The sequence below is a fragment of the Cryptomeria japonica genome, chromosome 4, assembly GCF_030272615.1.
Source record: "Cryptomeria japonica chromosome 4, Sugi_1.0, whole genome shotgun sequence".
Classification (NCBI taxonomy): Eukaryota; Viridiplantae; Streptophyta; class Pinopsida; order Cupressales; family Cupressaceae; genus Cryptomeria; species Cryptomeria japonica.
The window spans coordinates 580,442,805-580,586,983 of NC_081408.1; the positions used below are offsets into that span (position 1 = coordinate 580,442,805).

Here is a 144,179-nt window from a genome sequence, read left to right on the forward strand (position 1 = left end):
TTGATGTAAGGACGATGATGTGAGTGAAGTTGCTACATTAGAAGTACAAAGGTGATATACGATATAAGAGTAGTGATCCGAAGGCTTGGTGGTTTGGATATTTCAGGAAGGTCAGAGTTTGTGCTATAATAGAGACTATAATCAACCTTCTAAGATGCTTTTATTCATACAGTTCTTTTTCTATAAGTTGTAATACTATATCTTGCCTTGTGCACAAGTCTTTTTGTTGTATCTTGCCCCAAGAGCAGTTAGCCTTGGTCTGCAAGTCAAGAGCAGTTAGCTCCCTCTTTTGTAAAATATTTCTATATAGTGGATCATTTTTGTGAGTTGGCACTTATTGACTTCTAAAACTTCCAACCTCTTCTTCGCATTTAACAAATCTTACACATAAAAGGTTTGAGTATCAGACAAGAGGTGTAGAGGTGGGGCTATAAATAATAGATTCTTCCATGCCGCTTCATTCCTTGGACCTTTTACCACAACATACTTGTAGGAGAGCCTTGTTTGAGAGAGTTTTACACTTATGGCTAAGAATTGCATTGTTTTCCCTTTGAGACTACTTTCTTCTTGCTTGTGCCCATTTTAAGAAGGTAAGCCTATGCTTTAAGATACCACAAATATAATTTGCATTTGTCTAGATCCCCATCCAAGTTGTATTTGATGTTGTAATCTTTACTTGATCAAGTGGCTTGTTTCAACAAGGTTGAATATTTCCTTTTCGTTTATCATGTTTATTAATGATTAAATTTCTATTGCAAGAAAAAATAATTAATCAAGTAACATAATTGTAATATCAAGGCCTACTTGCCTACCTATTAGAGGTAGCCTTGCATTGAAAAAGCCTCCCTGAAAGAAGGACTGACTAGAGCCCACCAAAAGTTGTGAAAATGCCCACTTCTAAAACTCATTTAAAATAGGTAGACCTACCTTCATCCTTCTATAGTCAGGAATCATGGGTTCCCAACAACTATAAAGTTGTCAATCCCACAAAACAACCAAGAATCTAAGCTTTCCTTCCAACTATTAATCCACGCCCAAACCTTACAAAACAAATATGAACACACAAGATTCTCTACGATTTACAACCACTTAATGCTAAAACAAAAATATCTGAACCTCACAATACAAACATATTCATACAATATTCGTTAAAATTAACAACAAATAAAAAATCCTTATCAATAAAATACACATAATGACATGAAAGAATTAAAAAAACTAAAACTAGAAATAAAAAATAGCCTATCAACTAATATGTTAATTTTACAATAAAAAAATCATCTATAATGAACTTGTTTTCCACCTCAAACCTACCAACAAAAATCTCAAGTTGAGGAAAACAATATTCAAATCTTCATTACAACCCACAACTCACAATCAAGAATACATTATGTGGCTCTTGTCATAATTTTTACCACTTAATTGATTTCAAGACATTATATATAGAAACTCCTAAGGCTTTGGTTCACACCTAATTTTATGACACTACTAAAAGCGGTAAGATCCAAAGTTACAACACCCCAACAAAAGCCTTCCCCGATCATTTGGATTACAAGACAACTCCACTTTGCATACCTGGCCAGATCGAGACCTGACTGGCAAACCCTGCAAATTCAGCTACACTTCTTCAGGGATCAGTGCAGATGCATTAAATCCTGATCCTCACATTCCAAATTGAGAACAATGCGAACAAACTGACATAATTTTCAGAAAATTGGCACTCGGCGTGGAAGCGAAAGAACAATAAGGAAAGATTTACAAAGCAGTGTTAAATCTATGGAGGAATACCCAGAGGAGCTTCGAACGCCTCCTGTGGCGTTGGTCTCTCTGGTAGGAGTACCGGAGTTGCATTCCACCATATCCAATTTCTTGCACTCGGAGCAGCCCCCAATAAATACCCTCGCTCTTCCCGATTTCAATAAAGCTTCTATTATTGCTAAAAAGGAGAAACAAGAGCAAGCCCCTGGTCATATGATCCAGCCCACGAAACCCCATGGAATTCTCAAGACTGACTGGCTAGTAAAGAACCGCACACGCGTGCCTGCTGTAGCGGCGGCTTTGTTTAGCAGAGAGCATGTGTATGGAGATCCCGCGCAGTGGCTGCAGGTCTGCACCAACCTTGATACCCTCAAGTATGTTCATTTTTTTGCCTGTCTCTATAAATGGTTCCATTTTGCCCTTTAGATATATTTTGTTTTGTGAATTCACCCTTTTTGAACAGTGTTGGATTAGCCACGACTGAGGGGTATCTCTTAGATCAAAGTTGTCGATTCTTTTGCCCCTGCCTTTGTCTGAAATGTTTTCTAATTATAAAACGCTAGATGAATAAGATAAAAAAATGAGAAATAGTATTTTGGATAAATTGCGCCGGAAAACATAGAGTTTACAACCGAAACATGTATATATTGGCAAGTTGAACAATTTTATGTACTATAAATATTAGGTTTCCACAATTTATAACATAGATTTAAAACTCTCTAAATGCAACTGCAGCCTAGTGACTCATTTACTTATTCGGAGGTGAATTGCAAGCTGGAACCCATGGCGAGTCTGTACTGAAAACTTGTCAGATGCCAAGTTTTTATCCAGTTTGGATGAATTTTTAAGTGTTTTTAATTTGCCAAGTTTTAACTAAGTCACACTTGGACCAATGATGGACTGGTCTAGCGACAAAGAGGCCAGTAGCTAAGTGGTAGAGCCCCCTAGCAGCAAATGGAAGGTCTTACGTTCAGTTCTATGATGGTCCATGAGCAATAGCTCATTATGGTATTAGAGCCAGGCCAGGAGCCCCAAGCACCTACAGTGTGGTTTATTAGGGTGTGTTGGAAATAAGCCACACCGGGACCAATGATGGACTGGCTGCATAGGAGCTAGTAGCTCAGTGGTAGATCACTTCAGCAGCAAATGAAAGGTCTTAGGTTTGAATCCTAGCTGGTTCATGAACTGCAGTTCAACATTATTGAATTTGAATCAAAATTGGGTTTCCTGAGTTTTGCTTAATCATGACTTTCGAACCTTGGGACTCTATAATATCATAATTCAAGATGTTTGGGAAATAACCGTGGAAATTTATGAATGTTTGATGGGGTACTTTTGGTGAAGTGAATTTCAAAAACTTACTAATTGGCCAATCTAATTTTTTGTTCTTGTGCAAAATTAGTCATTTAGATTTAAATTAAGAAATATACATATGGTAGACCATAGCAGCAAAAGTCTTTTGGAGAAAAAGTTGGCAAACTAGAAGATTTAAATTTTTCAAGAATCAGGATTTAATTGGGAAATGTCATGCCCCCTGGTCGCAGCAGTCTTAGAACCCTAATCACAGCAGTCTTAAACCCTAGACACAGCAGTTCTAAACCTAGTTGCAGATTTATGTAAATAAGCATGAGTGATTAAATAATGCAAAGGGTCGACCAGGATAAAGGTACTTAAGATTTGGAATGATCAATTATAAGGAGGGCCGACTTAAATCAAGATGAATGGAATTAGACTGATGGCTGACCTGTTTTGTTTTAAACTAAATTAAATTTACATTACACTTGGATGACAACTCCAATATCTTGTTCCCATGCCTACTTTCGCACTGAATTCTTATAACCTCCCAGGATGCTATTAATAACTCAATTTGACCGTGCAACTACTTTAAAAGGAATTTATTGCCTAAAAAAACGTGTCCATCTCTAGAGGTGTGAATCTTGATGCAAGATAACAATGGAAGAGAAGACAACCGTGCTACCATGAATGCATTGGTTGAAGTTCGTTATGTAGATTGTCTTCATGCCATTTACAGGCTGCCATTTTAGTGGATTTCGTGGGATTTCAAGTTGTTTCACATGCCACATTAATGATATCCATGTGACTGCAAGCTTCTAGTAAAGTTTAAGGTTTCAACTTCCGTAACTAGTCATCTGTTGAGCAGCATGTTTTGTAAATCTCAAAGAGGTAGTTCAATTGTGGCAAATATCTGTAACTGAATGCCCCTTGGACATTTGTAGATTTTCAGGGAATTTTGTAAGTGATGAATTGTGACAACATTATAACTTAGGGTTTCCTCTTGCCACATTTGTTATTGTAATAAGAATTTGATAAGTGTTGCAAAACTTTTAAATTATTGCAAGCATTGTTTGTAATGGTCATTTCCTTATCGTGAACGGATTCCTGGAGTTTGGAGAGGGATTATTAAATATTTAGTTGCTTGATGTCATACTTGTGTTGTTATTTCGATGTGTCTTCTCTTCTAGTAATTGCGATTGTATAAACCATTAAACAAGGCACTGGTTCTGGAAGTTTATGACCCTTTACACATCCTTAGCAAACCATAACATCCTTTGTGATTTAGCGATTTCTCTAGGGAAACATCTTTAGCAAACCATAACATTTTTTATTAATCCTAGAGAATCATGTTTTGCATACCTCATCTTGTAGTTATGTGGTGATGTCCTTATCAACTAAATAGAGGTCATATTTGTTGTAGGTTAGTCTTTGGTATGGGGACAACTTTTGGTACTAAGAATACATTGAATGTTATTGCTCTATCATCAATTTGTCTAACTTCATTTGTGTTTAATTCTGTTAAGGATACCTCTAGTGAGCCTAAAGTGAAGGAGAGAATATCCACTCTCAGCATTTGGCCTTTAATCACTCATATTTTATTGATGAGTTGTTCAATCCTCTAGCAGGACAACATTTTCCCCGTCGTGAGGTAGATTGATTGCTCGAGGAGCGTGACCAGAGATTTTGGGAACCAATAGTTTCATTTCTAAGCTTCAATACAATGTGGCTTTTTCATCATTGAAGTTGAGAACAAAGTAGTAGTTAGTTGTTGTTGTGAAATTTTATTAGTTATAAACAACTTTCTCATATTACATAGATTTCTTATCATACTTGCACCAAACATATTGAGGTTCATTATCACTACATTTTTCAAACGTTTGACATTGGTTATATTCATTTCAATGATTATTTATGGTATGAGTACTCTTATAATCTAATGACTAAACCCATGAGTGTGCATAGTAGGAGTACTCTTCTAATCTAATGACTAAACCTCTTGGTTCAAATTTCTGTTTTAAATTTTGGGGCAAGATTGGAGTTGTCTCCAATTTAGTCATCAATGGGTGTATTAGACATAATATAATTTAGTTTATACTTTTGTTCACATAGACATTTATAGTTTATGTTTGTTAGATTCTGCGAGAAGCAAGAACTGAGCCAGGATCTGATGTCGGTCGTAGATCACATGCAACTCCAAGCAACAGATTATTGAAGATCAAATAGCTGAATAAAGATAAATCTGATATGAGAGAAAAAATTAGAGACAAAAGAGAATTTTGGAGAAGACTCTCACCAAGCTATCACTGAACTAGTGAAGGTGAGAGTATAGTGCTTATTATATAGAAAAATAATAGCATATACATCCAAGGGGTGCATTAACTTCTATTCCCCATAAAAAGCGGGAGGTTTTACCTTCTTGGTAAATGGCAAAACATGTGGCATAACCTCCTTACATGAAGACAAGAAAGGAGTTAAGAAAGTTGGCACATAAGGCCAAAAGAGGGTGAGAAACCCAACTGCCCCATAACCCACTTAGGAAATGACAAAATAGTGGTTGTGAGAGGTGGCACAACAAGCCAAAAGAGGGTGTGTAACTCAACTACCCATGTGAGGTTGAGAGTTACACATGTAGCTGAAGTATTTCGCCACGTGTCCTCATATTAACCACTCCTAATAACCTAAGCAAACTTAAATAATATGTGTAGGAAAAATAATTACCCCCTAACATAAGTAAAAATAAAAAAACCTACACTAACATCCCTCCTTAAGCGTAGCTTAGGTGGGTGAAAACATGGGTCTTGACAAATGAGGCCACATTAGGTACCCATGTACATAGATATGCTCCCCAAAAGAAGAAGTCGCCCCCCTCCTCCTTAAATAGAGAGAGAAAGAACGAAGGACTAAGAAGCCCCTCTTGAAGCAGACACCTGTCGCATCCGAAGCAAAGATCACAAATGAAGGAACTTGCTTTCGGTGAAGGGGTTGGTGATGATGTTTGCAGTCTGAAGATCAATGATGCCTTCTTGAATCAACTCCCAAATGTAGTGCATATGTATCTCAATGTGTTTCGTCCTCTAGTGATGAACTGGATTTGGTGGTGATGAATTATATATAATTTGTTTGTTTGTTATTTTATTTTCTTATTTATTTTTGTTTTGTTGGTTGGTATGGGTCTTAATTTTTTTTGCTTTTTGGATTGTTTCTCTTTTTTTATTATCATTTCTTTGCTTTCTGTTTTTTCCCTTGTTCCTTTTTGGTGGTCCTGTCAGTGCCTCCTCCCTCCTTTTTAGTTGCTTTGGTCTGCTTCTTGGCCATCTTCACTTCTGCATGCTCTCTATTTGTCATCCTGATGATGGATCATGGAGTGTGATCCGAAACGTTGATGCTAAAAACTCACACACAATCTAATCCGGAAACACTTAAGATTAATATCTCATGGATTGTGGAAACTTGATGTCTATTATTTGTATAGCACTCTGATTATCACAAAAGATGATGGTAGGCTTTCTGATTGGAATACCAAACTCAGTGAGAATATTTTGAAGCCAAATAGCCTCAGTGGTGGCATTAACTGCCCCTCGATATTCAACCTTTGTCGATGAAAGAGCAATTGCAGATTGCTTCTTGCTCGAAGACTGGAACCAAGTGAGAAGCAATACCCTGAAGTGGACTTGCGATCTTGAGAATCACTTGCCCAATCTGAATCTGTATATCCCACCAAGTCAATATCCACGCCTACTGCATATTGAATTCCATAATTGTGAGTACCCTGAATGTAGTGGAGGATCCGCTTAGTTGCTTTCCAATGATGCAACTCATGTGGCTCTTGCATGAATTGAGAGACCATGTCCACAACATATGAAATATTGGGTCTTGTATGAGTCAAGTAGATGAGACTCCGAACAAGCTGTCGATATAAAGTGCCATTAACCAAGGGTGAAGAGCACTTAGCCTCAAGTTTGACCCTTGACAAAAATGGAGTAGGTGCAGGCTTACAATCAGCCATTCAAAATTTGGAGAGCATATCAAGTGCATACTTGGGTTGTCCAAGGAAGATACCTGAAGATGATTGAGTGATCTCAATCCCCAAGAAGTAATGCAGAAAACCCAAGTCTGACATCAGAAATCTATCATGTAGAGCAGTTTTCATTGCCTTGATGGTGGATGAGTGACTCCCTGTGATCAACAAGTCATCAACATAGAGAACTAGAAATGTGAGAGTTTCATCCTGTTGTAGAATGTATACATTTGGATCAGAATGGCACTGAGTGAAACCAACTGTCAGAAGGAAATAGTCCATCTTGGCATACCAAGCTTGAGGAGCTTGTTTAAGGCCATAGAGAGACTTTCGAAGTCGACACACAAGTGAGGGATCTTGGACAAACCTACGTGGCTGCTCCATGTAGATTTCCTCATGAAGGTCACCATGAAGAAATGCACTCTTCACATCCATTTGATGAACTTCCCAACGACGGGCTACAGCTATAGCAAGGACAAGTCGGATGGAATTCATCTTTGCAACTAGTGCAAAAGTCTCAGAGTAGTCAACCCCAGGAACTTGGGAGAATCCTTTTGCTACCAAGCAAGCCTTATACTTATCAACTGACCCATTTGCTGCAGATTTTGTTTGATAGATCCACTTGCATCAAACAAGTTTCCTTCCCTTAGGAAGAGGAACTAAATCCCATCTGTGATTCCTTTCCAAGGAATTGAACTCTTCTTGCATTGCAGCATCCCACTCGGGAACACCTAAAGCTTCTCGAAAAGACTGTGGATCAGAAGTTGAAGTAATGAAGAGATGTGGAGCCTACTAAAATTGTGACCTTGTTCTTCTAGTATCTGATGGATCACTAAGCCAATGTCCTGTTGACTCAAATGTTTGTCGAGCCCAAAGAGGCAGTGAGGTTGGAGAGTCTGGGGGAGAATCATCAACCTTTGAATGATGACTGTGAGAGGAATTTGAATCCTCATCATCACTGTCGCCATCTGAAGTGGAAGAAGAAGACTCCTCATCAAGATTAGGAGGATTAAGATCCTCTAAAGAATTGTCATCATGATGCAATGTCTCCAATGTGATAGTGTTGATGTGTTTTTCATGCACATGCGAACACAAAATAAAATACCTTAAGTATCTTATCCTCTCTTGAACAAAGCTTCTTCGAATGCTGAAGATTTCGCCTAAGGATCAATCGAGGCAACTCCAAGGTTCTCGTATTTAGGTTCTCTACTTGTGGATAAGCACCAGTGTTCGTTGTGTTTGCTGTTTTCATCAAGGGGTCTTACATACTTTCTATGAAAGCTGGATCTTGCAACTACTTTACCAATGAGGAACTAAATTTTCCTAATACTAACCGATGTTTCAAAAAAGGCAAAAGATAAGGGATTCGAGAGGGCTATGCTAAACTAAGCCTAAGAATGACCAAATGGAGGGCGATCTTAGTGAAACTCTACCAATCTCAGTATTGCCATAGAACAACAACTCTATTGGAATCGATGCGATCTTCTAAGGGAATTCAAAGATTTTCGAACCATTAATGAACATAGATACTATCAATAGGTTACATATCAGTATTCAAGTAATGATTGAACCCTAAACAATTTCAATATCTCCAGTCGACCACATAGGGCACACTTACAATCAGTAAGAGGCTAGTGGTTTGGACTATGAGCTTCACTAAAAGATCAAATACATCATTTATCACTCAATCTAACTCAACATCTAAATACTATCTTTTATAAGAGTGATTCAAGAAGATGAACAACCATGTAAAAAGCCACAAAGATTGCAATAAAACACCATGACTTCAATATTTCATTGATCTCATAGCAAAATATAACAACAATTGTTCAACTTTCTCTCTTCACCAAATTTGTATTCTCTATGAATAACTACTCCTCTTCTTTGCTGCTAATAAACTTATTCTTCTTAACCTTAACCTCATAAAATGAAATGAGTGAGAGCTTATATAGCATTCTCAAATACAATGAATGGCCCAGATTTAAAAAAGATTAAGGGTTGAGATTTTGACACCTAAACCCTAATTAGGGTGTGTTACAAAAATAACCCTAATTAGATAAGCATTATCATAACATAGCCAATAGAAATTGGCACAAATAATGAGGAAGCATCGTCCAATAGGGATTGAATAGCCACATCATTTCATAACAGCTTCTCATCTAGAAATTTGTTCCCTTTTCCTTGTTCCTTTTTGGCATATTCAATGAATCTGGACGTAATACCTTCAACCTCTGCAATGGGAATCTCAGGCAGGTTCTTCATTCGCTCTTCCAAGTGAAGGACCTCATCAAAGGCCGCAAGAAGAGTCATCTCCCATCCGTGCCCCAACTCTTTTGTTTTCTCAATCAGGAACATAGTAGTATACATCTGATCTCGCTGCTCTTCTGTGATTATGTCTTCCTTTCTACAAACAATGACCTTGATCTTGTTCTCCAATTCTTGGACGTCCACATTTGTTTCAATCTCTATCCTTCCATCAAGGATTGTACACAGTACATCAAACACCTTATCTTGAATACGATGGATAGTGTCCTCAACTCGGTTGCACCTACTATTGACGTCCTTGAATAGAACTTCCTTCATTTGGAGCAAAGTTGACCATTGTAGGTGTCATGCCCAAAATTTAGGGCAAGAACGGGATATTTTTTTTTTTAAAATCATATCTTAAGCATTAAATTTACGAATGTGAAGAAAAACTCTAACTTGTTTTGTCTTAACTATGTTGGGTTAACTTAAACCACTAACTCAAGTAATCAAAAATAATTTAAATCATATGCCGAATACTAAAAGAAATGTTATATCATTTTCTCAATTTTAATTCATAACTTATTTTAAATTATCTCCCTTAAATATAATTGACGAAGATAGAATTAGTCTCCAAAGTTGTTTACGGTTTAAAGGAACTAATTAAATTAGTCATAGTACTTTGTTTAAAATGTCTAAAAAGTTTATCTTAATCAATAATCATAATATGCTTTAAATTAAATTGACAAACGGGCCAATAAATTTTTATAATGAATACTTACCTATAAATTAAATAGCCCCATAACCAAAATTAATTTTACCCCATTTATTATAAAAGTTCTAAATGTTTAGACCTCGAAAATATTATTATATATATTTTTTTAAAAACATCTTTAAAATATCCTTATGGCTATCAAAAACCATTACTAACCCATATATTTATTAAGACAACTATAGTTTATAAAACTTAATAAATTATACAATCTAAAATTTGTCTTATTCTCTTACTTTGGGGCTCTATGTGTAAAAGTATATTTAACTTATATATATATATATAACTCCCAAATATATATATTTTTTATCATTAAACTTAACCACCATGCAAACCCTAACATTCTTTTATTATTATAAAAATGCTCTATCTTTTATTTTTTTGTGATAACATCTCATTCCTCTCTCTAACCTAGCCCTACTCGGCTAGGGTTTGTTATTTTCTTGCATCCATATTTTTTTGTGCAAGGGCGACTTTTGTAGGGATGGGCGGCGGCCATGGGAACTCGCGGCAAAGGGAAGGGAGGCGGTGGCGCCATTGTGTGTCCACACAGTGGAACCTGCTGCACCACTGTGCGTCCACACAGTGGCGGGAGCGGCACCACTGTGTGTCCACACAGTGGAAGCCGCGGGGCTGACCACTGTGTGTACACACAGTGGAGTCCGCGGCTGACCATTGTGTGTCCACACAGTGGCTTCGGCCCTTCGGCCCTTTTCCCCATATTAAACCCCCCCCCTTTTTTTTATATAGTTTTTTTTTTTTATATATATTTTATATGACAGCAATTTAAAATAAATAGGTCCTAGTATTTTGATTTTTGATGAAAAAGAAATAGATGGATTAATAATTTTCCAATTCATTTACAGCAAGGGTATACTTTTCTAAGCAATAATTATACAGGTGTTTTATTTCTACCTTCAGCTATATACATGTTTAGATTTTAATAGTTTTACCAGCAACTAAATAAATCTAGATTTTATCTAAATAAAAACTATAATAGATTGTGATTTTTCTTTTTCTGAGATAAATAAATTTACAGATTCTGCAATTCCTACAACAACTATTTAATTAATAACTTTTAATAAAATTTATCAACAACTAAATCTCATATTTTCTGTAATTAAAATAAAAGACAAAATCATAGATAAAAAAGAAATCACAGAATTAAATAAAAATGACTTTTATATTTCCGTGGACTGTTGCATGCAATTCAAAGGCATTTCTTTTCAATAAAAAAGAAGAATATATCTAGCTCATTTCATTTCAAGAAGTATTCTGCAAAATAACAAGATATTTTCTTTATCTAAGTAACAAATAACATAATCCCATGTCTTTATTTCTATTTTACAATTAGCCTCTCATTTCAACGAATGAGGATATATTTTTTTCTTCAAAACTAATAATTGCATTTGCAAATAATTTCCTGCAACAAATAACTCCTGCAACCTTCCACTTGTCCTATTCTTTTCTCCTGACAATCTTGCATTTTAAATCAAAACTATGACCATGGATTGCTCACCTCCCAGCCTAGGCTAACTGGTAGCCACCCCTGAGCTCGGAGAACCAAGCCCTAGACGGGAAACAAACATGCAAACACAAAGGGACAGAATGCACACAAATTCAAACACACTCCCATCCCGGCTACACTGTACCACACCTTGGTGATGACCTTTTTAAGGGTGGTAGTGGACCAATTACCCCGAGGAGAACTGCAAGTATGAAAAAGAACATGTAGCCACCTCATGGCAAATCATATACATCAAGTATAGCAACCCCTTAAATCCTTATGCCCCCCAATGCATTCATGCCTTATTTCTCTCTTTATGACCCCCATTGCACAAACAAGCCATGCAGCAAGGGTCACACAAAATCCCTTGTGATCGCTCTCATAATGAGAGTCTCTCACTCGAGGGCTGTCACTGCTACCACCCACAAGATCCTCCTTTATCCCAAGAGTAAGAGGTCTTGATGACTCCCAAAAAACACATACAATACATAACCCAAAATACCAAATGAAATTCCCAAAAGAACATGCAAGGAAGCAAATCTTTTACACCAACATTACTTTCAAACACATGCAAAAAGAAGCCATTTTAAGAAGAGTGCAACCAACCTTAATCTGCCCAAAGGTAGGTTAGTTTTGTTGAGGATGAGCAGCCCAATTCCACGGTTCTTCTCCTTCTACCCTTAGCCAAAATTCTCTATTCCAAAATCTAGTCTATTTTTTTCAAAATTTCTCGTCTCCAAAAATGGAGAGTGGGTGATTACTGACAAATTTTCTAATTCTTGCTTAAGAAGCCCATTGTGAGAGTTCCCACAAGTTTCTAAAAACTAAAGAGGAAGGTAAGATAGAATGGGAAAGGGAACTCTCATTCGAAAAGAAAAGTTAACAACTAGGTTCAAATCTTTTAATTTCAATTTTCGCACAACTCAGAAAAGTCAATTTTTAGGGTGTCTAAAAGGTCACTTGGGAGTAGAAACTTGCCTTAAATTACCCCTAACCCTTAGGTATACCTTATGGGCTTTAGGAAACCCTATTAAACTACCCCTAGGTGTCCATTTAACCCTTTTTAAATGCCTCTGAAGTTTATTTTCGGGTCAAACCTATGTTGACCATCCCAAAGATTCTTTACCCAAGGCATTTATGACATCACGTTACATTAATTGAAAAGGCTATAGTTAAACACTTTCCCACCAAGAGACAAAAATAAAAATTCAAACTTAAATCCACACATGTGTCAAGTGACACAAGAAAACACTTGTACAATTTAATACATGAAATCGTCTCTTGTGGATTTTACACAAATCAATTAAATAACATTTAACACACATGCATCATATACTGTTATGAATAAAATACAACACAAACGGGGTGTTGCCTCTCTAAATAGACAAACCCTGGCTTACGAACATACATAGGTCTAGGTTTGGTTCTCCGTAATATTTCCATGGTCACATGGATAACTTCCTGCGCATCTCAATTTACACATTAGTAACTTTCAAATATCCACAAATAATATAAATTACAGGAATAATAATACACATCATCACTTGCATACAATTTGTATTTGAACAATTTAAATACATCTTTTATCCAAGAAATCTCACATAAGCAATTCATCCTAATTCTCATAATGTTGATCCACACTTAAACATACATCATAATTCTATTATCATGGTAAAGTCTTGCAAATTCAATAACGACATTTATCACCGCAAATTCATCTTATTCAAAAATCATGTAGTGTTCTATTTCATAAAGCATATAAATAAATCATCAATATATAGCAATGTTATCCAAATCCTGAAATCATATAAGTTCTAAATTCCAAAATGCATAAAAATAAGTATCCGTCATAGTCTCAATATAAAAACCACTGAAATGTCAGACTGAGTCGAGGTGGGGCCTCATAATAGGAGATTATGGGTTCCTCCATCAATTATCCTTTCATGTGCTAAAACCTGTCTTGATGTCCTTCTTACCACTTGCAATCTTGGGATGACAATGTCTCTAGTGTGAGTGAATGCATCGACAGTTACCACTAGATTATGATTGATCTCAAGGACTTGGATGGCCCTGTGGACTGTTTTCATCATTTTTCCGACAAATTCCTTAGCTACCATGTAGGATCTATCAATCCATGTATCCATGAGTCGGGCTAAGTTCTTCATCTTTTTTGCCTGATTTATTGACTCAAGAGGGAGTGCCTGCAAGGGTGATACTACTGGATCCTGTCGCCTTAATGACTGATCAAGGTGGCTAAAATAATTCCTCCAAGCATTAATCTCCTTTTCCAACCTTTTATTCTTTTCTATTTCTTCTTTTAGTTTATCATTAACCGCCCTCACTGAATCAGTCGCATCTTCCATGGCTTGCTCAGAGGTAAGTGGGCCAAGATCAAATGTCTCTAAATCATATTCTTCTGCCATGATCTCATCGTCATACTTGTCCACTGCTGGTGTAGCTATCTGTATCTTTTTGGATCCTGTATCATCTTTGATTACCTTTGACATCTTTGTAGCTTTCTTCCTTTCAATCTCCTCTTGAGAATTTCCTAGAAGGCTTTCCAAATCAAACATTTGCTCCTCATCTTCAACCACAACTGCCCTCGTAAGTCTTTCTCTAAGCCAATCCGGAATGGAAGACTTTCCTTCTCTTACTTGCACTTCCTTAGGCAATGGCTTCTCGCCCCTAAAAGGAGATGTCGCTTCATCATCATTTCTTTCTCTTTGTTGCTCATTAACATTATCTTGGAGAGGAAGAGACTGACTTGATGAGTGCTGAGGTGTCCTTCCTTTGTCTTGTTTATCATTCTGTATTGTTGACTCCATGGACTCATCTGTCTCATGCACCTTCTCTCTTTGATCCTCTCCTTGACTTATCTCCTTTTCATGTCTAGAAGAAGCACTCAAGGGATGATCAGGATTCACCTTTTGTCTCTTCTTGGACGATTCTCTCTTTTTAGGTCCTTCCTTTCTCTTCGACCCCTTAGAATGAGAAGTGTTCTCACTCGCACTCACCTCTCCTTCTTCCGTTCTTGTTTCTAAGCTGAATGTCATAGCTATGTTTTGTTCCTTCAACTTTTGATGCTGGACATCCACCCATTTGCGAGTACAACTCAAGACTGGATCCATCAATGCTCTCAAGTCTGCGACTTCTTACTCGTCCCAATCTATCTTCATTTCTTTGTCTTCTCTCTCATAGGAAGATTGAAGATATTTGCCACTGTCTTGTGCTTGATCTGCTACTCTATAAACTTTGCATTTCCTAATAAGATCTAAGGGCAATTGAGAGTGCATCTTTCTTTTTACTTCTACATCATCTTGAACATTCATCCAAAAATCCTCTACTTGAAATACATGCTTGTACTTCTTCCCAACTGTTTCTTCCATGTGACCACTAGGATCAAAATTATCTCTCGAAGCGAAAGATGTGAATGAGTAGAGAGATAGCTCCTTTTCTGCATCTTCAACTGCTTGAGAATTAGGGCAAACTTCTATTGAATTTCCAAGTGAAATAGGTATAGGGATACCATTCCCATGCTTATGTCTTGATGCCTTAGCACAAGCTGCCAACTGTCTAGTCACCTCAAGTAGTACTATCCTATCCATTGGATACCTTGGCAACATATAAGGAGGTGAAGGATATCCATGGATCCTGATGTAGGTGAATTTAGAGAATTGAATGAACCACACACCATGTTTCTTCATGAGCACTCGTGCTTCTGGAGACAATCTTGGTGAATTCCTCCTTGTAGTGTCCTGGTGATATGCATTGTGAAAGTATCGTTGACTAGCTTGTAGTAATTTTGAGGCGGATGATGCAATTGAGCATAAGAATCACATATTCTTATCTCTCCGGGTCCTCTCCCAACAACTCCTCTGTGTGGTAGTCCTACATATTCAAAGCATCTGGCTAAAGAATATATAACATATGAACTCATGTGGAATGACTAAGTAGGGACTAGCCTCCTTAACTGCACATCTAGGTTGTTACTGATAATCCTGGCCCAGTTGAACATTCCTTTCCCTTGAACGATCACTTGTATAAAGAAGAACATCCACCTGTCGAAAAAGAAGGCTTGAGAGGCACCTACAATTCGATTAAGCATGGTTATCAAGTCTTCGAATTCTTCTTTGAAATCAATTTTGTGAGGTGTATTGGGTATCTTATTTAGGCGAGGCCTACTCTTGAGTAACCAATTCTTATTGATGAAATTTAGACAGGTATCAGGATCATCTTCGTAGATAGATTTGGCTCCTTCTAAGCTCTTGTAGATCATATCCCTCTGTTTTGGAAGATGAAAAGCTTCACTTATAGCTCCTTCTGAGAGATAGGCGAGGATAGTCCCATCTTTGGCCACAATTGTCCTTGAATGCGAATCGTAGTGCTTGGCACATTCGATCATTAGCTCATGACATCTGACTGCGGGAGGGAAGCCTGCGGCCTTGATGATCCCACTCTCAATTATCTTCTTGGCTATGGGTGATGGCTTGCCGATGTAGGGTGCTTCTCGAAACTTCTTCACATTGAAGTTTCCTAAGTTGGTGTCTCCAATATTGCTCCATTTGGATACGATCCTCGTCTCCAAGTCGTCATTCTTTTGATCTTCTTTAATGAGGGCTTGCTAGGTAGAGGATCTACTTGCCTTGGGGGCCGCCATTTGTTACCTATAAAAAGGGGCTAAGTTAGTTTTTAGGTATTGTCACAAAGATAGGCAAGTGAAGACCTTAAAAAGATTAATTGAACTTCAATTTGGACTTAAATGAAAAAGCATTGAAATTTACAAATTGAAATTACAAATGAATTAATCTAAATCATGAAGACTTAACTTCAAAAATAATTGATATTGAATTGAATCAGATCTTCAAAACTCCTTCAAATAAATCAGATTGCACATACCTTAATCTTGATCTTTGGCTATCAACCTGAAAAAGATGGGTAAAAGGGGAAATTTGCTGCTGGATTCGCGTTCTTTCTAAGTGATGTTTTCACAAGATTGCCCCCTTAATGATTCAGACCTTGACCAGCCTTCTTAAATCTTGAAATTCGCCTACCATCTGCTGGAATTCGCTTTCTTTCTAGTTTATTCTTTTGTAGAATTTGGCTCATGAAGATTATTTACCTTCCTTCTTAAGATTTGAAATCGGCTTCTTTGATACTTGATGAAATCTGCTGATAAAATTCGCTTCATCTTCTTAAATTCGCTTCCTAATTCTGCTTCTTAAATTCGCTCTAGAAAAGAATGTGTTTGAATGAATGATGAATGACTAAGACTTGTTCTTTCTTATATAGGCGCCTTCACCCCTCTCTTGAAAAGCTGACTTTGTTTGAATAAATAAAATTAACTGTATCTTCCCCAAGCTGGCCGACTTCTTCATTGGAAATTCAAATTTGCTCTTGGCGCCAAAGATGAGATTGGTTTATTAATGCATCAAACCGCCTTGTTTGCTTCTATGCCGACTTGCATCTAGTCTCCTCTCCATTCGGTTTTTATCACAATGCCTTAATATAATTCGCTCCTGTACCTTTGGAAGGTACATGAGCAAACTATGAGTTGCTCTTAGTTTTCTCACTCACTAACTGAAAACACACTTAATCTTCATGATCATTAGAAGGTTCATGATGCAGCAAAGGCTTAAATCACCTTCAAGGAGGCTTGTCTAGATATCTTAATTAACAAAATACTCCTCTTCAAGAAATTTCGCTCTGGACCCTTTGGAAGGGTCAGGAGCGAAAAAGTTATTTGCACTCAAACCTTTCACCATTTCTTTCAACTCTACTTCTAGGCTTGGCTTTTGGGTCCTCTCCCCATCTCAATCTAGCTCATCTACCCTCAAAGTGATGTCTACTTCAAAGTGTTTTGGCAAGAAATTAGGCCATCTCAAAGATTTCGCTCTGGACCCTTTGGAAGGGTCAGGAGCGATTTTTACCTCACATTTTCACCATTTCTTAGCCTTGAACTTAACCTTTCAAACCTCCATTCACCATGATTATGCATCTTGCCTCCATCCTAGCTTGAAACAAGGTGAAAATAAGGAGTCATAAGGATTTCGCTTTGGACCCTTTGGAAGGGTCAGGAGCGAAATTTGTAAACAAGTCTCAATTTTATCATTTGCTTTGCTCCAAATCACTTCTCAAGGCAAGATTTAACAATTCTCTCCCAACAATGCCTTAGGAATCAAGATCTTGATGCCAAACATGAGCAAAATAGAGGTTTTAAGAATTTCGCTCTGGACCCTTTGGAAGGGTTAGGAGCGAAATTCTTCCTTAGGCTCAATTCACACTTCTTTTCCTCTCAACTCACTTCAAACTTGACTTGTCCAATCTCTTCTTACCATAATCAAGTCAATTTGCCATCTATTTAGCTCCAAAACAAGGTCCTTTTAGTGCATTAGGCAAAATAGAGAGTCTAGTTAGGGATTTCACTCTGGACCCTCTGGAAGGGTCAGGAGCGAAAATGAAATTTCGCTTTGGACCCTTTTGAAGGGTCAAGAGCAAAATCTGCAATTATGCTCAATTCCTTGACCTTTTCATCACTTTGCTTTGTTGAACACATCAATTCTTTCTTAATCATGCCATAAGGACAAGTTTTTCTATGCAAATTAGGACCAGGAAGGGAGATATTAGGAAATTCACTCTAGACCCTTTGGAAGGGTCAGGAGCGATTTTGAGAAACTAGTCTTAGGTATCATCCAAACACCCAAACTTCACCCTCATTCATGTTGTTCTCACCTCAAGACATACTAACAAACCACCTTAAGGAAGTTCCTAGCTCAAAAGGTTGGATCAAAAGTGTATCTTAACAATTTCACTCAGGTACCTTTGGAGGGACAGGACCTATCCAAGAATTTCGCTCTGGACCCTTTGGAAGGGTCAGGAGCGAAATTTCTCTTTTTGCACAAATTCCTAATCCAAAATGGTTGCAACTTATTCCAATGGCATGGATCAATCCTTCTTTATCCAATTGAAGCCTGGGAGCAAAAAATATAGCCCAAGTTAGGACTAAGGGAGACTCTTAGGAGAATTTGCCCTGGACTCTTTGGAAGGGTCAGGAACGAAATTCATCTTTGAGCTCATACTCTTAACCTTTTCTCAAATTTTCAAGCCAATTCCTTATAATTACATCCTTCAAAGCTTGCTCATGCTAGCACTCGTCCTTTGTGCCTACACGTCGATCACTGGCTTCATCCAATTGACTTTGACTCAACAAAAGACAAGACTTTGGCACATCCTGACTCAAACTCCTCAAGACCTCTTTGCAAAATATACATTCTCCATCTTTTTAAGGCAAGATCCTGCTAAAATTACATCAGGGTTCTAGGCAAAGAAAAAAAAATGACTTCCCCAAGCTTAGGTCAAATTTGGCCCTAAAAGAAACCCTAGGCAAGCTTCTACAAAGGAAACCCTAACTTACCAAACCTAGGCCACCACTAACTCACTGAAAACACCCAACAAGCAGAGAAAAGCCAAGTAAAGAGAAAGGAAGACCCCCAAAAAGAGAGGGGGTCCCCATTTTGATGGGGCGATGTGTGAAATGGTCACAACAGATAGTGGATGGAGAAGTGGTATGAGAAGAACTAGAAGAACTTTCCTCAAAACGAACACTCCTCTCAATGAACAACTCATGAATAGTGGGATGGAGAAGTCTATACCCTTTGACATCATCTAGATACCCAACAAATATACAAGGCTTGCTCTGTGGATCCATAGCCTTGCGTTTCTCTACTGGAATGTGGGCCCATGCAAGAGAATCAAACACTCTAAAGTGCTTAACTATTGAAAACCAGTTACCCTCTTCATAGCTTTGTGAGGAACTCGGTTCTGGATGTAACACACACAGTTGATGGCCTCACCCCAATACTAAGGTGCCAAAGACTTGGAGATAATCATACGGCCATCTCCTTCAAAGACCTGCTCTTGCATTCTACGACACCAATTTGTAGAGGACGGTATGGAACTGTGTGCTACATGTGGATACCTTCTAAAGCACAAAATTGTTCAAATTGAGTGTTAACATATTTGTTGATTTTAGTCCTTTAGATTAATACAATACTCAGAAAATAGAATTTTTTTTTAATTTCCAGATTACTATTAATTGCTGTTAGTGTTTTAGGAGTTTCCAGAATTAAACAAAAGTAGAGAAATGAACAAAATGAACACACAACACAAGTACCCTGGGAAAACCTCCTAGGAGGAAAAACCCAGCCAGAAAAGATCCTCAGATTTGATTATGGATTATGAGTAGTAATCTGATTACAATACTTATCTCAGTTTACCCTTAGGGCTAATGGCATCTTCAAGTGGTTTTGGATCTGCCTCTTAATCAGTTTCAGATCTGCCTTTTGTTGTATCAATTAGCAACCAAGGATTTGATCTTGAAATGGCTTGTATGTCTCCAGCTGATGACTGTAGTCAAGTTCAGAACAGCAGGTCATTCAAATGGCAGATTGCTTGATGAAGGTAACTCCCTTAGCAGCAGAGATGGATCGCTCTATGCCCAGCAGATAAAAGACTAAGTTCGCTGTCCTTCAGATCAGATTCGCATGCATGAGAGAGTAGATGTGTTGAGTTATGTATGAAGTGAAGTTGACCTTTATTTATATGAGGTGAGAGATCTAGTTAGGTCGGCTTTTAGTATTTACATTAATAATAGCTTTTAATTATTAATATCTTTTCCTTGAGCGAATTGCCTTATAGGGTCGGCCCTATTTATGGGGAGCATGTTTCCTTAGTGTGATGTGAGGATTTAGGGAGTGGCGTGTGAGAGAGGGCCCAACCCTACATGCTAAAGAGGGGCCAGCCCTTTGGGCGGATTCCAGTGTTGCCTAAGGCAATTGGAATCTGCCCCTCCTACCTAATTACAATCAACAATATTCACCCCCATTTTCTGTATGCATAATCTTGATGAACTTCCTAGATTGTTTCTCTACAAAAGCTTTGAAATCTAGAAAGTTCTCAAATACCTTAGACTTTTGTTTGAGAAAGTAAACCCATGTATATCTGGAAAAGTCATCAATAAATGTCAAGACATATCTAGCCTTGTTGAAAGATGGTTGTGGAAATGGTCCTGCCAAGTCACTGTGTACCAACTCCAATAGCTGTGTAGCTCTCTATGCTTTACCTTTATCATTCTTCTCCTCAGGATGCTTACCAAGAATGCATCCCTGGCAAACTCCATCAGAAAATCGAATAGAAGGCAACCTTGGAACCATGTCTTGTTGACTGAGCTGTTGCAAGTAACGATAGTTCAAGTGGCCAAACCTTTGATGCCACAAACAACTCACCTCATCTGCATGAGTAACACTGTTGAAGGAGAGTCATGAACAAAGTGAGAAAACTGATATAATCTTGAATGATAATCTGCTTTTCCCACAACAATAGTAGACCCATCATGCATTTCATTGATTACCACTGTATCTAGTGTGAACTCAACTCGCTTGCCAAAACCAGTGTGAGTGATCTGATAAACAGATAGGAGATTAGTTGATAAAGATGGAACACAAAGGACATCCTCAAATGTTCCTTCACCCACATCAACAGACCCTCTCCCATGCACTTCAACATGAGTGTCATCACCCATTAGGATGGAAGGCATAAAACATGGCTCTAAAGAGGTGAAATCATCTTTTGAAGAAGCCATGTGGTGCGAAGCACCCGAGTCAATTATCCAAGAATTGGGTTGTTTAGCAACAACAACTAGGGCCTTACCCTTTCCTTTCTCCTTACTCTTGTCTGTGTCCTTTGAAGATCGTTCCGATGAACTTTGTTTGACTGAATCAAGAACCTTGATATTATTCTTTTCAAGGAGATGTGAAAGGTGATCAATTTGTTTCTTTAAACACTTATGTTCATCATGACTAGGTCTCTTACAATAAGAACACTGGACATTCTCTTTCTTAGGTTGTTCACCTTTTGATGAAGAGGTCTGATTATCTGCTTTTGAAATAGCAGATTTTTGATCTTTCTTCTTCTCTCCTTGGTTCTTTTGTTTCTTATCTTGCTTACTAGACCCTTTTTGTTTTTTTGTGCCTTGATTTATAGCAAAGTCATGTGACTTAGAGGGGTTTATTGTACACATTTGAACCAATTTGTCTTGCTCCCTAGTGAGTTTTGCAACAAATTCATCTACAGAAGACATTTTGAATGTGGTACCTAGGGCACATTTTGTAGCATAGAATGTAGAAACAAACACTGAATAGTTAGGACCTGTTGACGTGTATTTTGTACACCATCATACACAGAATAAAATACCAATAGGCATCTTATCCTCTCTTGAGAAAATAGTCTCTAACTGCTGAAGATTCGCATAAAGGATCAGTTAGGTAGACTCCAAGGTTCTTTTAGTAGGGTCTCTACGTGTGGACAAGCTTCCAGCGGTATGATGTGATTTGCTATTTCCTCCAAGGGGCCTTACGTATTCCGAAAGTTCAAGATTTGCTAAACTAAGAAACTATTCAAAAATAACAAAAGAGTAGGGTTTGAAAGAGGTCTAATCTAGTCTAACCCTATGAATGACTTAGTATGGACAAGACTTGGCGAGATTCAACCAACTTCAATTTTGCCATAAGATAACAACTCAATTGAAATTAGTGCGATCTTCTAAGGTAATAAAATGATATTCAATGCATCAAAGATCATGGACACTACCACGAAGGTACATATCCAAGATACAATAATGATTGAAGATTAAGGGATTCAAGGTATTCTCCAGTCGACCACGCAAGGCGTTCCTACAATCAGCAAGAAGCTAGTGGTTTGGATTACGAATCCTACCAAAAATCAAGTCTCACACTATGTCCTTCAAATTAACAAGCTACTTTGATTGAGCATGATTCAAGTAAATCAAACAACCATGAAGATAACTTAAGAAAGTTGCAACGAAACACCATAACTTAAATATTTCATTGATTTCCAAATCATCATGTACAACAATTTGCTTGAATTTCTCTCTTCAAAACTCAATCTTGCTACAAAATAAAATTGCTTCTAACTCTAATCTTTCTTCTCTATTACATCAACTATTGACTATTACACTATTACCAAATGAAATGAAAAATGGGGGTATAAATAGCATCCCCAATTACAATGAAAGGTCCAGATTGAAAGTAGATCAACGGTCAAGATCATGACACCTAAACCCTAATTAGGGTTTGTTACAAATGGCCTCCTTTTTACTGAACAATATTAAATGCATAGCCAAATATTAAATTTGGCACAAAAACCTAGGAGACATAAACCAATGACAAATAAGATGCCATGTCATCTATAACAACCTTTCATCTAGAACCTTATTCCCTTTCCAATGTTCTTTTTTGGCATATGCAATGAATCTTGTCACGATTCCTTCGATTTCTGCAATTGGAATCTTGGGAAGATTCTTTATACTCTCTTCCAAGTGGATGACCTGATCAAATGCATCTAGGAGAGCTGCGTCCCATGAAGCTTCAAGTTCTTTCGTTCTTTCAATCAGGAGCATGGTGGCAAACATTTGATCATATTGCTCATCTGTAACATTTGCGTCCTTGCAAAAGATGACCTTGATTCTATCCTCTAACTCCTGCATATCCACATCTGTCTCGACCTCGATCCTTCTGCCAAGAATGGTACGAAGTACCTCAAATACTCTGTCCTGGATCGGATTGATCACCTCCTCAACTTGGCCACATCTAACACTGATGTCCTCGAAGAAAACACTCTTCATATGGAGTAAGGTTGACCACTGAAACAAACTGTGAGATTCTCCATCCAAGATCTTCTCCTGCGCTAAAATCTTTCCTTGATGTGTGTCTAATTACCTTCAAGACAGGAATGATGACATCTTTGGTATGGGCAAATGCAGCTACTGTTATCATCAAATTGTGGATTATCTCAAGAACTTGGATAGCTTGATGAATAATCTTCATCATCCTTGTTACAAACTCTATGGCCACTGTATGAGATCTATCCATCCAATTACTTGTACGTTGGACCATGTTCCTGAATCTCTCTCTCAAGCTTTCTATTCTTCTCCATTTCTTCTCTAAGCTTGTCTTTCAATGCCTCAAATGAGTCAGTAGCATCATCTAAAGTCTGCTCTGCTGTGGATGGTCCTAACTCAAAAGTCTGTATATCATATTCCTCTGCTAGGATCTCACCTTCATATTTGTCTACTGCCGGTGTAGCTATCTGCAGTTTTCTGGATCCAGTTTCATCTCGAATCATCTTGGACATCTTGGTAGCCTTCTTCTTCTCTGTTACTTCGTGTGAGCGTCCAACAAGGCTCTCTAAATCAATTGCACTGTCCTCGTCCTCTACTACGATCACCTTGGTTAATCTTTCCTTCAACCAATCTGGGATAATCGATCTTGTCTCTTGAACTTGAATCTCTTTGTGCACTATTTCTTCTTGTCTGGGAGGAGATGATATTTCATTGTCTTCTTTATCTTCATCTAACTCATAGTCTTGGAGAGATCCATCTGGTGACCCTTGTTGTGCTTGTCCTCCTTCCTGCCTGTCGTTCTGTACCATAGACTCCATGGATTCTTCCACTTGAATTGTTCTCTTCTCAGGTCTAGAAGAAGTACCGGATGATCGATCTCTGTTAGCCTCTTGTTTCCTCTTGGAAGATTCTCCCTTTCCAGGTCTCTCTTTCCTCTTCGAACCTCTTGGATGGATATTGCCCTCACTGGCACATCGAAGGTTACCTTCACCTGAATTTCTAGGATTAGGATTGCCTTCACTCACACTAGCTCCACCTTCGGCTGGTTTCTCTTCCAAAGTGAAAGTCATAGCTATGCCTTGTTCTCTCAACTTCTGATGTTGTATGTCAACCCATCTGCGAGTACAAGACAAGACTGGTGCCATCAAAGTATCTAAATCCACGACCTCGGGCTCATTCCAATCTAACCTTATTGTTTTGCTTTCTTGATCATAGGAAGACTGGATATGTCTGCCACTGTCCTGAGCTTGGTCGGCCACTCTGTAAATCCTGCATTTCCTGATGAAATCCAAAGGTAATCTAGAATGCATTTTTCGTTTCACTTCAAGATCATCTAAGAGATTCATCATAAAATCTTCAATCTGATACTCATGTCTAAACTTCCTGCCGACTGTCTCCTCTAAATGTCCATGTGGATCAAAGCTTTCTCTCAAAGCAAAAGATGGAAAAGAATACAAGGCTAACTCCTTCTCTGCGTCATCCATGGCTAAAGCATTAGGACATACCTCAACTGAATTACCCAAAATGATAGGTACTGGAACTCCATTCTGATGTCTGTGTCTGAATGCCTTCACATATGCTGCCAACTGTCTTGTTACTTCAAGTAACACAATTATGTCTGTCGGATATCTCGGCAACATGTATGGAGGTAAAGGACATCCATGCACCCTAATATAAGTGAACTTGGGAAACTGAATGAACCAAGCACCGTACCTCTTTATGAATTCCTGGGCATCCTGAGATAACCTGTTGTGAATTCCACCTTGCAACGTCCTTGTGATGTTCATCGTGAAAGTATCATTAACCAACTTATAGTTGCTCCCTGGCGGATGATGCAAGTAGGCATAGGAATCACAAGCTCTGACCTCGCTGGGTCCTCTTCCATCACTCCTCTGTGAGGTAGTCCTGCGTACTCAACACTCCTAATCAAGGCATAAATGACATATGAACTCATGTGGAAGGACTTAGTAGCCTTGAGTCTCTTCAACTGTACGTCCAAGCAATGGCTAATCATCCTAGCCCAATGTATTGTACCTTTTCCCTGAACGATCACCTGGATGAAGTAAAACATCCACTTCTCAAAATAGAAGGCATGAGGGGCTCCTGTAACTCGGTTGAGCATGGTAATCAAATCTCTGTACTCCTCTTGGAAATCAATCCTGTGCGGTGTGTTCGGGACCTTGCTCAGACGGGGACGGCTCTTAAGTAACCAGTTCTTATTGATAATGCTTAGACAAGCATCTGGATCATCTTCGTACATTGATCTGGCTCCTTCTATGCTCTTGTATATCATGTCCCTGTGCTCTGGAAGATGGAAAGCTTCACTTATAGCTTCCTTTGAAAGGTACGCCAAAGTGTTTCCCTCTTTGGACACGATCGTTTTGGACTGTGGATCATAATGACGAGCACACTGGATCATCAACTCATGGCACTGAACAGCTGGAGGAAAGCCGGCCGCCTTAATGATGCCACTCTCTATTATTCTCCGGGCGACAGGCGATGGCTTGCCAATGTAAGGGATCTCTCGAAACTTCTTCGTGCTGAAGTTGCCTAAGTTTGTATCTCCAATGTTGCTCCACTTCGACACGATCTTGGTCTCCACTTCTTCGGTCTTCTGATCTTCTTTCATGAGAGCTGAACGACTGGTGGATGCTCCCGCCTTCGGGGTTGCCATACCTACACAACATTTCATAATGAGAAGCTAGATTTTGCAATAAATAACATAGATTAGAGAATAAATTTTAGGAAACTTCATGATAAGTCTTTGAGTTATCATTTCCTAAAATAAAACGATTGAGCTAGGAATTCAAAATTTCAAAAATCCAAAATTCAAAATTTAAAATATGACGATCAACAAATAAAACAATAAAACCAAATCGCCATACCTCAAATCGAGAGCTAACTCTAGAATGCAAAATAAGGAAAATTCGCCTAGGCAACAAGATCGAGAATATATAGTCTTCAACGTGATCTCTTTCTTCAAAATATCAATTTCGCCACCCTTTTGTCCTTGACGTGATTCTCTAACACCTTGGCAAGTTCGCCCAATATAGATTCGCACCACCTTGGAAGTTACTAGCGCCTTCAAACTTGAAATGAAATTCGCTCCTTGAATACAACTTCGCACTTTCCTTTGTCTTCCTCAAGATCGCATGTAAGAAATGACAAATAATGATGTGAAAATAACAATTTTCACCCTCCCTTTATAGCGCTCACCTCTTATCATCCCCAAGGCCGACTTTTGTAAAAATATAGCAATTAAAAACGATTTTTACATAAATAACAAGGCCGACTCTCCAAACCAAATGCTCCATTCGATTTTTTATTAATTAATTAATTAATTATTAAATGCCTTTCATTTTTAATTAATAAATTTTGATTTTTTACAAGGCAAAATAATTAATTGATACCAAGCGCAATATTTAAATGCTAATTAATTGAATTTTCAAAACATATCGAATTTTAGCATTAAAATAAATTCAAAAATATTTGCTTGAGCGCCAAAATTTGAAAATGAAATATACATACCTCATCGCCTTGGTCCCTTGGAGAGGGACAGGAGCGATCCTAATGTGTTCACTTGAAATTCTCCATTTGGATATCAACTTTTCCTTGTATGGTAAATAATAACCTTGCTTGTTCATTCCATGCTTGTATCACTTGACTTTGATGAGGCATTTGGACGTTAGAAGGATCATCGCCCTTGTCCCTTGGAGAGGGACAGGAGCGATCCTTGTCCTTTCTCCATTTTAAGCTCAAATTGGTAATATTTAACGTCTATCTCCCTTTGTATCGCCTTCCAAATGATGTTTAAAACCTTGTGCAACCTTATTTCAACGTGATCTTTAAAGGATATCATGTGTTTTGGCAAATATCGCCCTGGTCCCTTGGAGAGGGACAGGAGCGATCCATGTGTCCTGGCTCAAATTTGCAAACTTTTGATCTTTGTTCTTCATTCATTGCTTTCCAAAGGACGTCCTTTACTTCGCCAATCCTTACATTGTCTTGATTTTGAAGGAGCATAAGTGTTTTAGTAAAAATCGCTTTGGTCCTTGTCCAAAGGACAGGAGTGATATGAGTTCCTTAGCTTGATTGATAACATTTTGACGTTCAAAACTCTTGCATATCATCTTCAAAAAACACCTTATACCTTTTACAACTTTGTGAAGTCTTGACTTAACGTGATTTTTGCATGAATTGGTCAATACATTCAATATCGCTCTGGTCCCTTCCCAAGGGACAGGAGCGAACTTCAATACTTTGAGGTTATGCTTGCGTTCTCCAACTTGTAATTGCTATCATCGTGTAAAATGTAGTCTTTTGATCCATCTTAGTTACTTGGAAGATGATCAACTTTCAAATTTCATGCCTTTATGAAATATCGCTCTGGTCCCTTCCCGAGGGACAGGAGCGAATTAGATGTCTTGGTGTGGTTCCTCCAATATTGGCAACTTTGGATACTTCGTGCTTGATTGAGATGCCTTGAAACGCCTTTGCCACCTTGTTCCTTTTCTTGGAGTGTCTTGAATTTTGGAGAAAAGGCAACATACTCATTATATCGCCCTGGTCCCTTGGAGAGGGACAGGAGCGACCTTGCTCTTGTGGGCTTCACTTCACTTTATCACCTTCAAAGTTTATCTTCAATGACCTCGTAATGCCTCCTTTCATTCATTCATGCCTTGAGATTGGTTGTAATTTGGCGAGAAAATCATTTACAACAAAAATCGCTCTGGTCCCTTCCTGAGGGACAGGAGCGAACTTAAGCATTTTGGTCCTTTGTTGGCATTTGGCAATCTTCAATTTATCTTCAATGAGTTCATTTCACCTCCTTCCTTGCCTTCAAACATAAACTTGACTTGATCTTTGCCTGAATCTCGCCCTATGAAGAATATCGCTCTGGTCCCTTGGAGAGGGACGGGAGCTACAATGTACTTCGCCCTGGTCCCTGACTGAGGGACAGGAGCGATTTTGGCATTTTGGACCATTTCTCTTCATGTTTGCTCTTCAAGTTATATTCATTCGATAAAACATATCCCCTTGGACATCTTCAAATCGTCAAGTCGTTGAAATCCTGCAAGGACAAAGCAATATTTGATTTGTAGCTCCGGTCCTTCACTGAGGGACAGGAGCGATTTTGATTCCTGGAGGCACCTCTGTGCTTGTGAAAATCTTCAATTTATATTGAACGGAAAGATCACGCCTTTCTCTATCATTTCCAACTCGAAATTCACCTTGACCCTGCAAGGATAGTAAGATATTCGAAAACGAGCTCCGGTCCTTCACTGAGGGACAGGAGCGATTCTGCTCCTACAGGCCAAAATATCATGATTTTACACATTTTATCACTTCACACGGCGAAAACAAATCATTTACAATGCCTAGGATCAAAAATCAAAAAACTCAAAATCTGGTCAAAATATTCAATCGGACAAAAATTCACATTTCATCATCAACACTTAGACAAATTTAAGCTCTGCACTCAAAATTCCAATTGAAAATAGACCATTCTGGCGAATTCATTCCATTCAAAATTTGCATCCTTCGAAAGGAAGCTCAAAAGCTCTCAAAACTGACCGGATTCTGGCCTGAAAAGACGGCAATTAAAACCCTAAGGCTTGACCCTAAATCCAGACAATTGACTGACTAACAAAACCCTAAAAAAAACGAAGTGAAAGGCGAGCAAAAAGAGGGGGTCCCCATTTCAAATGGGGCGATGTGTGAAATGGTCACAACAGGACCAAGCTTAGAAATAATACTCAAGATTAGTTGCTTATCATCTTTCTTAGTTCCACACTGTTCCAACTGCGATCTTACAGACTTAAGTTTTGTGAAGAAGTCTTGTATAGTGTCAAAATTGGTTGGATTCAACCCTATGAGTTCATTCTCCAACTGATGACCTCTTAGCTCATCCTGCTTACCAAAGAGGTTTTCCAAAGTGGTCCACACTCTATTTGGTGTAGTGGCAGATTCAATGTGAAAAAGGTCAGGGGAGACTGAAATACACAGAGTACCAAAAGCTCCATCACATTTATTAAACCATTTAATCTTTTCTGCAACATCCTGAGGTTCAGTTTCAAGTCCCATAGTAACTCGATGATATCCATCACTTTTCAAATATATTATCATCTTAGATTTCTATTCAAAATAATTATATGGTGTTAAAAGAGGAACTATAGATGCATCCATGATAGTACAAAAGAAGATTGCAATGAATCAAGAAAAGTGCAAGAAAGAAGACACGCGAGACACTCTTCAATATGTTTCCAACAACTATGTTTTTGAAAAACAAAGTTGTGAGGTGAAAGATGTGATCTGTTCAAGGAAAAAAATGCAGCTGATTCAACCTGCAATATTTGATGGAAAATGGCAGAATTTTTTAATGAAACTTGCACGGATGGAAAGTGCTCATTTCCAGCTTTCCGTTAAGTACTTGTTTACGAAAATCCGACACCTGAGGCAAAAGTTATGCAATTTTTAAGAAGGGTTGTTGAATTTGCCTGCTAAGCAAGGAAGCAGATGTGTAACGAAACACAAGGAGGATTGAGCAATGCGAGAGGGAAGACTTCACAATGGGAGAGATCAAGCTAAGCAAGGAAGCAAATTGCTCTACATGAGGAACACTCCAACATTCATCAACATTGCAAGGGAATAATAAAGATTCATCATCACAAGATGAAGATCAACATCATGAAAGAGCAAATCTTTGTGATGATCTACAAATGGAGCAAGCTAAGGTAGTGACAACTCACCTGCATCAGCCCAATCACATCATCCCAAGTCAAGGTGTCTAGATTCAATGTACTTGACTCATCCGAAGAGGAGGATAACTACCACATATGGAGGCACAATGTTCGATATACCTAACCTCATCATTCATTGGTCGGAATTCAATGATGGACATGTGTCCTAAAAATGTAATTTTATCATTGGTCAAGCATTAAATGTTATGTAATGGGTGTAACAAACACTAATTAGGGTTTTATCTTGTAATCTTGGCCATTGATGTGGATTTGATCCTGACCATTCAATTGTATTGAGAGCACTATGTAAGGCTTGCTCTCCTCATTTGTAAGGTTAATAGTTGATCAATAGAGAATAGTTAGCAGTGAGATACTTAGATTAGAACTAGAGTAGGAGGAGAAGGCAGAAATTGTTGCCAAGCATGTAAATAAACATACTTTTCATTGAAGTTATGGTGACTGGTGGTGCTTCTCTTGCATATTGTATGGTTTCTTGCTGTATCCTCATCTTAGATGAAGTTCATTGATTGTGATGGAGTATTCCTTGGTTCATACTATTTGTGGTTGGATGATTTTCAATTATAGTGCATTTATGCATGGAACGTTAAAACGTGCTAAGTTCAATCATGGTGTAATTAGGAATTTGGGAATAGGCATCAAAAGCACACAATTAGGCAACCACAAAACCTAACATGCTCATGAAATTGAATCCTAATACACTCACTAAAAGAATGAAAGCAAAACACTAAAACAAACATGCAAACCATTGCAAGGTGTTTCCTTCATTGACCTCCATTGGCATTCTTTCTCCTTCAAATTATGTGGGTGTCACCTACAAATGCAAGTGAGAATGAGAGCAAGTTAGATTGCAAAAGATGGATTTGAAAGCGACAATGTAAGGGTACTCGAATTGTGGTTGTTAAAAATGAGCAATGAGAGTTCAATTCATAGAAAAATTGGGATTGATTGGATGGCTAAGATTAAAAAGATTTTTAGTTAGATGGACGGACCTGATTGAGTGCACAATAGAGCTGCCATTTGAGGAAGGATGAAGATAGAAGAAAGCAAATGAGAAGATATTATGAAAATAAATGATAAAATCTTTAATTATCTTCTCATAAATACCAAATTAGCAAGTTGAAAATATCAAGAAGATTTTAATAATTAAAAATTATTAAATATCTTCTTATATGATTATTAATAAATAAGATTTATTAATTATCCTCTCACAAGAAAAAAACAGATTTTTGAAGATGCATACCTCATATTTGAATTTAAAAATTAAAATTAAAGAGATATTGCCAAAAGAATGATTTTTGAAAATCAAGGAAAGATATTAGTTTCCAAATTTGAAAATTAGGAGGATTTTATGAGAAGATTTATGAATTAAAAATTATTAAATATCTCCATATAAGAGGATAAAACAGAAGAATAAAAAAATTAAGAAAAATAGGAAATATCCTCACATGAGAGGATAAATAGGGATAATTAATAAATAAACAAAAAATAGATAAAGATAAATTAATAAATAAAATTTATTAATTATCTTTATTTTGGAGGAAGATAAATATGATAAATTAATAAAAATGATTTATTAATTTATTGCTCATATTTATGAATTTGTTAATTAAATAAAATGAATTTATTTAATTAATGGACAAAGGAGACAAATAAATAAATTATTTAATTAATTTATTTAGGACTTAGAAGAATTGTTAGTAAAAGGGGGTTTAATTAATTAATTAAACCTAAGAGGCCAAATTAGTCAAACTAACATCCAAAAACCCCAATTTAGTCAAATTAAGTCAAATTGGGTCAAATTGGACAAAAATGGAAAGAATTGGGAGAATTAGGTCAGTAAAGACTATGCGCATGATATGTTAAAAATAGAAGACACAGGTGTTGACCATTTTTTAGTGTCTACACATGGATATGTTTATTCAAGGTGCACCACTGTATTGGGTATTTGTATCAACATTCATGATATGGAAACTTTTAATTTCCCTTGGAAGATTGCATCGGTTTTGTGGAGTTGTTGGCAACATGGTGAAGCAAAGCTTGGTTTAAGGAATGTGTCCATCCTAGCATGATCTAGTGCTATCATTGATGTTAGTAGTGTAGTGTTGGCTGGTGTTTTGCGACCACACCAACACAGAATAAAGTTTTCGAATGGTCACTTTACCCTTTCTTTGATCAAAGTCAAGTGTATGCTAAGATTGCGACAAGTTCATACCACTGACTCTAAGGTTCCTATTATGCAATGGATGTGAACTCAGTTGGCTTGATGTGAAATGCTGGTAATCCAAGGGGACTTACTCACACTTAAAAAAGATTTAGGCAAATTTGTAACTTGAAGGATATTCTTGCGAATGATTTGGCAATGAAATAACTCTTTTTTGGGTCTTTTCAATTTAGAAGATGCAAAAAATAAAATAGGAAGGGTTTAGGAAAACTACTCTAAATCTAAGAACTCAATAGATAGCAATGATTCAGATGAGATCAACCACACTTCACTTCGCCACTAGAAGACAACTACATGAAATGGGTGCAATCTTCAGAAGTTGTGTTTGAAAGATTTTAAACCAGTGATGAACACCATCAAAGAATAATGTTCATCCCACGAGTTAGATTAAGTGCACAAATAAAATAGCTCAGTCCAACCTTGCACTGTTGATAAAAGTCATCTATCAACAAAAGGTATGAGCAAGTGATCTTCACCTTAAAACATTGCAATCAACCTTGTTCACCTAAATGCTTGAAAATAAATCGAAGTGAGGAAAGTGAAACCATGCAATCTACAAAATAACACAACTGCATACCATCAGAGAACAATATATCACTGTTTATTTCTTCAATAGCTTATTGCAACAGTTTCATACAATCTCCCCCCTTACAAATGAAGGGGTGACCCCCTTTTATAGGCCACCAAGAGGAAAATGGATGGCCTAGATTACAAATTGATCAACGACCAAGATTAAACATGCAAACCCTAATTAGGGTTTGACCAAAAGATTTCAAGTTCATGATGCCACATAGTGGGAATAAACATTAATGACACATAATGCCCACTATCAATTAATTACTTCCTGCCAAAAATGGCACCCATTGTGCATTAAATGCACCACTCCTTTCAAACTTGCCCAATATGTAATAAATGCTCCACCATCTCCAAAATCAGCTACATGCAATAAATGCTCCATTATCTCATTAAGTATGACAACTGCCATGCTTTGAATCAGCCACCACTTGATCAAACATTTCAACAATGAATGCGCCACCTATGCCATCATGCGGTCAAAAGATTCTCGTCCAAGATTGGATGACCATTATCTCGCTCATTAATAGCGAATGCAATGAATTTGGCAATGACGACCTCCAGTTCTCCTACGGAGACACTTGGCGCATTCTCCATATTAAATTCCAGCATGGAAATATCCTCTTCGCACTTGGAGAAAATCTTCTCCCAACTTGTAGCTGCCTCTTGAGTTCTTTGCATCGTGCTGGAGAACAAGGAAACATTTCATAAATGTTCCTTGGAAAAGGATTCCACAAAATACTTGTGTAGTTTGTCCTTCAGGAAGTCAACTGCCAGCTCCTCAGTCAACCTTCTAGCAAATAATGCCTCAACTGCATTGAAGACTTCTCCTTGTATCTTCCTGATTGAGTCTTTCAACGATGTAGACTCCATCTCGAATCTTTCAAAAGATTTCTTTTAACGATGTAGACTCCATCCTGAATCTTTCAAAAGATTTCTTTCCAGTGCAGACAACGTAGAACCACCGTGGGAAGTCATAAATTTCATTCTCCTGGACCACCTTCCCATCAATCAAAGTCTGCCTAGGAACTTTCATCAATGCTTGTAGTCGTGGAATAGTCAAATCTTGATAAATATGCACATCTTCCCATAAACTATCCGCGGTCTCCAGCTTGCTCAGGATGGCTAGAATTCTCCAGTGGAAGTGAGCCAAGTATTTAATGAATTTTCTTGCTGAAGTGAAGACATCTTCCACCCATTCCTTAGAACACTAAGCTCGTCTCCTTATTTCATCAATGCCATCAATAGATTCTTTGGGAAGAGAAGAGGGAAGAACAAAGAATGGATCTTCCTCTCTGAGTGGATGTTTCAAGCTCTACAGATATTTGCACAAGGCCCTATTTTTGCTCTTTAGCCTCTTATTCTTCTCTTTCATTCTTTTCATTTGTTCTTTCAGTGCTAAGGAAGATTCATTAAAGTCTTCCACCACTTGTGCCGTGGAAGCACGCTCTAAGTTAACCTCTCTGATTTCATATCCATTGGGCGTGATTTCACTTCTATCCTTATCTGTTCTGGGCACAACTAAGTGCAATGTCCTGGATCCTGGCTTGTCTCGTGTGATCTTAGAAAGCTTCCTACCTGCCTTATTTTCTATTAGTTTGTCTTTTCTGCTCATAAGTTCTTCCAATTCCTGTGCAAGATCCATTTCTTCCTGTGGCTCCTTTCTCATCCTTTCCTTCAGCCAATCTGGAGCGGTTGTTGGCTGATTCTGAACCTCCATGTGCACTTGTTCTTGCAAAACTTCCTCCAAGTCACCAAGAATTGTTTCTGTGAAACCATCTTGATCTTGCCGTTCTGGATTGGGAGGAAGTTCTTGCCCTTGACTTTCCAGTTGAACATGTAATGTCCCTTCTTGCCTAGTATCTCAATTAATAAATAAATAATAATGCTAGCCTATTGTTTGTTAAGTCCACATAGGCTAAGGCATTAAGTTAATAAAGGAGATAAGATGTTATTCAACTCAAGAGCTTAAGTCCTATTTTTCAGTCATTGGGGATGGGGCCATTTTAAGTTGCAATGTTGTGTTTAGTAGGCTATGGTCATGTTTATCTTCTTCTCATGGCAAGATTAGCTTGTTTGCACGATAAGGCAAGATGGAGTTGGATTTAGAAATACGCCCATCGAGTGGCCATCCCAAGATAGAACAAAAGTAAAAGTTGCCTTTTGAAGTCGTTGAGTTTGAGAGATAAAAAAAATTGAAGGAAGGAAAGAGACTCATTCATTATTGCTATCAATTTTATCTTCTGATTTTACTCTCTGCAAATGGAGATGAAAGTATAGGATGAAACCCCTGTCATTGTAGTTTTGGACGTAGCCCCTGGCCTACAGTGACTTGTGGCTAACTGATATCGTGCATCATCATTTAGCTATTGCATTTGTGTTTTTCATTGCTGGTCATATCTATAGAACCAACTTTGGGATTGGACACAGTATAAAAGATATTTAAGAAGCATTTGTTCCTCCAAAAGGCTTATTAGGACGCGGGCATACAGGTCTTTACAACACAATTGATAATTCTCTTCACTTTCAATTAGGTCTTGCTCTAGCTTCTTTGGGAGTTGTTACTTCCTTGGTAGCTCAACACATGTATTCTTTACCTGCCACCTTTTCAGTTTTGAAAGCCATGAAATTGTTCTAATATCGAAGGTGATTTTTTGGGCAATTTGGAGACATCACATCCTATTTGGTATTGCTGCATGGATGAAGGGTTTACAGTGCTCAATACATAGGCCCTCCTTCGCTGCTAATTCAGATCAGTCATCATTAACAGGTGCAGTTTGAACTGTGAAAAGCCATTCACAACGTCTAAATCATATCAGCATTTGTCAAAGATTGTAAATTGATTCTGATGCAATATTTTATGCCTTGTGCTCAATACTTCGCTATTTAACGCTGTCTTTGGTTGAAGCTTTGCTTGATAGTCTTGGTATTAAGAATCCATGTTGCATGTTAATAAATACCTCATTGACCTATTTGTAATTTGTGAAAAACTTCATGAAATGAATTATATTTCTGTTTGGCTGTTTGTTTATATTTGCTATTGGCAATAATATCTAGCAAGGATATTTCAGAACAGGTCTATGATAGGCACCAATGCCAAGAATATCCTGAGCCTGTGCAGTGACATTATCATTTTCTTGTGACTGACTCCTTGCAACTTCCTGTGCAAACATTTCTACTTCTTGCACATTGGAAGAACTAGCCGGTGATTGTGTTTCCTCCACCAATGGCCTTTTTTGTTGTGGCTCATCCAGCTGGACTTCTTTTCTCTTCTTTGTTCTTGACTTCTTAGGAACATTCTTCTCTTTACTTTTCTCTATTCCTTCCTGTGGAATTTATTCTCCTCCAGCTTGGGCAGCTGATGACCCTTCTGTTGCTTCACTATGGGAATCTAGGGCTCCCATCAGCTGGTAAGTCAAGCGAGCATTACTTGCTTCTAACTTCGCGATGTGCTGTTCAACCTAGTGCCTTGTGGATTTTAGAACTGGCCTACTTAAAACATTCAAATCATCAACTTCCGACTCTAACCAATCCAAAGCCTGTATAGGCCTATCCTTCAGATTTTCATATTCCGGCTAAACCACATTCTCATCTTCCTTGACCTGATCTGGCACCTGAATAATTCAAAAAGTCTTATCATGTCAAGGGACAATCTGGAGAACATCCTTTTCGTGATTTCAAAATCATCCCTAACATTTGTCCAACAATCCTTCGGCTGGATTTTATGCTTGTGCTTCACTTCGGCAACCATCCTGATTTTGTTGTACGGATCAAAGTAGGATCTAGCCATATGGGATGTCAAGTGATAAAATGAGATTTCATCTACGAACTTTTCAGCCGCCGTCAATGTCAAACACATTTCTGCATAATCGCCTAGGACAATTGGAAATTCAATGGACAACTTCTTCTTCTTCTTTTGGATTTGCTCGTAGGCAGTCAATTGCCTGGTGAGTTCCAACAACACCATCTTGTCCATTGGATACCTTGGTAATTTATGTGGTTGAAAAGAAAACCCTTGGACTCGGATGTAGGTAAACTTTGGAAATTGAATATACCAGGCTCCAAACTTCTGTATCTTCTTTTTGGCTTCCTGCGACAACCTTGTGTGGAGTCCACCTTGAAACATCCTAGTTATGTGCATTGTGAAGGTGTCACTGACTAACTTGAAAGAAGTAGTATTATGCAAGTGCAACTGCGGATAGCACTTGTGAACTTTTAACTGCCTTGGTCCACATCCCATGGGTCCCTTTCCTGGCAAGCCATTGAATTTGCCCATTCTTGCCAGTGAATAAATGACATATGAACTCATATAAAAAGATTGGGTCTGCTTCTGCTTCAAATTCTTCAGCTGCTCATGCAAATAGTGGCTGATCAATCTTGCCTAATCAACTATTCCATTGCCTTCCATTACTTCACTGATGAAGAAAAACATCCAATTCTCAAACATGAAGGCACGTGGACATCCCACAATTCTACTCAACATCATTATGAAGTTAGCATACTCTTGCTTGAAGTCAAAACTGGCGATTTGCTTGGGCATCTTGGAAATATGTGGTTTTGACTCATGCATCCAAACTTTGTTAATTATTCTAGCACAGCTTTACACACCAACATCATTTATCATTGTTGCTCTCTCTTTGGTTCTGTAAGTCATGTACTGGTATGCCAGAATTCTGAATGTTTCTCCAATTGCTTCAGCTGTTAGGTTGTCCAGGAGCTTGCCATCCGGTGCCAAAATTGCTCTTCTTTCAGCATTATAGTGCTTCACGCACTCCATAATCAGCTCGAGGCATTGGATGGCTGGAGGGAAACCAATGGCTGCAACAATTCCGCTCTTGACTATATTAGTAGCAATGGCTGATGGAGCATGTCCTGCCGTTCCAAAAACTTTGTTCCGGAATTCTCCCAGCTTGAAAGTTCCTAAGTTGGTGTTGCTGATTTCCTTCCACTTTGAAATAATCTTTGATTCTGGAAGGAATCCTTTTACTTCATTCTTATTCTGTGCGTGCCGGGAAGTGTTCAAAGCTTTGCTGGATTACACCATTCCTTCAAAACAATATAAGTAACATTAAAATCATTGTAAGGAATTTAATCAATCGACGAAGAAGGAATTCCAGCCTGTAAATTCCAAACTTGGAATAAAATAAAACCTCCAAGAACAAGAACTTTTGGAAAAAAATAATAAATTCTTTGCTTTTGACTTTTCTCCACCTCTCTCTAACCTCAAATTTCTCCAATAAGCGTTGTGAGAAATGAATTCCAATCCATCGTTTAAATAGAAATCTCTTACCAAGTTGCTAATTTGGTGAAAGGTTAAAATTGGTAGTTGCATTTAAAATGCGTCATGTTTCCTTTGACAACTCACCATGCAAACGGGCCTTGTCATCAACATTGAGTTCAAAAATGGAAATTTTCATAATATCTTAAGTTGTGTCATGAATGCGGAATATTCCCTTTGCATGTCGCCAACTCATTAATTGCAAAAATCTTTCCATTTTGGATTCATAAAGATAGTTTGAAAGATTTTCCTTCCTCGAAAGAATCTTGACAATTTTATCTGCTTCGGCAGGAATCCTATTCGCCTAGAATTTCAAGAGAAAGAAAATCCTTGTAGAGAGAATTTTTCATTTTGAAAGAATTTTTTTCGTGTTCATGTGCTTATCTTGTTTTGAAGGAGATTTCTGATCAATCAATCACTTTAACAATTTTTTAGGAATTTTTTCCATTCTGAGCTTCTGGAATTTAGGAGAGAGAAAATTCTCACTTAGTCAATTTTTCCTGTGCCATGAAATTTCTTCATCCTGGGCGTGATTCTTCTCCCTGAGAAAGGAATTTTGAAAACTTTGAATTTTTCCTTAGCTTTGAATTCCTTTCTCAATTTTGTCCTTGGGCGCGGTTTTCATCATGTGGAGGAATTCTTGCCAACTTTGAATTTGGCGCTTTGTCTTTGCTAGGGGTGCATTTCACCTTGGAAGAGGAATTTGTCATTTGGAAGAAATTCCTCGTCCACTCCTATTTGGCGCCCATCCTCATCCTAGAGCGCCATTTCACCATGATGCAGGAACTTTTAGCATGGAAGAAAATTCCCCCATGACCCCAATTTGGCGCCCTATTCCAGTCTTGGGCGTTATTTTGCTAGGGAATAGAAATTTGAGATTTTCAAGAGATTCCTCCTTGACCCTTGTTTGGTGCCTTGCCCCTATCCTTGGGCGCTATTTCACTATGGTGGAGGATTTTTGACAAATTTTGGAATTCCTCCATGAGGTCATTTTAGCGCCCATGCACTGACTTGGGCGGATTTTGACTACGGAATAGGAATTTTGAGCTTGGGAGGAAATTCCTCCTTTACTCTCTTCTAGCGCCCATTCCTCATCTAGAACGCCATTTTCATGTGATGGAGGAATTTTGGAATTCATGAACTTTCCTCCTCTTCCTTGAGTTGGCACCCATGCTCATTCCTGGAGCGCTCCTTGGGCATGGTGAAGGAATTTCCACTTGGTCTTCATTTGGAGTGCATTATGACAAACTTAGAAATTTTTCCGGACTTGTCCATCATCCAGATTTGGATTCCCTTATTGGATTGGAGTGGATTTCTCGTGCCTTAGAGCAATTTTTGTGCCTTTTCCACTTCAGAAAAGAACTACATACTTAGCCGTTTTTTTGGTCACTTGTCTGCTTTTTCAACTTTCCTGGTTTAGACTTGGATTTTCAAGAATGCTCTGCCTTCAGTTACCTGACCACTGCCTGAGATGGACTTGCCAAAAACAGACTTACTAAAAATAGAAGTACTTCCAAACATCATATTAGGGCAAACTGGGGCAGGGTGACACTAAAAATAGAAACTGCTAAAAATAGTAAGTTTGATTTTTGGCAAAATTAGGCCAATCCGGGATGCAGTGAAATTAAAAATAGAAACTTACTAAAAATATTAAGTGTTCAGAATTCACTCAGATTTCACTGGTAGCTTCCTTGAAGGGCTTTGATTTCAATGCAATGTTCAAATTTTTCAAAACCCTAAGGAAATGACCTCAAATCTAAGTCTGAAGGGAAAAACCCTAAAATAGACAAAAACAAGTTCTAGACGTAGCCAAATTCGCTCAAAACACTTGCAGACTTGATCATATTCATCAAAAATAGTTGCAAACTAGGGAGACCGAAGGGATTGCTGTGAAAAGACCCAAAGAACCAAAACCAAAAGACCAAGAGGACCTAAAAAGTAGGGGGTCTCCATTTGGAATGGGGTGACGTGTGATTTGGTCACAACATGTAGTCTCTCTAAACCCTCAATCCTTGTTATCTTTTTTTTTCAAATCAAGTAAATTACCATGTTCCAACTACATTCAAGTTTTTCAAATCAAGTAAATTACCATGTTCCAGCTACATTCAAGTACAATGTAAGTCCCCCTTGTGATTATCAGCAATCACAACAACCATTGAGCTTATTCACACGTCAAGGTCTGACATTTGGAACCGTGCAGTCACCTCAAGTCATCACTTAGTTCAGCATTTGAGGAGATTTTGTTCAAGAGAGGATAAGATGCCTTGGTATTTTATTCTGTGTATGAAGTGTATAAAAAACACAACATTACCACTTGCATCTTTCCTGTTTTTTGAACTCATGAGAGCCATAACTTCTATTTGAAGAGTTTTAACATGATCGTTTTATTGGCATTGTGTATTTTTTTTGAATATCACAATTGTGTGATTAATTTTGCATGATAATACTTCATCTACTTTTTTGTTTGTTTGTTGTACAAATTGATTTTATTTGTAAATTTGGGGTATTGCTTGATTGTAACAATGAAATTATAAGCTAAAGGGGAAGTGGACAGTGAAACTGCCAAGGGGACTATAAACATGCCATTTTTTTTCATTCTTGTTCGATTGTTCTGATTTGCCTTTCATTTTGAAAACAACGCGACACTTACATTTTAACTTTCTTTGTCTCTGTTTTTCACTTTATCGTCATGTTAGGCAGCAAAGCTTCTCTCCTATGTATGCATAATGACTTTCATTCATTGAAGGAGTCCATAATGGAGCAACTTCAAAGAAAAGGTTTGTTCTATGTGATGATAGGAAAAGGGACAGAGCCAGTCAAATAAGTTGAATAGATGAAGTTGTTCAATTGATGTGATGAAGCCCATGGGCTTATTAGCATATTTGTTTCTCTGGATCTCAAGTTTCACGCTTGTGACTTAGAGGCACTTGATGAAGCTTGGGAGCAGCTTACAAGACTACTTGAGATGATAGAGTCCATTAGAGTACGTAAGTTAGAGAATGCCCTAAGTCAAACTTAAGGTGGGACGCTGGTGTGTAACATGTATACACCATTCTCTAGCTTAATTTTCCTCGGTTAGATTATTTGATTCTATGCAGATAATAAATTGTAATGTGGATAATTAATTGAATATCCATCTGTTTAGTTAAATTAGAGTCATTTGTAGTTTGCTTCCTAATTGAACTTGGTTAATTAGGCTGTTTTTTGTGACTACTTACAGAGTTAAATGTCAATCGTCTTTAGTCACAAGAGTTAAATCTTAATCACCTTTAATTAGGATTTTATCCATCTTTGGCCTATAAGAAGGCATGCATGTAATCCATTTTTTAGGATGAAGCTAATTAGTCAGAGGCTTATCATGTTATTGCAATTGTTTTTGTGTCATACTTTTAAAGAGTCAATGTCCTTTTTGGTGATATTGTTGCGACCATGATATCTTTGGTATTTCATTGTGGAATTCTACACACGAAATCTCTCCAAAGTCCATCTTTTTAGGAAATGAGATTGTAAGGTTATGAGACAAGTTTTCGTAGGGCGTACTTGTTTTGGGAATGCTGGGGGATGTGGGAGTTACCCACAACTTTTCCTAGTGCCTGAGGTGAGGAAACACATTCCTTAGTAATTCTGGATAGACCATAAGGGAGTTCTGTACATAGACGAATTTGAAATGTTAAATCTCATTAACTTGACCATAAATGTTTACATAAAACAAACAAGATCTTGTTTTACATGCTTTGTCTTTTTTCTCTTTTCTTTTCTTTTTTGATTTTTCCAATTGATCTATCGTTTAAAGGGTTCCTATTTATATTTATGTTTGGGGGATGTTGGAGTTCCCATGAGTTTCCTTAGTTCCTGAGCTGATGGAACAAGTTTCTTTGTTATACGGGCAGATATACAGGAGTTCTGTACATGGACAAATTTGAGAAGAACAAGTTTCTTTGTAATACTGATATATATATAGGAGTCCTGTACATAGATTATTTTGAGAAGTTAAATCTCATTAGCCTGACCATAAATGTTCGGGCAAGATCTTGTTTACATGCGCTGTCTTTTTTCTTTAATTACAGCTTGCTTGTCATTATGTAGTTCCATTTTTTAACTGGTCAGTATGAGTTCTCTTTCACTTCATCAAAAGATAGGAAAACTAGCTACTGCACTTTTGAATCTGACAATGAATCCTTTGATAGAAGATCATTTAAACTAGAATGGGTTCTACAAGTAGAATACAAGTTGGAAATCATTTCCATCAGGAAATACTCTAATCTAACATAGGACTCCTTTTCAGAAAGTGGAACCATTACGTGTTATTGTAAAGAATGCATGGCTGCCTTGCTTTTTATCTTTATAAAAATATGTTTTATTTTGTGAGTGCACATTTGGATTTGTATGTAACATTTTGATATCAAATTTGGAATCACTAATTTTATGCTTACATGATTAATTTCAAAATTGATTCAAGAACTGTGTAACTTTTACTTAAGAAATTGAGACTTTCATTTAGAGATTTGAAATTTGTCTTTTTGAGTTTTTTCAAGCCTGAAAACAACTTTGTGTCGATCTTTTTGAAGTTTGCAAAATTACTAGATAACGGCTGGATTGGATCTGTTATACAGATGCAGACAGACCTGCATAATGATTTTGATTTTGTCCAATCTACTTTCCTCATCGTTTTTAATTTGGTTCTTTAAGGGTAACACCATTCAAGCATTGCATAATCTTTTTGGCTGGGTCTGAAAGCTTGTACTTTGATTTACTATCTTTGATCCTAATGCCACCTCTTTTTGTTATATATTCATAGGATAAATTTTGTTTGACTTTTTGTATGTCTCAAATTATAGTTTAAGCTTGCATTATGATAATATTGTGATCGGTGTTTTTTCTATTTTGTGTGCTAACAGGGCTGTGATACGCGGAAGAAACATCAAGCTAGTTGTGATTGTAGTACAATCAACTCAAAGTGGTAAGGTTACATAATGTAAAAAGACAATCTGAAATCATGGAATTTCTCTTAATAATATTTGTGGGCCTATAAATTGTCAGCAGTTTGAAGAAGATAACCAACTTTACAGTTTTTGGTTTGAGGTAAACTATGCATTTATTGCAGTGTGTCAACTCTATGATTCTTTTTAGAAGACATCTGTTGTTTTAAGTAAGTACTAATTAAGTACGTGACATACAACATTATTGTGCATGTCTGCTACTTTTTATATGTAAGGGTGTGTATAATAACATGTGAGATTTGACTATGGATATTCATATAGCCACCCAAGATCAGGGAGCTCCAATGAAAGCACAAAAGGCACTCAAAATGAAAGAAGAATTTTATTCTATCAAAGGATGTAATTATACATAAGATTTGGTTCAATGTTACAATGAGGAACCTGTTGAAGATATATAGCTTCAGTTGGATTCCTTTGACGATCTAATCAAATGTCCAAGTGGCCTATCGGCCTTGGACATGTGTATTATTATCCCTATCCTCTACCTACTGCAGATCAGTATTCTGATTATCAATGACATTATAATAATTATTATTGATTTGCATTATAATCAAGGAATCCGACTGAAGCTACTATCGATTATTACTGCTGTGTACCATTATTGATTACATTATAATTGTTTGATTAACTATCGGTGCTTATACACATCGCCGATTCTATGTGTAATCGGTAATAGTCTTATATTACCGATTACATATATAATCGGTCAATTGTTATACCGATTGTTATTGCATTATAATCTATCAATTTGTTATCGCTGATCAAAGACTATTGTGGACTCACATAGAGTCATGACTCTATGTCGTGTATATAATCGGTCAATTGTTATACCGATTGTTATTGCATTATAATCTATCAATTTGTTATCGCTGATCAAAGATTATTGTGGACTCACATAGAGTCACGACTCTATGTCGTGACCCTATGTGACCGTCAAACATATACCCTATGTGACCGTCAAACATATACATATATTATCGCACATGTTTCATTTGAAATGTGACCAACGAAAATCGATAATATTGTGAGAATACTCTGAGCGATAACCCTGTGACAAAATACTGTGCACACAGCGTCAAGAATCTGATAAATTCGAACCGTCTATAGTTCGATATTTTCCTGCAGTCAGAAATTTATTAAGATATCAGTTATAGAATAACATTGTGCAAACTGAATTATACATCTAGAATACATATAAAATTAAAATCATCAGCTTTTCTAAATCTGATCCAAATTTAACATGGTATCAGATCTAGTATAAGAAAAAGATCAGATCAGATTTATATAGGCGAGACTATTCACTATATATCCTCGAATTCTTCAACTCCCATCTATACATCAAAATGGTGAATTGTGTTAGATGTGAGGATCGACTTGAAGGAGCTTCCAACTTTGTATCTTGGAAGTTTAGGATTATGCTTGCTTTAAGAGAAAACAAATTAGATGAATTCGTAAAGAAAGCTATACCGGTACCTGATGAAGAAAGTGAAAAGCTCCAATGGATGAAAAAGAACAATAAAGCTATGAAAATGTTGGTGGATGCAGTGAAAGATCATATTGTACCAATTATCTCAAAATTGGAAACGGCCTATGATATGTTCAAATCATTAGAAAGTATGTATGAGATAAATAACACTAGTAGAGCTCTTGCATTAAAGAAACAACTCCATCATGTAAAAATGATCAAGGGCGAATCTATCACCGCATACTTCATGAGGATAACAGAATTGAGAGACCAACTCTCCACCATTGGTCACACAATTGAAAGTAAAGAGTTAACCATGTTGGCCCTCAATGGTCTCCCTTCTTCTTGGTAATCATTCATTCAAGGGATATGTGCACGATCTAAACTTCCTAAGTTTGATCGTCTAAAAACTGATTGCATTCAAGAAGAGTCGAGACTAATCACAAGAGGGATTGGACAAAGCTCCACGAACGATGACATTCATGTTCTAGCCACACACTCCACCAAGAAGAAGGGAAAGAAAGGATACTTCAAAAGAAAGAAAGACAAAGAATCAAATGGTGTTTTTACGTCCAAGAGTTGGAAGGACATGTCAAAAGTACAATGTTTCAGATGTGACAAATATGGTCACTATGCCATGAAATGTCCTACCAGGACCATGCCTCAAGCTTCCATTGCACATGTTGGCAAAACCCTTCCTCAAGGAGATTCAGATGGTTTCATCTTCTATTCGGCTCTTTCAATTCATGTGGCTACCGGTCACAACACTTGGATAATTGATAGTATTGAATCTGGACATGCTGAGGTGGACCAATCTGACTGGAGGAGTGATGACTGGGATGCCACCTTGTCTAATACTTGCAACTTGGTAGATATCCAATTCGATGATGCTGAGAAGCTAGCTTTAATTAATTCATCTGAAACTATCTGCTTCTTCAACGAACCCTTGCTCTGACTTCTTTTGTCCTTGATGTGCAGGATGATGATGTACCTCGCCTTGGAATGCTGGATTGGACGAGGTTATTCCTGATGATGCTTGACCGGAGGTCCTTGTCCTGGCTTGATCTTCTTTGATGAGGGTCCGCCAAGTAATTGATCCTCTAACTCTGGGGCTGCCATTTGATGCCTACACAAAAGATTAAAGTTAGTCTTTGAGCATCAAACCTTAAAGCATAGAATTTAGGACCTTCCAAGAGAATGGCTTAAGATATTAATTTGAAAAAGACATGATAAATCAAGAATTATACATTTTCAAATTAATTATGAATGGAAATTGGATTTTCAAGACTTAGACTTTACAAAATTGATATGAAATCACAATAAGTCTTGAATAAGAACTTAAAAAAAAATGATTCTTCATACCTCCTCCTTGAATGCTTAACTATGAAACCTTGGAAAATGATGAAAGAAGACCGGATTTTGCTGGACAAGGGTTGAATTGTGGTCTTCCTTTGGATGAATTATGCCTCCATTAGCCTCCAAAAGAGCTTCTCCTTCTTTAGCCTCCAACACTTAGCAAAATTTCGCCTCCAATCTGCTGGATTTCGCTCCTCAAATTGCTCCTCAATTTCACACTTAGAAGGGATGAATGAATGATTTGAAACTTGAAGCAATACTCCCCCATAGAGCGCTCACCTACTCCCTTCAAGGCCGACTTGGCAAATAAGGGGTAAAATAAATAAAATTTCCTTGAAAAGGTGGCCGACTTGCCTATAAAGGCAAAATAATGTTTTTTGAGCGCTCATTTTTATTTTTTTAATTTTAAAAATTAATTTTAGTGCCTCCAAGGTAAATTTTTTTAATTATTTCAAGGCCTATAAATTAATTTATTAAATTAAAAATGCCTTAATTAATGCGCATTTAATTCAATCTTTCCAAATGTTTTAATTTAGGGAATTTAGCGCAAATTGGGGAATATTAATGTTTAATCAAGGCCCAATGAAGCTTCCTAATGACTTCGCCCTAGATCCTCTGGAAGGGTCAGGAGCGATTTTCTCAATTTGGTCTTGAATATCTCATACCTTGACTCCAAAATCTCCCGGAAGGCGAGCTTATGCTTGTTTTGACCTAATCAAGTCTTGCATTTCAATTTTTTATCAGGAAATTAGGTGAAAATGTGAATTTCACCTTGGACCCTCTGGAAGGGTCAGGAGCGATTTTTCTTGCTTGAGCTTACTTCTTCATCATTTTGTCTTGAATCCACCCCTCAAGGCTAGGCAAAGGTCTTCTTCATTCATTCCACCCAAGTTTGGCTTGTTCCTGCAAGGCAAAATAGGGGATTTTGAGATTTTCGCCCTGGACTCTCTGGAAGGGTCAGGAGCGATTTTTAGGTTTTAGGCCTATTTTCCAATCCTTTCATCTTCAAATCACTTCCACGGCATAAAACATCTTGCCTTACTCCCCTTCAAGTCATGAAAACCAAAATCTCATCTTGAAATGCAAGGAAAATAGGAGGATTTGGAAATTTCGCCCTGGACCCTTTGGAAGGGTCAGGAGCGAATTTTCCTCTTGGCATCAAAACTTGTATTCTGAGCAATCCAACCCAACTTCAAGGCAATTCAAATGTCATTTTTCACCCATGTCTAAGCTTGGCCTTGCCCAAAATTTGGAAAAAAGAATGGTTTTAGTGTTTTTCGCTCTGGACCCTTTGGAAGGGTCAGGAGCGATTTTCAAGTTTTGCGCATGTTCCTCCATCCTTTCAACTTCAATTCACCTTCAAGGCTAAAAAAAAAACACTTCTCCTTTCACATTCAACCCAAGTTTCACTTGATTTCGCAAGGGAAAATAGGTGTTTGAAGAATTTTCGCCCTAGACCCTCTGGAAGGGTCAAGAGTGATTTTTCTTTTTGGGCTCAATTCCCTCATTTTTTCAAGGTTTTCAAACACTTCCAAAGTCCAAACATGATGCCTTGCAAATCAAAATTTGGTCAAATAAGGCAAGAAATGAGTCCTAGGTTGATTTTCACTCTGGACCCTTTGGAAGGGTCAGGAGCGAAAATCACTTTTTAAGCAAAATCTTGATCTTTGAAATCATCCAACTCCCTCTCAAGGCAAGAACATTCAAAAAAACCTCCACACATGCCTTGGAAACTAGGAACTTGGTCTTGATAAGTGATAAATTGAGGTGTATAAGGATTTTCGCCTTCGACCCTTTGGAAGGGTTAGGAGCGAAATTCCTAATCTTGGCTAAAATCCTGACTTCATTTTCACATTGTTCCATTCAAACAAGTGTTTTGTCCTCAAAGATGCTTGGGAACGAGTTGGTTCTAAGTTTGGGTCAAACTAGAATGTCTTATGGAGATTTTCGCTCTGGACCCTTTGGAAGGGTCAGGAGCGAAATTCGCTTTGGACCCTCTGGAAGGGTCAGGAGCGAAATTTGACATTTTTAGACTCTCCATCAGGATAATTTTATGGAATATAACATTTAAGTATAAGAAAGAAGAAAGATATTCCATATATACTTTCAGGATGTTTGAGAGTGGTTTTAGACCTCCAGGAGTTATATTGCAAAATCTAGTTTTTGGAGGATTCTTCAGTTTTCCAGACTTAGTCAAATTTCAGGATCAGGACATTCCAGACTTAGCCAAATTTCAGGATCAGGACATTCCAGACTTCATCACCCATCAACTTGACCTCACTCAAGCAGGACATGCTATCCAGGTGATCCCCTTGGCGACCCTCGAAAGTTAAAGGCTAACGGACAAAACCCTAAAAGACCTAAAAAACAAACCCTAGAAAGCAAAAAGTAGGGGTCCCCATTTGCAATGGGGCGATGTGTGAAATGGTCACAACACATCTGAATTTGATATGAAAGATCTAGGTCTATTGCACTATTTCCTTGGTTTAGAAGTATGGCAAAAATCTAATGGAATCATTTTAAGTCAAGGAAAGTATACCATTGACATTCTGAAAAGGTTTGGAATGATGGATTGTAAATCCATGGTTACACCTATGGAAACAAACTTGCATAAGTTAAGAGAAGATGCAGCTTATTCAGACTTGGCATATCCCACTCTTTACAAGCAAATGATTGGGTCCTTGATGTACTTGGTCAACACTAGACCAGATATTTGTTATGCAGTGAGTGCACTTAGTCAGTTCATGAGTGAACCAAGACAAATACATCTAGTTGTGGCAAAGCATATTTTGAGATACCTGCGTGGCACAATTGGACATGGTTTAAAATATAATGATGTGGACCTAAACCTTCGTGGGTATACTGATTCTGATTGGATTGGGAGTGCAATTGATCGGAAAAGCACATCAGGGTGTTGTTTCAGTTTGGGTTCGACTATGATTTCCTGGTTCAGTAGGAAGCAATCTTCAATTGCACTCAGCTCCACAGAAGCAGAGTATATTGCAGCATCCATGGGGGCTTGAGAAGCTGTGTGGCCCAAAAAACTTCTTGTAGGATTGCTTGGACAATCCTTAGACCCTACTATCATCCATTGTGACAATCGGAGTTGTATAAAGCTTTTTGTCAATCCCGCGTTTCATGACAGAACAAAGCATGTGGAGATTCCTTATCATTATGTTAGAGACATGGTGGAAAGGAATGTTATTCAGTTGAGATATGTTAGTACAAATGAACAAACTGCAAATATCCTCACCAAGCCTCTTTCTAGAATGAAGTTTGCATACTTTCGAGGTAAGCTTGGTATGGTAGAAAATGTAGCTCTAGCTGAGATTGAGTCTCAGCAACATTGATTTGTTTTAATAGTACTAATGTATTCTCTAAGATGTTTAAAGTGTAAACTCTTATTAATTTGATATGGTTCATGATTAGTGTCATGTGTGTGACTCCATGACTACTTTGGTTCAGTGCTTGATGAGCCCTTATGAACATTATTGTGAGGTGATGATCTCTCAATGATGAACACTCGTGCTTCTGATCATTATTGTAAGGTGACGATTTTACGATATTGATTGATCATACCATTATGATGGATATCATGAGACGTGATATTTATGGATATGTCATAATGGTTTATATCTCTAGTAGTAATATCTATGGATATGCCATAATGGTGGATATCATGAGACGTGATATCTGTGGACAAGCCATGATGGTGGATATTACATAAAGAGATATTCATGGTGGATTTCATGTGACATGAAATCCGTGGACATGCCATTTAGTAATTTTTTTAGATATACCATGATGGTGGATATCATGAGATGTGATATCCGTGGACAAGCCATAATGGTGAATATGATCCAAAGAGACATTTATGGTGGATATCATGTGACTTGATATCCATGGACATGCCATAAATACTTGATATCACAGTGAGGTGATATCTTCCTCTTACACATACAGTGAGGCTACTCATACCATCACCATAAGGTGATGCATCTTACTAAAGGTTAGAAGGATTCCTCCCTAGCTAAGAGGGAGTGTTGAAGATATGTAGCTTCAGTCGGATTCCTTTGACCGATTTAATCAAATGTCCAAGTGGCCTATTGGCCTTGGACATTTGTATTATTATCCCTATCCTCTACCTACTGCAGATCAGTATTTTGATTATTGATGACAATATTACATTATGATTATTATTGATTTGCATTATAATCATAATTTAATATCATGATCGATTATTACTGCTGTGTACCATTATTGATTACATTATAATTGTTTGATTAACTATCGGTGCTTATACACATCGCCGATTCTATATGTAATCGGTAATAGTCTTTATTACCAATTACATATATAATCGGTCAATTGTTATACCGATTGTTATTGCATTATAATCTATCAATTTGTTATCGCTGATCAAAGATTATTGTGGACTCACATAGAGTCACGACTCTGTGAAACCATGTCGGTTTCATATAGAGTCGTGACCCTATGTGACCGTCAAACATATACATATATTATCGCACACGTTTCATTTGAAATGTGACCAATGAAAATCGATAATATTGTGAGAATACTCTGAGCGATAACCCTGTGACAAAATACTGTGCACACAATGTCAAGAATCTGATAAATTCGAATTGTGTATAGTTCGATATTTTTCTGCAGTCAGAAATTTATTAAGATATCAGTTATAGAATAACATTCTGCAAATTGAATTATACATCTAGAATACATATAAAATTAAAATCATCAGCTTTTCTAAATCTGATCCAAATTTAACAGAACCCTTGTATAGAAAAACAACGGTAAAATATAAAATAAGAAATGATTATTGTTAGAAAGAAAAAATGGGGAATATGGACCAAAACTCTGAGCCCCAAGTACTTTTTTGAGTGTTGTAGTTTATACCTCAAACTTAGTTGTACAAAGGGGCAAGGAGTTAATTTGGTCAGAATACTAACTAATTAACTGAACATAAAAGAATATCACATACTATATCATATATAGAATTCCATAATCTCTGTATTATCAATATCAATCAAGTACATTTAATTATCCTTATATCTCCTTTATATTATCTGTATTCATTCATTGATACATCTTTCTTATACATTCTTTATATATTTTTTCTTCATACATATTTCATACATAGTCTCTGTTGGTGTTGGAAATAAGCCACACCTGGACCGACGATGGACTGGTCCAAGAGGGGCCAGTAGCTCAGTGGTAGAGCACTCCAACAGCGTATGGAAGGTCCTAGGTTCGAGTCCTAGTTGGTCCATGTCTCAACATGGTATCAGAGCTAGGTCTAGGCTAGGAGCCCCAAGCACACGAGAGGTGTGGCTTAAGGGGGGTGTTGGTGTTGGAAATAAGCCACACCCGGACTGACGATGGACTGGTCCAAGAGGGGCCAGTAGCTCAGTGGTAGAGCATTCCAGCAACGTATGGAAGGTCCTAGGTTCGAGTCCTAGCTGGTCCATGTCTCAACAGTCTCATACTATTACATTCATTTTTCCTATACATATATCTATAGGATGGGATGTGACCTATCTATTCTATCCCTATCCTAGATCGTGTCTTTCAAATCTTAGGCTCCGCAAGTGCTTTGTGGTGGAATTCGGTCATTTTTTCTCAATCGTGTCTGCTTTGTTCCACTTTCCTGCCAACATCATGCCCCCTTTTAAAATGATGGCTTGCCATGAAGACAATTCTATTGTGCTGGAAGAATATCCTTATATATCTCCTTCAGATTGGCAAAATTGTTGTCCCATTGTGTTCTGGCCAATTGTAATTGCTAAGTTTGTACTTGGATCTGCATTAGTAATTGCTTTGCCTTTGGAAGTGTGGTTGGGATTTGAATATTTTGCGCTAACTGTTGAGCTTCCTGAGGACTCTAGTGATATGTGCCAACTTAGACTCACCGCTTCTCTAAGCTGATGAAATTTATGCCTCCTTTAATCTCTTTGATCTTGGAATTTTTGAAATTGTACATGTAATGCTTCTATCTCCACTCGCGATTGGCCATCTATATCTTGTAGAGCTTCAGAGGTGGTTGCTCTTTGAGTATGTGCACCTCTAGCTGATCCATCTAAGCTTTAACTGGTGTTATCATTGTTGGCCGTTGTAAACAAAATTGGTTGAGGGCATTGATATCCCCCTCAGTTTTCTTTAATGTGCTAATGTGAGTTTCAAGTGCAGAGTGTGTTGTAGCACGTTTCTTTCTTTCCTCATCCATCTTTGTCTTTTGTAGTTTTGTTGAAATTTTTTGTCTCATTGTTTCTTCTACAACTGCGTATCTTTGATAACCTCATCCATCAAAAACTTCAGTTGTATTGCCAGGATTTGAGAAGAGTCCCCTTTTAGTTGAGGAAAATTATTTTGAATATCCTTTACAATATCTTTCAAGTGGTCGGAGCTCTTTACATGTTTCAAAATCTCCCCCCTTGTCGTCTGATGTAGAATATCCCCTATTTGAAATTTGTGTAGGGGTGAGATATTCCTAGTGTCTATTTGTGATCCCACCAATGGAAGTTGAAGTAGCTGTAGTGATGCCACTAGTTGTATTTGTTTGTGCGTAGCTAGGAAATCTTTTATAGATTGCATAGGGAGGTGGCAGAGGATAAGGCTGTATATGACTGTGGAGGATGGGAAGATGTTGCCTTTTGTGGATGGGTGTACTTTGAAGAAGTTACTTTATATTTTGCTTCTTCCTCGTGTAGCTGTTGATAAGTGTTTTTTGTTGCTTTCCTTATTTTTGCCTGAATTGTTTGTGTGACCTTCGACTTCCCCATCATCAAGTTGTCCAATCTTTGCTTAGGCTGGAGTTCTTTGGTTCTTTTTTCTACAATCCTTTGCTTTTGTAGAGGCGTGACTGTAGGGGCTATCTCTCCAATAGCCATGTCCCTTAACTTCTCCCCATCTCTTGCTACTTTCTCCCTTCTTATCTGTAGTGTAGTAGACAAGGAGTTCAAGAGGTGGTCTATGAGGTCCTCTAGCGTTGTGTTGGATGCTACCTGTTGATGGGTGTTTGCCAAAGACACTTTATCCTCTCTTGAGCAAAGTCGCCTTTTATGCTAAGATTGCAAAAGTTCATAAAAGTGATTCCAAGGTTCTTGTTGGAACTTGTGACTTTATGATGGATATAGCTCATTTGGCTGATGTATGCTGGTTATCTAAGGGGGACTTACGCTTTTGTTTTTCTTCAATCACAATGAGGATTTGGAATGATGCACTCTCCAGGAATGTATGATACAAAAGATATAGCAATGAAGGTTCTCTTTTTGGGATTTTGGATCATGGAATCCTAAAAAGTGGAAAAAAGGATTGGGTTAGGAATTCTATTCTACTCCTAAGGATTCAAGAGACAGTGAATGATTGGGTGAAATCAAACCACACTTAGGTTCACCAAAAGAAACAACTAGACAAAGTGGGTGCAATCATACCTTGAATAATTATCATCAGATTGAACAATATTTATCTAAGGATCGAAGTTAAACATCCACAAAAACAAGCTCAAACTAACCTTAAATGATGAAAAGAAATCATCTATTCATTAAAGGTATGAGCAAATAGGATTTCACCACTAATTAACACTATCAGATCTTTCATTCACTAAACAACTTCGAAAGAAACAAATTCTATTCTATTTTGAAGGATGGGAAACCATGAAACTTCAAGACAACATAAATATTCACCATAGAATCAATGAATGAATTATTATTATCTTGGCAGTATTTCAGCAACAATTTCATAATATATCTCCTTATTACAAATGAGGGGGTAAATCCCTTTATATAGTCCTTCAAAAGGCAATGAGAGAAAACCCTAATTAGGGTTTTAAAGTAAATGACCACCTTTTATGCAAAAAGAACTAGAGTAAAGAGCCAATAACTAGATGTCAACTAAGCTTCAAACAACTCATCATCTAGAAGGAAGCGTCCCTTATCTCTCTCTTTTTTGCAAATTCAATGAACCTAGATGTCACTATCTCAAGTTCATCTATAGAGACATTTGGAGTAGTCTCATGCTTGTACTCCATGACTGTTGTATCCTTCTCACACTGACTGAGAGTCTTTTCCCATGCTGGCTTGAGTTCTTGAATCTTGTTCATGAAATTGATGAATATGGAAATGCCATCCAGTCGACTCCCTCAGAAAGAACTCATGTCCTTGAAAACGTATTCCTTGACCTTGCTCTCCAAATTATCTGTAGTCATTTCCTTATCTCCCATCTCTTGCGCAAACAATTCCTCCGTCAAGGAGAGGATTTGCATCTAAATTTCTTTGAGTATCCTCAACCGGGCTGATTCTTCATTTGACTTCTCGAAGGCTTCTTTTCCTAATAACACTGCGCAATACCATTTGGAGAAGTCATATTCTTCCTTTTCCCTAATCACCCCTCCTTTCCACGTACTTGGATTTGGGTATTCACCTTCTTGGTATGGATTGGACTCTCCTATCGAAGATTTTGTCATTCTTCAAATATTTCACACTTGAACTTTCTGACCTTTGATTTTGGATTTCCGAAGGAAATTCTTCCTTCTACATTTGCACTTGAACTTTGATCTTTGAAGTGAACCTTGGGGTCTGAAACTAGATTGCTTTGAAGCCTGAATGTTTGGAGTTTGAATGTCCTCCTCGATGTTTAGAATTGGAATTCTTCCTCCATGAACTTCCTGAGATAGGATTTCTTCTTGAACTTGTATGTCATAAATTGGATTTGCTTATCTTGGACCTCCATGCCTTTGGATGTCTTGATGTTGTCTTTGGATTGGATAGATGAATCTTTGATGTTTTATCATTTTCTGACTTGTCAAGAATGCCATGTTTTATCAAAATGTCTCCTGGGGAACTTCAATTTTATGTCTCCAATCACTTTTCTTCTATGGGCACATTTGAGATAGGTGGAAGGATTCTCCATTTTTGGGCACCAATTCTCCATGGTGGAGGATTCTTCTTGCTTGGGTGCACACGAAATGACACGGAGAATTCCTCCCAAACTTAGTAAAATTTCATCATTTCTTGCCTTTCTGGATACTTAGGCGCATTTGGAAGGGAAAGAAGGAATTTTTCCTTTCTTAGTGAATTTTCATCCTGTCTATGCCTTGAAAATGCTTGGGTGCATTTGGGAGGAATTGGAGGAAATCTTTGCCTTGGAAAACATTTCATGACCTTTTCCATTTCTGAGGAATTCCTGAGCACCTATCAACCCTGGAGAAGGAAGAATTCCTTTCCTTGTGAAGTTCTACCATTTCTTGTTTTGTGAATGGTCATGTGTGCTTTGTCCTGAAGGAGGAATTTTCAAACACTTAGCCAAATTTTCAATTTCCATGACTTCATGAATGCTTGGGTGCATTTTGGAAGGGAAAGAAGGAATTTTCCCATATGTAGTCAAATTTTTGCCATTTCCAAGACTTGGGTGCCTTTGGAGTGGCAGAGAAGAATTTTTGTCCTTGTGGAAAATTGCTCCTCAGAGTGGATTTTCCACTCTTGAGCCCACTTTTGGGCTAGAGGAGGATTTTTCCTTTTCGCCAAATTTTTTTGACGAGAATTTCGACTCCTGACCGCACTTTTGGCTTGGAGGAGGTTTTTTCCTTTTCACCAAATTCCTCCTTCGATGAAAATTTCCACTCCTAGGTGCACTTTTGGCCTAGAGGAGGATTTTTAATTTTCGCCAAATTTCTCCTTCTCCAAGAATTTCCACTCTTGGGTGCACTTTTGGCCTAGAGAAGGACTTTTCCTTCTGCACTGACTTTTTATGCTCTCCATTTCATCTTTGTTCTTCTGGACTTGAATTTGGATATTTGCTCTACTAACAGTTAATGTTCAGTTGTTTCTAAAAATAAAAATTGCTAAAAATAGAAAGTTTGTCCAAATGCAAAATTAGGTCAATCAGGGCCACAATGAAACTTTCTAAAAATAGAAAGTTCTTGGAAAATGCTCAAATTTCACTGGTAGGTTCTTTGAAAGATAAAGTTTTGTCAAAATGTGATATTAGACCAATCGAGGCCACAATGAAACTTTCTAAAAATAGAAAGTTCTCGAAAAACGCTCAAATTTCATTGGTAGGTCCTTTGAAAGATAAAGTTTTGTCAAAATGTGAAACTAGACCAATCGGGGCCACAGTGAAACTTTCTAAAAATAGAAACTGCTCAAAATAGAAAGTTCTCAGAAAATGCTCAAATTTCATTGGTGGCTTCCTTGAAGGATTCTCTTTTTATAGTTAGCCTCAGATATCTCTATGCTCAAGGTTATAGACTTCCTTTTTAAGTTTGAAGGATAAAAACCCTAAAATAAACAATACATGTTCCAGACAGCCAAAATTTTGGCTAATTCTCTTTCATTTCCTCATATTAGTTCTCAAGGTTATCTTGACACTGCATCATTCCATTCCTCTAACTGTGCATTCTTTGTTCTATTATTGCAATCTCTTCCTTGGACGATGATATCACCCATTCAATGATGTCCTCGCAACATCCAAAGTCTTGCTCCCTATAGTGTACCTAAAGAAAGACAGGGAAACATTGTGAAGTACAAGTATCATTCAAGTTCATAGTCAGCAAAATGCAAAGTTTGAAGGATAGAGCAATAAGCACAATGCATTTCTCAATACATTAAAACCCTAATTCTCAACTTGATGACAATATTAAGATGATATCTTTTCTAGGTTGTATATTCCTTAAGAATCCTTCCCTACTTAGTCACTTCATTACTTCCAAAGGCCAGAATCTAGACCAACAAGACCTTATATCTCATTCCTCAAGGTCGAGAGATGACACAGACTGCAAAAGACTTGGTTTATTCAACGAAAAGAGGGGGTCCCCATTTGCAATGGGGCGATGTGTGAAAACGTCATGACGCTACCATATACCCTATTTGGGCATGTTCTATGTTTGATTTATTTAGGACCGCCATATTAGTGTACTTTTGTAGTCATATCTAGGACCTCTTTGTAGAATAGGCCATTGTATAGTTGGTCTTCATCTACTAGTGGTGAGACCTCCAGGAAGGAAGTGTCCTCCATTCTGACTTGCTCCTCCTCTTCTACATCTACTGTTTGTGAGGAGATTTGCCTCTGTGCTTTCTCCTTTTCTCCTTTTTTGTTTCCTCTCTACACTCATTTGAATGAGAGCTTCATATCTTACTATTCCGATTGCTCTTTTTGGGAGGTGTAGTGGGAAGTCTTCTTTTTCTTGGCTTGCTACTTTCTGCTTGTGTGGGCTCTATAGGATGTGTGCTTGCTTAGAATATGCCTAACTTCCTCGGGGTTGATGTACTCTTCTTTCTGTCTCCTTTGGTATACCCCATTTCGCATGTAGTTTTTCCCAACTCTACTGCATATTCTTCTCTAATTTTTTTTGGCCAAATTATCTGTGTACTTTGGATATGTGGTGAAATTTTCTGCTTGTGGGTCTTTGGGGAGGCTAAGGATTGTAGTGACATAAGAATCAATTTCTGCATCTGTCACCTTGTATGGTAGTTGTGGTATCCATGATGTTCTAGGTTTGATTGCCTCCATGATGTTCTAGGTTTGATTGCCTCCATGATGGTATAATCTTTATCTATTGAGAGTACAATGTCTTTTATGTATTTGTAGATCACATCATATGAGATGCGTTCCCTATCTTGCAACTTCCATTGAAGTGATTTGAAGAAACCCCAATATGTGGATGTGTATGATGTGGTGTCATGAAAATGTTTGTCATGGTCTTGGATTTGGGTGGCCATCGACTGAGTGGTGTCCCATATATTTCTTTCAAAGGATGGTAGCTCATTCATAAAGTAAAAGGTGAAGTAGATAAGCAGGGTCTCATGCCTAAATTGATTGCTTTGTGTGCCAAATATTCTCCTGTAGCTCCTGCCATAGGACCTCACATAGTTTGATTTCTTTTCCCTCTACTAACATTTGATATGTTGCATGAATCGTTGTGGTGGTAGCTAAATCCTCTCGGTTTGTGTAATAGACCTTTTATTTTATGCCCATGGTGGCATATTTAATTGTTGGGTTTGTGATTTTTGTAATGTCCAAGCTTCTTCCGTCATAGGTGGCCCTTGTCAGCTTGGTAACTTCTGCATTTTTGATAGCCTTCTTTAGAGGTACTTCTCCTTGTGCCCATAAGCTGATAACTGCCCTAATTGCCTCTTTTTTAATTTTTTAGGGCCGGTCCAAGTAAAGGTAATTCTCATGAAGTTTGCTCAGTATAATTAGAACCCATTCCTCCTTTGTAATGAAATCTGAGAATTCTCTCCATACATCGAATTTCTTCTTGGCGATGCATCTATACTGGGGTAAATAGATATTTGTGTTGGGTTGAAGTAGAGTGAGCCTAAGGGCTTCAAATTTTGTGTGGTCTATCTCTGTTAAGGTGGTGTGGATGTCTTTCCTAATGTCTTCGATATAGATTACATACCGAGGCACCTTAGAAAATGCCCTTGTTGGATTTGTCTCTATTGCCTTATATGAAAATTTCTTATATTGGGGCCTAGGCTTTCAAGCATAGAAATGAGACTCGAACTCAGCATAGACTCAACAAGGGTGATTGACTTGGGACTCGGCAAAAAAACCGCAAACTCGGTGAAGTGAAAGACCCAAGAAATTTAGAGATTTTTAAAGATTTAAAACTTGTTTCATGCATCCTTTATTAAATAAACCTTAAAGACAACAACACCATCAAATAGAAGCTAATTTGATCACGTACACAAGTGTACATTGATCACATAAGTATAAATGCAAATTGTAGCTGAAGGAAATAGCAAACTTAGATATATAAATATTGTCAAATGGATACAAAACTCATGGAATATGAAACCCATGACATCAAATGTTCCAAACAAGCATCAAACATTAATTACTAGTCCATGGCTCAGAGGAACCTGCATCCCTCCTACGAAGGCATCTAAGGTAGGTCTTGGATGATTCAGCAGCCATAGTCTCTGCTTGTGACTCCATGCCACCCTCACCAACATCAATTGTGCCTGTGTCTGCTCATGCTCTATCCTCCTCCTTTTCCATGGCTACAGCCTCAGCCTCTTTGTCTGCCTAGTCGACCCAATCAAGGTCGTTGTCACTAAAGACAAGATACATAGCCTCAGTCATCCACTCAGATTCTGGGTCAACCTTCTCTAGCATGACTGGGGTGGAGTCATTGTCCAAAACTTGTCTTTTTCTAAGACGAAGTTTGTAATGAACAAAGACTAGATCATTCAACATCTCCACAGACAGTCTATTTTGCTTGGAGTATGTGCTCAAACATACTCCAATTGCGCTCACAACCGGAAGCACTTCATGGTTGGCTCAAAATGATAGCTATTCTTTGAAGATTGTTGTTTTAAGACCAAACATTTGCCACCATCTATCTAAGATGAGAAAAAGAAAAAAAATCAGTCTCATTTCCAGCTTAAGACCTTAAGTTATAAAATTAAATTATGCCCTTAAATTTTTACATATTTGCAATTTTGTCTGACTATCTTTGCAAATTTGACGATAGAAGACCTTCCCTTGTGCATTAGAAAAGGCTTCTATCTCGTGGTTATAGTGCTGGTATCACTAGGCGACATCAACTCTTTCACTGAGTAGAGCCCATTAAGAACCTCCTCATTTGCCTTTCAGGGGGAAATGGAATGTCGGATTGACTTAATAAGTGTTTGCATGGAGGGGCTTTTGAAGCTGGAGGTGCCATCTCTTATCAATGATCTCCCAAATGGTACTGGACTTACTCTCATCTCCTGCATAGACACATTTGATGGCCTCTTTGGCCCTGTCCATGCCCCCATATATGTAGTCCATTGCTAGATTTTCCCCATCAACTTGTAGGAGAACTACCAAGGGCTCAATGAACTACAAATATTGTGAAACATTAACAGTTAACTTTAAGTGTGAATGAAAATAAACAAATAAAAATTAAAATATAATGTAGAATTTATAAAATTTTTACCTTCACAATCTTTGCACAAGGGGCCCAAAAGCTAGGCTCATAAAAAATGCAATCTGCCACATCAATCCTTGCAATGGTCATAGCATAGGATGAGGAAGTCCACTCCTCACCAACAAACATACGCCTCAAAGTTGCCTTTGATCGAATCAAGGATTGTAATGTGATGAAATTGGTGGCAAATCTAGTGATTCTAGGACAAGCCAACTCCTCAGGCCCCATGTATTGCCTCATTAGGCTAAGGATCAATCCCTGCAGTGGTCATAGCATAGGATGAGGAAGTCCACTCCTCACCAACAAACATATGCCTCAAAGTTGCCTTTGATCGAATCAAGGATTGTAATGTGATGAAATTGGTGGCAAATCTAGTGATTCCAGGACAAGCCAACTCCTTAGGCCCCATGTATTGCCTCATTAGGCTAAGGACCCACGTGTGATTGTACACAAATTTGCAAATATTTTTGGCCTTATCTACACGTCTTGATCCATGGAAGCTTGCCAATATCCTCCAATATGAGGTCAAGGCAATGGGTGGTACATGGAGACCAAACGTCGAGGACATTCAAACTCCAAACATTCAGGCTTCAAGGCAATCTAGTTCTAGACCCCAAGGATCCAAAGTTCAATTGCAAGAGAGAAGAATAATTTACAACATCTTGAATTTCCTCCGAAAACCCAAGATCAAAATTTGGAAGGAAAAAACTCGAGGAATGACAGTTGTTGACTAGGAAAGATATTCCAAGGAGGTGAATTCCCGAACCCAAGTACGGGGAAAGAAGAAAATGATCAAGGAAGGATAATTTCAAAAGAGTTGATCAAAGTTAGAACCTTGGTCCAGATGATGCAATTTGGGAATATACTCCATCACAATTAGTCAAAATGGAATATTCTTCGTGATGAGTTATTGGGTCCACATGGCGTCCAACATGTTGAGGTGGTGCCTCGTCACCTTCTCTGACCAATCACGTGTTTCGAAGCCGTCATGACCATATTCATTGCATTTGCCACCAAGGAGAGGGATAGTGGGCATGCTATTTTAGGCGATGAGCTATTAAATGTGTAGTGGGCATGATGCCTCATTAATTGCTAGACCCACTACCTTGTGCGTCAAGGGTTAGTCTTGGTCAAACCCTAATTAGGGTTTGAATGGTGTAATCTTGGTCCTTGATTTCAAATCAATCTTGGCCGTTCATTTGTGGGGGGATCTCTATAAAAGGCGCTGCCTTCTCATTTGTAATACAGAGTTATCTCGTTAGAAATAGAGAACTCTCGCTCTTATAGTAGAAGTAGAGTAGGAGAAGGAGAAGACATTGTTGTAAGACTTGGAGAAATAAAATTTGATTTCATTGAAGATATGGTGGATTCATGTTATTTCAACTTGTTGCACGGTGTTCTTCCAATTTGTCAATTGTTAGATGAAGTACTTTGGTTTTAATGGAGAATGCGATTGTGTTTGATGAATTTCTATGGCTCATACTTTTTGCATCTTATTGATTATAAGTTCCAGTGTAAAGTTAGCCCGAGCCTTTTATATGGATGCTTAACTTCAATCATTGAATGTGCATTGTTTGTTATGATGGCGTTCATTATGATATGAAAATTCTTTGCATAACCCTTGGAAGATTGCACCAGTTCTTGTCGAGTTGTAGTTGATCTTGGTGAAGCAGAACTTGGTTTATGTGGAATTCATCCATTGGAGCACTATCCATTGATATCATTGTCCTTAGGATTAGAATTACGTTTCTCTAACTCTTTCCCCTTTTAATTTCAGTTCATTCTAGTCCAGCTTGTTCGAAGCAAAAGCATCACATAATTGCTGTATCCAATGATGAAGTTCCACTGTTCCAGCCATAGCAAAGAAGTGAAAGAATGATCCAAAGACAAGTCCCTTTGTATTACTAGCATACATCAATCCAAACGACCTCGTAACCATCATAAAGTCGTGTGTTCGCAATAGGAACCTTGGAGTTGCCTCTATGATCTTTGCAATCTTAGCATACAAGGGGTCTTTGCTCAATAGAGGATAGAGTGTCCTTTGGCACTTTATTTTGTGTTGGTGTGGTCACAAAACACTCATCAACAAGTTGTACCCCTTCTCTATTCCTAACAAAATTGACTCTTGCATTTAAATGGTTTTTATTTGCAAATTAAAATTCGCATTTACTTTGCACTTAATGTTTTTCTTGTCATTCAAGGGTCGAAATTCAACTATGACAAGGAAGGAGTGGAAAAATGGAGTGAAAATTCGCTATGTAGAAGGAAGATTTCTTGTTTCAAAACTGACCTTTTACTCATCCTTCAATCGCCAAGATTAGAAGTGGAAAAGCACACATGACAAGGAAGATTTTGATTTAGCTCTTGAAAATTCATCAAAAAATTGGGGTGGAAATTCACACCTCACAAGGAAGAATGGAAAATCGCTAGGCACAAGGAAGATTTTCTTTCCTCAAAATTTCACTCAATGCTTGATTTAGAAGGAAGAGTGGAAATTCGAACTCCACAAGGGAGATTCCACTTTTATTTGCCTTAAAATTTCACTTTCCTTTTTTCATTGTTCAAATTAGAGCAAGGGTGGAAAAATGAACCTCACAAGGAAGGAGTGGAAATTTGCCTCTTAGAAGGAAGGTTTTAATTTCCTTGTTTTTGACCTTCTTCGTTCAATTTTACTAGCAACTTTTCACCTAGAGTGGAAAATTGATCTTCACAAGAAAGATTTCAAATTTCCCTTTCACTTAGCATTCAATCTCCAGGAGTGGAAATTCGATAGGTAGAAGGAAATTTCCAATTTTTCTCTGTCTTGAAACAAACTCCATTGTTTAACACTTGGTTTCATCTATTCTCCAAAGGGTGGAAAAACGACCCCTAGAAGGAAACGAGGAAGTTTCACTTGCCTTGATATCTTTCTTGCAACTTTGCAACATGACAACATTTGACAATTTTATAACTTTTTCAATTCTCCTCAATCTCAAACCAACAAAACCAACTTCTTCCCTTAAGCAAAGATTAACAACTAGAACCAAGCTAAAAGACAACTAAACCTAAAGCAAAGCAAAAAGTGGGGTCCCCATTTGCAATGGGGCGATGTGTGAAAACGTCACAACAACTAGGTGATGGAATATTCCTTGGAGAAATATTCTCTAGGGGATAGAAACCACCATTAACCTAACTAAAGACAGTCTTTGGGGCAAAAAATACCGTAGAAACCAAAACTACTTTCAAATGATGCAAAGCTCTACTTAATTGGGTGGTTTGGAGGTTGGATGAGTTATTTTATGAATTATATCATCTTGGTATTCATAGATTTAATTGGACATTGTGACAAATAGTTTTCATACATTTAATTGGACTGAAAATATATTAAAAGTGATATGACAGTATGCTGTTTAAGCTCACAGAAATATGGTTCAGATCTGATTATATGACAGATTGACACTATGTGAATACAAAACCAATTCCAAAAGTCAGCACCAGCAATATGAACAGCTCCTAGAAGGCTTGACCACTCCAAATCTGCTGTTATTTTATCTGGATTCCCACATGCCTTTCATAGAACTAAGTCGGACAGCAAAGACCCTCAAACTGTCCTCAGAACACAATGTTTGGCTGATTTGTATCATCGCCTAGCAAAGGGATAACTCACGACTTCACCCAAAACTTGCTGTTCAGTATTTATGAATCCAATGTCCCTATTGGAAGTGAAGGTTGGCAACCAATTTGACCCCAATACAATGTTTTGAGGAAATGAATATGGCAAACAGCTAGGAAACCTGCCAATTTTGCCCAACCTCCTGGAATATTCCCATGCCCACAATATGAGGTTGTTTTCAATTACAAATCTCTACAATATGGCATCCAAAATTATCCCTTTGTCATAGTTGAAGATGGTGCCTACAATCTAATCAATGTAATAAACTCATCTGAAAATAGAAGAAAATAATTTTTTCTTCATTTGCCTACGAACATTTGGGAAAATTATAAAAAATTTAACCTTCAAGGAAGATAATCTTTCTCACACCAAAACTCTGAAATCTAATCCAATAGATGCCCTTTTGAATCTTGTGTGAATCCATCAAGGTTGGCTGAAATGGGTTTTCGTCCAATCAACCAAAATCCCAAGGGTTTTCGTCCTAGGGTTTGCTGAAACGAAACCACAAGTTCTCAAAGAAACTTACCAAGGAATAACAAGTTCAGAATGGATTGCTTTTATGGCTTTCAACTCTTTTATATCCCATCTTTGAGAGAATTATTTGAGTTTCTTTTCTTTTATTTCATATATCCAGTCATAAAGTGACCCATTTTACTAATTTTTCATTGACATAAAATAAAGTCACTTCATTAAAATAAGAAGAACCAAGGTTCAGCTTTTAATTAATTAATTATAAATAATCTTGAGAAGCTTAGGACTATTTCAAATTAATTTAAATAATTATTCCCTATAAAGCCCAAAATTAGCCTATGAGAGTTAAATAGGCTTAAAGCGACACTTCCGACTACTTAACGGAAGGGGACATTATAGTGTACATGCTCAAACATACTCCAATTGCACTCACATTTTGAAGCGTTGCATGGTTGGCTGAAGGCACAAATTTTCATAATCCTCATAAAGTGTGGCACAAATTAACTCAAAATCTCTCCCACCGTGCATCTAAAATGAGAAAAGAAAAGAACTCAATCAAATTATTCGACTTCAAGTTTTAAAATTAACATAAAAAATGGAAAGTTTGAAACTTTAAGTACACTATTAATAAATTTCTACCTGGTTTCATTGTTGTTCAAGTTGCTTGAAACATATCTCATGCAAGGAGGTTCCCTTGTGCAACTCATAGGTCTCAATCTTAAAGATAATCTTTGTTCCAAATCAATTGTTGATGTGATTTTTTGACAACGTTGAACGATTTTTTGACAACGTTGAACACAAAATAAAGTTGCCTAACGGTCACTTCACTCTCTCTTGATCAAAGTGTGATTGCATGCTAAGATTGCAAGAAGTTCAAACAATCGACTCCAAGGTTCCTTCATGCTACGGACGTGACTCAGTTGGCTGATGTGATTGCTGGTAATCCAAGGGGCCTTACGTTTGCATCGTTCTTTCACTTCTTTGTTGTGGTTGGAACTCCATCATCGGATATAGCGAACCTGCGATGCTGCTGCTTCAAACAGACTAAAATGAATTGAAAGTAAAAGGGAAAGGGTTTAGAAGGATCTAAATCTACTCCTAAGGGCAGTGATAACAATGAATAGTGCTTTGGTGGACAAATTCCAAATAAACCAAGCTCTGCTTCGCCAAGATCAACTACAACTCCGCAAGAACTGGTGCAATCTTCTGGGGATGCTAGAGGATTTTCAAATTGAGAAAGTACATTTGAATACCCAAAAACGACGCAATCCAAACGACCATCCACAATCGAACTTAGCACAAATTTAGGGGGCTCAGACTAACTTTACATTGCAACTTACAATCAGCAAGATGCAAAAAGTATGAACTGTGGAAATTCATCAGACACCATTACATTCTCCATTGAAATCAAAGCACTTTACTATTTCTAATCTAAGTGAGGAAGGTGAAACCATGCAAGCTTTGAAAAAATAATTTAAGTGGACACCATCAGAGAACAATGTTTCACTGTTATTACCTCAAAACTTATCGCAACAATTTCATACAAGTCTCCCTCTTACAAATGAGGGGGGTGACCCCTTTATATAGGCTTCAAGCCCTGGCTACATGCAAAACCCTAATTAGGGTTTGTCCAAAAGATTCTCCTCTCAAGATGCAACAAGGTGGGAATCAGCAATAAATACCCCATAAAGCCCATATACAATTAATTACAATCTTGCCGAAAATGGCACCCATAAAGCATTAATTAACCATTACATTTAAAAAGTGCCCACTATGCAATGAATGTACCCTCATGCAAAAATCGCCCATGATGCCATAAATGCTCCATCATTTCCACATGCGGTGGTTGCATGCAAAAGGAATCTGCCATAAATTCAACATCCAATGACTGGGTCGCCATTTGGTCAAATATTCCAGTAATGAATGTGCCACTCTACTGCCACGTGTTCAATAGACCCTTGCCATGCAAGTGGACCCCGCCGTCGTATATCCTCTCTTGCACATCTGCAATTGTTGGAGAGGGAAAATTCGATTCAGGAAGAATTTTCTTGAAATCTCCCTCAACTTTCCTTGCTTGAAGAAGGTTTTCCATCAATTTTCACCAACTCCTATTTTTTAAGGATTTTCCACAAATTAGGGTTTCACGTCCAGGAGGGAGAGAATTCTCCTATGAATCGAAATCTATAAAAATTTTGAAATTTGGATGTGATTTGATGCCCGAGAATGGATTTTTCAAAAATTTTCTTGGGGGAAAATTTCTTATTCAGTTCATCCTTGATTCCTTCCTTGCCTTAGAAATTTTCACCTTCAATTCATCTCAGTGTGGAATTCATGTTGTGAAGGAATTCTCCTTTGAAAGGAAATTTGTTCCTTACCTCGAGGAAGCAAATTCTTCATGCCTTAGCCAATTTTCATGATTTCCAAGAACTATGTCCCGAAGGAAGAAATTTCAAACACTTAGTATTCGGTCCTGAAGGAAGGAATTTTCGACACTTCGCCAAATTTTCACCTTTCTTGGAATTTCTTCATCTTGGGCACAATTCTTCCCTGAGGAAGGAATTCTTAACTTCAACATTTTTCCATGCATCATCCACTTTGGCGCCCTTCCATGTCTTAGGCGGAATTTCACTGTGGAGGAGGAATTTCATCAAATGCTGAATCCTCCATGACCCCTCCATTTTGGCACCCTGCTGAGTGCTTGGGCGAAATTTCACTGTGGAGGAGTAATTTTGCTAAGTTGTGAATCCTCCATGCCCTGCTCATTTTGACGCCCATCTAAGGAGTAGGGTGGAATTTCTGACTGGTGGAGGATTCAATGAATTTGTGAATCCTCCATGCCTTGTGTGTTTTGGCAGAATTTCACTGTGGAGGAGGAATTTTGTCAAATGCTGAATCCTCCATGACCCCTCCATTTTGGCGCCCTCTTGAGTGTTTGGGCGGAATTTCACTGTGGAGGAGGAATTTCATCAAATGCTGAATCCTCCATGACCCCTCCATTTTGGCGCCTTGCTGAGTGTTTGGGTGGAATTTCATTGTGGAGGGGGGATTTCATCTTTTCATGCTTCTCCTTGATACCTTGACTTGGGCACAGGTGCCTTTGAACTTGGGTAATGATTCTGCATTGGTAAGGAATTTTGTGATTTTGAAGCTTTCCATGACCATCAAGTTTTGGCGCCCTGGTACCTTCCTTAGGTGCAATTCTCCCTAAGGCAAGGAATTCTTAACTTCAACATTTTTCCATGCATCATCCACTTTGGCGCCCTTCCATGTCTTAGGGCGGAATTTTGCTAGGAAGAAGGAATTTCATTACATTGAAGGTTTTCCAGGATAATCTCTTTGGCGCCTTCATCATGGCTTGGGCGCTAATCTCCTTTAGGCGTGGAATTCTAAACTTTCTCCATTCTCCTTGAGCACTCCACTTTGGTGCCCTCCCTTGGAGTAGGGTGGAATTTTCACTAAGTGGTGGAATTCACAATTTTCCATGCTTTCCATGTCAACTTCACTTTTGCGCCTTTGGTGAAGTATGGGCGCTAAAACCACCTAGGCAAGGATTTTCACATTCTCCACGTTCTCCATGGACTCCTTTGTTTGGCGCCCTTGGCCAAACTTGGGCGCTGAATTGACTTGGGGAAGGATTTTCATGATTTTTCCTCATTCTCTTCATCAGGATATATATGAAATACAACATTTAAGTATAAGTGGCATCTTCAATATGTCTTTTTCCTTTCTTATACTTTAAGTTATATTTCATATATATTGTCAGGATGTTTGAGAGTGGTTTCAGGTCCCTAGGAATCATAATGCAAATTCTGGATTTTGGAAGATCTTTCAAATTTTCAGACTTAGTCAAATTTCAGGCCATTTTCAGATCAGGATGACATTGGTGGATTGATGTGAATTTCCAGACTTTGATGATTTTGCATGCTTTCCTCTTCTAAAATAGGAGTTCCAAACTTAACCATTTTTTTTTTGATCCAACTTGTCCGCCTTCCGACTATTCCGGATTTAGAAATGATCTTCAAGAACGTTCAGTCTTCAACGTCTTCAGGGATGAACCTGCCAAAATAGATTTTCCCAAATAGTAAGTGTTTCAAAATGTTAGGGTTTGGACAAAATAGGTTAGGAAAACACTTACTAAAAATAGAAATTACTAAAAATAGTAAGTTTGATTTTTGGCAAAATGACGACATTTTGAGACTCAGCAAAATCCCTAAAAAATAGGAACTTTCTAAAAATAGAAAGTTGCTTAGTTTTGGCCCAAATTTTACTGGGAGGTTCCTGATTCCAGTTGTATGCTTAGTTTCTTCAAAACCCTAACAAAAACCCCTAAAATCTAGGACAAAAGGCATAAACCCAAAAATTAACAAAACAAGTCCTAGACTTCACCAAATTTGCTCAAACGAAAAGCAGATTTAATCAATTTGACCCCCGAACACTCACAAACTTAGAGAGAGATTGACAAGACTGTCGCGAAAAGACCCAACAACAAAAAAATCAAAAGACCAAGAGGGCCTAAAAAGTAGGGGGTCCCCATTTGCAATGGGGCGATGTGTGAAAACGTCACAACATCTATTAGGTTCTAATTGTTTTATAATTGTTTAGAGCATACTCAAAACTCATTCATCTTGAAATCTGGGAAAAATCGGAACATTAGATTCAAGGAATGGGCCCTTGTATACAAGGGCTTGTGAAATCAATAGTGCAATGTCTGTAAACCAACTCCCCTTACTTTGATCTTGGAATGAAATGTTTCCAACAAGTGTCTTTACTTACTGGGCTTGACATTACAACAATCTTAAAATTTGAATTAGGTTACAGTAACAAATCAATGGTAAATAAATTAACACTTAGGGTTTCTATATAAACTAAGATTAAAAAATTAGAAAAAGAATAGTTAAGGATTGCAACTAAAAAATAGATTGCAAAAAAACAGCTAAGGTTTGTAAATAAAAAGAGAAAACAAAAAATATCCATAATTAAACAAAAAAAAGAGAGGTAAAAATGAGTTATATTCATTCTTTCTTGTTCCATGAACCTAAAGGCCAAAATTAAACAAATATAGAAGATTTATGAAATTGATTTTAAAAAAGAAGAAAAAATTTCAAAATAAGAGAAGACTTCTTCAAATTAATTTCAATTGACCCGTGAGCTGCTCATATCAACCATGGGATCCTTTAGATGCACTAAGGCTGCTACAAACCTGCTCATATTGCATCCAATCAAAGTTTGCTGCTGAAGTTGTCTGATGGTTTTTGCTTTAATGGATTGCGTTTTTGTGTCAATACACTTTTCTCCTCTTTCGTCATGGTTGCAAATGAAATGAATGCCTTTTGGGAGTATTAGAGGGCATTTTAGTGTTTAGTGCTATGCGTGTTTTTTATTTTTTTGCTTCCATTTTTTTTTTTTGATTTTGATGTTACCCGCACCCTGCTCTTCAATCTTCGGCTGGCATTGTCTGCCTTTGGACTCTGGGTTTTTCCAGTCAAGTTTTGTAACCATGATTGTTCTTCAGTCTTAGTGGATATTAATAATAAAAGTACTTCTATTTATCCAGAGAGTTGGCTTGAGATATATCTACCTTCCCGTTCTTAGAACTGTCAAATACTTTTTAACCAGTCTTCAGGCTGTATGATTTGATTAACCTATTTCTAAGATAATCTTTTTCGATCCCAGGGATGCAACATTACTGTTTATTTTTGTCTCCCTTTCTATGCTGATAATCTCCTTATCTCTAGGACCATCTGCTCCATGTTGATTGATTTAGAGGCTGTTGCTGAAAGTTGGGAAGATCAGGGTGGTTAAACAGATTATTGATACAATTTCAGATTTAGGCAACTACGGTTGTGGAACAAATTTTTATAAGTTTTTGTTAACACATGCAATGTTTTTTTTAATACAATAGCAAGAGAAAATACATGCAAGTACAGGAAAGGTAGCAATAAGTTCAAAACACTTAAGATTATATGCTTGGTTCTGTCTATCACAATGGCTATGGCTTATTATTAGAATAGGTGTCAAGTCACTGTCAACCCTTGGCTGAAATGATTTAATTATTGATAGCAAATTAAAACTTTATGATTTGATTAATGCAATCATTGCAGTTTGTATTTGAAAGATACACTCTTTTGTCAAATTCTTATTGAGTTTATCTTGACATCAAATCACATTTTGATGCAGATGATGTGAATGAAGATCGTCTGGTAGCTCTTAGGAAGCGAGCAGAAGTTGATGCAAAAAGCTTTTCAATTTTTGTTAAGCATGATTCATCTGAACTAAATCGATCTCTATTTAGGTATTTGTATATGTGTATTGCATATCTGGACATGGCTTAAAAGCAATTTTGTTTCTTATAGTGCCACATTTATTGTTCTCCTTTTCAGGTTGGGCAATATTTTTGGAGAGTTGTCAAATGCATATTACAGGGAGGAAGGACGGAGGTTCAAACTCCGCTTAGAAAAAAGAAACTTTAACTCGATTGAACTGAGTGTTCGTTACAATTTCAAGGCATGATTCTGCCCACCTTTTATTGTGTTAAATACATCTATTATTTGCCTGTTTTGTGATTTCTATGATGCAACTGCATTGTTCCGTCAAAAAGCCACAGGTTGTTCGCGATGCTACATAGCAGAATGGAGAAAGGAATTGTATAAATGTTGGCAGATGACCATAGTAGGTCAAATGGGCTGGAAAGTACATTCAGTGACAATAGACAATACTACGGTAAACTGTAAAACTACCAAGGTTCTGAAAAGAATCAAAATGCTGGACAACAAAACATGTAGATATACCTCGAGTAAGTAGACCTAAAATAGTTGAACCCCAACAGAAGGATCTAAATGCAATTGCAGAATCTCATGCGTGGAAGGAGCTGCTGTAGATCAAGGCTGAGGACCAAAGACAAGAAATCAGCTCTATTGCATGTTTGTAGTGAGGCTCAGACTAGAAGAATGGCAGCATCATCATCCACCACTAGGACATGGCCAACATAAGATCTAATGTTCAGGGCCAAGCGGAATATGCTGGGTATTTGAAGAATGGAGTAGGGTACTCTCCGTAGACGTTCCCACAGCACTCAAGGCCAATGAACTCATAGAGCTTAAGGGAAAAAACTAGTTAAAAACCAAGTATCTGCACACTGACTTGAATGATGAATATGAGAGCTTGTCAGCCTTTTTGTTAATCAGCTTAGATGAACATTGTCTCATGGGCTTGCCCTTATCTGTGCATGAATTGGCAGTATCTAAAATCTACGTAATGCTTCCCATGTCTCTGATTGGGCAACAAATGTATTTGTAATGTCCCTACTAGATGAAAACTCAGTATGTTGGATAACCGCTAAACCTTGGTGGGCGTTCCTTCGTTGTGCTAGTGGGTGTGTACCTGAACTAGTTGGTGAACTAGATGGTGAGACCAGTAGCCATGTGTCAATAAGGGGGTTGGCATGCATTGGCACACTGATGGGACAAAATCCCCACCCTTAATGCCAGTGGGAGTCATTCACTATTAGTCTGTTTTTTTGGTGTAGTGGTTGCCTTGCTTGGTATTAGGACTGAGGTCTCAAGGTTGAGCCTTGTGGAGCATGGTAGTAGGCATGTAATGTCTCTACTGGACCAAAACCTAATATGTTGGCTAAACCTTGTCGAAAGTTCCTTTGTCGTGCTGGCGTGCGTGTACTCGAACTAGATGGTTGGGCCAATAGCCATGTCCATGAGGGGGCTGGCATATGTTGATACTCTAGTGCAACGAAAATCCTACTCTTAACACTAATGGGCGCCATTCACCAATAGTTCGAGCTTTTGGTGTAGTGGTTGCCTTGCTTTGTAATGTCTCGTTTTAAAATTCGTTATTTTTTCCTAAAATAAATAATCCTAACTCTCAAAAATGATAGCATAGCTAATTATAAATATAAATTTATCCTAAATATTATAACTTCGATTATATAATTCGGATTTAAAGCTTATAATGTATTTTTAAAAATATAAAACTTATTATTTAGCCTCTGCTGTAATTCTTTCAAACCTGCAGCTGTCTCCCATTGTATAAATTCTTTGAAATGTTTCTAATTTCTGCCCAAGTTAGGGGTTTTCGTCCACTAACTTGACAAGAGAAATTAAGGATTTCCATCCTTTAATTTCAGTCCTAGAGAGGTTTTGACCTCAGGCTGTTAGAATATTGATTCATACTCCACAAGGAGTGATAAATAAATATAAAATGTATTCTTCCAGTGATGCTTACTTCTCCTTGTTTGGTGTCTCTTATATATCTTTTTCCTTCAATGGTAATGATTCTTCACACGTCCCTTGACTTTCAATTAAATTAAACTTTAATTTTATATTTTGTGATTATATTATATTTTTTTGATATTTTAATTTATTATTATTCTAAACTCATTTAAAGAAAGGGGGACATTACAGCCTTAATATGTGAAATAATACTTGTAGTGAAGACCTCATAGTGAACATGACATCTGAGAATAAATTGCTCCCCAATCTCCCTCCACCTCCTAAAGGGAACAGAGACGATGAATGCTGTCACCCCACAGAATATGATTGTCCATCTCAACTCATACCTGGTGGCAGAATACCCTCAGCTTGCTAATATGGATACTTAAGTCGTGTGACAAATGGTGTTTGAGATAATCAGGTCAAGAGAGTTTGTGTCTGTTTAGTTTGTATAGAAATAGTAGACTCATTCTACAAGTTCATTTTAAGTGCAATACATGCAATTTTATCTAATTCCTACTTATGTTTGGAAGGATTCTCAGATTCAGATTGCGTTGGCTGGAAACACAGTACAAAAGTGACTGTAGTATGTTGGAGACAGCTTGTGAGATTACCTGGTTGAGACAGATTCACGAAGAGCAACTCATAAGACAAATCCTCTTGAGATGTTCAATGATGATTTGAGTTGTTGAAATTTTCCTAGAATCTTGTGTTTAATGCATAGGGCAAATTTATTGAGGTGCAGCATCACTATGTCAGGGATCATATCCATAATCAAGATATTGATACTATTTACAGGGAGGGCAACTAATTAGACAAATCCTCTGGAGATGTTCAAGGATGATTTGAGTTATTGAAAATTTCCTAGAACCGTGTGCTCAATGCATAGGCTAAACTTATTAAGGTGCAGTGGCATGCCCCTGCCATGAAAGGTGTCAAAACACAGGAAATCATTTTATTTATAAGACTTCATGATTTCTGTAGGAACTAGTATATTAAGCCAGTAATTATCTTCATAAGAGAAGATAAGAAGGCAGCGATCCTTTCTAAATCTAACATCAATGCAGTGATCCATATACAAGTTAGCATGATAGCAAATAGATTAAGGATATAATAAGAATTGTGTTTATAGTAACAAGTGTTTATTAATAATCCTTGATGAGGTGTGATCACAATAATCATAATTAGTTGGAGGCAAAGAACATGTGATCAAGAGTGTTGAGACATGGACCAGCTAGGACTTGAACCTAGGACCTTCCATACACTGCTGGAGTGCTCTACCACTGAGCTACTGGCCCCTCTTGGACCAGTCCATCGTTGGTCCGGGTGTGGCTTATTTCCAACACCAACACCCCCCCTTAAGCCACACCTCTCGTGTGCTTGGGGCTCCTAGCCTGGACCTGGCTTTGATACTATGTTGAATTTTTATCAGATTTGAATATAGGATATTTTAAATTTAAGAATGTAATCTCCAAGTCTTATTATAGTATTATCAATCACTAAGAATATTGATTTATTATAATATGAACTGCTGTTCCAATGATCGATTTATAATAATATCGATCTCTCTACAAGTGCTGTTTTAAACAAAGAAACAATCGATATATTACTTATCGATTTTACCAGCATACGGGGTGCTGTGATGAAGGTGGCAGTTGGGCTTGTGTCAACACTTAATATTTCTGTATGTTCACAAGTACCAATTGACCACCTCTACATATAGAGGGAGACATGCCTACGTAGAGGCATGCCTCTATGTGGAACATGTCCACGTAGAGACATGTCTCTACGTAGATATGTCTTATCGGCTGTGATAGTCACGCCGATACATAACAAAGGTTAATTGATTGTTATCGATTCCAATTTGCATTTGATACCAATACACTTTAATAATATGATTCGCTTAGAATATATAATCAGATCGATACTCAATATCGATATACATATGATTAATATAATCAATTTAATTATATGTATGTATTTAATAATGTATAAATATACATTATTAAATACATACATATGATTAATTTACAATCATATTTCATAGATTAATAATTAAAGCAAAAATCTTATTAAAAACATAAAGCAAATAATTTGATTAATACTTGTGAAGGATAGATATCAAATGCTTAAGGCCAATAGGCCAACTAAGCATTTGATTTCATCAGTTAGAATAATCTGACCGAAGCTACAAAACATTAACACTCCCTCTTAGCTAGGGAGGATTAATTCTATCCCAGAATACAATGGATTCATTTATAAATGATATCACCTCACTGTGATATTTAAGAGATATGGCTTGCCCATAAATATCAAGTCACATGATATTTGCCATGACTCTCATATATATATATCCAGAAACTATGATATGTGCATTGGCATCACGTCACATGATACCTACCATAGGAATATTAAATCATGTCATATCCATGGATATTACGTCACATAATATCCACCATGATTATCTCAACTATTATGGTTATCCATTGATATCAAGTCTCATGATATCCACCATAATGTCTACTGAGATGCTAACTATCATGATGTGTCCATAGATATCAAGTCCCATGATATCCAACATGATAGTGATGTCAAATATTGCAAAGTCCTCACTTTACAATATCAACTAGATACAAGTGTTAATTGTTGAAAAGTCGTCACCTTTCAAAAATGTTCACAGGGCCCATGCAGTCATGGAGTCTCACACATGACAAAAGAGTTTACACATTAAACATCTTTAGTGATATCAGTACAACAGAATTAAATAATTTAGATTTAATCTCAAATTAACTTACATTTTCAACCATACCAAGTTTATCCCGAAAATGCTCAACTTTTGACTTGGATAGAGGTTTGGTAAGAATGTCTGCAGTTTGTTTGCCTGTACTGACATACTTCAGCTGAATCACATTCCTTTCAACCATATCTCTAACATAGTGATAAGGAATCTCAATATGCTTTGACCGGTCATGGAACACTGGATTTACTGAAAGTTTTATGCAACTCTGGTTGTCACAATGGATGATAGTAGAATCCAAAGGTTGAGCAAACAATCCCGCAAGGAGTTTCCTTAGCCATACTACCTCCCTTTCTCCCATGGAAGCTGCAATGTACTTGGCTTCTGTAGAACTCTGTGCCACTGAGGATTGTTTCCTACTAATCCAGGAAATCATAGCTGATCCTAAGCTAAAGCAGCACCCTGATGTGCTCTTTCTATCTACCACAATTCCAGCCCAATCTAAATCAGTGTATCCATGTATCCATGAAGATCTAGGTCAACATTAGTGTATTTAAGACCATACCCAATGGTACCACGCAGGTATCTCAGAATATGCTTAGTTGGAACCATATGTATTTGCTTTGGTTCACACATGAATTGACTAAGTGCATTAACTGGATAACAAATGTCTGGCCTGGTGTTAACCAAATACATCAGGGACCCAATTATCCGCTTGTATAAGGTGGGATCTGGAAATTTTGATTCCGCTGCTGCTTCCTTTAACTTGTGCAAGTTTGTTTCCATAGGTGTAGAGATAGGCTTACACTCCATCATTCCAAATCTTTTTAGAATATCAATAGTGTACTTTCCTTGATTTAGGATGATGCTATCTGCTTGTTGCCAAACTTCTAAACTGAGGAAATAGTGTAAAGGACCCAAGTCCTTCATGTCAAACTCTGATGCAAGATCTTGTTTACATTTGGTAATTAGGTTATCTTCTCCTGTAATTAGTAAATCATCAACATATAAAATGAGAATCAACATTTCACCATTAATTACCTTGAAGTACAAATTCAGATCTGCATCATTCTTGGAGAAGTTTAAGCCCAAAAGATATTTATCTATCCTTTCATACCAGGCTCGAGGAGCCTGTTTGAGCCCATATAAGGCTTTCTTTAACTTGCATACATGAGAACCATTTCCATGCATGACGAACCCTTTGGGTTGCTCTAAGTACACTTCCTCTTCTATTACCCCATTCAGGAAGGCGGTCTTCACATCGATTTGGTGAATCTTCCATCCTTTAGATGCAATGACAGCTCTAACAGAAGTATATCTGGCAACTGGGGCAAAAGTCTCTTCATAGTCAATCCCTTCTGAGAGAAACCTATGGCTACAAATCGTGTTTTGTATTTCTCAATGTTCCCATCTGCCGCATGTTTGATTTTGAAAAGCCATTTTGAAGACACTACTGATTTATCTTTAGGTCGGGGCACAATGTCCCAAACATCATTCTTAATGATGGATTGATATACTTCGGTCATAGCATCCTTCCACACTTGATTGTTGATGGCCTCCTTGACACTAGAAGGTTCTGATTTCATGATCTCACTCATCAAGGCAACATAGCTGGAGAACTTGTGAGGTCTTTTGCTTTCCTTGAAGGTCCCTTGAGGTGTTGCATAGTCTTTAGCCTCTTGAATCATTTTCCTTGCCCAAAGTGCCCTCTTTCGATTCACATTAGTGTCTCTAGGTTCATTTGTAGGATCCATGAATTCATTTTGTCCTTCATTTTCTATTACTTCATGAGTCTCCCTCTGAATCTCAGGAGCAAGATCCTCTTCCATACTTAGAGGAGATTCTTGATCTTCTAACTCTTGAGTACTTTTAGATTTTCTGAAAGCAATGTCTTCCTCAAATATGACATCTCTACTTAATTCAATTAATCTTTGTCTAGGTATGTAGATTCTGTAGGCTTTAGATGTTTCACTATATCCTACAAATATGCCCTTTTTGCCTGAGGGTTCTAATTCGGATCTTTTCTCTTTAGGTATATGAATTTAGACTGGAAATCCAAAGATTCTTAGATGGCTTATGTCAGGTTTAACTCCAGTGAAAGTTTCTTTAGGGCTTTTGTCATCTAGGAGGGAGTGAGTACATCTATTTTGTATATATACAACAATACTAGAGGCTTCAGCCCAAAAAGAGGTTTCTAAGTTTTGATCATACATCATAGCTCTAGCAGCATCAACAATAGTTCTATTCTTCCTCTCTACCACCCCATTTTGTTGAGGATTATAAGGAACTGTATACTCCCTCTTAATCCCAACATTTATACAAAAGTTTTAAAGTTATCAGAAGTATATTCCCCCCCATTATCTGTTCTTAGTATTTTAATTCTCTTACCCGATATATTTTCTACTAGAGCCTTGAATTCCTTAAATCTCATAAGGATTTCTTCCAACTCTTTACATTTAAAAAAATATATCCACGTCTTCCTTGAGAAATCATCTACAAAGATAACATAATACAAAAATCCTCCTAAAGAGGTTACAGACATGGGTCCACATAAATCAAAATGAATAATTTCTAGTACATTTTTAGATTTGCTCCCACTGGAGTGAAAAGTCCCTTTCGTGTTTTTCCCTAAGGCACATCCTTTGCATGTTCCTTCATGATTTTGCTTGAGCTTGGGTAGACCTATTACCATTTTTTCAATTGAAGGGAGAGCTCAAAAATGGAGATGTCCTAACCTTTTGTGCCAAATTTCACATATACTTGTGGACTCACGGATTAGGGCTTGAGAGGAAGAAATGCAAAGTTTGTAGAGGCAGCCATGTCTTACTCCAATAGTGTAAGCCTTCTTGCTGGTTGAGTTCTTTGGCCATGCCAAGACCTTTCCTTCCATAAAGGTGATTCTATATCCTTTGTCTTCAAGAGCTGAAATGGAGACTAAATTCCTCTTTATCCCTGGAACACATAACACACCTGTGAGTTGAAGGGAAATGCTTGAATTCAGGTTTATAATACAGGTCCCAATTCCTTTTACGGGATAGTTTGAATCATCCCCAATAGTTACTTCCTCATCAGAATTTTCTATTAGACTATCAAGATGTTCTTTGAATCCTGTAATGTGACATGATGCTCCACTATCAATCACCCAAGTATTAGGACTGGTTGATACTTGACTTGATAGTGTTGAGTAGAACACAAGTTTCTCTGAATCATTCTCTAACCCTGTCTTACCAACTTCTGCAACAGTGGCTTGAGGTCTTGGCCTGTCTGAACACTTTATGGTGTAATGCCCATACTGGTCACATTTGAAACATTGCACCTTGGTCATATCCCTTTTTCTCTTGGATGAGTATTTTCCTCTTGTATCTTTGTCCTTCTTCCTTTTGAAGTTCCTTTTCTTTCCGTTTTTGTGAGAATGAGGGTTTAGCACATGATTGTCTTCATTTTTAGAGTTTTGACCATCCCCCCTTGTGATTAGTTGGGATTCCTCTTGAATGCCGTCTGTCTTTAATCGATCAAATTTTGGGAGTTTTGAGCGAGCACTAATTCCTTGTATGAATCCTTCCCATGAAGTTGGTAATCCATTCAATGCCAACATAGTTAGCTCCTTGCTTTCAATGAAGTGACCAATGGTGGAGAGTTGGTCCCTTAATTCTGTGATCCTCATGAAGTATGATGTAATGGTTTCTCCTTTGTTCATCTTCACATGATGAAGTTTTTGTTTGAGTGATAGAGCCCTGCTTGTACTGTTTATTTCATACATGCTTTCTAATGTTGCGAACATTTTGAATGCTGTATCCAACTTGCAGATTATAGGTACTATGTGATCCTTAACTACATCCACTAATAGCTTCATGGCCTTATTGTTGTTCTTTATCCATTGTCTCTTCTCATCTTCTTCATTTGGTATAGTTATCTCCTTTTTTACAAAAGCTTTTAACTCTTGCTCTCTTAATGTGATCATAATTCTGAATTTCCATGAGACAAAGTTAGAGGTGCCTTCAAGACGATCCTCAAACCTAACACCGTTGGCCATTTGGAGAAGAAATATATTTTTCTAAAGGAAAAGATTCAAGTGATAAATTCGACAACCTTTAGACTCAAATCTGATTCGATCTTCCTTAGACTGGCTCTGATACCATGTTGAGACATGGACCAGCTAGGACTCGAACCTAGGACCTTCCATACACTACTGGAGTGCTCTACCACTGAGCTACTGGCCCCTCTTGGACCAGTCCATCGTCGGTCCGGGTGTGGCTTATTTCCAACACCAACAAAGAGTCGCCACTTTTGCAAGGAGGTTGTCCGTGGGAAGAGACATATCCTTCCATCCAATGAATGAAGGGATGTATAAGCAGCATATCGACCACTCCAAAGGGGCGTCAAAGGATAACAACATTTGTATTTTTCAAAAGGTCCAAATCAGTATTGAAGAGGGAATCGATTAGATCAGATTGGGCATATTAAAAGACAGCAATTACTAGCAGAATTCTGTCTTAGATTGGTATGCATACATGCATGCATACGCACATACATACTCTCATACATACATACATACATACAATATGAATGCATATATATTAAGTAGTAAATAGGGGAATTGTTGGATTTGTTTACATTAATATAATGTTTGGTTTAATCTCTATTTTCCAAGTAATAGTCATGAGTAGGGTTGGCAAGGAAACAAGTTAGGGAAAGGCGGTAGAGGTTCTCACAAGATAAGTATGCCAACCCCATGTTGGATGGAGAGGAGTTCCTGCCACTTGGGGCCAAGGGATTATGAGCATGCCCTTGGGCTTACTTGTGATGAATAGTTTTTCCAGGTGCCCTAACATACTCTCCTCTCTAATCTCTACGATGATTGGCTATTGTAGAAGAAATTAGGGATTAGACTGAAATAAAATTGTTATTTATCATTTCATGAATGTTGATTGGTTTTTTACTCTAAATGTTCATTAATGCATTAAATGTTATCTATGAAATATTATTTGTAAAACAAATTATGTTGTGGAATTGTTACTTTGGCAAAAAACAGGTATACTCCAAGAAGGGTTTGATGGTGTTTTTACACACTATGCAACACAGAATAAAATACTAAATATTTTTTCCTCTCTTGAACAAAGACTCCCCAAATGCTAAGCTGTGTGATCAAATGGGACGACTCCAAGGTTCTCTAATGTCAGGTCTTGATGTGCTCTTGGATAGACATCAATTGTTTGATGTGATATTGCTGTAATCACAAGGTGGACTTACATTGAATGCTTGAATGCTTTGAATATCGCTGGAACGTGGGATTTCACTTGGTTACAAAAAAGAAAAGAGATAAAGGGTTGAGGAGAGCTATTCTAATCTTAGGAATGCAAGAGCAATGGACAATCTTTGGTGGAGCTCAACTAAGCTTTGCTTCGACATGCAACGAACATCTCCACAAGGCTAGTGCAATCTTCAAGGATAGCTTTATGATTTTCAAATCACCACTACAAGCATAGACACCCTCAAGGTGAGGCATATCAATGAAGGAGTGATAGTTGAAGTTAAGCTTGGCTAAGATGGATCCAGTTGACTACGCAAGACACTTTACAATCAGCAAGGTGCTAGTAGTATGGATGCACAAATTTCACCATTGATCATACACAAAGTTCTTTCATTCATCTAAACAACATAAAAATTAAACGAGAAGTAGAGATCATGCGAATTGTTGAATCAACATACGAATTTCATCATATCTTCAATGAAGTTTATATGCATCTTACAACAATGTCTTGGCAACAATCTTTGCCTTCTCTTCCTACTCTACTCTAACTGCTATTGAACTCTTAATTATCTATTATTAACTCTTAACCTTTACAAACGAAAGAGTGGAGCATTATATAGTGCTCCCATTACAATTGAGTGGCTTAGATTGATTCACAATCAAAGGCCAAGATTGAAAGATAGAAACCCTAATTAGGGTTTGTTACACCCATTGCAAAGCATTTAATGCTTGACCAATGATAAAATTACAATTGATGGGACACATGTCCTTCCTTGAATTTTTGACCAATAGATGGTGACGGTAGGCGCATTGAACTTTGCGCCCATGTGCGGTAGTTATGTCTTTGTTGGATGAGTTAGGTGCATCGAATCTGGACACCTTATCATAGAATGATGTGATTGGATAAGTGATGACTGGGCGCCACCTCAACTTGCTCTTTGTAACTCATCACTAGTTGTAAATGAATGAGGCATATCTTGTAATATCCCGTGACTAATCTGACCTAAATTACTGATTAAACCCTCAAGGAATATTGTCAAACACTTTGCATACAACCTCTTTACTTGCTGTTTCTATGTTTCAGTTTGATAATGATTGCTTGAAATGATGTCAAATGTGATTTAAATGCTTTCAAATGGTTGCTAAGATGTCTAGGCAAAGAACCATAATGAAATGCAATTCTTTTTGTCTTTTTGATTGCATATAGATGACCCACACAATGTAAATATGCACCTACAACAGCTAGACATTAATACAAACAGTTGGTATGCAAACTAAATATGAGAGAAAACTCTCGACATTCAAACTCCTTGTGACTACAATGATATTAGAATGCAATGAGATTGCTTACAAACTGAAATGACAAGCAAAAGGCCAAGACTCTTGGCTTACAATGATGTATCCAATGCAAGTACCAAACTGATATTAATGTGCATCTACAACTGCTTAAGAACGACGACTAATACAACTGAAAAATGATGCCAACTACACTAGAAAAACATGAAAGAACCTGATGTGAAGTTCTTATGATTGATGAAGATGTGGCAGATCGTTGTGCAAAGAATGGAGTCTCTTTGAAGTCAAATCGTGCCTCTCATACAGCCGCCCTTGTTCTAGCATGAACTTCTGATATAAAGTCGTAGCAGCATTAATGAAGATCTTCAACAATGTCTTCTTCCAATTTATTTAAATCTGCAAAATATATTCTCTGAAAACCCCTTTAAGATTCTGAAAGAAATGTAAATCTTATCCAATGAAGCACCAACTGGACCTCTATATGAAGCCCACAGTCAAGCAATGATTCAGCTGGTCTTTTATAGCCTCTAGGTTGCATAAACACTCAAGAGATTTTGTTCTCCAATGCTAAAGTTGCCTGAAATCCTAGGTCTCAATGCACAACACCCAAAAGCAAAACAAATGATCATCAATAATGAGTTTGATTTGCTTTTTGAAACCTTTTTATATCCTCTCAACTCTTAAATGCCTTTAATTCCCTTTTGAAATCCACTTTAGGGTTTTAATAAAACTTTATAGTAACTTTTCAAAAGGGTCGATCCCTTCATTTGGTGCAAAACAAAATAATATAAAGTATATATATTAATAATCACTTATATCTCCCTTGAAATTGGTACTTTATATTATTCCTCATATGCACTTTATAATTTGACTTTATGATATCAAATCCTCTTTAATTATAAAGTCACTTGAAGTCAATATAATATTCCCTTAAAATAATTAATTATTATTAAAGTAACACTTTAATAATAACTCCATTAATTACCATTATTTAATGATTCTGACTTCATCACTGGCTAGCCCACTGTTCCCACTGTCAATCTAGATGCCTTACTAAAAATAGTAAGGGTCCCTCTCTAACATTCACTGACTTACTATAAATAGTAAGTCTCCCAAAATGGAACCAGAAACCTCTAAATATCAATGCCTAAGAACAAGTGAAAGATCTGGTGAGATAAACACTTACAATGGCCACCTGAAGAGCTCCAAAACTCCCAAACTGGACCCTCTAATCCACCATACTAGTCTATGGGGGTCAAAATAATAGGCTAATCCCTCGAACTCTGATGCTCACGAAAATGGGGACATTACATATCTCTTCTTGATCATCTCACTTTTCATCTCTTGTTTGAGAATTCATCCTTAATGCTGCATTTGATGTAGGCCTTGTGAAGCTTATGCTTGATCCTTCCTTCTTGCCTTGAATGCATTGATCTTATTCCTTCTTGTGTGATCTTGTGAAATTTTTTCCTTCAAGCAACTTCCTTGCATGAGCTTGAGACTTGAAGTGTTGCAGTTGAAGTATGCTAGCGTATCATCATGTTGATCATGGTCTTTGCATTCGCTGCCATCCTTATGTTGATCTTGAAGTCTTTTGTTACTTTGCAGTTGTGATGAAATCTTGATGTTGTATGTGAGCTGATGTTGTATGTGAGCTGATGTTCCTTCGATTCCTTTGCATGTTCATCCTCCTTGCATCAAACCTGGAAATAAACATAATTTGAATAAAAACATTGCAAAAAGTACTTAATCAAGCTTTCCACTACCTTCTCCAAATCTGGAAATGAATTTTCTGATCATGAAAACATCTGATTTTAATTCTGATTCCTCTCCTTTTGACTTAATTCTTCATCAACTTGAGTCTGATTTTGTGTCTCAGGCCTGATTAATGTCTGATTTCTCACTTTTATGTGCCTGATTTGATAGATTTCAGGTCTGAGACAGGCCTGATTTGCATTGGTTTCAAGTGGGAAGTGAAGTTCATTGTTCTCAAAGAAAGTAGCTTTCTTCCTTCCTTTCTCCTTTGCATCCCTTTCATCATTTGAGTGGGGCATTGATACTGATCGGGCCTCTAGGAGGGCAAAGGCAATGGCAATGGCTTGATGCCTGGTTGTGGGTTTGAGAGGGCAAAAGAAGTGCTGCCATTGCCTTGGAAAGGCAAAAGAAATGCTGTCATTGCCAAAGGAGGATGCAAAACCTTATGTCTCCAATATCCTTAGCCTAAGGATGTATTGAAATTTGTAAGTCGCTAATATCCTTAGCTCAATGACGAAATGTCCTTAGCTCAATGACGAAATGAAATGCGAAAAGTGTCGATATTCTTAGCTCAAGGATGAAATGTCCTTAACTCAGGAAGGCTTGAAATGCTAAAAGTGCGGATATCCTTAGCTCAAGGACGAAATGTCCTTAGCTCAGGAAGGCTTGAAATGCTAAAAGTGCGGATATCCTTAGCTCAAGGACGTAATGTCCTTAGCTCAAGGAGGCATGAATTGCAAAAAGTGTGGATATTTTTAGCTCAGGACGGAATATCCTTTAGCTCAAGGATCCCTGGAATCTCTTGCCTTGGCCAAACTTTCTCCTTATTTCAATTAAGCAATCACAAGATGTAAATCATTCACTTCCTAAACCTTGAAAACAAATAGACCTTACCTCAGCCTAAAGAGCGAGACTTGACTTGATTGCCTCATGGCCACTAAGATACTACACTTATACCAAATGAAAGGCTAATAGCCAAAAGACTAAAACTACCAAAGACTAAGCTAAGACAGCTAACCTAGAAAGCGAAAAAGTGGGGATCCCCATTTGCAATGGGGCGATGTGTGAAAACATCACAACAAAGGGGACATTACATGCAGCATAGCTATGCTAGGGATCATGCCCATAATCAAGATATTGATACTATTTACAGGCCTACCAATGAGCAGCTAGGAGAAATTTTCACTAAACCTATTGGGTTAGATTAGTTCAAGAAATTCAAGGAGGGCCTTTGTATGAATATTTATGAAATAAATGTAAAATTGGAGTAGGGCAGTGTTATTGGATGTAGCATGCAGTTAGTCCCTTGCAAGTCTGTGACTTATTGTTTATTAAGTTACTTTGTTGTTGACAACTACTTTTCACTCATGCACCTGCACATTGTATTATATCAATATGCCCCCCCATGTACCAACTTTTTGTGCAAGGATAATTTATGATCCGGTAGAATAATTCTACCTCTAATCATTGTTTCCATGGTTGTATGCGCACCTTGCTTCCTCCTAGGACTGGCTAGTCATTACTATGTGAGCATTCACAGATCCAATCGTTGATGATAATTAGAAGATTAAAAAGATAGAGACTAGTGATATTGTGTGGATAATCCAGTGGCTGACAATTTGGACATCCTAGCACTAATTGTCTCTGTGATTTTACTGACATTGAAATCATCAACTTGATGGGAAAAAGGTCAAAGAAGGCAGTGGTAGATGTTTGTTCTAGTCAATAGAAAGATCTATCAATATGTTTATTCACATATATGCTTCATGAATCAAGTGAATTGATGTGTATACTTCATGTGCTATGTATATTCTCATACATGCTTCATGATTGATGTGTCTTCAGCATATCCACTCCATAAGTGCATTTCTCATATATGCTTGTACCTTATGTGTATGTACTACTTCATTGTTTACATGTATGATATGTGGATGACTCATGCCTTATGCATATTCATGTCTATACTTCATGTGTATTTGTTTATCCATGCTTCATAAATGACATGTTGGCTTTCTGCCTAATGTGTTTTCCACGTGTGTTTTTCTCATGTATGACTTGGTTTTCAGTGTACTTATGTGCATGATTCGTGCCTTACATGTATTCCTCTGTATACTTAATGATTCATGCCTTTCGTGTATTCATACGTATTATTCATGCTTCATGTAGCTGCTTCATGCCTTATGTGCTTTGCTTCATGTTTTACGTATATCCATGTGTGTTACTTTGCCTTACATATATTCATGACTTCATGCCTTACGTATGCTTATAGTTTTGCTTCTTGCCTACATGTGTCCATTATTTCATGTCTTATGTGTACGCTTCATGTCTTATGATGCTTATGTGTGTTACTTCTTGTCTCACATGTATACTTTATGCTAGATGTATACTGCATGCCCTAAGTGAATTCATGTGTATACTTCATGCTTAATGTGTTACATGTATTCATGTGTGCACTTCATATGTATTCATACCATATGTGTATACTTCATGTTATACGAAGATGCTTCTTGCCTTATGTGTTTCGTGCTTTACACCTTATGCGTATTCCTGTGTATGACTCACGTCTAATGTATTAATGTGCATGCTTCATACTTGATATATGTATTCATGGTCATCTAATCATTTTTTCCCATATGCTTATGTCAGTTAGTCCTGGCTTACCAATATTTGTTTTGGCATTTCCCTAAACATGGATTATTTGTAGTTGTACATCATCTTCAATAATTGTTAATCTATTAATGTTTTTTATGCAATTGTTTGTGAATGAAGTTACTCTGGTAATTACTACATGAAATCTCACTCACAGTTATTTATATTTTGCTACTTAAAATACAGACTGTGACAATTTGTGCTGAATGAACTCATGGAAACCTCTCTAAGACGGAATACTACAAAGTACAAAGAATACTCATAAATTTGTAATAATTGAATAATGTCATTTTTTCATCATGCTGAAGGAAAGTATTAAAAAGTAGGTACCAATTGGATGATTCCTGTCCTTGAAATTCCCTTAGAACAAGCATTGATGATTAATGAAAAAAATGTAATTTAAAGTGTTCATTGTGATGTGTGTCTACCAACAGCAATGAGACCAATGTTCCTAACTATGCAGCCTATCAGGAGAACCATCGAGCCTATCAGGGGAACCATCAAAGGAGGAAAAAGAACAATTTTTGGTTTATTGGAATCCATCTTTAGATTACTTTTGTAAATGGCCAGTTCAAACAGCTTTCAAACATTGCATCTGTCATCAACTGCTAACTGAAATGCCAGATTAGGGTTAATTGGCAACATTGCTTCTTACAATGTAAATTAGAACACTTACAGTAAGGTTGAATACATGACTGGTAGATCAATCAATTCACTGCTTAAAGGTGAACTGGGCCTTCTGCCCTGTTATAATTTATCTGATTTCAAAGTTATCCTACAACATCACATCTTGAAAGTTGTTAGTAAACTAGGTCAAGGAAGAAGGATGGTGAGACTAGAACATAACAAGGTATTATTGTCATGTTTTAAGAAGTTATATACTTAGCAAGCAATATGTCCTTGAACAGGAATCTATGAAGTGGACTTATCTATAGACCATATGACAACTTTGCTTATATTTTGTCATTGAATCTCTTGTTTTCCTCCCTAACATTGATTAGTTGTAAATTTCTAATTGGTAACTTATGTAATGTGTTCTTGTAATCTCTGTTGAAGGTTATTCTTGCTTTGACATCTTTAAAAGAGTCTTTACTCTTTTGTCTTTGCTGTCTATGGCTTCAGTGAAATGTGAGTGGATTTTTGGCCAAATTGATTCAGTTTTAATTGTATGGGTTCTGTTCTTTGACCATAGGTTGCTGTGTATGCGGAGTTCCGAAGAGATTGGGTAGAGGCTTTGAAGTTTTATGAAAGTGCATATGGTGTTCTTCAAGAGGTGAGCCTACCTACTTATGAATATGGAGGGTGCAAAAGTCTTTGTTATTGTTCTTTTGTTGTCAAAGAAAGTTTTATTGCTCAGGCATGGGATGTTCAGGTACCTTAAAAATTAGTCAGTAAAGTGTAGCTCATCATGGAACATCCTTATCTGTGATGTTCCAGAACATTGATGCTCAGATTACCTCGATCACTAGAATGCATGAAGCACATGGATATTATGGTTACATAAGTTTCTGAGGCTAAATTTTTACAGTATTGGCTTTGTACTTCAACATTTTTAGACTATAAATGGGCTTCAGAAATTCTAATTGCTGCAGTTTTCTTTCAACACGTATCCATCCAAGGATGCCAATAAAGGCAGTGTTAAAACAATGCTTATAGTTGATAGGTAGCATCCTGCTCAAAATATTCGTCCCTATGTTTTTACCTCTCATAATGGTTTTTCAGATGAATATCTCAGAATTTCATAATAAATTCAGAACAAACTATAGAATTCGTGCTACCTCAGAGAAGTTGAATATTCTAAATCAGTCAGTTTTCACAAGGAAATTTGCACAATGAAACAGTTTCAGATATAGCAAAAATTCATGCTGACCTCTGCTTGTAGATCAGTCGGTCTTCAAGGTGGAACATCATTACATGAATAAAGTTAATAAAAGCCACACATAGTCAAGGAAAACCCTCTAAAGAATCATTCAAAGAGACAGATAGGTGCCCAAACAAGAGGCCATTACTGGTGGTCATGACTGAGAGGATGAGAGGGACTGAGGATTTTATGTTCCTGAATTTTCTTTGGCTGCTTTTTGTTTTAAATTTAGAGCAAATTTTCATCCAAATACAGAGCTTCTTTGTTCTCATCCATTTTTCCCCTTTCTTTTCTTGCCCTTTTGAGGGGAAGATAATGTGTACTTATTTTTCTTTCTATTAACTCTTCTATGATCACATCACTTGTATCCACATTTAATTTCCATCGTGTGATAGGAGTATCATGGGGTAAGTTTTCTTGTCATCAGGTGGTCTTTATTAGAATATTTAATTATATTTTAGTCACCTATATTTAGTTCCTTGTTTAATGGTCATTTAGCTTTTTAGTTAATTAACTTTTAAGCTTTATTTAGCATTTAGCTTTTTCTTTTTAGTTAATTAGCTTTTAAGCTTTATTTAGCGTTTAGCTTTTTAGAAGTTCACTTTAAACGACTTGTTCTTAATTTAGAATGTCGTCCTTGTAATCTCTTTACATACGCTTGTATATTGTTGAATAGATTATCCAATTATTGAATCACATTCAATTTATTTTTCATGGTATCAAAGCGGGTCGATGGGATTCTTTAAAGTTTGGCGAAAAATTTTTGAATAAAAATTCATGGCCTTCTTTCTGGAATATTTTCCAGATTTTTTTTATTGTTTTTTTATAAAAATAACGATTTTGCTTTTTAGAAGGCTTTTTGAGGGTTTCTAGTTTGTGGTCGAATTTATGTGTTGGGCAGCAGTTCATGTTTTTTTTAGAGTTCTGGAGATTTTCGGGCCTGCAACTTGGAGTTTTTTTTTTGTAGATTGAAAATTTTCCTAGGGTTTTTGCAATTTTCGACTGGGGTTTTGACCCTTTAGTTCAAGTCGAAATTTTATTTTGCTTGCAGATTTTTGGTGGCTTTTTTGAGACCTCAACTGGGTCGTCGTCAAACTTTTCTGGGTGCATCGTTTCACGTGCCTCAATTTTTGAGCCGTCAAATCTGCATTATGTTTTCAGATTCTTGGTGGGTTTTTCGAGATCTTTTTTGGGTTGGTTTCATATTTTTCTGGGTGCCTCGTTTTCCGTACCTCAAATTTTGTGCTAGCAAATTTGCCTTGGAATTTAAAAACAGTTCACAATTTCTGCTATTTCTGTGGACATTGGGATTTTTGCTGTTTTTTTGGGCACCATTTATGCTGTTTTAAGTTTGCAGAAATTTTTTAATTTCTGGGTTTCTTCCAAACCTCGAAATTCATGCCTTGAAATTCGTGCCAGAATTCTCCTCCAGAGTTTCAGATTTTTTGTGTAGCTTTCTATTCTGATTTTTGAATCAGATTGACCTCGTTCAACTTCCATTTTCGTGATGGCATCTTTGACCAACATCATGTTGGAACACAGTCAAAAGTTCAACAACTGCCACAACACCTGGAAACAGTGCATGTTCACGATATCTGAATATCGTTGCCTTGATCAGATTGATTTAGGCCAAACCTCGTCCTACAGGTCCCTAGGGTTTTCACATTTTTTTTTCCTCAAAAATTGTTCGAAGGGTTTAGAATTTTTTCTTTAAAAATTATTATCTGTCATCTGCAAAGCTTGCGTGGGTTTTCTGATTTTTCGCCATAAAAAATCATGGAAGGGTTTTGCTTGATTTTTTTTCTCAAAAATCAGGGTTTTACCACGTGATGTCTGGTATTTTACCACGTGATGTTGTCTGGTGTTTTCCTGCATGATGTCTGATGTTTTACCGCGTGATGTTTGGTGTCTTACCACGTGGTGTTTTGGGTCTTGCCATGCGAAGTTTCAGGGTTTTGTTCGATTTTTTCCACAAAAATCGTTTCAAGGGTTTTTACCATTTTTTTCCACAAAAATGATGATTTGTATCTTCAGTTTTGGAGGGTTTGCCGATTTTTCCTCAAAATCATGGTTTCAGGTTTCAGTTTGGTTACCCAACATCAGGTTGGATGGATTTTGGTATTCTTGGTCATTAACACTTTTCAGATCTAGGGAGGGTCTCGACTGTAGCAGAGTGTTCTTTTCATTTGTGATCAAAAGACCTGCAGTGTCTTCTGTAGGGTAGTTGGTAGATAGAATGACCATTAAGGGAGGGTATTAGAATATTTAATTATATTTTAGTCACCTATATTTACTTCCTTGTTTAATGGTCATTTAGCTTTTTAGTTAATTAGCTTTTAAGTTTTATTTAGCATTTAGCTTTTTCTTTTTAGTTAATTAGCTTTTAAGCTTTATTTAGCGTTTAGCTTTTTAGAAGTTCACTTTAAACGACTTGTTCTTAATTTAGAACGTCGTCCTTGTAATCTCTTTATATACGCTTGTATATTGTTGAATAGATTATCCGATTATTGAATCATTCATTCAATTTATTTTTCAGTCTTGTCACCATAATCCTCAATACTTCCTTTGTTGGGTGTTTTGTTATTGCTTTTCCTTTCTTTTGCTGCATTTTTCTTAGGAATTTCATTTGGTTGCGTCTTTACTTATCGGTAGAAAGTTCCCTTTGATGCAGAGGCCAATGAATCCTTTGTTCTCGTTTTGTTTCAAAAGTATTTATGACTGTACCATAGCAGTCATCTACTTTTACTTGCCCTACATCATTTTCTCCCTCAAATCCTTCGTTGTTATTTATATCATTTTTTTTTGAGCATTATTATGAGTTTTCATCTGAAGTATGTCTGGACAGCTGCGAGTACAGTGTGAATGCCCATCTTCGGAAGCTTTGTGTGTTTAATAACCACCTGGGTCTCTCATCTTATTGTTTTCCTCTAATGAGTGGCAGTATAATTGGAATCACAAGTAAGAAATATGATTGTGAATTATGTTTTGCAGGTTAAATCGTTTTGTTTTACACCTTTTCTCAGACCATTGTTTTGCATATTCTTATAGAAAATTCTGCCATGTGCTACATTCTTGCAAGGAAATGGTCCATTTTCTTATTTTTATAGTTAAGGGAGTGTTCTATTGGAGCCGTTGCATTTGGATTTAAAATACAACTGTATGGTTAAACAAAGTATTACTAAAGAAGGCACGAAAGTGTTAATCCAAAAAACTCACCATGAAAAACTTGATTATCTTTGTGAAGAACTTGTCGAATACTTGCTTGACTTGGCTTTGACTCAGTACGGGTGAGTAGAAAAACGAGTGACAATAAAGATAGAAGTGAAGAACCCAACATAAATATATAATAGAAGAACCATCTATAGACATAAAACACCCTAAACCAACTACCAGCATATAAACAACAAAAATAGCACCTAATAATCAAACATTAACATAGAACTTAGACTTCCAATCCACCACATACAAGACAAACATCAAATTCTATGGAAAACTTGCACTTAAATTCACCTCCATCGTATCCACAAACATTTTTCCTTTTATATCTACCACCCTTGACTTAGCTTTAGAGCATTCCACACCTTTATTTACAAAGATTGCTTGCTTGAGGGATTTCCACAAAAGGCCAAGACACTTCCATGCACAACTTTAATATAATCGCCACCTTGATTTTTTAAGGAACTCATCTATAATAAAACCCATGGAATCCACATACCCATTATCTTCCAAGCTGGCAAAACCCAAGATTGCTTATATAAGTCTCAACTTCACGTTATTGTTATAGCAAAATATCTCTTTAAGGGGATAGTCAGTTTTCTTCCCAAACCTATATGTTCTTTAGCACTGCTTCGCCACATCATTAGTAGCAAGCCAAAGAGAAAACCTAACATTGGACTTTCAACCACTATCCACTCCACCAATGTCCATATCACACCATAGCCTAATGCCAACATTAACCAATATTCTATGCGACACACTCCAAACAAAATATGACACTTGCATACACAATCTTAATTAAGGCAACACATATCAATGTAGAACCTCCTTGACATTGATGTCTGAGTATAATTAAATCATAATCAAAAGACTTTCACTTAGTGTGAGCCATCCACAAGACCCATCCTAAGGGGAATGATTGTAGTCTAGTGACAAAGCCATTTTAGCCCACTCATTACTATTCTTGCGAACAATATGAGTAATCTCCAAGAACTGTCTACCCTCAATAGCCAAAAAATCTGCCACACTGTTTTGTTCTCTATAACAATGATTGACCTTGATTGAAGAAAACTTAGCTTTGCACAACAACACTTTCTCCTAAAGGGCCCTAAGCTTCTAATCTGGACAAAAATGTGTATTCATTGCATTAACAATATTCTGCAAGTCATTATTCACCTCAAGTTCTTGATAACCTTATATGCAGCCTTAAGGCTGAGCAAAAATGCTTCTGTTTTTGCTTTATTATTCATTTTGTTATTGAAGGATTTGGTTCCCCCCAAAACAAAAGTCCCACAAGAATCTTTATCACATATCTAGCCGCTACAACATCCTAGTTGCTTTTGGAGGCCCCAACAAAATTTATCTTCACCAGTGACTTCGGAGCTAATCTTTGGTTCTTACAGCCACTTCTTTTAGTTGTTTTTAATCCATTAATGGGAACTAAACTGTGATTCTTAATTTCTTACAATACTTATAGTAATAAAAGTTTAGGATGTCAAAGTAGTCGTAATTGTGAGAGGGATTCCCAAGTTGTCTTACGGTTGCAACCCTCACCATAGGACCTGTTGTGAGGTATTCACACATCGCCCCATTGCAAATGGGGAACCCCACTTTTTTCTTGCTTCGTAGGTTGTGTTTGAGTCTTTTGCTATTAGCCTTTGCATTAGAGAAGCACAGGCGCTTAAAATGGCCAGAGTCAGGTGAATAGCCTTGTGAAATGTGAAGTAAGTGAGTTAGTATATAAGGGTTTGCATGCCATATCAGTTGAATTAAAGCCTAGTTAAGGAGTTCATTGAAGTTCCCCATTTCATGTTGAGTGATAGATGAGTAAGTTTCCCTTGAGTCTTTTGCTTGAGAATTGGTTTAAGTATGAATTTGAGCATTTGAATGTGTAATGAACTTATCATTAGCTCATTTGTAATCCGCCTCATCTCGAAGTCCTCGTTAGGTTTTAACTTCAGGTTTCAAAGATTTGGAGTGAACTTCAGGTGTAGGAAGTTTGGAGCAAGCTTCATGAAGAAGGAGATTGGAGCGAATTTCATTTTCAAGGCTTCACAAACGAAATGGAAAATAAGGAGATGAAAGAAATTTACAAAACAAACACTTCATGTTCAAGCATTCATGAATGAACTTCAGGAGTTGCTACCTTGGAGCGAACTTCATGAGTGAGACCTTAGTGGATCGAAATGTATCTTCATGACTTGAGCAAGTGAAGCGGAATGTATACTTCATGACTTGAGCAAGTGGAGCGAAATTGCCTATTTCATGAGTTGCACTTCTCAAGCGTGCTTCATGGATTGCGTTATTGGAGCGAAGTTTGAACTTCTTGACTTGCATCCTAGGAGCGAATTCCACCTATGAGCATACACAAGTAAGACTACATGAGCGAAGTTGGAGTAGAGGAGAGAAGGATGATGAATAACATTTCACGTTGAATAGAGCGAAAACATACTTCACGAATTGAGTAATTCGAGCAAAATTCCTACTTCAAGAGTTGAGATATTGGAGCGAACTTTGGGTTCAAGAGTTTTGGAGCAGATTTCACACTTGAAACAACTTCGTGAGTCAAGGGTTTGGAGCGAAGTTAACATTTAAAGCAACTTCATGAGTTGGAGTAGTGGAGCAGATTTTGTAACTTCATGAGTTGGGTTTTGCAAGCGAACTTCATGTTTGAGTGATTAGGAGCGAACTTCATGTCTTGAGGGAATGGAGCGAATTTCACACAAGTAGACTTCACACAAACGAACTTCGTGAGTTAGAGATCAAGAACGAATTTTATGCGAAATGAACTTCATGAGCTAACAATTGGGAGTGAAATTCATGATCCAAGGTGGAGGAGTGAACTCAAGAATGAATGCATTTCATGAATTTAGATATCAAACCGAACTTCATGAGTTGGTGATTAGGAGCGAAGTGCACTTCATGTGTTGACCTAATGGAGTGAAATTCATATGATGTTTTCAAAATTAACTAATGCATGACTTTACCACCCAAAATAAATTTGAAATTAGGCAAAGTGTAAGTTGGCCAAGGTAAGTTCTTGATTCAATTTAATTCATAGCAAAGTCAGCCTTAGGGTAAAAGGCACAACCTTTCACCTTAATCGCCTATAAAGGTAAAAGTGAAATAATCATTTTAGCATCAAATCAAACGATTATTCTTTCTCTCTTGAGCAGCAGTCAACGAATTTCAAGTACAAAATGGAAATTTTAAGAGCAAGGAAGTGAATTTTATCTATTCATGAGCGAACTTTACAAACTCAACATATAAAAGTGAACTTCATGAATGAACAAGAGCAAACTTCATGTTTTGAGCTTCAAAGGTGAATTTCAAGTGTAAATTTTATGGAGTGAATTCTACTTCATGTGTTCCTAATTGAGGGTGAATTGGCAAGATTGACTACAACATCACTACATTGAAAGAGATTTGATGATTGGAAAGAATCATTTTAAGTTGAAAGGATGAAAGATGAGAATTCAAAGGTCACTTTATGAGAAGCAAGGTGAATTTCATGAGCAGGGGCTTAGGAGTAGACTTCAAGAGCTCCTCTTCACGAGCAAAAAGCAACTTCAAGTGTCCCTTTATGAGGGCGAATTCTCTTTATATGCTCTTATTAAGCTTATATATCAAGTGTGTTTGATACTTGCTTGTTTGTTTTGTAGGAAATGGAGAAAGAAATAAGGAGATCACACAAGAAACGTTCAATGACATGAAGAGAGTCACAAGAGAAGGAATTCCAAAGCGGAGGCAACAATGATATCAAGAATTCGTCCTAAGGCACATCAATACTTTGAAGACAAGATCTACACCTTGCACATCAATGATTGAAGCCCTCAAGAACATACTTTTAGAAAAGTTAATCAAAGTTAGAAGATTATCATCATCATCACAGAAGCTGGATAATGTTGAATATCAAGAAATATTCCTTCATGATGATCTATCCAGTCTACAAAGTGCAAGATAAAGGTGGCGTCCTAGTCATCATCCCAGTCATCAACCCAATCACTATCTTTACCAATCAAAGAAGTTCCACCTCTGCATGTCTTGATTCAACGTACTTGACTCACTAGTGATGTCACAAACTCCGAGGCACCTACCCCTGATATCTATTGGTCCACGCTTTCTGAATGTAATTTTCTCATTGGCTATGGAGAAGTTTGTTGTAACAAACCCTAATTAGGGTTTCATTGTAAAATCCTCGCCATTGATGGAGAATCAATCCTGGCCATTCGTTGTAAAAGAGCTCTCTATAAAAGCTCAGACTCTTCATTTGTAAAGGTTGATAGCTAATAGTGAGAGAATAATTGGAGAATAGCTAGTAGTGAATAGAATAGCTAGTAGTAAGTAGAATAGCAATTAGAGTAGATTAAGAAAAGGAAGAATCGTTGGTATGACTTGTAAATGAGATACTCTTTTCATTGAAGTTATGGTGAAATTTGTTATTTCAACAAGCCTCATGGTTCTACTTCTCAATTTGCTTTTATGTTTATTAGATTGAGTGGAGGAATATGTTGAATCTATTCATGTGGAATCCGTTTTATCCATACCACTATCCTCTTGGTGCTTGTAAGTCCCCTTGTGATTCCAGCATAATCACATCAAACCAGTGAGCTTATCCACACATAGTGACCCTACATTCATGAACCTTGGAGTCTTCTCAAGTGATCCTTAAGCTAATCTTCAGCTTTTGAGAGATTTTGTTCAAGAGAGGATAAGATACTTTTTGGTATTTTATTCTGTGTTTGCATGTGCGTAAAAAACACATCAATAGGACCAAGATACTAGTGATGGCGTGGTTGTGGAGTTGGCATAAGTGTGGACTAGAATACTTCATATTTCAGAATAATGGAACCTTCATTGTCCAATTTGAGAAATGGTGATTGAATGTGAACATGATGTCCAAGGACCTTTTTCAAATAGGAGAGATGGAAAACAAGACGTACCTTGGAGGATTGGAGGGGATCCAACATGTAGGCGACTTTGTGAATTTCTTGTAGTATTAGAAAGGTCCATGGAATTTGGAAACAACTGTTATTTTCTTGTGAACTTCAAGGTTGTTTGATTATATTGCTCAAGTTGTAGAAACACCAAGTCTCCTTTGGTGAATGTGTGCTTGGATGTGCTTGCTATTTTACATAGTTTTACGTGAAGATACCATTGAACCATTCAAAAGGTAGGATTTGAAATGAAGGTAGGATTTGAAATGGTGGATGTTAACCATACACAATTTCATATGGCACATAGATTAAAAGCTTGCCTAACTTGTGAGTTCTCATAAGACAAGACTCCTCTTGAGTCACTTGCCTCAAAACTTGGGAGTGATTTTTTTGTAGAAAATCAGTGAGTAAATTGCTAAAAATGTGGCAAAACTTGGCAAAACACGTGATTGAAGCCACAAGGCATTGCATTGCATTGCATTGCATTGCATTGCATTGCATTGTTGTAGGTAGTGTGTGAAGACACTACATTAAGGATATGTAATGCAAAAATTGAATTGTTAGAGGACACACTTGACCATGCACATGCCTTATGCTAAAATAGAGCAATCTCACGGGCACATTTTCTAGCTACATCTCATCAAGGGCACATCTTCTAGTTGTAGCCTGTCGAGAGCATGCCATTTGATTGTAAAAGTGATTAAATGTCCATTGTTTGTTTGTGTAGGGAAAGTGTTGGGCATTTCTAGTAATGAATGGATAGGTTAACTTATAGTCACTTGCTGAGTCATTGAGTCTATGTTAAACTTGGGTCTATCAAGTTTTGTGAAGTCACAAGTTTTTAAACTATGATATGGTATCTTCTCAGCAGAAAAACAATAATTGTATGGCAATTCCACAAGGGTTAGCCATTTAGTGCAGTGAGGTTGTTGTTTCACAAAGCAACACAATAAGTCTACTAGAATATATTTACTATCTTTATCTGACGATTAAGTTGTAGGTGATGTGGAGCTCAATTTCAGTTGTGTTCTTTGCAGCTTAAACAATTCATGCCAAAAGTTACTAGTGAAGTTGGGGTGAAGATTATAGACAATGGAGGGCGACATACCATAGAGGTAGAAGATTTGGTCAAGGAATACTTGGGCAACAATAAAGGCTTTATAAGAATGGACCAATGAATAGAAAATGCACACTCAAAGAGATGGTCATTCACCATAAAATGACCAATTCGCCATCCAACTTGAGCAACCTCTCAATAAAAGGCATGAAACTATCTATCCATATTTTAGTTGCAAGTGGGAACAAATAGTAAACTGCTTAGAGTCTTAAATTTTTTGCCTTTGTGGCAGTTGCATGTATCGCATTCTGAAACAATTCTTTTGGTATCATTTTTCATACCAGCCCAAAAGAAAGTTTATTTTGTTTGTCCATACTCTTCAAGAAGCTTGGATACCCCATAGAAGGGGGTGCATGTAAATCCTATTACAAGTTATTTCAAAGAGCTGAATTATGCACTTTGCTGCTAGTCTTGTTAGACCTACCACAACCAATTTGTAGTTAGTAAAGATAAAGCACATAACATCCCTTAGTCTTCTGTTTTTTGAGATAGGGCATCTATGGCCACATTCTCCTTCCCCTTTTAATAAATAATTTCATAATTATAACAGATTAATTTGGTAACTCATTTTTTATTGTTCTGGTAAAAAGACTCATTCTAGGAAATACTTATGGCTATGATGGTCAATCGTATGTAGAAATGTTGCCTCACAAAGCAACACAATAAGTCTACAAGAATATATTGTATATCTTTCTTTGACCATCGAGTTGTAGGTGATGTGGAGCTCAATTTCAGTTGTTCTTTTCAGCTTAAACAATTCATGCCAAAAGTTACTAGTGAAGGTGGGGTGAAGATCATAGACAATGGAAAACGACATACCATAGAGGTGGAAGATTTGGTCAAGGAATACTTGGGCAACAATAAAGGCGTTATAAGGATGGACAAATAAATAGAAAATGCATACTCAGAGAGATGGTCAATCACCACAAAATGACCGATTTGCCATCTAACTTGAGCAACCTGTCGATAAAAGGCATGAAACTATGTAATGTCCCCAATTTTTAAGTGATAATTAAATTGATTTTTATTAATTTGTCAACAAAATAAATAAAATATTCAAATGATGACTTATTATTAATTAATTTAACTAAATAATAATAAAATAATAAAGTATTATTATAATATCACTTTATTAAATATATTTCTCCAGCAAGTTGGCCTATCTTCTAGATTCTGCCTGGAGGTCTTTAGTAAGGGGGTTCCTGATGATGTATTGGGCATGCTTTTGATTTGATAAACGATTTAATATTTCTGGAGACGAAAACCTTCAGGAGTATAGAAGGGCTGGACGAAAACCTGGTTCTTCTAAAGGAGTGGATTTGCAATGGAGTTCACAGATGGGCCAAATTTGTGAAGTTTCCATTGGAGACAAATTTGTAAGGGTTTGTTTCAGAAGTAGAGATATTTTCAAATAAATTATATTCTGAATATTGTATGGTATATCAAGGTTATATTTCTGGAGGTGAAAATATAGTTATTTAGGAAACTAATAGTGCGTTGATTTGCCTCTATATTTGTATTGCAATATCTTCATATTTGTATGATTATCGGGCTTTACAATAATCAAGTGATAAATTATTTGTTGAGCTCCAAACATTTCATTGAAATCGTGGCTGGAGGAGTATTGCAGGAGATTAATGAACCAACCTCTTTAAGAGGCTCATATATAAGCTTGATGGTGCAGGTAAATATTTATGTGGACTTCTATTATTGATTCAATGAAAAAAGACTATCGATGGAGCCAAATGTTTCTTTTGAACTTGGGCATTAGAAATAATACGAAGGTTGCTAAATATCTCCGCACTATTACAATTGCGCGTGAGTTCTGATTGCATTCCTTAATTTGAGTGATCCCTTTCTGGAGTCGTGAGGGCTAATTTTGCAAGCCGAAGGCATTCCTGTGATTCCCGTGATGCATTGACGGACGTACCCTGCAAAGCACTACAGGCATAAACTCTTATTGAAGGCGCGGCGTTTCCTGTCAATGTGTGGATACATTTGCTGAGCATGGAATTAAGATATTGAGGCCAGTCTATATCAGTGTTGTGTGCCAATCACTAACCTGGCATATTATTATCGGAGAGGGTTGCCCAAATATAGAGAAAATTTTGCACCTTCAAACACAAACCTTTTCTAATTCTATATCGTACCAAACTGTTCTGTAAGATCTGCATTCTCTATTTTCAGTGTTCTGCATATTTGGCATTGCTGGGTTATGTTGCTTGTATTGAACTATAAGGCCTTTTGAGACCTGATTTTCAACACATAGCTGAATGTCTGTTCATTTCAATACATCGAATGACATTGTCATGTCCACTGTTAAATGTATTAAACAATAGATTCTGCAATCTGAAACTAGTACAGTGGCAGATTAAATCTGTGGTAAGTGAGAACTGTATGTAATCAGGAGTGAAATTTGAAAGATATTTTTATTCTCTATGATTTGTACTTGGGCATATTTCAAATTATCTATCCATATTGTAGTTGCAAGTGGGTACAAATAGTAAACTGTCTAGAGTCTTAACAATTTCGCCTCTGTGGCATTTGCATGTGTCACATTCATAAACAATTTTTTTGGTATCATTTTTCATACTAGCCCAAAAGAAAGTTCATCTTGTTTGTCCATACTCTTCAGGAAGCTTGGATACCCCTTAGAAGGGGATGCATGTAATTCCTATTACAAGTTATTTCAAAAGCTGAATTATGCGCTTTGCTGCTATTCTTGTTGGACCTCCCAGAACCAATTTGTAGTAAGGATAAAGCACATAACATCTCCTAGTCTTCAGTTTTTTGAGATAGGGCATCTATGGCCACATTCTCCTTTCCCTTTTAATAAATAATTTCATAATTATAACCAAATAATATGGTGACCCATTTTTTGTTGTTCTGGTAAAAAGACTCATTCTAGGAAATACTTATGGCTATGATGGTCTATCGTTATGTAGAAATGTTGCCTCAAAAATGTGGCGACCAATGCTTTAGGACATGATGAATAGTTAACATTTCCTTCTCAAAGTTAGATTCGACTAAATTTTCTCCTAAAAGTGCCTTGCTAGTGAATGCCAAAGGTCTGCTTTCTTGCATCGATATTGCCCCAATCCCAACCCCTAAGGGGTCACTTTCGATGACAAATAGTTTTGATAAACTAGTCATGGAAAGCACTTGTCTTGTATACTAAGCATATTTTAGAAAGATAAAGGTAGACTAAGCTGTTCAAACCATAAGAATGCTTTTTTTTCTTAAATTTCTGAACATTCCCATAGAGGAATTGCAATTTACCATAGTCTCTGACAAGTATGTGGTAATAACCAATGAGATCTAAAAATCCTCGAAGACATTGATTGGGCTGATTTTTCATGTCCTGAATTTTCTTCGGATCAACCTTAATTATTTCAATTGTCACAATATGTCCAAGAATCCTGCCTCTCTTGTACCAAAAGAACACTTTTGTGCTTTGCAAATAATTGATTTGCTGATATTTTTTGTAGGGTCCAGTCCAAGTAGATAGATTTTCTTCCCATGTCTTTTTGTAGACTAGAATGTCATCGAAGAAGACTGAGTTTTTGAGGAATGGCCAAATATTTGGTTCTTCAGGCTGTCCAGTGTTGTGGATAGTGCTTTTGTGAGGCCAAATGATATCACCAAGATATCACGATGACCTTATGAGTGCAGAAAGATTTCTTTGGTATATCTTCACCTTGTAAACGAATATGATGGTAGCTAGATATTAAATCAATTTTGAATAAGGATAGGGAACCTTTCTATATGGTAATTATTTTGAGCTTGTGAAATTCCACACATATCTACATGAACTATGTTTCTTGAAAACCAAAAGCTTTGGGGAGGGATAAGAGCTAATACATGGCCTAATGACCCTAGCATTGAGCAACTCTTGGACCGTTTCTAAATTTTAGTTTTTTGCATATATGGGTAGCCGTAACAATATGGGGAAATGTTTAGTGTCCAACTTCCTATAGTTAACTAGATGGCATGATCTTTTGAAGGCAAAGGGTGTGATTGTTGAGTGCTGCAATCAAGGAGCAATTGCAAGTTTAGAGATTTAATTGAGTCAATGATTGTTGTCATTTGCACTGTACAAAGTTGAGCCATGATTTTCTGAGATCCCTTTTTGGTAAGTTCTCTATATGATGTGAGCAATAATGATTTTGGTGGGCCATGTTGTCACAACTTTTAGGGTATATCTGCTGCCCATTAGCAGGGAATTCCATCTATTATTCAATGAAGACCCACAAGATTGTTCCTAACGTGTTAAGTCACTGAGTGCTTAAAACTCTATCACAACCACCTATTGGCGATCATCACCTCAAAGTTATTGTAGGATACATGACAAGTTGCTTGCTTATCCACTACAGGGTCAATAAAGTTATGAAAGCTGCTAGAACTTATAAGGATGATTAATTGAGGCCCTTTAAAGTATTGCAAGACCATTCTTTGGGTTGTGGTGATCCTTGTTAACTGTTAAGGCATGGATATGCATCTTTTGAAATGTCCAACATGCTAGACGATGAACGTGCCTCAACATCTAGTAAATAGGTTTTATGTTTAGTGGATTTATTATTTGGGGCATGCTTATCATCACAATTGTAGTACAATCTCTTTGCTTGGTGATTGATCAATTTCTTGTTAGAAATTGAATCTCAGGTTGTGGCAAAAAACTATATTTCTTCTAAACAAATCAGTCAAAGTAAAAACCCTTGTGATTTGTTTCATAAAATAATAGTTTTCTTCGTAATTTTTCAAGGAAAACGATGCTATTTGAAGAGATAAATTAGACATTATTTTTGTAGACAAAAAATAAATGCAATATTTTGAAAACCTGTAATTTTTAGTTGTAGAACAAACTTGTGATTTTCCCTTCTACAGGTCCATGTGATTTCCTCGTGAAACTAAGACATGATTTTTACTTGATCATAGCCGTGATTTTCCATGCTTGAAAAATAACTAGTGACCTCTTTGAATCTTGACTGTAAAATCTTCTTCCTATTTTGAATCATGCTCTGATACCATATTAAATTACCAATCATGATGACTAATTATGTAATATTTTGAAAACATTGATATTATTACACAAATTATTGAAGTTCAAATGGAAGCACACACAGGTAATTACACCTTATAAGCTTTTTCATTCATTTAAAAAATGTACAAGGAAACCTCCACAACTGATATAACTCAGTGGCATGGAAACCAATTGTATCCTACTTTCAGTTTTACAGTCCTCCAGAAAACTTAGTCTTTCAATCCTTTGAAAGACAATCTGAACGAAATGCGTACAATCTTCTATCTTGTTCCTATTTTTATACCAATTCAGCTAAAGATTTAATCTCCAAAAATTAGCTCTAGTTACAAATGCATCCTTGTCACTTGTAAGGATGAGATGGAAGATAAGTCTAAATCATTAATGATCATTTACACTTTATTAGAATTATTTAGCTAAATAAAGGCTTTCACTTTAATCACTTAAGTGAAATAAAAAATAGACTAACTCGAACCACTTGAACTTTTCCATGCACATTCACACTGAACTTGTGTGAAAGTTCCTATCTGAGCTAAAAATTCAATAATTTATTCTGCAAAAGATTTCTGATTTCTGCCTCCATTGTTTTCTACACTAACTCCTGCAGTGATTTCTTCTCACACCGAATGGATTGGATCAGTGTACCCTCCCCATTGGGTTTTGTCTCTCTGATTTGGTGTGCTCTCTCTAAGGGCTTCCTTGCTCTGAATCAGCATACCCTTCCTAGTGCTGCTTCGCTTTGATATAAAATGCTGGAAGAATAGATTCAGATAGTTTGATAGACTTGGATGGCATACACTTGAGTGAGTGGTATGCTTGTATTTATTATTGAATGGCTGAGTTACATTGGTTATAGCTTACATTCTAAATTACCTTCTAGACATATAATATGATCTTATTACATTATTGACATACATCACATAATGTAAGTATTCTAACATTAAATTATTTTCAATACATAGAGTTTAAAGATCAAGTCTTATTGAGATAGGTCTTCAGTTTTGAGATATGAGTACTTTATATGCCATTAACCTTGTGAACTCAGTGAGAGGCCATAGCTTGTGGCTTGTGGAGAACTGGACATATGCTCATTTTTGTGCATTGGGAATTGAAGCCACCTATAATCTGAAACAAAACTTAGGGGCTCCTAAAACTAACAAGAAATCTAAGGATTCAAAACATGGAAGGACTCCATATTCCATTCTGTAATTTTGACTTGAAATATCACTACAGACTGCAACATACAGGGCACGATATTGCAAGACTAAAAAGTACTTTAGGTCACAAACTGGATGATACTTTGAAAATTTGTCACGTTGATTACAGATGAGAACAGGGAGACCACAGACTCAGAAAGACTTGGTTAGAAAGTCCACAATTATCTAACTTTGAAACAGGTTGTTAAAGTTGATCCGGTCAGTAACACAGAACTATAGACTAAAAGCAGATATAAATCCTCCATAGCTCAATTTGACCTTCCATATCTTGTAGTGTGGGTCTTAGATTTTTTTAATGGAATATAGTTTATGCCATAGTTTGCAAGATCAGACTCGGCGAAACCTGGCAACTGAAAAAATAGTTAAATTTCTGTAAAATTCCTTAACTAAGAACTGATCACAATTAGATATGAGTCCAGGTCATACAGAAACATATTTTTCAACACAGCCAGTGAGTTATTGGCATACCAATAAATAATGTTAAACAGTATTATTACTCATCTGCGCAATCACAGTTTACTTCCAACTTGCTGGTAAACATGTCATTTATTAACAGAGAACAGGGCATTCATTATTCAAGATGTATTTCGTAGTGCACCTGATAATTACGCGATATCTGTTGATGCCAATCTCGTGAGGTCTTCATGTATTCACCGAAGGCAATGTAGAAAGAGTTGTCTACAGCAGCAATGATTCACCCAAACTGAACTGAACACCGCCGTAAATCGTTTTATGCATACTGGCTTGTATTCAATATTTCCTGACGTGCTAGGCATTCATTACTTCTTCCTTTTCCACTGTGCAGAACCACGAACTTCCGTTACGGCGTTAATGGACCTTGCTTTCCATCCCGATATCGGGTCACTGGGCTACGGTAAGTAATACACGCTATCGCCTTGTCTCAGGTTTCAATAGCACGGTATACGTGGTGTAAGCCGTGGCTAGCCATGCCCACGCATTTGCAAACTTGCGTGTAGGAAAGTGCTCCCTGCAACACACACTAAGGATCTGCCGATAGTACGACACTCTGCATTTTCAACAATAATTCTTTTCCATACTCGAGGAACCAATAGGTCAGTTTAATGACTGACGAAAGGCTTGATCACTTCGTGAGGTGCGATAACACACACACACAGGACTTCGATTCTTCTCTTCCAGGCATGATTCTTCAAACTCACGCCATGCCTTTTTATTCATCGACAAATTAGTTTTATGAACTACCTTGAGAATTAAAGATAATTACAGAGTTTAACTTTATTCATCAACGCGTTAACAATATGTATTAACAATATTAATTATTTATATTAATCCAAAGTTAGAATATTGATATAAAATAATTAATATTATGTCATATTTACTTTCATAATTTTAGTTATTGGGGAACATTACAGTTTCCCCTGCCCAATGTTGCTTGCCCACAAGCAATTGCAATCCAGGATGCTGAAGAATCTGCTCATTTTCCCAAGTAGCATCATCTAGTGGTAAATTCTGCCATTTAATGAGATATTCCTTGATTGTCCTATTCCGCAAATGCCTGTCTCGAGTTTCCAAAATCACTTCGGGTATCATCTCTAATTTCCCTTCTTCATCCAGTGGTGGTAGGTTTCCTGAAACTATCACCTGCTAACCCAAAGCTTTTTTGAGACAAGATACATGGAATACATTATGTATTCTGCTTCCTTCAGGTAAACCCAATTCATATGCCACTGCACCAACTTTCCGAACCACCGGGTACGGTCCATAAAACCGAGGCTTCAATTTCTCTGCCCCGCTACGCTCGAGGGATGATTGCCTATAGGGTTGTAGTCTGAGGTACTCTAATTCCCCAATTTCAAAATGTCGTTCAACATGCTTCTTGTTTGCATAAATTTTCTGTTGATTCTGAGCACATTGCAAATTTTCCTTAAGTGCTTTCAATATATCTTGGCATTCTTGAAGCACGTCACAAGATTTGGGAACATTACTCTGATCAAAAGCAAGATCAATAAAAGAAAATGCATCATACCCATATAGTGCTTTGAAAGGAGTCATACCGATGGATATATGATATGTAGTATTGTAACAGTATTCACCCAAATATAGCCAACGAACCCAAGCTGTTAGATGTCCAGATACATAATTACGAAGGTATCCCTCAACCCACTTGTTTACTATTTCTGTCTGTCCATCGGTTTGTGGATGATAACTCGTACTGTGATTCAACTCTGTACTTGTCAGCCTGAACAGTTCCCCCCAAAATATGCTAAAAAATCTTCTATCGCGATCGCTGATTATATTTTTTGGTAAACCATGTAAGCGGAACACCTCTCGAAAGAATAGTTCTGCGAGCTGAATAGTTGTGAATTCTGTAGTGATAGATAAGAAATGTGCAAATTTGGTTAATCTATCGACCACAACAAAAATGCAATCCTTACCTTGAGATCGTGGGAGGCTTGTAATAAAATCCATTGATATACTGTCCCATTTCTGTTTTGGTATAGGTAATGGCTGCAATAGACCTGCAGGATAAGTATGCTCTGTTTTATTTTGTTGACAAGTGATGCATTCTTTGACATAACGAAGGACATCATTCTTTAGACCTTTCCAAGTGAATCTTTCCCTTATCTGCCAGTAAGTTTTGAAGTAGCCGGGATGCCCTACTAAAGGAACATCATGCACTGGTTGGAGGATTTTATCTTTTAACCTCAATTGTGGAATCAAGTAGATCCTATCTTTGTAATAGATAATATCATTTACAACCTTATATTTATCATCTTGTGTATTACCATCTAGCAAATCACAGGCAAAAGAATCCCTAGAATATTCAACCAGCAATAAAGATTTCCAATCAGCTGTTACTACAGATAATGCATTTATTTCAGGCCTTCTAGATAGTGCATTTGCAACAACATTGTTTTTACCTTTCACATATTCAATTTCGAAATCATAAGCTTGGATCTTACTGATCCATTTTTGCTGCCTGTCATTCAAATCTTTCTGTCCCAAGAAGTATCTCAAACTGTTATGGTCAGTTCTGACTACAAATTTGGCACCAACCAAATAGTCTAAATTTTGCCAATGCGTGCATGATAGCCAACATTTCTTTGTCATAAATAGAATACTATCTCTCTAGATTATTAAGTTTCCTGCTTTCATATGCTATAGGATGCTTATTTTGTATAAGACTGCTCCTATTCCTTCACCAAATGCATCACATTCCAAGACAAAAGGCTGATTAAAATCTGGAAGTGCAAGTACTGGGCAAGAACTCATTACCTCTTTCAGTTTCTCAAAAACTTGTTGTGCCTCCTTCGTCCAACGGAATGCCCCTTTTTTGGTAAGATCTGTCAATGGTTTCCCGAGCTGTGAAAAGCCTCTAACAAATCTTCTGTAATAACTGCATAATCCGAAAAATCCTCGTAAATCTATAAGATTTCGTGGCAATGGCCAATCCAAAATGGCTCTTATTATTTCCTGATGAACTTGTACACCTGTAGCACTGATCATATGCCATAGATACAAAATTTCTGTCATTCCAAATTCACATTTAGAGGCCTTTGCATAAAGTGATTGAGATTCCATAATACCAAGACCAATATCAATATGTTTCAAGTGATCTTCCCAAGTTTTGCTGTAAATCAATATATCATCAAAGAAAACTAGCAGATATTTCCTCAACTGTTTGTTAAAAGTATGATTCATGCAAGACTGAAATGTTGCCGGAGCATTTGTTAACCCAAACGGCATAACCAAGAATTCATAATGACCATAACGACAACGGAAAGCAGTTTTATGGATATCTTGATCTCTTAACTTAATTTGATGATATCCTAACCTCAGATCAATTTTAGAAAAATAAACAGCACCATGTAATTAATCTAACAACTCATCAATTCGAGGAATTGGATACCTGTTTTTGATTGTCTTTTTGTTAAGAGCACGGTAATCTATACACATGCGAAGAGTCCCATCCTTCTTTTTGACTAGTACTACTGATGAAGCAAAAGGACTAGAACTGGGCCTGATATGCCCCATATCCAACAATTCCTTAATTGCCTTTTCTATTTCATCTCTGAATGTTTTAGGATGTCTGTAAGGAGTTGTAATAACGGGTTTTGCACCTTCCTCTAATTCAATGGTATGTTCAAATCCTCTGTCAGGCAGGACTCCTGGAGGTATATCATTGAAAACCAGATTATGTGAATCTAATACTTTCAACAAATCATCTTGATAATTTTTAGATTCGAATCCTGATACCTTGTTGGAAATTAAACATTGTGACGACCATGCCACATCACCATGTCTGAAAATAGCCTCCATTCCTTTAGCACTAACGATCCTGGGACCACCGTTAGACATACCCCGAAGCACTACTTTCTTATCATCAATCTTAAAAGAAAATTCCAATCTTTTTAAAAATCTGAGTGTACTCATCTAATGTTTCCATCCATTGAATGCCCAAAACAACATTTGTATCAGCCAAGTCAATCACATAAAAATCATCAGTAACAGTATAATTGCCAAGAGTAATACTCAATTTAGGGACCTTATGAGTATTGGACAAATTAGTTCCACCTGCTACTCTAACATCAAAACCTTCTTGGTTTTCAGTTTGGAATCCACGTTTTTCCACAAGAGCTGCATCTATAAAATTATGAGTAAAACCACTATCAAGCATGACAACCACACGCTGGCCATTCAAAACTCCTCTAACTCTGAAAATATTATAATGAGGTGTTCCTGTCATAGATGCTATTACTCCTTCTCCACGTTTATTACCTGTCTCTGATTCTATGTTCTGTGATGCAGGTGCTATGTTAGGTTCAACATTCTCTTCATCGTCACTATCTGACATAACCTCAATGTAATGAATTTTTCCTTTTCCCAAACACCTATGTCCCGTCCTGGCTGCCATGATTCTCTACAGCTGAAACATAGTTTTTTCCTTCTGAGTTCTTCTCTCTCTTCTTTATCTAATTTGTTTTTGGGGTAATTGTCTTTATTGAAAGGTTGTTTGTCATGTTCAGGTTTAGGTGGTGCTTTAAAAAATTTCCCTTTTGAAGATGGTTCCAATTCTCTTGCTCTTTTAATAGCTATTTGTAAAGTAGGAGGGTTCAAGGACTTAACCCAACCTTTGAGTGAATCAGACAATCCATCTATGAATATCACAATTTTGTGTCTCTTTGAAATTTCAGTTACTAAAACTGCCAATTTTTCAAATTCAGAAATGTATTGTTCAACAGCTCCAGATTGTTTAAGCTGAGTCAAATCTTTAAGATGAAGTTCAGGATCTTTAGAGTCAAATCTATCAATAAGTTTCTCAGTGAATTCAACATATGTAATAATCTGATTGTGACCCAAGGTTACTTGCCCATGGTGCTACCATTCGTGTGCTACACCGTCAAGATGTAATGCTGCATATTTGATTGCTTCATCTTCCAACATAGGATTTAATTGGAAGTAGGTGTCAAGTTTTTGCACCCAAGCTCTAGTTGCTGTTTTCCCTGACCCATCAAAATAAGGGATAGACATCTTACCTATTTTCCTTTGTAATTCACTGTTATTCCCTCGCTGTCCCCTTGGCCTATGTTTCATTCTGACATCCAAGTACTCTCTAAATGGCATGGTTGATCTAAAATCATCCCTTGGTAATAACCAATCTTGGTGTATCTCATCCTGTAATTCTCTAATTGTCGGTTCGTTTTCTGCTTGCACATTTCTAACAGTGAACATTGGCATAAAAGGTCTAGCTGTTCCTGTTCTTTCCGGCTGATTATTATTGACAGAATGCTCATCTCTACCCCCATTGTTTGCCCCAACATTTTGGTGTTGATTATTTCCATTATTTTGATGTTGGTTAGTAAATTGGGTCATTAAATTAGTCATTCTGTTGACGTTGTCCTGCATATCTTGTTGACTTCTAATTAAAGCTGTTATGAAATCCCTATTGTTTTCTGGTTCCGCCATAGTGTTTGTTTCAAAAATAATTTCTTCGTCAGTTTCAGTATGGCTGTCCTCAATTTCAAATTGAGTAGAATAACTACTTTGTGCTAAGGGAGAGTTTTGATATCTGTTTTGTCAAACCCTAGTATTTCGGAAATTATAATTTCCCTGGTGCATACTCCGCTGTGCATAGATTTACATGAATTTCCAACTCTAAAACACCCTACAGGCTGGCAAGAATTCTAAGCTCTGATACCACTGTAAAATTCCTTAACTAAGAACTGATCACAATTAGATGAGTCCAGGTCATATAGAAACATATTTTTCAACACAGCCAGTGAGTTATTGGCATACCAATAAATAATTTTAAACAGTATTATTACTCATCTGCGCAATCACAGTTTACTTCCAACTTGCTGGTAAACATGTCATTTATTAACAGAGAACAGGGCATTCATTATTCAAGAAGTGTATTTCGTAGTGCACCTGATAATTACGCGATATCTGTTGATGCCAATCTCGTGAGGTCTTCATGTATTCACCGAAGGCAATGTAGAAAGAGATGTCTACAACAACAATGATTCACCCGAATTGAACACTACCGGAAATTGTTTTATGCATATTGGCTTGTATTCAATATTTCCTGACGTGCTATGCATTCATTACTTCTTCCTTTTCCGCTATGCAGAATCATGAACTTCTGTTACGGCATTAACGAACCTTGCTTTCCATCCCGATATCGGGTCACTGGGCTACGGTAAGTAATACACACTATCGTCTTGTCTCAACTTTCAATAGCACGGTATATGTGGTGAAAGCCGTGGCTAGCCATGCCCATGCATTTGCAGACTTGCATGTAGGAAAGTGCTCCCCGCAACACACACTAAGGATCCGCCGATAGTACGACACTCTGCGTTTTCAACAATGATTCTTTTCCATACTCGAGGAACCAATAGGTCAGTTTAATGAATGACGAAAGGCTTGAACACTTCGTGAGGTGCGATAACACACACACACAGGACTTAGATTCTTCTCTTCCAGGCATGATTCTTCAAACTCACGCCATGCTTTTTTATTCATTGACAAATTAGTTTTATGAACTACCTTGAGAATTAAAGATAATTACAGAGTTTAACTTTATTCATCAACGCGTTAACAATATGTGTTAACAATATTAATTATTTATATTAATCCAAAGTTAGAATATTAATATAAAATAATTAATATTATGTCATATTTACTTTCATAATTTTAGTTATTGGGGAACATTACAATTTCTGAAAAAAACTTAAACTAATGGAAAATACAGCTACAAAATGTAATAAATTAGTTTGGCAGGAGTTTGTGGGCATTGCCCCTTGCACATTCCCTATTGTGGCACAAGGTGGGGTTGAGGGGTGGAGGCACTGCCACCAAGCCCAAATAAAGGTCTTTGAAACTACATAGACCTTCATGGTGTGGACCGATTTTATGATTTTAAAAAAGACAAAGAACTGTGTATCTTGAACTCCAGTTCACGCAAGAAAAATGCCAGTAAATTGCCCTTTACAGTGATTATGCTGCAAATTTTGCTGCGTTGGGCTACCTGTTTTATGTTCAGCAAGTTGCATGCATGGACTCACCGAGTTTTACTGCCACAATTCGCGGAAAGAATAATAGCTAGCCATATGGGATGTAAGAGGCCACAATACAAAAACATTACCCAAGGATCTAAACACAAAATTCTCATATTTGTGTGACTGAGACATTGACAAAGTTTTCAGCTGTATGACCAATTCTGTTTTAAAAATTTGAATCTACTTTGAAACTGTGCACAGTCATGCTGGACTTAGAACAATCTTTTTTTGAAAAGTGAGTGAATGGTTTGTAGGTTAACAGGATGAATAATGTGGTAGACAAAACTCTCCTAGAGAGTCTCAAGTGTTGAAATAATAGCTAGTTCGGATCAAATATAAGTATTACTTGTATTGGGCTGGACCCAAACGTATTATGTAACTTGTAACCATTAAGGATGTTGATATGTGTATGTAACTTGCAAATATGAAAATTGGGCGTGACCCATAATGTAACCTGTGGGTGACTAATTGGCCTATCGGCCTTGGTCACATTAAATGTGCAAAATTAAATATAACTTGTAATTTGGTCTGGTCCTATAATGGGCGATGTAACTTGTGGATAGGGCTAACCCAATATTGAACATTGTAACTTGTAAATGCAATGGGGCTGACCCAATATTGGGCGCCAAGTTTAAGTCATCATATTATTATTAATTGATTATCCTTGTGAGCCGACCTAGGATGAATTAGGTGGCTAAGATCACATATATATACAAGGTTCATTCATTCATCATTACACACAATGGAAGACATCGAATTACATCCTTGATCAGCAGCGAAATTATCCAGTCAGCGAATATAACTTCAAGGACAGCAAATTGCATCATAAAGATCAGTGAGCATATCCTTATGGCAGCGAATTCATCTCCAAGAACAGCGAACTAATTTTGGAGCAGCGATTATCATTCATGGTCAGCGAATTGACTCCTTGATCAGCAAATCATCTTCAGTCAAGTATATTGTAGATAAGTTCATCATACTGCTGTGTATATGCTGATGTTCATATTGCTTCAAGTGTTGAAGTAAACTTGTAAAGTCACATATTGATTATTGTTGGTTTTTGTAACTAGGTAGAAAATAAAAGTTGAATTTGTTAGTTTTAATTAAGGTGAAGAGCGGATTCCAATTGCTTAAGGCAACATTGGAATCCGCCCTTAAGGGCTGAGCCCTTTTACCTTGAAAGGGTAACGTGTATCCTTTAGGGCTGGGCCCTTCTCACACGCCACTCTCCTATAGGGCCAACCCTATAACTCTTGCCTCATAATATGCCTCTCACTTAAATGAAACGTGTTAAGGAAAAGGTAATTAATAAATTATATATTTATTGCAAGCCGACCTTGAGAGAAAGGTATATATATGCGTACTTCAAGATGAAGTAATTCAATTCATTATTACATACATCATCAGCAAATGCGATCTGCTCTGCTCCTAAATGTGATCTGCCCTTCTACACTTGGCGAATCTGCTCTTTGACGAACTCCAAGGACAGTTGGTTATAATGCTGCTTCAGCCTGTTGAAGTCATCTTCTGCTGATTAGGTTCTTGGTCATCTAACAGCTAGGGAATCATTCTTCATCACCTTGGCAACTTGCTGTTTGGACAGCAATCAGAGATAAGTGTTGTAATCAGAACATTATGCTCAATACATAATCAGATCCGAGGATCTTTCTTGCTGGGTTTTTCCTCCTAGGAGGTTTTCCCAGGGTACTTGTGTGTTGTGAGTTCATTCTGTTCATTTTCTCACTTATGCTCAATTCTGGAAAATCCAAACACTAACAACAATCAACATCAATCTGAAATTAAGATAGATTTCTATTTTCTGAGTATTATATTAATCTGAAAGTCTAAAATCAACAATTATTGCCTAATATAAACTGAGATTAATTGCTGGGTTTTTCACCTCCAAGAGGGAGGTTTTCCCAGTGTACTCTGGTGTTTTGTGTGTTCATTGTGTTATTTTTGATTATTGCTATCAATCTGATCTAAAATTAACATGGTATCAGAGCCAAGTTCCTTCTATAAGGCCTAACAGCTTGAAGGAAGAACCTGTACTTCTTCATGTGTAGATTAGGGCTGAAGAAGTCTACGGTGAATCAGAAAGTTCAACAGCAATGTCGGCTTGACAAATTGAAGGCATCGATGGGACGATAACAAGAATAAGATTTCAGGTGTTCTCATTCCTCTATTCTCAATTGTAAGGTCCACTTGGTTTGGAGATTTGCATCTGATTGCCTTATTGTTATCGGTGTCTTATCTAGTGCACAAGGTTCTCTTGCTTGTTAACTACTTCATCTGAGGGTGCTTTCATATGTTGGTTTGTGCACTTGTTTTTCAAATCTTAGTATTCCTTTTATTCCTTTAAGGGTTGCATAACTATCTTCTTAGGGTTTGTAGCAATCATCCTAGTTCGAGCTTTGTTCTTGTGTTAAGAATTTGTTCTAATCCAGTTTGAATTATTGAAGTTAGTATTTGGTTATGCCCTACTCTTTATTTTGAGTATGTTTATCTCTCAACCTATTTGATGTGGTTTGCTATGATTATGTAATGATCCAAATTGATGCATTGATCTAAATACATCCTTGGCACTTAAGATTTCAGCATGTGTATTCAGATATAAAAAAACTAGGAGCAGTATGATGGATATAACAAGAAGCACAAATAGGAAGATTGAAAGCTGAATAAAATTATAGGAGATTTAGAAACATGAAACCTTAGTTGAAAACATCTAGTGTCCTCTAATCATTGGTGTGGTAGGCATGTAAAGGTAAGATGTCTTAGTCATCCGATTTAGTATCTATGCCCAATGATGACCCTTCTATCTTCTTCTGATGATACTTGCTGCATAGTTCAGATGCATCATATTCTATCTAAAATCTTGAAATGCTTAATAGTCTTGCTGGTGTGTCTCCTAACATCATACGGACTCCTTGATCAGCGAGCATATCCCTATGGCAGCAAATTCATCTCCAAGAATAGCGAACTAATTCTGGAGCAGCGATTATCATTCATGGTCAGCAAATTGACTCCTTGATCAGCGAACGGTACTATGATCAGCAGCAGCAAATCATCTTTAGTCAAGTATATTGTAGATAAGTTCATCATACTGCTGTGTATATGCTGATGTTCATATTGCTTGAAGTGTTGAAGTAAACTTGTAAAATCACATATTGATTATTGCCTAATATAAGCTGAGAAGATTAATTGCTTTGTTTTTCACCTCCAAGAGGGAGGTTTTCCCAGGGTACTCTTTCTTGTGTTCTGTGTGTTATTTCTGATTATTGCTATCAATTTGATCTAAAATTAACATCAAGGACTTCTAGTTGATGAATGCACTTTATAGTTACATGTAGATACTCATGTTATTTATAGATAGCTAATTAAAATGTCAATTTTACAATGAAAGAATTATAGCTAGCGAAGCAAGCAAGAAATAACAGTTATGGGAAAAGGAATATTGCAAATTTAAGTTATTAAAAGTGTTTTTAGTTATGTTGGGGATTGGTTTGACCTGCATTAAAGACAATGTTGCACAAAAAAAGTTTTGCATACAGAAAGTGCGTGGCAAAGTGAGTGTTGATCAAGAAGGTGCTAAATGAGCAGAGATGGCGACTTTCTGATCAAATGCACTGAAGGTCTTCTAAAGCTAAAGATGCAAGTCAAAGTACCACAAATAGATCATTACTTATACCACTTGATTAAAATTGAAAAGAAAGGGAGGAACCTACAAGAGGAGCAAATAATTTTGGAAACAATGTAATTAGTTGGAAGGAGCAATAGATGATAATAATTTACCTGGTTGGGCACTGTAAAAATGCATTCAACCTTGAGACATGGATGGGCATTAGTTAAGAATTTGGTTCTGTTTTGTAGCTTTAAGATTTTAGGATCCCGCAACAATAATTGGGGAGACACTATTCTAGTATTTGATTGCAACTACTGTACAGTGAATTTCCATTTGATTTCTCCTTTCTGGGACAATCTGCCTCTTACCTTGGACATAGAATTTAAAACAAGATTGCTCACTTGTGCATTGAATGCATTATGTCATCAATGTAAAGCATCATTATATGTGGTCAATAAACCAGTAGAAGATGGGGAGTTGCTACATCAGCATTCATGATTGTTCTTACGTCTTCTAATGGTTTCCACGGGTTGTCTTTTTCTTATGCACTTAATGGACACTATAGTCATGAGCCATGACTGTTTCGCTTTGAAAATAGTGCTTTGAATCTGTTATATTTCTACACATGATGACAATTTCAATACAATTCAAAATCTCAAAGTCAGTATCCTAGAAAATCTTTTGCATCTATATTTTATGAAAATGATAAAATTAGAATATAAATGTATTAACTGCTAATTGTAATGGCAGTTGATTAATAACCCAGCTGAATTGCATCCAATCCAACGATTGGTTGAAATCAAAGCAGTGGCAGAGCAGGTACACTTCAAAGTGTCAACATTACTGATGCATGGTGGAAAAGGAATAGAAGCAATAAAATGGTTCAGACAGCATATGGCTTTGTATGCAAGATTGGTGGGGTCACAAGAAGCTGCATTTCTTCACTGGGAATGGGTCAGCAGACAATATCTTGTGTTTGCAGAGTTACTTAAAGCGAGTTCAGTTGGAGCTTCGACATTTACAGGTCCTTTATCGAGCATGCCTGAATCACCTGTTACAGAGTGGGAACAACAACCAGGGTACTATTTTCAGGTTTGAAAACACTGTAACAAAACACTTTTTGCAAGCCTCAATAATTTCTAGGGAAGAAGTACGTTATTTGCTCATTATTGTTTGCTGTCACTGCTTTTGATTTCATTTCTGCAAGCAAACTTTAGCTCTTTGAAATTTCAAATTTCATTGCGCTTGAATGCATTGCTTTTTTAGTTGCTTTTCATTTGTTTCAAAGTTGAAGCATCTGATTTAAACCCGTGGTTCCTTCAGTTAGCAGCACATTTTATGAGAGAGAGACGAAAAGCCTTCAAGTTTGCTTTAGACAAGTTTGAAGCCTCTGAAAATCGAGCAGCAGATGTGTTACAAATATCCTCACAAGAAATAGGGCCACCTCTTTATGTTGGACAATATCCACAACTCTTTGACGATGCTGGCAATGTTTATGTTCGAAGGTGATCTTTTATTTTACTTTAAATGTTTATAATTCACATATGTAGTGTCTTTTACTGTCCAATATGTTTGGATACCAAAGTTCAAAATATTACTGATTTACTTGCTATCATGTGCACTCTAGTCTTACTGAAACAGAATATTTGGGGCATGCCATTGTGGAGGAAAAATTGTTTAACCATTCACATGCTGTGATTGATCTACTTATGAAAGCTTATGAGGAGCATAAGATGGTTAATGCTAGTAGAATGGTTTACCATGTTGGAAGTGAGATGGGCCGTGAATATTTCTCTGCAAGGGAGTATGCAAATGCCAAGAGACTCTTTGATTCTGTTGCAGGGTTGTACAGACAAGAGGCCTGGGTAGCATTGCTCTGGGAAAGTCTAGGTTACTTGAAGGAATGTACAAGAAAACTGCATTTGTTGAAAGAGTATATTGAGTATTCTCTTGAGATGGCATCTTTACCTATATTATCTGGTCCTGAGGTGGATGGCCTTACTTCTCAAGATGAGTATGTGCCAGCAGGTCCACTTTCATATTTACAAAGGGTCAATATATATGAAGAGGTGATTGGAATCTTGCGAGGAGAAGCCCCTCTTTCACTGGCTCAGGAAGGAGATAGTGCTCTTTCTGTGACAGAGGCTAAGCCTATTGTCCTAGAAATTGATCTTGTCAGTCCTTTGAGAGCAGTTCTTTTGGCTTGTGTTGCATTTCATGAGCAGGTTGCAAAACCAGGGAGCACAACCTTCTTTACTTTGTCATTACTAACTCATTTACCCCTACCAATTGAAATACATGAGTTGGAAATTCAATTCAATCAATTTTCATGTAATTTCGTTGTTCAAAGTGAAAATAGACGAGTGGTGCTAAACCCTTCCAATGCTCAGGGCCTTAGAATCCAGACAGTGACAGACTTGGAGCTACAGCCAAATAAGTGGAAGAGATTATCATTTAATGTTAATGCAGGTATACAAAATTTTCTCATCCTGTTCATAGTCCTTTCTCTAGTAGGTTTTGCTTTGCTTAATATTTTGATTTGCATATCCAAAGATTTTGACATGACGTACTGATTTTCACTGTTTACTAGCATATTTGAGATTATTGATAATCATATGATTTTGCAGGTCAAAGTGGGAAATTGGAATGCCTGTCAGTTATTGCACGTTTAGGACCTCATTCAACCATCTGTTGCAGAGCTGAAAGTCCAGCATCTAGAGAAGATTTGCCACTTTGGAAATTTGAAGATAGACTGGAAACTCTTCCTATGAGAGATATCAATCTTTCTTTCTTTGGACAGAAGGTTATCCAAGTAGAAGAGCCAGAACCTTTAGTGGATGTTGTTTTAAGTGCATCAGGGCCTGGATTTGTTGGGGAGATGTTCCCAGTTTCTGTTATTGTGAATTCTAAAGGGCATCCTATCCATGCTGGAGAGTTAAAGATTAATATTGTTGATTCAAAATCAGGTATAACGGCGAGTCCACGGGAGGCTGCCTCCCCATCTGTGCAGTCTTATCATGTAGAACTTTTGATGGACCCAAGCAATATAGATAGTTTAGAAAGAGTAACAGGAGCTGAGGAAAACTCTCAGAGTTGCTCAGGTCTTCTGTCTCTTCCATATGTAGACGTAGGCAACTCATGGTCCACTCAGTTATTCATACGATGGCACAAACCAAAGCTGGTGACATTGTTTGTTTCTCTAGGATACCACTCCATTTCTCAGAATGGAAAAGAAGAAGCTTCTCAAATGACCCATGTGCACAGAAGCTTACAGATAGAGGGTAAGACTGCTTTTACCATAAATCACAGTTATATGACACCTTTCCGAAGAGACTCTTTATTACTGACAAATATTCATAGAAAAAAGGAATCTGTTCCACCCATTTCATTGGCTTTGAATGAAACCAGTGTACTTGTGGTAACAGTGAAAAATTCCTCTGATCTTCCTCTAAGATTGGTATCAATAACTGTTGAAGAGGAGGATGGTAGTTCATGCTCTGTAAGGACAACAAATGCAGTTTATGATGGATTTAACGACATTGCATCAGGGAATTTGGAAAGTTGTGACAGCTCAACAGGACCTGATCTTTCTCGCTTGTTAATGCCAGATGAAACATTCAAACAAATATTTTCCATATGTCCCTTGATTACTTCTTCAGCACTTTGTGTGGGAACTATTTATATGAGATGGAAAAGAGATACAGAATCCATCCAGTCATTATCTTGTGATCAGGTGAAGGGTGATTCTCATTCTCAGCCTTTATTTTTTGGTTTGCCCTCAGTGAGCTTAACACAAGTAAAACTTTCACCTATATGTGTGGAGAAGGCACCATTAATCATCAGTGTCCGGTGCCCTTCTCATGCTTTACTAGGAGTGCCCTTCACCCTCTCTCTGAACATAAAAAATGAGACTGCTCATCTGCAGGAAATTAAATTTTCATCAGTTGACTCCCAGAGCTTCCTTCTGTCTGGAGCCCATTGTGATACAATTTCAGTTTTGCCTTATGCCAGTCATATGTTGTCTTACAAGCTTGTCCCACTAGCATCAGGCCTGCAGCAGTTACCACAGGTTATTCTTACTGCTAGTCGGTACTCAGCTAGTTTTCATCCTAATCCAGCCAGCACACAGCTATTTATTTTTCCATCCAATCCTCATTTGAAATTTGATCCTTCCAGTTGTGTGGAGGAGGGTATTGTAAATTCTGGATCAATTCATGCAAGTAAATGCCAACAGTAATTGAAACACTTTTTTTATTGAAAAAGCTTGAATGGATGACAACTTACCGAGTACCAACAGCAGAAACTGTTTTTCAATTTTACATGAGTCAAGTCAGAAACATGGAGGCGTCTGATGTTTCTTTGTTTCTGATGCCAAGTGTGGTACTCAAATTAGTCATAGAGACAGTTGAGTCAAGCTAGATCTCTAATGGGAAGTCTGTTTCATGTATAGCCTCCCTATCACACCTGTATCATTATTTGTACTGTCTTTTTGTCTTGTAAACAAATCATTTTTTATTTGGGTTAATATTGAAATATTCCCAAATATGTGTCAGCCAAAGGCTCTGTTGAGTGGTTCTGCTCCATGGAAAAATTCTCTTGATGCTTACTAAATGAGTGATCAAGATGTGTCTATTCTGGAAAACTGTAACCATGCTTCAATGACCAGTCCTGATCGGCCAGTTATTGATGAGGCTGGATTAAATGAGAACTAAAGTTATGTCAAATCATTGATTCAAATAGTTTGACATTGCTATGGATAATGGCTTATAAACATGAGCATGAAACTCCTTGCAACTATATAGATTTGAGCCATACGACACTCTACAAAGATATTCGAGTCATTCTGATTCCTGACTGCTCAGAAACCGATGTTGCATTTTTCAATGAATTTTTGTCTTAGATCAACTTGTACTGTATTAGTTTGGATGCATTTATTTTTATAATCTTTAGATCTTCTAAGTTCCTTATCAGATAACATTCTGGTTGTAACTCTCAATAAAGTTCAGCATTGGTCATTTAACATACAAAATGGCAATGCCATGTTGGTCCTTAAATTACTGTGCAAGACCGTATTGCTATATTTACCCATTTATATTTATCAATATTTACTGTGATTTCAGAAACGTGATAGTTAACATTCTATACTGTTTAATTCAAGAAGATTCAGATGGCTCCCCCTTCAAGAAGGCAAGGGGCTTACTGTACATTGTATGCTAGACCTTTAAAAAATTGGAATTCTTACATGTTAATTGGATTTGTCTATTTTCCATCTACTACCTTACATCTTAAATTAGAAATTAGTAAGTGGTTAGCATTATTCTTTTCTAGAGTGAGTTGCAACAGAACCACCTTAGCAAGTTTTGTTCACAGCAAAAGTAGGGTTCAAAATAATTGCATCTGTCTCTCTCTACCCTTTCCCTGCAGAGCATTGATTTCATATGCTCTGCATCAGGGTATTTTGTTACTTATTCATTATGTGTTGTAATTTCTTAGTTAACATAAAAATTTATATATTATACAATTTGATTACAATTTGATCAATGTGACTATATATTATCTACAGAAAACTAATACAATATTAATAATTAAAATTAAATGGGTCCAAGATGAAAACTCCCGAATTTAGTTGCTAAGAAGGTATTAATGATTTGAATCCCTGCCCACTTGATTACATCTAGTTACAAACGTCATCACTGTATACACCATTGTTATCAATGTATATCAATTTTATGTGTATCTTCTAGTGACGGCATTTTGAGACGTCATATGATTTACAAGGCCCATTAGGAACAATTATCCTACGACGACTTGAGATGTTTATCCTATAGGAGATGCTATTGTTGGGTATATGAAGCCCAATGGTCACATGATTGTTCGACTTCTCCAGACTCTTCAATTCGTATCTGACATGTTTATATAAATGGCTGAGTGCAGCCCATACTGAATGTACTGTGTAATGGATATTGTTTAATGAATAGTTTCCCTGCATTTCTAGTGGACATAGCCACTTATAGCCACTTAGTGGTGAACCACGTTGAACCTTGTGTTGTTTGTTATCTTTTCTATTGTTTTGTTTTCGATTTTCTGCTCGTTCTAATCTTTACAATTGGTATCAGAGCTATGTTGGCTTGCATAGAGATGGAGGAAGAAGGTAAAACTTATAACTTCTATGACAATTTTACGTTCAATGTAAAACTATACTTCAAGCGCCGCGTACATTGGTGGGATGGTTGTAAGAAAGAGGGGGATTTAGTTGAAGAGGAGAATCCAGCGAAAGAAAAGGATGTTGGGATTCTTATTTGCTCTCCCCTTGAGCCAGCCTTGACACTTATTGGCCAAACTGTTAATGGTTGGGAAGTTAATGACATTCGTGTGGTGAAGGTTGAACGCCATGATAGTCCCTGTATAGACGTTGGAATTTTTGAGCAGAAAGATGTTGGAAAAGAGGTGGTTGTTAAAGAGGATGAACTCAGATTGCGGGATGAAGAGTGTATGCCTTCAGAGACCCAAGTTCAATATGTTGTTGACTCCCGGGATGAGGGTGCAGATTGGAGTGAGGTAGCAGAGCAAGGAGGCCTGGGATAAATTTTGGCTTCGGAAAGCTCTGCAGATGGCATGGCCTTGGCAAAAGTAAAGAGGCACTCCCATGATGATGACAACCTTTGCACAAATAATTTCATACAAGCCTACGAGCCTATGGACTTAGATGAAGAAGTGCAAGATGAAAGACTGTTTTTTGGTTTGCAGCGGAAGAGGTCTTTGATAGGAGCGGAGGACAATGGGAAACGCTCCAAGCGATTTAAGATGTCACAAACAGAGAAGGGAGATATCATTCCCCACCCTGATTTGATGGATGTGGATGAAAAGGAGGCTATCCTGTTAGCAGTAGAGAAGTTTTATTTTCAGCAATTTGAAACCATTCGACAAGAGGATTCGTCTTTGGCGTCAGACATGTCGGATTATCTGTTTGGCTTCGATAATTTTGAGGATTGGGATTTAGATGAGCACACTTCGAAACCAGTGCCTGCGAATAGGAAGAGTCGCTCTCCCATGCCGGAATCATCTCCTTATGATTCTACTTCCTCTGCTCTTCCTTGTATCCATTCTGGAATCGTAAATTTGCCGTTGGTGAAGCGTGAAGGATTCAACTGCCAAACCTTGGAGATGCATGAGGAATTACTCCCACAATATTTAAGCACGGTGGGGCCACAGAAGATCGAGTTTCAAACTCAGGACTTGTGACTGGTTTTCGAGGATCACATGACCCCCGTCATGGAGAACATGGTAGACAATCCTCATGGTCGCCTACATCACAGTCGCCACAACAAGAAGGGCGATCTTCATGCCATGCAACGCAGTCTTCACGCCACACAACACATTCCTCACGCGGTGTTGGGCGCTCACCACAACACGCTGGGCAAACCACATGTTTGCCCTGAACCTCCACCTTCGCAGGCTCACAACAGGGGTATCCTCCTCCGCAGACCGAGGATGATGCCTCTGCGGAAGATCAATCCCGCGGTTCGTCTCTTGCCTCACGCTCTCAAGGGGATGGATCTAGCTTCAATTGCGAGGTTGTTTGCAACTGGGAGATGCATATGAGAGCATAGAATTGGAGAAGAAGAGTGCTTCATATTGAAGCTAGCAGACACTGCGTTGAGTTTTGCAGAGAAATGACGACACTGTAGTGTTGGGTTATTTCAGCTTGAAAACATAGACCAGATTGGGAAGTGGAGGTGCCAGACCCGTTGGGCATGGTTTCTCTGGCAATGTCAACGAATTATACTTTTCGGTGGCCTCAGCAAACCTAACGGTAGGAGAATTTGTAACGATTTTGGATATAACCGTTTTTAGCCTCGTAGACCATTTTATTGTAACAGATCTGTGAAAGCTCACAGATTTCAAAATTGTAACCGTTTTGCAGAAGGGGAGCGTTGACAGTGGCAGGCCTGATGCGTGCAAGATGCATGATTCATTGAAGGCGTTACTTAATCAGTACAATGATTTGGTGCAGTTGGTGCCTCCAGGGAGTTATTCTGGAGTTTTCAAAGATAGGTTTTACAATATTTTGTCACGGGGGAGCTACGTGAAGGTCACCCTTCAACTTCAGCCACTGTTCAAGAGAAACATTACAAATCTTGAGAAAGATGATGGGGAGGTAGAAAATATGGTGCTCACATTTGGCTTGCAACATGAATTTGGAGCCATATCATGGTATCCTTCACAGCATAAGGCAGTATACAAAATAGATGACAGAGTTCCTGTGAATGCCTTAGGAAATGGAACAAATGACTTCTTTGGGTTTCGACCATTCCCCACTTCAGTTCTACAGGCAATCCGTGAAGGAGAAGAAGGAATAGAAGAAATCAGTTTTGCAGATGGCTTTTGTATCTTTTCAAATCTTCTGGGATATTTTGGACGTGAATTTGGAAGAGGATTCACGAACGACGGCGAGAATTTTACTGGGTATCCAGTAACAGGGTTCCAAGACAAAATGCAGACTTCTGGATCATGCCTTGCTAGCCTCGAGGATAAGGCTTTCCCATGGGATCCTCGAGTAAAAGGCCAATTCTTCCACGAAATTGGATTTTCTATAGGTCTACCTAGGATCAGAGACTTTCTTCTTGACGTCAAGAAAATCCGAGACATGGATAGTACAAGCTTCTGTGGGGTCGACTTCTACGATGGTATCCTGATTTGTTACGTGAAGGTTTCTAGTGCTTACCTTGGCAAAGAAGAAGATTCAATAAATGTAGACATTTTGGGGGATTACGATGGAGTGTTTTTTGAACTTGCACAAAGTGGATTTATGTCTGAGTTTTTTTGGAGGAGATGATATATTTGACTCTGATTTAACCTGGAGAAGGCTTGTTTGTAGTGTTCATGAACAGTCTTTGGCGAAGTTAAAATCTTCCATGGGTCTGGTTCTGTCAGAATCAAAATGGAAGCAAGGATGCTAGTGCATGGCTGTGCTAGTTGGCCTTCACAGGGGAGATTGTTGGGTATTTGAAGCCCAATGGTCACATGACTGTTCAACTTCTCCAGACTTCAATTCGTATTTGACATGTTTATATAATTGGCTGAGAATAGCCCATACTGAATGTACTGTGTAATGGATATTGTTTAATGAATAGTTTCCCTGCGTTTCTGGTGGATGGAGCCACTTAGTGGTGAACCACGTTAAACCTTGTGTTGTGTGTTTTCTTTTCTGTTGTTTTGTTTTCGATTCTCTGCTCATTCTAATCCTTACAGATATGGACATCACCAATTCAATATTTGCAAATGTATCAAGAAATATTTTTCAAGAGTTGCCACTAGCATATACGATCTATTTATCCCTTAAAGATTGTGTCAATGTCCACATGGTAGTTGTATATGACTTGATTCAACCTATCTCTTTGGAGACAACTTACAACTGGTAGTTGTATCATGTGGTTTGCAACGATTTTGTTGATAAGATAAAGGTACGATTATATTATAGTAAAAAAGGTTTTTTTTTTAACTAAATAATTTGATAACAGAAGTTCTTGCTCATATCAACCCTACATTTTAGGGTTTTAAGACTAAGGGGAGAGGGAGAACAACTCTTACTCAACCCTCTCAATATGTGATATACCTATAGATAATAGGGTTGAATGAGTGATGGGAGTTGTATCATATATTGAGATGGGGAGTGATCCATCAAAATCTCCTTAACATTGAACTATAACTTGGCTTGTAAAACAAATTAATAGCAATAACTAAAGTAATTATTGATGCAACAAACACTCCTTTCTTGTGTAGTAATATTTAATTAAGTATCTAATATGATAACAAAATAATTATGAATACATCTAAGAAAACAAACCTCTAAAAGAACAAATTTAAAAAACATATTTCACAAAATAAATAAAAAATACATATAAATTACAATGTTATCTTTGAGAAGTCTAGTTAGAGGAATCCTCTTATTTAGAATGTGACATTGTAAGAGTAACAAGAGGAGAAGACCCGACATCTATGTAGACTTGTAATCTTGAGAGTAAGAATCAACTAGATAGTCAAAGGTATTAATAGTTAAGTGGTTATCATGGACATACTTCCACTAGAGTGTGGACAATCACAAGTGAGGTGGTTGATGGCAAAACATCATTTACATTAGAAGTGGAGACCCACATAGTCAAGCGGTTGAGTCTGAGGCCTATTTACCACCTTGAAAAATAATATCTTTGTGAAGAGCCTTGCAGACATCTATGTAACTGGAATAAAAACATACATAATGTTACCCACAAAACAAGTAGTAGAGTCTATCACCTGAAAGCAACTAATTGCATTATCAATGGCCTCATAGCAAGAGTTTCCCATAACTAGAGGAAGCTTTTGCACCCTGACCTAAATTGGTTTATTGAGGGGTGTAAAGGGGGTTAAAGGAGATATACAAAGGTTTGGTTGAAAGGAAGTGTTCTCTCCACAATCATAACTTTGCCTTAAAGGACCAATCCTTGTCATTTGAAGAGGCAAAAGGTAGTATGAACAAGTTCCTACCACAAGGAGATAGCTTGATCATGCTTTTAATGAGAAGCTTCTAAGAGTTTAGAACATAATTGTGCAAGTTAGGGAGAGAAGGCCACAAATTGCTAAATATGCAAACATAGCTATGACAAAGATATAACTCTTCATTATTAAGCATGTCCTATCCCAAAACCTCAATGAAGCGGGATTTTTTTTAAAGAATGGTAAATGCTTTTGACCCAAAGCTATGAATTGGTGAGGTACCCCCAATATAACTGTAGTCACATAAATCTATCCAGTTTAATTAAATGAATATTTGCTATTTATTCGATTAAAAATCCACTAAGCCATCAGTTAATTAAATTAATATTTAATTAATTCATCTTCCAACATTCTCCTATTAATTAAATAAATTATTTAATTTATTTTAATTAATTCACTATACCAAATTCACAAATCAATTAAACGAATAAATCATATTTATTTCATTTAATCCGCTTTTCCTCTTTTAAATAAATTAAATAAAACATTTATTTAAATCATTTATCCACCCCCCACTTGCATTTTCCTACAAATGCAACTTGCACACATTTATTGAAATAAATTAATTTATTTTAAATAAAAATCCTATTTTCCCTCACCCACCAAATCCACTTGCATTCCAAAACCCCCTTCTAGATTCTTCTAACCCCTTCTTAATTAGCTTAATCCATCCTCTAATTATTGTCACATTCCTAAGCAACTTGGAGTCATTTCTCAAAGACTTCAAAGTCTTTGAAAATCATTTAATGTTTTGTGTGTTCAACAATTTAACCTCCAAAGTCTGCCAAAACCACTAATGGCTCTTACATGACCATTTATGGCTCTTACATAACCATTTATGGTTATTTCAACTTGCACTCATGTGTCTCCTCAAACATTTATTGCTTTGACCATGGTTATTCCTTTTGCTTTTGCACAAGAGTTTATCCATTGGATAAAAGCTTTATTCTTTGAATAAAGAATTTATTCATTCAAACTAACCTTGACCTTAACTCCCAAGTTAACTCTCAGGTCATGTCAAGCATTTAATGCTTATTCTCTCTCCTCTCAACCTATCTCGCATTGACACTTGTCATCCTGGGATTGGGTTGAAAGCCTTCACATGGATTTAATATCATTCAATCTTGACCCTTGTTGAGATTACTCAATCTCAACCATCCATTGCTCCATTTTTCCTATAAATAGAGTCCATTTCCTCATAATTCAGATCTTGAAAACTTGTATGCATATAAGTTATACAGAATTTTAAAGAGCATTTAGCATAAATCACTGATATCTTGTCACTTTGGTTTAAAATAAATCATTTTAGCATCGTAGCATCTAGTATTAGCTTTTTATTCACATTTAGAGCAAATACTTCAATCTCAAACCTCCATAAACATCCATAGTGCAAAAAGCTGTTGAGAGCTACATTAGTTTGGAACTTGTAGAGGAGAGGAACAAAGGAGAAGGAGCTAAGAGCATGCTAGGAGGCATTTGGAGATGCCTCATCATTTTTACTTTTATAGTTAAATATTCTCTCATGCTTTTAGTATCTCTTTTGATATGCCTGTTTAAAATAATCTTTTGTTGCTAACACTAATGTTTTTGTTCTTGTGTGTGTGTTGTCATCAATAGATTTTCTAACTCTTTTTACAGAGCATCATTTGGTGAACCCGACGTGAATCCAAGCACCCAAAACAATTTTTTTAAAAACCAACTAACATGTTTGAATGTTGAACTTGAGACACAGGTCGCGCTTTAGTGCTTTTGATCGCGTTGTAGCGCTATTGCAACTTGATATTCTAGCACTATTGTTTTTACAATAGCGCTATTGTCTCAAGTTTGGCGCTATTGACCTTTATTTAGCGCTTTTGTAGCTTAAATAGCGTTTTTGTGCTTGTTCTGACGCTTTTGCTTGTGCTATCAAAATTTTTCTTTTAGCGCTTTTGTTTCTGTATTAACTCGTTTTTGTTAAATAGAGCTTCTGTTTTCACACAGACTAGCGCTATTGTAACAGAACGTTGTAAAAAAGACCTTGTAACCGAAAAAATGATTTTTTCTTAGGCTTGTGGAAGCCCCCCTAGGTTTGGATTTTGCTAACTATTTGTTTCTTGTGTAGGTCTAAACTAACACCTTTAAAAAGTAAAAATTTATTTTTGGTGCTCTAAAATTGAACAAAAGCAATTTTTCATTTCTTGCAAGTTAGGACAAATTTGTTTTTGGTGCTCTAAAAATGAACAAAGACAAATTTTCAGTTCTTGCAAGTTAGGATCACTTCCTTTTGGTGCTTTAAAATTCACAAAAAAACAAACTTTGTTTCTTGCAAGTTAGGCTTAATTTTTCTTTTGGTGTTTAAAATTAACAAGACAAATCTATTTCTTGCATCAAACTAAAGATTCACAATCAACACTTCCATTTTGGTGCAAATAAAATTTCACAATCCATTTGTCTCATTTTGCAAGCGATTTTACTTCAAGCAAAAACATGTTTTTCAATTCAGTTGACTAGGATTTTAAGTTCCTAGTTTACAATACATTTTGCCTTTGAAAGTTAAAAAGAACACCATGATTGTTGGAGCAACATCTCCAAATAGTTAGATCACATTGCAATAAAAATCAGTGAAAAAGAATAAATGCTTTTCGTGATTGGCACACTTGTGCAAAAGTTGGTCGAGTGGTCCTACTTCTAACACACACTATCCTCTCCCTTGGCTTTCGTGGTCCTAGGTGCAAGAGAAAAGTGTTAGTAACACTCAAATTTTTATCTTTTTAAGAGAGGTCTGCCAAGAGACACATCACTCTTGGGAACGACCTCGCGCGGTAAATCCTTCGAGCCGCTATAAAAATCAGGGGAGAGCGAAAGCTGTAGTCTTGGGTATAGTTGTTCCTACAGTGTAACTTGCCGAAAGGACAAATGGGCCCCACCACCAGTTACAAGGCTCTTAAGTGAGTCACTGCAGAATGAACTTATGTCCAAAGACATCGAAAATGACTAAACACCTTTAAGTAGTAGCCCACCTGTTCTATTGATTGAGGATATTTGTGATATAATTCAGTGCAAGAGCATAGATGGTTTTGCTCCGAAGATACTCACCATACATATTTCCTTGAGTAGAAACATAGCTTTTTGAAAAGTCACTTGTGGCTTGATGAAAGTGGTGACTCCCCCATCATAGGGATAATCTATTTGTTATGCTCGTGCAAGACTTAGTATATTACATCCTTACCTGCCACGACATGATTCATAAGGTATGTAGTACCAAAGTCGAAGAAATATCAAGATGTGGGCTGAATTTATCGCAACTGGCCATTTGACTTTAGGGATAAAAAGTGTTTGAAGTGTTTTTCGTTTTAGTCAAGACCAAGTGCAAATTGAGCCGACTTCAGGCTTTTGAAAGAAAACACCTAAAATACACTTAAAGGAAAGGTCATAAGAAGTCTAAGGATTGGGTTGATCTAGACCCATACTCATATTTTGCCTTTAAGGCAACATTCTTGTGTTTGTGTGCTTGCTTTGTTTTCTTGTCAAAGAAACATCATAAAATCCAAAACTTAGAACATGTATTCATCCAACCAAACATTTTTTTCAAAACAACCAAAGAATGAAAAACAAAGAAGATAAGTATCAAACTTTATGACCATTCTTCACATCTTGAGAAAGAAGAATCTTCATCAACACATCAACTTGAAAAGAAGACCATTAAGCTCAAAGGCTTTGATCAAAAAGAGGAAATTCTTCTATCTAAATAGACAAATCTTTGTCTCTCATAGAGCTTTTCTACATCACATGCGTCTTTATCTTCAAGGGAAATCAAACCAATTTGATCAAGAGTCATTAAACTGCAGAGCTTTTATGCAATATACAACTTTGAGTTATCACAAAAACCAAGGAGGCAAGATCAATCCCAACTTCTTCCCAGACACTTGTATCACATACAACGTAGCTCGAGAAATGCCACCAACGCCCGAGAGAGAAGAGGTAGAATTTGTTCCATTTGTGACACAAAACTTTTATTGAAGTTAAAACATTTCATCCATTTCTCACCTTCACGTCATCACTTCATTTCAACTCTCAAAACATTAAGAGGTTTTTGTCCTAAATTCTCTTTTAGTTATTGCTTGAATCAAACACAACAAATCACTTTTAGATTGTTTCTACATCTAGGATAAGCTCATCCTAAGAGACATATCTACGCAGGTTAAAACTAGTTTATGAGTGAATCCTCTCATTACTAAGTAGTTAAGTCTGTAACACATCTCAGATTTCTCTAAATCTTATCACATCAAATCTTATCAAAAACAACAAGCAATTCAAGAAGAAAAATTTGGTAACATCTACCTTTAAGTGCTAGAGATCCACATGCAACACGACACACCAACCATAAATTTTTCATTTCATCAACAACTTATCATCATTTTCACCCAACTTCAACAAAAACTTATAAACAAAATGGCTCATACCCGATCACAGTCAAGGCAACAAGAAATAGAAATTGAAGAAGAAGAGGAGGAAAATATCAATGAATTTCAAGAAGCACTTGGAGGGAATGCAAATGACTAAAACCCAAGTACTCCTACTCCTGCAACAATAGAAAGGGCTCAACACAATCCTCTCTTTAACAGGATTTTTGACGAAATACTCAGGAGCAATGCGGATGCTCACTTTTTAAAGCTTGCTCAAGAAGGAGCCAAACTCCCCTTTGACTTTGATCTTTCACAACTAAAACAAGCATTAGAACGACAAAGTCGCAATGAGGAAGAAAGAGGTAGAGATCGCATCAGGTATAACATTCCTCAAGGTAACCCACCACCACCTCCTCCTCCAAATGACATAGAGATGTTGCGGCAATAAGTTGAAAATCTCACCCAACAACTTCGTAATGACGTAAAGACTAATCAATTTTCACTCAATGACATTTGTCCCTATCCCTTTGATAGGAATTTTTATATGCTACCTTTTCCACGAGGGTTCGAAACACCCAAGTTCGAAAAGTATCGAGGAAAAGGGGATCCTCGCGATCATGTTAGAGAATTTCATTCAGCTTGCCTCGAAGTGACATACGAAGATACGTACCTCATGCGCCTTTTTCCCCAAAGCTTGGGAGGAACAACCACATCATGGTTTTCCCAACTACTAGGTGGCATTAGGACATTTGAAGAGCTAGTTCAGAAGTTCTTAGCACATTACTCTCATAACATTGAACGTGATATCACCATGGCTGATCTGTGTAACACTAAACAAAAACCAGGTGAACTATTCTCAGTCTTCATACAACAATGATGTCAAATGTCTAGCAGATGTTCTCTTCAGTTACCTGAACAAGAACTAGTGGAAATATTTATTTCCAACTTAAATGAAGAAATGGAATTTCACCTGGACGTCAAAGACACAGACTCTTTCAATGACATGATCACTAAAGGCTTAAAATGTGAGCGAGCTCTCATCAAGAAAGGACTTATTAAAATCTACAATGAGCCAAAGGATGGTCCTGGCCCACGCTTCAATAGTGACAAACCAAGCTTCTGGAACAAAAACAAAAATGTTGTCAATGACGGGGTTGTGGATGCAAGAACTATCAAAAGTGCACAACCTGTAGTCCGATTTGCAAGATAGAATCCCCCGCCTCAGACTAACACAGTTGGTTCTCCAAATCAAGGCCGCATCACATCTCACGATGAACCCAGACTGTGTCAACAAAAACCAAAGCAAACATACACTCCTTTAGGGGAATCCATCGAAACAATATTGCGACAACTGGTTTCTCAAAATCTGGCAACCCTACCCAAAACATTAATCTACGAACCTCAAGTCAAACCTTCATGGTGGAGGGATACTGAACATTGTGATTTCCATCAAGGGAGAGGATACAAGACAAGCAATTGTCACAGATTGAAAGATCTTATTCAGGATCTTATTGACCGAGGTGAAATTGAAATCGAAGGACATGACCCTAAAACAACAAATAATGATCATCTTATGTTTAAAAATCCACTTCCATCACAAGATCAAAGGGGTCCTTCTACTTCAGGGAGAAACACAGATACCACCAATTATACGCAAGCCGTGTATAATTATATTGTGAATCACCTATACGATGCCAGTGAACAAATTGCAACTATAACCATCAAAAAACCCAGTTCCACTTGCAATGTTGTTACATGTCGCAACAAGATTACTATAAAAGCAACTCCACAAGGCACCCTATCTATCCCAAAGTAGTATAACCTTGTGGAACAGTTAGACAAAACGCCCCCGTTGATCTCTATCTTAGAACTATTGCGCCTATCTCCATCCATAAAACAATCTTGGATGAAGCTCTCCAAGAGGCGTTAGTCCCTACAAACTTAAATACAGATCAATTCCAAGCCATGGTCGGAAATCTAAGGTCATCACCTTGTCTTACTTTCTCTGAAAGTGACAAATCCTCTTTCCAGCAACCTCATGACGCCTCACTCCACATTGAAGGATTTATCAACCAGCATAGGATCAAGCGAGTCTTGATCGATAATGGAGCCGACCTGAATATTTGTACACTGCAGTTGGTCACAACTTTGGGATATGCAATTGAATCAGTGGATCCCCACAAGAAGATCACAATCAAAGCCTATGATGATGCAGAGTGTTCATCCAAAGGAGTTGTGGTACTACCAATCTGAGTGGGCCCTATGGTGAAACACATCATCTGTCAAGTTCTGGACCTTCCTCTGCCATACAATTTATTGTTAGGAAGACCTTGGATACATGCCATGCAAGCTGTTCCATCCATCTACCATTAGTGTATCAATTTTCCACATAATGGTGTAGAGATCACAATCCTGGGCGATGCAAATCCCTTTGCATATTGTCATAATATCAGTCATCAACCAGAGATTACTGTTCCTAACAATAGAGAAGCCATCTCCTCCACATCATACATAAGTCTAGCCTCTCTTGCTAGTTCAAACACCACTATACCTAAGCAAGAAATGATCAAGATGAAAATAGCAGAGGAAGGTCCTGGGGAATACAATTTGAGCCAACTCTTTTGTGTGGGACAAATGCCTACTTCTCCTAGAACGGATGGCAAACCTCAACGGTTACTTCTAACACCACTGATCAAGCCAGCATGTACTTTGACGCCATTCATCCTTGGAAAGAGTCAAGAAGAAGAAACCAAAGATGAGGACTTAGCAGAATGGATCTATAAAGATCCCATCACCGCAGATATTCCACAAGCTAAGCTTCCCACAGATCAGTATGGCAAAGGCCTCCTCATTATGCAAAGAATGGGTTACGATGGTCAGAGTGCTTTGGGACCTTGCAAACAAGGACAACATGAACCGCTGCAACCGGAATTAAAGCCCTAGGATAATATAGGCCTAGGCTTTCAAAAGGCGACCCTTCCTAAGCTAAGATTTAAAGGAAAACCTTACAAACCGCTATATCAGCCTATTGCAAAGAGGACACCTTTTATTATAAATGCAACATCAAACACCATCACAACTCCCCCAGTGAGGCTAAAAATCCTAGCACAACCACCTATAATACCCATCATCCCACCACTCAAACCAGTGATCCCATCAGCCGCAACAATAACATCAATAACACCATTAGCAACAACAACCGTATTAGAACCCACAACAATATCTACGACACCAACAATTCTAGCAGAAGCAATAGAGTCAACACTACCGATACTCCCCATATCAGATTCATTGATCCCCATCATCCTTCCTGCAGTACCGATCATTTCATCTACAATGGTACATCAACCAGTCACACCCGCAGTGTTTAACTCAAAGGACATCCCAATATGGTATAGTAATCGGATACTAGAAAGTGACTCAGAGACCGACTTACATGAATGGGAGTTTGATTCCATCCAACTTAATACTTCAAATGAGGAAGACACATCACTACCTCCACCCCGCAAAGACATCCCTGTTTACGGAGAAGCACAGATAAAGACCTCTTGGGTTCCTGAGCTGGAAACATCTTCCACAGACCCTACGTCACATCCTACACCTGATTCTGACAGGGAGAGTACCATCAACGACCTTCACCACAATGTCTTAACCCTCACTAACACATCTAACGAACTTAACCTAATCGATGAAGTAATGCCCATTATCCATCCTGAACTCATCAAATGGAACCAACCTAATCCCCCATGTCTTGATCATTTCCAAAATGATGAGGCAATCATTGACTTTTTGGAACTACGGGATAACATACCAAGCGGGGATCACAAAGCTGGATTCGCCATAGAACTTAATAGTGCAACATACTTTGGGGCGGATGCCAAACCTTTCAACTACAAAAATATAACAATAAAACATGGGTCTTCCAGTGAAAACCACACCGTGGCACTGTTTGATCCAACAAAAGTAAAAAGAAAGAGCGTATCCAATGGTGAAAACCTCTCGGAGGCACTGGAGGATGAAAGGTTTGACATTCTCCCTGCTAGTACACAACATGAATGATCAATGATTCTCATCGAGGAAACAAAAGAATACAACGTGGAGACTCCTGAAACTCCTCACCACATACATCTGGCATCTCTTCTAACTCCAGAGGAACAACCTAAATTTGTAGAGATCTTCCAGAAGCGTCAGATCAATTTTGCATGGTCATATGCAGACATGCCTGGGCTTGATCCTGATTTAGTCATGCATCACCTCACCATAGCAGAAGGAGCCAAACCTGTCAAGCAGAAACTTCATAAGATGCATCCTCAGATTGCAGTACTAGTCAAAGTAGAACTTAAGAAACTCCTAGATGTTGGTTTTATTAGACCAATTGATTATGCAGATTGGATATCCAATATTGTGCCTGTTGGGTCACTTGCAGAACTATAGTCCCTCCCAACCCAAACTTAAATTTGTCCGCGATCCCCGTAGGGGATCAATGGAGAGATGGTTCGATCTCTCGATTCCCCCCCCCCCAACCGAGTCACTTTGCCAGTCATATGACCCAGACGAATGATCGACCCAAGGGGTGGGAAGCCCCCCCCTACCCTTCTATATGTAACATGCCCCCAACTATAGAACGAACTCTAGTTGACCATCTTCTAGAGCTATAGTTCGGCATAAATCTCAGATGGCGGTATGCCTAAAGGAATGTGATTATAGTCTCTCACTTTCAACCTTTAATATATTCATTCCATCGTTCCTCCGTCTCTTCGGATTGGATCCCCAACATTTAAACCAAATGGGGGCATCCGTATCTGTACTGACTTTAGAGACCTGAACAAAGCATGTCCTAAAGATGACTTCCCCCTACCAAACATCGACATCATAGTGGACCTAACAATAGGACATGCCATGCTTTCACTCATGGATGGCTTTTCAGGATACAATCAGATAAAAATCGCACCAGAGGATCAACATAAGACAACCTTCACATGTCCATGGGGCATATACTGTTGGAATGTAATGCCTTTCGGTCTCAAGAATGCAGGAGCAACCTATCAACGAGCAATGACCACCATCTTCCATGACATGATGCATACTATAATGGAAGATTATGTTGATGACTTACTAGCAAAATCACTCACCAGAGAAGGTCATCTAGACATATTAGATAAAATCTTTGATAGACTGGAACAATATCATGTTCGACTCAAACCAAAGAAATGTGTCTTTGGAGTAACCTCAGGGAAGCTTCTAGGATACATTGTCTCAAGCAAAGGTATTGAGGTCGATCCAGCAAAGGTCAAAGCAATCATGGACATGCCACCACCAAAGAACATCAGTCAGCTAAGGACATTACAAGGACGACTTCAATCCATCTGAAGATTCATTGCACAACTGGTAGATAAGTGTCACCCCTTTACACACCTACTACACAAAAACATCCGCTTTCAGTGGGATACCAGATGCCAACAAGCATTCTAGATGCTTAAAGACTATCTCATGAATACACCATTGTTGATCCCACCAGATCCAAGCAGACCTCTGTTACTCTATATATCAGAAACAAATACGGCATTGGGTGTACTATTGGCACAACACAATGTAGAAGGGAAAGAGTGCGTTGTTTACTACATCTCTCGCACACTGGTTGGCTATGAACTCAACTACACACCTATTGAGCGAGCTTGCCTAGCAGTAATCTTGGCAGCCACTAAACTAAGGCACTATCTGTTAACACACAAGGTACAACTCATTGCAAAGATTGATCCACTCAAATACTTACTCAGTAAAGCAGCATTGACAGGCCGCTTGGCCAAATGGGTGATGATTCTCAGTGAATTTGACATCGAGTATGTAGACCGTAAAGCTATTAAGGGTCAAGTTATTGTAGATCAGTTGGCCGATGCACCACTCATAGGCGATCATCCTCTCATTTTCAATTTTCCAGATGAAGAGATATTCATGATCACAGAAGCACAACCATGGAAACTATACTTTGATGGTTCATACACTAGGCATGGCTTGGGAGCAGGCATTTTGTTTATCACACCTCAAGGTGATAGCATCCCGAAGTCTTACAGGCTCACATTTCCATGCACAAACAACATAGCAGAGTATGAGGCCTTGATCATAGGACTCGGGCTAGCCATACAATGGAAATTACAAGAACTACAAGTATATGGCGACTCCTAACTGGTCATTCGACAAGCAACTAATGAATATCAGACTAAAGATGACAAACTCATGCCATACAAACAAATGGTGGACAAATTAAAGGCCTCATTTACTACTATCACCTTTGAGAAGATACCAAGAGATCAGAATCGAGCTGCTGATGCTATGGCTACCATCGCATCTCTCCTAGATCTTCCACATAATTCAACAGGCTATGAGTTCTTGGTAGAACAACTTTGGATCCGCGCTTATGATATCCCCAAATTCGAGATGATATGTTGCCTTATCGGTTCCGAATCCCCATGGTACGGTGAGTTCTATACCTACCTCCACGATCACAGACTTCCTCCTAACCAATCGAATAACCAACGTAAAACCTTCATTCGCCAAACCGCTCGATATACCATTATTGCTGAAACCCTATACCGACGCAGTCTTGACGGTACTCTCCTTCAATGTGTGGAACAAGATGAGATAACCAAGGCCTTGGAAGAGGTACATGAAGGAATTTGTGGAACGCATGCAAGTGGCCCGTCACTAGCCAAGAAACTCATGCGCACTGGATATTATTGGCCATCCATGGAAAAAGAATCCTACTACTTTGTCAGAAAGTGCAAGAAATGCCAGGTTCATGGAGACCTGATACATGCACCAGCACAGGAATTACAACCAATCACAACACCATGGCCCTTTTATCAATGGGGCCTTGACCTTGTGGGTAAAATCCATCCATCTTCATCTAACGGCCACAAATTCATTATTACCGCCACCGAATACTTCACAAAGTGGATTGAAGCTATTCCACTTACCCAAGTCATCGACAAGAAGATTGCCTCATTCATCCTCAATTACATCATCTTCCGGTATGCTGTACCCATATCCATCATCACAGATAACGCACTTCCATTAAAAAATCAGGATGTTCGTGAACTCTGTGAGAAGTTTCACATCCAGCACCGCTTTTCCACTCCCTATTACCCACAAGGAAATGGTCAGGCCGAAGCATCAAACAAGAACATATTAAGAATCCTTAAGAAAACAGTCAATTATGCCGGTCGTGATTGGCATGTTCTATTAAATCCAACACTATGGGCGTATCGAACTAGCATTCGAACCCCTACAGGCGCAACTCCCTACTCATTGGTCTATGGTGCAAAAGCTATTTTACCTATTGAGGTTGAGATACCATTACTATGGGTTTCCTTGCACAATCTCATCGATGATGAAGCATACAGAGTATCCCGTCTTCAGGACCTAGAGCTACTTGATGAGAAATGACAAGCTGCATACAATCACCTCAAGGCCTATCAGCAGTGCATGAGCAGAAGCTATAATCATCGAGTTAGACCTCATACATTCGAGGTAGGTGATCTTGTTCTTCGAGAAAATCCTCGTAATCAACCAAACTGAGAACATCAGGGAAAGTTTGAATCAAATTGGTTGGGTCCATATGTTATTACTGCTGTATTTGGGTCTGGGGCATATCAGTTGGCTACTTCAAAAGGAGAACCACTAGCAGATCCGATCAACAACATGCACCTCAAATGGTTGTATACCTAAAAAGCTGTATAGAACATCAAGCTCCCATACATACCAAAAAAACACCAATAACATTAAGAAAAATGTCCTGAAGAAAATACAAAAAGCAAAATCAAAATAGTAAAGAAAAATCATGCATCCAAAACGGTGAACAACCACTCCGGTGGCACCTTGGGTAAGTACGATGGTGAAAACCTGACAAACGGGCGCCACTCGTAGTGGATATCACTCCATTGTCTTTCAGACTTATTGCGATCACATTCATTTCATACACACATCCATCAGTCCAAAACGATGGCTTCTTCTTGATCTGCAATCCAAGATAGTACTTCATGCGTCTTGCATCCCACTTTTTCATAGTCATATCTAAAACTGGGGGCAATGCCCTTAATCTAGTTGATGGAAGTGGATTCTACATTTTTTTCTGATTCATTGAGTTCTACATTCTAAACTGTCTCACAAAAATCCAAAAAAATTCAAAAAGAATCATCAAAATCCAAAAACAGTCAAAACTATCTCGCAAAATCCAAAAACATTGGAAAACAATCCTCAAAGTCCAAAACATTCAAAATCACAAAATCCAAAAACATCAAAAAACATCAAACAAAAACATGGCAACACCTTGTACATTCTCATCCAAGCTGATACCAAACAAACATTGAAAAAATACTTGCACGATGATCACTTATCTGATCAACCAAACAATCAACATCAACCACTCAAACTGTCTTCAACAAGGATACATCCTTCCTTATCAAAACAAAGACAAGATGACATTTTCTTTGACAAGAAAAAAATGTTTAAGCTATCAAGTACTTGGTTGATTTATGAGTTATTCATTCATTTATATATATTAGGTTCCTACAACATTGTTTGTGTATCTTCTGCAGATTATTCCAATGAAGTTCTGGGGCATGTACTAATGGTGTCTATGTGAGAAGTTGACTAAGCTACGTGATCTTATGCAAAATGCAGTCATAGATCACTACGACTTGCTGACTACAACGTATACCTCGACCATATGAGCATGAACCATTACCAAGGATCCATATTTTTTATTCTTTATGTATATACTGTCTGCTTGCAGGTACAATGCTCTTTCTTTGGTTCCTCCTACCTCATCCAATTTGGATAAAGGTTTTTGTCTCTTATTAAGGTATGAACTTGTCTCAAGATATGATCAGCCCAAGATCAAGGAGGGCGATCCAAGTCATGCATGAACGGAGATGACCCTTGTCTATTCCGCAAGCAATACTTAGGTCAACTTGACCCATAATATCAAGTTGTTTGTATTGGCTTGCTATATCAAATCCATGTAAGAAATACTTTGGTCATCTTGAATCATTATGTCAAGTTGCTTGTATTTTCTTACAATATTTTAAAAGCTCGATGATGAAAAATAAAGCACTATGGATCTTCATTTCATCTCATCTGTTTATATTGCATTTCGTTGCATACTGTCCATCCATTTACTCCTTTATTTACATAATTTTGCATGTGAGTGTGAACAAAGTTAAAAATGAGTAGTTATTCGAACATTGAGTTGGTTTTTGGATACAATCACGACAGAGTCTGATACATCATCACGTGCATCATGCAAAGTCTAAAACACCTTGCATTCATCTATCATCATCCCATCATCATTTCATTACATTTTTTAGTTGCATTTGCATTATTCTTTAGCCATTCATTAGCATACATTTAATATCATTTAGTTGCACTAACCACATATAGTTCATTTTCATTTACTTGCATTAGTATCATTATATCATTTTCATTATTACACTCATGACATTTAGATTCACTCGCGTAGATAATTATCCTTATTTTGCATTTCTTACCATGATTACTCATTTACTATACATTCATTCCAACATCTGTTAGTGATCGTCATTTATCATCATTTCCACACTTATGTATCACACATTTGTTTAAGTTTCCATAATTACATACATTCATTTATCTCTTCATTAGTTAAAAAGTGCATTCATTCATCCATTATTAGTGTCTTATTATACTCATTTTAGGCTTCATTTAAATTGCATTCATTATCCCCTTTTAATTGCATTAAGGTGCAGTTATTAACCATAAGTTGCAATATCATCACATTATCATTTTCCTTCATCATAATTATGCATTTAGGATCATAAAACCATTTGTCTCAAACATTGGTTCATACATTATAGCATATGCATTCATTTAGAAATCATTCATTTTAAACCATTTGTACTTTACATTTATTTATCCACATATACATTCATTTTTCACCATATAGATGCATACATAAATCATTCATTCAAAAGCATTATATTAACATCATTGCATATCATTATCCCATCATTGTGCTAATATAAAGTATAAACTACTATCTATACCATCATAAATCATCATTTTGTTAGGCATATATAAGCATCATGACATTGCATACATCAGGCTTTCTATCCCAAAAGCCATGAAAATAACACATATATAAACCTGCATTCATATGTATAAACCTGCATTCATATGTTAGTATCCAACATCATGAATCATCATAAAACATGCATATAAGGAATCATCTCATAAACACATACATATAGCAAAGTACAAGGAACCATCTAAGCATAAACATCCATACATATCAGAATGCATATCATCAAAATATGGGATCTCCTCATATATATCATCTCATGTATCAGAGTACAATGAAGTCTACAAAATTGGCTACCAAGAGCCATCCAAGACATAGTCCAAAATGACAAATATAAATAAATGCATGCAAAAATGCTCTCTTAGATGCCACTCTAACCAGATGTTGCACCACCATCACCACCTGCTCCCCCACTGGTCCCTGCACCATCCGATCTATCTCTTCGTGGAGGCCCCATCAAACCCCCACTAGCTCCTGCACCACCTGACACCTCTCTCCGTTGTGGACCCATCACACCCCCACTGCTTTGCATCCTCTGAGACCGCTCTGACCTGGTCTGCCGCATCTATGTATAGCTCAGTGCTCGCTCGCTGACTAGCTGGCACCACCTGCTCATACAATCCCCACCAATACTCTATCTCAACCTGTGCCCGTCCAAACTGTCTCATCACCTCCCCAGTAGGACCCTGCGCTCCTACTCCAACCCAGACTCTCTCCTGCAGCTCTGCTAATCTCTCCACCACACTATCCCTCTCTCGCAACACCACAGTTAGCTCCGACTCTCGTGCAAATAGCTGCACATCTCTAGCTGCAACCTCCACCTCAAGATCCTCTACCTGTGTCTTAGCTGCTATCAGTCGAGTCTGCAAATATGCTAGCATATGATCCCGAAGATCACCACCCCCTATCGCTCCCTCCCCTATATCCATAGGTGCCTCACCTGTAGCTCCCTCTCCAGTAGCTCCCTCCCCTCTATCCATCGGTATCTCCCTCTCCATACCTCGACCACCTAATCTGACTCCTCCCGGCATCAACGGTCCTTGTGATATCCACATTGGCAATCCGCCTCTCCCTCTCCGCTGGACCCAACCACCTAAGCCACCTCCTCCGCCACCTCCACCACCTCCACCATCTCCACCTCCACCACCACCTCCTCCTCCTCCACCTCCTCCGCCTCCTCCTCCTCCCCTCCCTCGTCCACCTATGATCGGTCCTTGACCTCCTCCCCTCCCCGTCTCCATCCCCTCTCCTCCTCAAAATGAAGAATCAGCTCTGTTGGATCTGATATCTGTGGAATCGGATGAGCTGCCATATACTACGTATACTCTTCTGATACCCCTGCATCTACCACCCTCGACCGTATATCCCATGGCCTCGCTTGAAGCATCCAGAACTCCGCCAATACCTGATCATAAGGAAGTACTGGCCCCCATGCATATCTCTCTCGGACCACTCTGGCGTAATCTCTTGATCCCCTTGGCAATCCCTGCTGCTGCCCAAACTATCTCATCACTCTGCCCGACACCTATCTCTCTACATCATAGCATGTCCTCCCAATGAGGAATCGGGTCATGAATACATATGGCAACACCTCTACATCATCCTCCCAGGGCCTCCTAGGGCTCACACTCTATGTACGGTCTCCAAATGACTGTATCCATGTCATCCAGCGCCTGCCGCCACCACTCTAACTTCCCCAGGTGGGGCTGACTCATCATACCGCTGTACATAAACATATAGGGCTAGTCAACTGCCCAGAATCTAAGACTCACTGGTCGCGTCACTGGTAAGTGCTCCCATGCCCATATATGCAGCAGCATCACTCCCACTGCCAAGGAGCCTCTCCCGCAGTACACTACCTCATGCAACTCCTAATACATGTGTACTAACACGCACGATCCTCAGGCAAATTGGGTCCCCTTTGTCATCATCTACTCTATCACTTGTCCCCAATCAACGGCCAGACCATGTGATCGTCTATCCGGACACAAAATCCCTCCCATGATCCTAAACAAAACTGCTGGTAATGGCTCGTATAAAGCTGCGATATCCTCCCAGGCTATCGAACTGTCATCAATGTACACATCCTACTCGAAGAATCTTTGTACCGCTAGAGTCCCCCATGACCTATCATATGTGACCATCTCACCCTGAATGGGAATATGCAGGATGCGCCACACATCCTCCAATGTCACAGTCATCTCCCCCTGCGCTAAGTGAAACGTGCAGGTCTCACTGTGCTAGCGCTTTGCCAAGACTGTCATCAAACCGTGATTCATCTGAATCACGGGTACATGCATCACATCATATAGCCCAGTCGATGCAATGCAATCAATCTCGACCTTTGTCAGCCGATCACCTAGCCCCTATGTAGCCGGATGTCTCTCGCGCAACTGTAAGACGCGTAGATCCTCCTGCACACGTGCAATCAACCATTATCATTAGTTGTTTTGTTTTCAAACTTTCTAAAAGTTTAAACTTAGACTATCAACAGATACTTTGATCAAGTATCTTCGGGTCTCAACAGGTAAGCAATCATGGCACACCTAGACTTCAACAGACATTTATCCTAATGACCTAAGTCTCATCAGGGCTGCTATCTTTCAAAACAACTCTCACTTTACATCCTTATCCATCCATCATTGGCATCGGCAAATTCTGTTCACACAAACTGGGGCATCTATTTTCTTAAACAAAAGTGCTATCTTGCAAACAAAAGCGCTACTTTCTAAACAAAAGCGCTAATCCCCTAACAAAAGCGCTTAATCAACCATACAAAAGCGCTCAAATTACAAAAGCGCTACAAAAGCTACACAATAGCGCTACTTAACATCAAAAGCGCTAAACACACAATAAACGCTCATATTTTCACAAGCACTCGAACAATAGCACAATAGCGCCATTGCGGCACAAAAGCGCTAATTAATTGGACAACAACGTCAAAACATAGTTTCAATGCTATTGTCCTGACTCAACTTGGACTCAACAAAAAAATGTCAAAAATACATAAAATTCAAAATTTCAAATTTGCATACCACTGGTCCATGGTCCTTTGGCCACTGGAATCGATGGACTCGCTCAAAACGGTGCTCTGCAATGGGTATCGACATCCTGACTGCTGCTTGCTCCTCCAAAATGTCACTATCAGAGCTCTGAATTCACTATGGTCGTTGTAACAAATGACCATGTTTTTACCCCTTTCTCCCCATATAAACCCTTCGTCGTACCCCTAACTTTCCCTCGCTCACCGCCGTGGTCCCCGTGAACTTCCCAAGCCTCCCATTTCTCTATTTTATCTCCGATTTCTTCTATTTTTCACCCATATTGCTAAATTCTTCTCTTCTATCACTTTGCCAATTCTTGTTCTTTTTCGAGAGATCGCCCGATTTTTCAAAATTTTCGGCCCATCTCTCGAGGGGGCATACCACCCATTAAATTAACATTTTATGAGCCATATTTCTTCACACCTATTTTTTTTCTTCGAAATGACGCGATAAACCACACCGTCTCAAAGAGGGGCAATGTAGTCACATAAATCTGTCCAGTTTAATTAAATGAATATTTTCTATTTATTTGATTAAAAATCCACTAGGCCACCAGTTAATTAAATTAATATTTAATTAATTCATCTTCAAACATTCTCCTATTAATTAAATAAATTATTCAATTTATTTTAATTAATTCACTATACCAAATTCACAAATCAATTAAATGAATAAAGCATATTTATTTCATTTAATCCCCTTTTCCTCTTTTAATAAATTAAATAAAACATTTACTTAAATCATTTATCCCCCCCCACTTGCATTTTCCTACAAATGCAACTTGCACACATTTATTGAAATAAATTAATTTATTTTAAATAAAATTTCTATTTTCCCTCACCCAACAAATCCACTTGCACTCCTAAACCCCCTTCTAGATTCTTCTAACCCCTTCCTAATTAGCCTAATCCATCCCCTAATTATTGTCACATTCCTAAGCAACTTGGAGTCACTTTTCAAAGACTTCAAAGTCTTTGAAAAACATTTAATGCTTTGTGTGTTCAACAATTTAACCTCCAAAGTCTTCCAAAATCACTAATGGCTCTTACATGACCATTTTTGGCTCTTACATAACCATTTATGGTTATTTCAATTTGCACTCATGTGTCTCCTCAAGCATTTATTTCTTTGACCATGGTTATCCCTTTTGCCTTTGCACAAGAGTTTATCCATTGGATAAAAGCTTTATTCTTTGAATAAAGAATTTATTCATTCAAACTAACCTTGACCTTAACTCCCAAGTTAACTCTCAGGTCATGTCAAACATTTAATGCTTATTCCCTCTCCTCTCAACCTATCTCACATTGACACTTGTCATCCTGGGATTGGGTTGAAAGCCTTCACATGGATTTAATATCATTCAATCTTGACCCTTGTTGAGATTACTCAATCTCAACCATCCATTGCTCCATTTTTCCTATAAATAGAGTCCATTTCCTCATAATTCAGATCTTGAAAACTTGTATGCATCTAAGTTATACAGAATTTTAAAGAGCATTTAGCATAAATCACTGATATCTTGTCACTTTGGTTTAAAATAAATCATTTTAGCATCGTAGCATCTAGTATTAGCTTTTTATTCACATTTAGAGCAAATATTTCAATCTCAAACCTCCATAAACATCCATAGTGCAAAAAGCTGTTGAGAGC

At 37.6% G+C, this 144,179-nt stretch overlaps 1 protein-coding gene and 2 non-coding genes across 3 annotated transcripts; 2 read left to right on the forward strand and 1 right to left on the reverse strand.

Moving 5' to 3' along the window:
- The first annotated feature begins 1,470 nt into the window (after nucleotides 1-1,470).
- Nucleotides 1,471-119,576, forward strand: LOC131070964 (uncharacterized). The gene is made up of 9 exons (XM_058006676.1): nucleotides 1,471-2,132; nucleotides 43,022-43,083; nucleotides 70,175-70,289; nucleotides 70,378-70,501; nucleotides 87,100-87,180; nucleotides 115,204-115,545; nucleotides 115,777-115,958; nucleotides 116,081-116,922; nucleotides 117,081-119,576. The coding sequence occupies exons 1-9, from the start codon at nucleotides 1,777-1,779 to the stop codon at nucleotides 118,688-118,690; spliced, it is 3,714 nt and encodes a 1,237-aa protein (XP_057862659.1). The 5' UTR covers nucleotides 1,471-1,776; the 3' UTR covers nucleotides 118,691-119,576.
- TRNAV-AAC (transfer RNA valine (anticodon AAC)) lies at nucleotides 51,358-51,429 on the forward strand. Its single transcript has one exon. It is a non-coding gene; the product is annotated as a tRNA-Val (tRNA).
- TRNAT-AGU (transfer RNA threonine (anticodon AGU)) lies at nucleotides 79,105-79,176 on the reverse strand. The gene has a single exon. It is a non-coding gene; the product is annotated as a tRNA-Thr (tRNA).
- Nucleotides 119,577-144,179: the final 24,603 nt, after the last annotated feature.

Coding starts and splice junctions, on each gene's coding strand:
- LOC131070964 (XM_058006676.1), top strand. CDS start 1,777: ATGGAGGAATACCCAGAGGAGCTTCGAACGCCTCCTGTGGCGTTGGTC. Junction 43,084..70,174: donor AGTACAATCAACTCAAAGTG/GTAAGGTTACAT, acceptor ATTTTGATGCAG/ATGATGTGAATGAAGATCGT. Junction 87,181..115,203: donor CATATGGTGTTCTTCAAGAG/GTGAGCCTACCT, acceptor TTGTAATGGCAG/TTGATTAATAACCCAGCTGA.